At 44.3% G+C, this 144,179-nt stretch overlaps 1 protein-coding gene across 1 annotated transcript; it reads left to right on the top strand.

Moving 5' to 3' along the window:
* Positions 26,544-142,389, top strand: GRK3 (G protein-coupled receptor kinase 3). The gene is made up of 21 exons (XM_018061071.1): positions 26,544-26,730; positions 50,484-50,560; positions 77,551-77,624; positions 88,336-88,437; positions 90,589-90,663; positions 97,168-97,229; positions 99,818-99,869; positions 101,687-101,778; positions 102,444-102,543; positions 108,786-108,864; positions 110,664-110,794; positions 112,986-113,080; positions 117,855-117,962; positions 124,156-124,222; positions 124,664-124,764; positions 125,442-125,508; positions 126,253-126,348; positions 129,788-129,950; positions 132,386-132,522; positions 134,849-134,962; positions 136,111-142,389. The coding sequence occupies exons 1-21, from the start codon at positions 26,618-26,620 to the stop codon at positions 136,270-136,272; spliced, it is 2,067 nt and encodes a 688-aa protein (XP_017916560.1). The 5' UTR covers positions 26,544-26,617; the 3' UTR covers positions 136,273-142,389.

The following is a 144,179-nucleotide window of genomic DNA, read 5'->3' as shown; positions in this document are numbered from 1 at the left end:
TCCTTATACTTGAAAGATGCCTGAGAGTCCAGGTTTCATGTTCTCACCATAACAAAAACAAAATGATAATTATATGAGGTGAAAGGTGCATTAACTAACCATATTGTGGTAAGCATTTCACAGTATCTACGTGTTTCAGATCATTTCATTGTACACCTTAAACATACATAATTGAACATCACTTGTATCTGCATAAACCTGGGGGGAAAATTTTAAATTTTTAAAAAGAAATTCTACTTTTGCACATGTTTGTTTCAGAGATGGTCACACAACCCCAGTCTAAGCATTGAGAACATGGTATTATATTTCTGTTGAGATTGGTCCTGGCTGTTTGTTGGAAGGAATGATGCTAAAGCTGAAACTCCAGTAATTTGGCCACCTCATGCGAAGAGTTGACTCATTGGAAAAGACTCTGATGCTGGGAGGGATTGGGGGCAGGAGGAGAAGGGGACGACAGAGGATGAGATGGCTGGATGGCATCACCGACTCAATGGACGTGAGGTTGAGTGAACTCCAGGAGTTGGTGATGGACAGGGAGGCCTGGCGTGCTGCGATTCATGGGGTTGCAAAGAGTTGGACATAACTGAGTGAATGAACTGAATTGAACTGTGATTGTTCAGAGGTGGGCGTGTGACCCAAGTGGATTCAGTGAGAGTCAATCCCAGAATTTTATTTGGTGGTTGTGAAATAGAAACCCTCTCTTCTTCAGGAAGACATAATGTGTGGAACGTTCTCGTTTTTGTCATTGTAATGAAAGCGAGTCTGAAACTAAGCCATCATGTGAGAGACACAGAATCAAGACAGTTACAGAGAAGTGAAGTCAGCACCCCACTCAAGCTGTTCCTACAACCAGTTGACCGTTTTCATTTGTATGAATCAACAAATTTCTTTCATTTGCCATGTCATTTTAAGCTGAGGTTTTTGTTTCTTACAGCTAAAAGCAATCTAGCTGTTACATCAAGCATCACGCCTGCCGTTTATATATGAGCAGGTCCTAATGGGGAGCCCTGCTTTCTTGGTGAGCCCATCTTTAAGCCAACTCACCACTTAGGTTCAATCTTAAAAAAACCAACCAAGGTCTAACTGTACACTGTGTTAATGAGCGATGAATATTTTACTCAAGTTGTTAGGAGCATATTGGGGAAGCAATTTATGTGGCATGTGAAAACGCAAAACCTTAAGATTCTTCATCATTCATCCCCATAGGACCTCCCTGCCAAAGACACTTGTCTCCTCTTTCCTCTGCCCCCTCTCCCTTCAGCTCCTCTCACCTCTTTAGTAATTCCACTCTCATCCCGCATTGATGTTCTGCACTCTATACGAAACAAATAGCAGTAATAAAAAACAGCCATCATCTGCCCCTCCAACCTGCTCCCAACCCTAGCCCAAGGAACGCATTGAAGTATCTGGCTGACAAAACCAAGACTTCCCGGAGGGGACGTCAGCTGTTGAGAAAAGTGCGCCTCCTCTGTGTTGCTCCCTACTGTGTCTTAGAAACACACAAGAAATGCTCTTTGGCTGCCCTCTCATCTTTATAGCCTTTCTGACAAGAAAGAGGACAAATTATTACCTCCTTAAGAAAAACCTGAACCTTGCCAAGCTCCAGTTCCCGCTCTTGGATAGGGGGGAAGAGGGAGGCTGGGTCCCTGAGACCCTGAACTGCAGAATCAATGAACAGACAGACAGGAAACTCGTGATGAGGGAAGAGAGGGGGGTGCGGTCAGCGTCAGGGATGCGGGCAGGTCTCCTCGCCGCCGGGCTGCCCCAGTCCTACCGGACCGCCAGCGTCACTCCTGGATGCCTGGTACATTCTGTTTGTGTGTCTGTGAAAGGAAGTTAGAGCCACGGCTGGCTTTGTGTTGTCACATTAATTATAAAAGCTTTAAGGGGAAAAAAAAATTCCAAAGGGAATAGAGATTTTCTGAAAAGCATTCTTGTCTAAAGGAAGCTGCATGCAAATGGAAAAACCTTGACATTTAATTGATTTCAGTAATCGTGGTGACATTGTGTTTTCATTCAGGCTGTGCAATGGGGCTTTAAAACTGTGGGGAAATGACAGACAGGCCCTTGTTAGGAGAAACAAAAATGCTTCCAAGTTGCGGGGTTGAATGTTTTTCTTTTCGTAGGAAAAAAAAAATTACAACCCATCATTTCCAACAGTCTGAATGACAGTTAGCATTATTTCTTTCATTTAGTAGATATAATGTAAGATTTTCCAGAAAATAGAAGGCATGAGAGAAGAGTAGCTGACACATTTGAAAAATAGTTACATCTGAAAATACCTTGTTTTGTAGATTTGACTTGGGAACCATGTAAATTTCTTTTATAATTTTACAAAGTTGAAGTGGAAATGAAGAGTAAAATTTCAAAATCAAGAACCTAGTGAAACAAATAAATCTAACTGTGTGTTGGTTTGGTTACTTAACCATACACAAGCAATTTTAGAACTCAGCAGTTTAGAGGGAAATACCCCAAAGGAAAAAAAAATATCTAAAAACAACCAAAAAACTTGAACCATTCTCATTAATCATGCCATTAGTAATACCGTGTTATTTCAAAGCTATTTTAGGTACACTGTTATATGAATACATTCTTACGTTGATGTATAAAGTAAATACATTCTTATATTAATGTTGTTAGGAACCAAGATTTTTGGCTTAACAGAAAAGGTATAAACCTGAAGTCAACCAAATGAATACAGTCTTGTAATCCTAAACTTGAACTGGAAAGAGTATAAACTCACAATACATTTTCTGTCCAAACATTTTTGTACCTCTAAATTTTTGGTCACTGTTAATATCTGGAGTCAATGACCAAGTAGTGACCCAGACTGTGGTCTCTAAGAGCAAATTCTCAGGACCATAAAAGGAGCCAGAGCTCCTTGGAGAAATGGCTGATTCTAGAACCGGTGCAGGAAATGTACAAGATGATGGTGTGACATTGTATTAGGTCAGAAAACAAGGAAGGCATCAAAGATGACTGTGGCTGTCTTTGTGGTTATCTTTGTCTTTGTGGTTGTGTTTGTGGAAATCAAATGGACCCAGGAACCAACCCTGGCTCCCCTGGCAAAAGGGACTCCTTGAGCATCTGAAAGAAGAATACTGCAGTGCGCTGAAATACATCAAATACAGTGAGTTTGTGATGACAGCAAAAGCAATACAAAACAAACCAACAAAACCCCGAAAACTCATTGGATCTTTTTAGAAGACGTTAAAAAACCAAATCATTATTCTTGAAATTGGTAAATAAAAAAAATCAAGCATTTAGCTTACCTTTCCTGTGGAAACCATCTTTGTGTTCAAACGGTTGATGAAGAAAAGCTTTCTCTGTGGAATTAAAATAGCCACATTTTGCCGTGTCCAAAGAAATAATGGATCTAGGCAGTGGTCATCACTGGTTGCTAACATCCCCCGAAAGAGATTGCCAGAGATTAATGTGTCTTCCGATGGAGTAATTCAACTACCTCTAGAATATTCTTGCCCCATGATATTTGGTCGCTGTTGTGTCCAACTCTTTGTACCCCCATGGAGTGCAGCATGCCAGGCTTCCCTGTCCTTCACTGTCTCACAGAGTTTGCTCAAACTCATGTCCACTGAGTTGGTGATGCCATCCAACCGTGTCATCCTCTGTCGTCCCCTTCTCCTCCTGCCCTCAATCTTTCCCAGCATCAGGGAATTCTTTCCCAGCATCTTTTCTGGTGACTCTACTGTTCACATCAGGTGGTCAAAGTATTGGAGCTTCAGTCTGAGCATCAGTCCTTCCGGTGAATATTCAGGGTTGACCTGAATTGACTTTAGCATCGACTGGTTTGATCTCCTTGCTGTCCAAGGGACTGTCAAGAGTCTTCTCTAGCACCACAGTTTGAAAGCATTAGTTCTTTGGCATTCAGCCTTCTTTATGGTCCAACTCTCACATCTCTACATGAGTACTGGAAAAACCATAGTTTTGACTATATGGACCTTTGTCAGTAAAGTGATGTCTCTGCTTTTTAATATGCTGTCTAGGTTTGTCATAGCTTTTCTTCCAAGCAGCAAGCTTCTTTTAATTTTGTGGCTGCAGTCACCATTTGCAGTGATTTGGGAGCCCAAGAAAATAAAGTCTGTCCCTGTTTCCATTGTTTCCCCATCTATTTGCCATGGAGTGATGGGACTGGATGCCATGACCTTCGTTTTTTGTATGTTAAGTTTTAAGTCAGCTTTTTCACTCTCCTCCTCTTGCCCCATACTCAAACCTGATTTAGATCAAAACTCTAAGCCTATAGAAAGCTCTATAGTACAGAGTAGAGCTCTATAGCTCTATATAGAGCTCTCCTTAGAGCTCTATAGCTCTAAAGTACAAAGCTCTAAGCCTCTGTACAGGAAATACAAAGTGTAGAGAAACATATTCAAAGACATCACATAGATGCAAATCAACAAAATCCAGGTTGTGGCAAACTCCACAGAGCAAATGATCCAGTTTTTCCATAACAGTTTTCAAGGAAAATAAAAAAGAAGCTATAGGTAAAGGAAAATAAAGCGCCATATCAGCCAGATGCAATCCTCACTCAATCAAAGCAGGTGGAAAAAAATGGAGGTTGGAGAGAAAGAAGGAAAAGTCAATCTTCTGATTGAGTTAATGAACTGTTAAGTTTTTAGGGGTACGTGAGTCTAAGTGAACTCCAGGAGTTGGTGATGGACAGGGAGGCCTGGTATGCTGCGATTCACGGGGTCGCAAAGAGTCAGACACGACTGAGCGACTGAACTGAACTGAACAATATTGTGGTGATATTTTTGAGAGAGAGAACAAATCCCTGTCTTTTAGAGGTGCCTTCTAATATGTACCCGGATGAAATAATGTAATGTCTGGAATTTCCTGTAAGTAATCTACTCTGGGGGAAAGAAGTGGGTAGTGATAAATGAAATAAGAATGACCATGAATGACAGGTTTTGAATCTCTGCTTTTGCACATGATTGAAATTTTCCATAATAAAACATTTAGAAAAAAAGAAAAACCAACATTCACATTTAGCGGTGTATCCTAGGACAGGTGTCTCAGGATTCATTTTTATACTTCAGACACCAGAGCTTCATGGCTATTTCAGACTCATCTGTGGGGAACTTCCCCTAAGCAGTTTGGACTTGGACCCTTACCTAGTTGGAATGGGATGATCGTATTTGAACAGAGTAGACAGTGACTTGCACTTTAGACGTGTATGTCCAACTGCCTTTAGATATCCCATCTTAAATTTCTGTCTACAGGCATCTACCCATAACTTAACCTACCTAAAACGGAATTCACCCTCTCGCTTTCAAATAAACAGAGATCAGTTCCTGTCTGTGTAAGGAAGTGTCACCACTGGTCATCCAGCTGTCCAAATCAGAAATCTAAGAGTCATCATTTCCTTTTTCTTATCCACCCCCCCATAACCCAACCATGTTAATTTCACCTCCAACATGCCTAAAAGGTCATCATCATATTTTTCTCAGTTTCTTGCAATAGTCTTCCTCCTGGTCTGTCATAGCTTAAAACTTGTCTCTGAATCTGTATTACTTTAGAATGAAACTCAAACTCTTTGCGTCTTTGGCACGCAACACACCTGTAACAGGTGTGCAGCAGTCACTGATAAGTTAGGTGGTGACTTGACCTCTGAGAGGTCTTCTCCTCTGAGAGTATCCACCTCACCAAGCTGCTGATGTCTCTAAATTAGCGATTCATGTCTGACTCCAGCCCTTAATTCCACATTTCCACTTTTAAAAGGCATATCCATAAAAAAAAAAGATAGTTGTAATACTCCCCCACTCCTTCCCGCAAAGACAGTGGAAACCCATGACATATACTTGAATCTGAGGGCTGCTCCTTACAAGCTGTGTGACTCAAGTTCTTTGGACCTTCTTTTCCTCCGCTGTAAGTGGGGGAGAGTGCCTGGAAAATTCCATGGGCAGAGGAATCTGGCGAGCTACAGTCCGTGGGGTCGCAAAGAGTCGAACACAGCTGAGTGACTGGGCACACAGCTCAAAGCTGATTTTACAGGAGTATTGTACGATCTAGGTGTTTCATGAAGTGTCTGCTTTGTTTACCATTTAATAGCTGCTCTGTACATGACTCCACTTTAGATGATCTATAAGTATAAAAAAATAAGTGAAATAGATGAGAAACAGCAGGATTCAAGGGAAAGACTGACAGAAAGTTTTGCAGCCTGAGGTTTTTGTGTAAGAGCAACTCTTCCTCCTCTTTGGTGAGCTGTGCTTTGAGGGGCATTGCCTACTTTTCCTAGAAAGATAATTTCATCTCTACAGAGTCAGCATAAAACCTAGAACCGGACATAATGGAGACTGCCCAAATATTTCTGTCGTAATGCACTCATCGTCAACTACATCTGTGATAATGCTGCATAGCAACCCCAAACCTCCGTGGTTTATAGCAAACAAAACTTATTTCTTTCTGTCCCATGAGTCTAGGTATCAGCCAGTGTTCACTTGGATTCATGGACTCTTGGGCTGGGACCGTGGAAGCAGTGGCTAGTTGGAGCGAGGCTAAGTCACAGCTCACAAGTATACACGAGGTCTCTGTGGTGTCACCATTGAAGGAAACAAATCACAGGATCCTGCCTCAAGACAGTGGGATAGGTATCCACTCGGTCTACACCGAAGCAGGAGACCCGGGATGGAAGAGTCATAAGCAAACAGTGCCGTCTGCTTTTCCACCATATCTCACGTATCCACACGTTGATCGCAACAAGTGTTAAAACTCTTTTGTACATTCAGCATACAGCATACATAACCCTCCTGGGGGCAATTATTGCCTTGCTTATTGTTAATTAACAAAGTAAGATTTTCCTGGACTTCCCTGATGGGCCAGTGGTTAAGACTGTGTACTCCCAGTGTTGGGTGCAGGAGTTCGATTCCTGGTCGGGCAAGTTCCATGTGTCATGCATCCAGATAAATCAATCAATAAATGAAGACTTTATCTTGAAAAAATAGAATTCAAATTTAAAAAGAGAGAGAGAGAGTAGGATTCTCCTGACTTAATTTTCTCACTGAAAAAGAAATAACGCTGACAGCAGTCGTAATGGAACGTTTGCCGCGTCCCCGCAGCTGAAGCATGTGACCGTGACTTCTTTCCCGCTCCGTGAGGAAGAAACCATGGTGGGCACATTCGATGAGGAAGTTGAAGTGCTCGGAAGTTAAATGACTTCCCCGGGGCCACCCAGCAAGTAACTGTGAGGCAGTGAAACTAAAATCTAAGCTTGCACTTCCTCCTCTATCGTCCAGCGAGGCCTGTAGTTTATTGTTTTTTAAATACATTTTTTTGTTCAAATGCTATTGTTATCTTTTAATTTTTTACTTTTTTTTTTAACATACAATGGAATTTTATTCAACCTTAAAAAGGATTTTTTTTAAATTGGAAGATAATTGCTTTTCGTGTTGTGTTGGTGTCTGCTGTCCAGCAACTTAAATCAGACATGGCTGTCTGTTCGAACCCCCTCCCTTGGAGCCTCCCTCCCACCTCCACCCACCTCTCTCCGTCATCGCAGAGCCCAGGCCAGGCTCCCTGTGTTGCGAAGCGGCTTCCCATTAGCCCTCTGTCTCACGCAGGACAGTGTATATACATCAATGCAGCTCCCTCAGTTTGCCCCACCCTCTCCTTCCCCTGCTGTGTCCACAAGCCCCTTCCCTGCTTCTACACCTAAATACATTTTTAAAATTTGAGGATAGAATTAGATTTACAAACTCTGAAGCTAGTACAGAGAGTTCTCGTATACCCCTCGGTCTCCCCCATGATTGTTACTAATCGTATCTTCCATTATTATGGTAAATTTGCCCTAAGTAATGTACCAATACTGGTACGTTATTAACTGAAGTCCACACATTATTCAGAGCCTCTTCATCATTTTTGGACAGCCTTCTTCTGTCCCAGGCTCCCATCCGAGATGAATCCTACATTCTGTTTACTTGTGTCTCTTCAGAGTCTTCTTGGCTGTGCCAACTCTTCAGATTCTCCCTCTTTTTTTTTTTTTTTTTAAGTTATACACAAAACTTTATTCTTTCATTTTTTTTCCTCTTGTGTCCTTCATTGACAGTTTTTTTGTTTGTTTTTTAAATTTACTTTTTTACTGAAGGATCCTTGTTTTACAGAATTTTGTTGTTTTCTGTCAAAACCTCAACATGAATCAGCCATAGGGTACACGTATAACTCCTCCCTCTTGAACCTCCCTCCCATCTCCCTCCCCATCCCACCCCTCTAGGTTGATACAGAGCCCCTGTTTGAGTTTCCTGAGCCATACAGCAGATTCCAGACTTTGTTTTTGATGACCTTAGTTTGAGGAGTCCCGGTCAGACATCTCGTAGCATGCACCTCAGTTGGGATTTGTCTCGTATCTTTCTCGTGATGAGCTTGGGTAATGGTTTCTTAGGAGAGAGACCATGGAGATAAAGTGTCATTCTTGTTACATCCTACCAAGGACGTGTGTGCATGCATGTCTGACTCTGCAGCCCTGTGGATCATAGCCTGCCAGGCTCCTCTGTCCATGGGATTCTTCAAGCATTAATACTGAAGTGGGAAGGATACATACAAACATGCCTTAACTCTGGTCACCTGGCTGACATGGTGTTGGTCAGACCTCACCACAACCAGGTTTTTCTTTCCCCTGCCTTGCCCCTCTCCTTGGAGGGAAGGTGCTGTGCCCAGCCCTCACTGAGGGAGAAGGGGTTGTACCTTCCATCTCTTTGAGGATAGGGTAGCTACCTACATTTTTGGGTGTTCTGTATAGGAGGTTTGTCTGTGTCCCTCCTTAATTAATGTAATCACTTATAATATTTATATCAGTATGGATGTGTGGATATTTATTTTATACTTTGGGGTATAATCCAGTGTTCTTTTATTCATTTTGTAGCTCTGATCACTCCAGCGATAGCTCCTGGGAGCTCTTTCAGTTGGTTCTTGCGATTCCTTTGATACGCCCCCATCATCTTGTGAGTGTTGTTTTTGCTTGAGCACTTTCTTACTTTCTGTGCTTGTCAGATCCTTCAGACTCACCTTTTGTCTCCTAAGCCAGTCCTAGAAAAGCCATTTCTCCAGAGATCCCTGGTTCCTTTTTTTTTTTTTTGAGAATGGCATTAGAAATCAAGAGCTAAAGGGGACTTCCCGTGTGGTCCAGTGGTTGACTCCCTATTTCTAATTCAGGGACCATGGGTTCAACCCTTGGTCAGGGAACCATGCTGCATGGTGCGGCCAAAAATAAAGAAAGGTTTAAAAAAAGGAGCTGAGGGTAGATGCTGGTTCTGGTATTTTGGTGGTGGCTGTCTCCTTTTCACCTAAATGTCAGATCTTTTCTCTAGTGATATTCCAAAGAATATCACTGTTCTTTTGTTCAGAATGGAAGACTTTGCTCTGTACCTCCTCTCAGCCCTTGGTCTGAAGCTCTTCCAGGTCCATGTATACCTTTCTTGGTCCCTCTGTAAGCAGAGAGGCTCGGCGACTTCTAGATGCAAAGGCTTCATGGTGGTGGGTGGTGGGGAGGCTGCTTTCTCTCTCGACGCCTTCTGGCTGATGCCTGGCTCTGGATTCGGGTCACGAGCGACCAGGTTAACCATGGCTCTGTTAATTCCATCCCCCTGTCACGCGTGATCACTCAGAATGTGTTATCTTCAGCAAAAGAGTCTGGAGCGCTTCTCCTAGCACGTGTCTGGCACCTCCATTCCTGCTCACAGCCTCCTGTCTCACAGTGTCTCCAGCAGACCATAACCTGGGGAAATGTGTCCTCTGCAAGCTTGAGGTAGTCCTGCCCTATTGGATTATTGCTGCCTGACAAACAAGCGCAACAGCTCAGTTGCATACGAAAAGAAGCACGACTTTTTATTTACTGAAATATAGTACTATGCTGCTTTCGAGTGTATAGCAAAGGTATATACATACAGTCTTTTTCAGATTCTTTCCCATTATATAAATAGGTGATTATAAGATATTGAATATAGTTCCCCGTGCCATGTAGCAGGTCCTTGTTTATCTATTTCACATATAGTAGTGTGTATCTGTTCCAGGCTTCCCGGGTGGCTCAGCAGTTGAGAATCTGCTTGCCAGTGCAGAAGACTCACGTTTGATCCCCGGGTTGGGAAGATCCCCTGGAGAAGGAAATGGCTACCCGCTCCAGTATGCTTGCCTGGAGAATCCCATGGATAAAGGAGCCTAGTGGGCTGCAATCCACGGGGCCGCCAAAGAGCTGGACACAACTTAGTGACTAAAGAACAATAAAGTGTGTATACGTTAATCCCAAGCTCCTAATTTAACAGGTTCTGTAAAACTCTCTATAACCTGGCCTGCACCGACCTCTCTGATATCAGCTGTCTTCCCTCCCATTCCCCTCAGCTCACTGAACTTTAAATTCTCAGAGCTCATTCCCACCCCAGGACCTTTGCACCTGCTGTTTCCTTTGCGGAGAGTGCTCTTTTGGCTTCTCCTTTTCCTGGCATCTGTGCAAATCTCAGTTCCTCTTCAGAAAGACCTTTCCTGACCACCTAGCTAAATGGAGACCACCCTCCCCGCCCCCATGGCACTCTTTACACACCACTGTTCACAGCACCTTCTGCAGTCTCACAGGATCTGGTTCATCTGTCTACCTGCTGTTTGTGTCTCCTGATAGAATAAGGATCCTCCCTTGCTTGTTCCAGTTCCCTAGCGTCTCCAGCACCTGGCACCATACCCGGCACTGGGGAAAAAGGAGTCAGAACCTTAGGAGCCAAGTGGAGGTGGCAATATCCTTTGGAGCAGGATAGGGAATGGAAGGGAACTGTGATATTGTCATGGCCGGGGGACTGGGGCTTCTCCGGAGAGAGGGCGCGTGTGAAAGGGAGTGGGGGAGGGCTGCTGCTTGGTGACGGTTATTCCAGTTTATTCATAGAGTATTTCTAAAAGCAATGGTGTGTGGGCCTTCCACGGCGGTCCAGGGGCTAAGACTCCATGCTCCCAATGCAGGGGCCTGAGTTCTATCCCTGGTCAGGAGACTAGATCCCACATGCTGCAACTAAAAGATCCCACCTACTGTAATCAAAACTGAAGATCCCTGGTAGCACAGCTGAGACCCACCCAGTGCAGTCAAATATATATATTTTTTTAAGTAAAATGAAGAAAAAGGAACGGGGTGAGTGTGAATGTGTGTGTGAGAGAGAGAAGAGAAGCATCCCTGTCCAGAATATAGTAGAAGTGACATTAGCAGTGTCACAGCGTGCATCACTGGAGAAGGAAATGGCAACCCACTCCCGTATTCTTGCCTGGAGAATCCCAGGGACAGAGGAGCCTGGTAGGAGGCCGTCTATGGGGTCGCACAGAGTCGGACACGGCTGAAGTGACGCAGCAGCAGCAGCAGCATGTATCACTGAATTGTTGGTGTCATTGTGTAGTCACTAAGTTGTGTCCAACTCTTTACGACTCTGTGGATTGTAGCCCACCAGGCTCTTCTGTCCTTGGGATTTCCCAGGCAAGAACACTGGAGTGGGTTTCCATTTCCTCCTCCAGAGGATCTTCCCGACCCAGGGATCGAACCCACATCTCCTATTGGCAGGTGGGTTCTTTACTGCTGAGCAACCAGGAAAGCCCATCATTTAATTTCCGCCTGGTATTTCAGGGTCCATGCTGTCTCCAAGCCTTTATCACCCACAAGAGCCTCTCCTCCAAGCTGCAATCTGAGAGGATCCGCTTGGGGAAACAAAAGGACACCCTGGGCCATTGCAGTTCAGCATTATCATTTCTTTCCACTTCCTTATTATGGGGTGGGAATAAAGATAGTTCCCTTAATTTCAGAAGAAATGAAAATGATTTTTCTCTGGGCTGTGGGGTAACTTCCCCCACCTCCTCTGTCTGCTGCCAGCTCAGATTCACATGTCCTTATAGGTTTTCGGGGGGCCCTTCTCCACCAAATCTTGTTATTGAATGTAAACCTCAAAGCAGGAATTCAAAAGAATGACACTCAAGGCAGCTATATCTTTTTTTAAAAGCTGAGAACTGAATATACAGTCAAAACCTACCTTTCTCTTCTTCATGTTTTTTTTTTTTTTCTTTCTCTTTTCCTAGTGGATAAGGAAAAAATGCAGGTGCTTGTTTTAAGGCTGAATTCTCAGAAAGGTAATGCCATATTGAGTTGTAGCTTCAGAAAACTGCTGGGAAAATTGATGTGCACACAGTCTGTTCTCAGTGAACTGAACAGAAATACGAATGTTGGAACAGAGCTGAAATGGCAGTGGTTGGATGGCAAGGGAGACTGGAATTTTCTTTTTCTTTCATCTCCTCCCAGTGTTCATTTTTGGAGCATGTTCTTTCTGTTGCCAATGAACCAGCCTCTGCAAACATGGTCCCTGGTACTGCCACACGGCTGTTGTTTAAACTGTCCCCTTTCGCCTGTCATCTCAGTGAAACTCATCCATCTTTCCTGGCTCATTTGTTCATCTGATGCATGCTGTTGCTATTTCAGAGAGTTCTTATGTTCTAGACCTTGGATGGAAAAAGAGGTGACCATCCACCTATCACTGAGGAGCTGTAGCCCCCGAATAGTAAATATTTGCTTGACAAGTGATTTATCGCCTTTCAGGCCATGATTAAAGTTTAACTTTCATCGAACAACCACTCCATCTATATTGAGACAAATAGATATTTGCGGACATGTGTGGTGGCCCTTTCACTGTCTCCTGAAAGTCTCTCTGGCTCGCCACTAATCTATTCTCTTCATAGCACTTTGTTTCGAAAACAAAAATATAGTCATGCCACAGCCTGTGTGTCATATTCTAAGGCTCCCTGGTGCCCTCAGGATTCAGTCCACACACCTTATCCACCTTTTTTTTGTTAAGATTTTTTTTTTTTGGATGCAGACCATTTTAAAAGTCTTTGTTGGATGTTTTACACCATTGTTTCTGGTCTGTGTCTTGTTTTTTTTTTGGCCTCGAGGCATGCAAGATCTTAGTTCCCTGGCCAGGGATCAACCCCGCGCCTCCTGCATTGGAAGGTAAGGTGTTAACCATTAGGCCACCACGGAAGTCCCTACCCAGGCCTTAAGATCCGGCAGGGTTTGGCTTTTCATGGAGATTTCCAGCCCCATTTTCTGCTTCCTGTCTGGGAGGCCAGACCCTGGTGTGTCTCGAGGGGCCAGTCAGGAGGCAGAACCATGTGGTGCTGTGAACTAAGGTCGGCGTTACAGGAATCAGAACATACAAGGATGTCACATACAGAATACAAGGAGCTTGGGGAAGAAAACTTCATAAACGGGAGCTGAGGAGGAAGAGAATTCCAGCAGCTTGGTGTGTCCGGCTGACACAGGGACCCCGTGAAAGGGACTGATGTAGAAGTCCACGGAAGTCCATAGAGGTCTGTGGCTGCTCCCTGCGTGACTTTGCAGCTGCGTGTCCAGAGACGGGCTGAACGTCCTTGCTGATCAGCAGAGCCGGGGCGGAGGGCAGGAGAGAGGAAGGACACACTGGACACTGCAGGCACGCTGCCTCTGTCTGCCTCTCACCTCGCCTAACCGAGGACAGCCTGAGAGCACACTGGTGGCCGCGTCACCTGGGTCTCCCTGGTCCTGTACGACGTCACTTTTCAGCACCTCTAACCCAGAAGCGCACACAGAAAGGCAGTCTGGCCATCGCGGTTCCCAGCACAATGAAGCTGCTAATGGAATAGTCCAGAGGAGTGGAACTGGGTGGAAAATAGAGACACAGTCCCTGTGCTCAAGAGCAGATGCATCCCAAGATGGTATCTGGGTGCTTCTGCTGTGTGATGTATGATATAGTTCTTTCCTCTGCATCCCCACCAAGTCTTCAGTAAAATCCGCACTCCACTGACTTTGCTTTCTTTTCCTTTTCCTTCCTCCCTACACTGACCACCCCCGCCTCCGCCCCTCGCTTCTTCCTTGTAGGTGACCTGAGTCTGGCCTGAAATTGACGTGGGAAAGAACAGTCTGCAGAGTTGGCCCAAGCACATACACTTTCTATTTTATTAAAGGGGAATGTGAGTTTCTAGAGTTGAGAAATCACAATCTAGGCCAACTCTCTCCTTCTATGTTAATTTTAAATCTTGTATTTAAATGGTTGCCAGAGGGGGAGGATGGGGAGGAGGGACAGTTAGAGAGTTTGGGATGGACATGTATGCACTGCTGTATTTAAAATGGATAACCAGCAAGGTCCTGCTGTGTAGAACATGGACCTGTGCTCAATGTTATGTGGCAGTCTGAATGGGAGAAGAGTTTGAGGGTGAGTGGATACACGTACATGTGTGGCTGAGTCCCTTCGCTGTCCACCTGAAACTGTCACAACATCTAATCGGCTATACCCAGTACAACATTTGAAAGTTTAATTTTAAAAAAGTCTTCTATTTTAAAGTTACAGAAGTAACACCTTCTTGTAGGAAATACAGCAACATCTAAAGAATATTAAAAAAAGTAAGTTCTGTCTCCGTTATTCCCTTCCAGCCCCACTTACTCCTTGTTTCATCATTGAAAAAGCAGAAGCCCAGGGAGGTTGAGTGCCTTGCTCTAAATCATATAACATGCATTTTGGCCTGTAATGGAGCCTCTCAGGAGCGACCCATCTCTCAAAAGGTCAGACTCTGAAAGCCTGTTCTCTGAAACGCTGGTTGCCCACCCAAGAGGCCTGGGAGTGTCTTCACCTAAAACAATTTGCATTGATCATTGTGGTTACAATTTCCATTTCTCCATTAAAGTGGGCAGAGTGAGGGTCATTATCAGAACCTCATGTGGGGCAGTTGTATCTCGGTGGGGGCAACCATGAATTGTGTCAAGGACGGGTCTCTGGTTCAGAGACTCAATTACAAGTCGAGTGAGGTCAGCTTATTAACTTGTCTTTGCAGTGACCAGGCGGCTTGTGGATACAGTGTCTGGCTCAGGGATTTTTCAAAGGCTTTGATCACGGTTCACAGTATGAAGTACGTTTTATGTAGCAGCCCAGTATGCACCCATCACACATACATACTCGCGTGCACCTCTGAAACAACAAAGTATGAGGTCGCATTGAGGAGGCCTGTGTAGCAAGGATCTGAGTGTGGCTTCTGGGAGCCAAGGGCGGCCTCCAGTCAACAGTCAACAAGAATCCAAGGTCCTAAATCCAGCAGGCTGTTAAGAACTGTTGGAAATCTTCACAGCACGGACGTTCCCCAGTTGAGCCTCAGATGAGCCTGCAGCCCCAGCTGACACTTGACATGTGATAGTGGCCCTGTGAGATCAGGATCAGAGGACCCCGTTAAGCCATAACCAGCGTCCTGACCTGTGGGGTCTTGGAGATGCTAAACAAAAGTGTATTATTGCTGCACAGCAAAAGCTGACACAAAGGCCTTGTCTCTGCGTGGAGATACAAAACGCAATACAGAAATCTAACTTAATCTACCAACAGATCTTTTCCAGTTTAAGTGCTGGTAATAGACAACCCAGATGGGAAAAAAACCTCCCTGTGGAGGTGCTAAAGTCCTGCAACTCATGACCAGCAGATGAAGGCTTTTGGAGTCAAACATCCCATGATGTTTAGTCTGTGATCCCACACAGTTCTGGGAAATCACTTTCTCTATGACACCTTTGTTGGGTTCTGATTGTGATCAGAATAGTCACCAAGACTCCCAAGTGGGCTGTTAGTTGCGGCAACACTTCTTGAGCAAGGGCTCTGCTGGAGAAATGTCTTGATCACAGGCTGGGCGTCCACACAGATGGCAACTGAACTGATGGGGCAATACCAGTGGGCCAGCCTGAGGGAGAGGTCAGACGCTGCCAGGCAGAGCCCTAGCACCCAGATCCGGCAGTGACCCCACAGAACCTTTGTCCCTAGCTGCTCAGCCCCACAAGTTGCCGTTTGCATGTGGCATTGATTTGCGTAGTACGCACTGGTGCACTTTGGAGAAGGAGGCAAAACAGACCTCTTCATGTCCCCAAGCACGGAAACACTGGGGCCTGATGTTGCTTGTCTGTCTTATTTGTTTAGAAACATGAAGGCTTGGATGGATGGAACTGTCATCTGTTTGCTCCCTCTCATTCCCTTTTCATTTTCATAAAATGTGTCTTTATTTCAGTATCTCACATAGTGAGGATGAAGAAATACTCAATAACGAAGGGCATGAGTGTGCGTCCCCAAAAAGGACCATTTTAGAAATGACACAGATGCTGAATATAAGATCATTTTCCTTAATAATCTCGTGATATGTACTTGTTAAATATGTTGATGAATTGCATCGACAGTGCTGTCTTATGACACAAATGCTGACTGTTATGTAAGTAGCAGCAGTGTATCCAGTCGCCCACTGACTCAGTGGTCAGATTGTTGCAGCCCAACCATTTAGTTGACTTAAGTCATCAGTAAGATTTGCAACGATGAAACAAAACACAGGAAAACCCACAAAACAGCCTCTGTGTCTGGATGTTGAATTTTGTGCGTTTAGTCAGTCATGTCGAACTCTTTGGGATCCCATGGACTGCAGCCCGCCAGGCTCCTCTGTCCATGGGATTTCCCAGGCAGGAATACTGGAGTGGGTTGCTATTCATTCCCGCCTTTTTTTAAAAAAAAAAAAAAGATTTTTTAATGTGGACCATTTTAAAAGTCTTTATTGAATTTGTTATAATATTGTCTATGTTTTATGTTTTGTTCTTTTTGCCAAGGGGCATGTGGCATCTCAGCTCCTCTGACCAGGGATTGAACCCAAGTCCGCTGCATTGGAAGCCGAAAGTCCTAACCACTGCACCACCAGGGAAGCTTTCTTCCCATTCTTGTTTAAAGCGGTTTATAAGAAAAGTCCTCCAGAAAAACCCAGTCTCTCCCCTGACGTTCACCCCCACACCTTTCCCGCTACCCCCACCCCACATGCCTTTTTTGGGGGCCATGTTTAAGGAAGGGGAGTGTCATTCTCCAGAGAGCTGCCAGAGCTCTCATTCACATGGTCAGCTGGATGATTTCAGTTCAGTTCAGTCACTCAGTCATGTCCGACTCTTTGCGACCCCATGGACTGCAGCACGCCAGGCCTCCCTGTCCATCACCAACTCCTGGAATTTACTCAAACTCATGTCCAGTGAGTTGGTGATGCCATCCAACCATCTCATTCTCTGCCATCTCCTTCTCTGCCATCCCCTTCTCCTCCTGCCTTCAATCTCTCCCAGCATCAGGGTCATTTCAAATGAGTCAGTTCTGCGCATCAGGTGGCCAAAGTATTGGAGTTTCAGCATCAGTCTTTCCAATGAGTATTCAGGACTGATTTCCTTTAGGGTGTCAGATCCCTATTTGACTGTGCATGACTCCCCATTACTGTCAGGACAGAGTGTGTGCTCCATGGCCCTGGAAGGCCTGACTTCTGCCCTGTCTCAGGCCTCACTTCACTGCCCTTGTTCTCCATCCATGTTCCTTCTGCTCAGGGCCTTTCTCCAGACTGCATCCTCCACCTGGGAAGAGCCATTGCTCTTTCCCTTTCGGCTCATCCTTCGGTTCTCAGCTTAAATGTCACCTCCTTAGAGCAGCCCTCCTGGATCCACACCTGACCGTGAGGTCTCACTCTCAGATACCTATATCCTTCTGGCACATAGCAGGATTTCGGTGAGCTGCGGACAGAGTCCCCATGCGCCAACGTTATTCTGTGAAGGTGGACAGCATTACCTGGCTTCCACTACCATCCAGCTACCCCAGTAAAGATTTGCCACAGAAATGACTGATAAAGAAATCTATGAACAGATGAATGAATGGAGACCGATGCAATGTTTCTAATGTGTTTTTCATTCTGAGGCTACTTCATTTCCCAGAGACTACGAGAAGAACTTTCCTCGTCTTCCGATTATGACCGCTGTAGCTCTGAGGCTTATGGTGGCTGGATCGTGGTTTCCTCTAGGGCAGCGGTCCCCAGCCGCTGGGATCTAATGCCTCATGGTCTGAGGTGGAGCTGATGTAATCATAATAGAAATAAAGTGCACAGTAAATGTAATGCCCTTGGACCATCCTGAAACCAGGTCCCCCACCCCATCCGTGGGAAAACTGACCTCCACCAAACCAGTCTCTGGTGCCAGAAAGGTCAGGGACCGCTGCTCTAGGGGACTAGTGTCTGCTCTCAGAGGGGTCAGCTTTGGTGATGCTGACAACGGGGGTGATAAGACTGTCATGGCGGGGGTGACGATGGCTGGTCACAGTCACAGGAAGGAGAGCTTTGGGTCTGGAGTGGTTCCAATCCTCAGTTAAGTCTTAAATGCTTAAAACTGGCCCTGAGAATGTGATTCTCTGAAGGAGAGTATTCTAGAGCCAAGAGTGGTCAGGATTCCAGGACTTTTTGTGGTCTCCTGCCAAATTCCCTGCTCCGTTCTTTCCGGAAACAGTGTTATGTGGTGGGGGCCCTGGGAGGGCACGTAGGTGTTGGCGCTTCTCGGCACAGGGTCCATCAGACCTGACTACAGGGGAGGGGACGTCATTCATTCAGTCCCATGGAATCCTTACCGTGTGTCTTCTTATCTCGTTTAATCCTCATCTGTGCGATGTCTACGTACTCAGTCTCCTCAGTCGTGTCCAGCTCTTTGCGACCCCGTGGACTTCAGCCCGCCAGGATCCTCTGTCCATGGGATTCCCCAGGTAAGATCACTGGAGTGGGTTGCCACCCCCTCTACCAGGGGGTCTTCCCAACCCAGGGACTGAACCTGTGTCTCCTGCACTGGTAGGCGGATTCTTTACCCACTGAGCCACCGAGTTACCCTCAATTCCAGAGGAGACAGCGGAAATTCAGAGAGGGGAAGTTGCTTGGTCTAAGATCATGCAAGTAATGTTAGAAGTGAGATCACATGGAAAATCCCGTCAGTATCCAGCCTCTTACCTCTCAACTGTACCACCACCCTGAAATCACTCTAGTCCAGTGAGGTCAGCTGAATGATTCCTGGGGTAGAAAACTCTCCTACCCTTGATATATCACATGTGCACCCACAAAACAATCCTGGTAGATAAAAATTTTTTAAGAAGAGCTGCTGCTGCTAAGTCACTTCAGTTGTGTCCGACTCTGTGTGACCCCATAGACGGCAGCCCACCAGGCTCCCCCGTCCCTGGGATTCTCCAGGCAAGAACACTGGAGTGGGTTGCCATTTCCTTCTCCAGTGCATGAAAGTAAAAAGTGAAAGTGAAGTCGCTCAGTATTGTCTGACTCTTCGCAACCCCATGGACTACAGCCTACCAGGCTCCTCCTTCCATGGGATTTTCCAGGCAAGAGTTGTGGAGTGGGTTGCCATTGCCTTCTCCGAAGAAGAGCAGAGCCTGTTATTTTATAATCAGATGGCTTAGAAATGCAGACATTTGGTGGAAAGTTGACTTCCTGACAAATTCATACTAGTGTGTAAATGATTGATAGGAAATCTTTCCCTGAGAGCAGCTTTTGGTAAGGGAGGAGAACGTGGAGAAGTGGAAAGGGGGCATTTGTGCCTGAAGGACTCAAGGGGAAGGGGGAGATGGGAGGAAGGGGAGAGGGAGAGCGAAAAGAGGGGAAGAAAGGAGAAAAGGGCTTGGGAAATGAAAAGAGACCCAGGAAAGACTCCCTGATGGCTTTGCTCACTGCTCCAAGGTGACTAAGTGGAGTCTCTCTCAAAGAGATGCCAGGGGTGGCATTTGAGCATAGAACTGAGTGGTGGGAGACCAGGAAAAGACCTTGAAGGAGAGTGTTCCAGGCAAAGGGACCAGGAGGAAAAACCTTTGAAGCTAGACTTGGTTTGGCCAGAGTGATCTGGGATGAGTAGCAGGAAGTGATTTGGAAAGAGCATTTGAATGGGATTTTTATAGCTTACTACACACTTGAACAGGTGCTATGCTATCTTCTTAAAAACTATTTTTTTAATAGCTGTGCTGGGTCTTCATTGCTGCACGCGGGCTTTCTCTTGCGACAGCCAGCAGGGGCCACTCTTGGTCGTGATGCAGGGGCTTTTTACCGCGAGAGCTTCTGTTATTGCAGAGCACAGGCTGTAGGGGGCAGGCTTCAGTAGCTGTGACGCGCGGGCTTAGCTGCCCCGCAGCGTGTGAAATCTTCCTGGACCAGAGATCGAACCCGTGTTCCCTGCACTGGCAGGCCGACCCCTAACCACTGGACCATCAGGAAAGTTGTGTGTTATGTTACTTTGTTTGACCCAGCAGCCTCATGACTTAGAGTATCAGGACATTTGGAAGAGAGGAATTGGGGGGCCAAACTCTGGGCTCAGACGGCCTGGGTGCAGATCCTATTGATTTAGTTATTGTGTCGATCCTTGTTTTGCAGGTGGCTTGATGGAGACCAGCTATCTCCACCTTGAGCCTTTGGATTTAATGAGATAGTGACGCAACGTGTTCAGTGTGATAATTGGCACACATAAGTGCCTAACAATTGTTACCTATTACAATTCCTATCTTATATAGTGAAAGTGGCTTGTTTGGAAGAGCGTTTCAGCGTGCCTAGAAACCTCCTGGGAGTGATTCCGTGTCTCAGCCTACCGCACTGAAGGTACTCAGTAAGCGTTTGTTGAGTGAGTGAAAGCATGAACCAATGTGGAGAGAACCAGGCAGAAACGGAAAGGAGAGCGTGGAAGTGTCGGTGGAGGGCTCTGAAGATGATTCGGTGGACAGTGGGGAGCTACTGAAGGTTCTTGAGCAGGAGCAGGGAGGCGTCAGACGGGTTGAAGGAGGGAGGGTGTGGAAGCAGGATGAATAGTTGGCAGGCTGTGGGCATCTTCTGGATGAGGAATAAAAGACTTGTCCTGGAGGTTCCAGAAGGAACGGAAGGAGGGCTTTCCTTCCCTTCTTCCTGCTGCAGATCGCCGTGGCTGGCTCCCTTCCGTGTTGTAACACACCCGTGCACCTGTGTGTGTGATGTGCTGGTCTGCCTACTGCAGCCTCCGGCATCCAGACCTCCTGGAGTGCTACCCTCGATGGCTCCAGGGTCCCCTCTCGTTCACCTGTCCTGTATATCCAGCCAGCAGACTCTTATTACAAAGGTGCCTCTGATGTTGTCACTCTTCTCTTTGAAAACTTCTGCTGACTTCCCACTGCCCCTCAGATAGCTTCAGCTCCCCTCTGTGGCTCCCAGGCCACGTCTACTCTTGTCCTGCTGACCCCTCTAGACTGTTTCTCCTGCTTCTCCTCCTTTCTCTCAGGATTTCCCATTCAGGCTCAGCTGATCTGACCCTTCTCGGTCTCGAGTCTTCCTGGGTGACACCTGCTTGAACTGCTTCAGAGCCTCAACTGAAGGTTCCAGGGTGACCGGGAGTGGGGCTTTTCATCCTTCAAGGTGCCCTGGAATTGCTTGGGCAGGGCTTTGTCCTCTACCAGGGAGCTTCCTCTTTAGTAGGCAGTTATGGTTTCCTCCTCCCCCACCTTTAGATTATCTATAATAGAAAGTTCTTGAGGCAAAGAAACTGTAATCTTTTATGCCATCCATCCATCCATCCATCCATCCATCCATCCATCCATCCATCCATCCATCTATCCATCCATCCATCCTTTCATCCAGCCAGCCAGCCATCCGACACATGTTTATTGAGCACGGTCAGTTTGCTGACTGCGAGTGCTAGAGGAAAAGTTTCTATTCTGGAGACCTGCCGATGGATGGATTGCTCACCTCACCTGTACATCATGGCAGCGGTGGTTGCTAACACTCTAGGTATGTCCTGATACAGTAAAACTGAAGCTCACAAGATGGTTTTTGAGAGGTGTAAGTATTCTTCACCATGTAAAGGGTTTCACTGTAGGATTAAGTAAAGCCAGAGAATTTTACAATTTGATGGGGCCTCAGGGAGCAGCTCATTCAGTCCCTTCATTAGGCAGCAGTGGACGGTGAGAGTTAAAAAGCTGAAGAACTCACTTACAGTAAGTCAGCAGTGCTAAAGCTAGAGGGTCATGTCCGACACTGCTTTTCCATTTCTGGGACTGGTCACTTTCCATCATGCTGTGCCGTTGTTCAGATCCTCTGCTGATGATGGGGATAATAAGGATGATAACTTTTTTTTTTGAGCACCAGACACCGTTGTGTTTTTTATGTTACAACATGGTTCTCCCAGCAGTCTCATTAATACCACTGAGAGTGCCAAGGCTCACAGAGGTTAAGCAGTTTTTCTAAGATCACACACCTCAGAAGTACCGGCCCTGGGAGTTCTAATCTGGGCCACCTGGCTCCTGAGCCCAGATTCTGAACCGCATCGCTCCAGAGCTTCTCTACAGAGAGGGATTGACCCACCTCCCCGGCCCTCCACCCCGCCCTGCAGAGAAGTGTGTTTCCACCGATTTATTTAAGGGTCCTTCGGTATTGAATGTAATTTCAGTTTGTGAACCAAATTGTGATTTGGTTTGTGAACCGAAGCTTGGTATTAGACCTTTCTGTAGTTCTCTGAAGGTATGAAGTACTAGGTGTAGAACCTCTGTTAAAAGTTCGTGAAGCTTTGCTGTTAAAACAGCATGAAAAGCAGTTTCTGTGATGCATGTGACAGTGAGCAGAACTGTGATCTAAGTAACAGGTGAATTGGGATCGTGGCCCTGGCATGGCTCCAAACGCCTGCACACTTTACAGAATGAGATGTTCGGAAATAAACCCATCCAAACCCCAGTGGTGTGCACTTTTTATAAGAAGCAACTATATTTAGGGACTGTTGTTATTGTTTAGTTGCTAAGTTGTGTTTGACTCTTTCGTGACCCCATGGATTGTAGCCTGCCAGGCTCCTCTGTCCATGGAATTTCCCAGGCAAGAATTCTGGAGTGGGTCTCCATTTCCTTCTCCAGAGGATCTTCCTGACCCAGGGATTGAACCTACATCTCCTGCATTGCAGGCGGCTTCTTTCCTGCTGAACCACCGGGGAAGCTCATATATAAGGGATCACTTACCAAAAAAACCTCTCTCTCTTAGCAGGGATTGGATGAAGCACTGTGATGTTAATGAATTAAGCACAGGCACATTCTGCCGGTCCCCAAAACGTTTTTTTTAAATTTAATTTTTATTGATTTACAATGGTGTGTTAGTTTCAGGTATACAGGAAAGTGATTCAGTTATACATATACATGTATCCATTCTTTTCCCATACAAGTTTTTACAGATTATTGAGTAGAGTCCCCTCTGCTATTCAGTAGGTCCTTGTTGATTATCTGTTTCATATATAGTACTGAGTCTATGTTAAGCCCAAACTCCTAATTTATCCCTTCCCCCTCAAAAATCTTCTAATTGGAATCTTAAAGTTGACTTTTTTTTCCTGTGTCCATGATTGGTTTCCCAGAACAACCCTCCCTCCTCAGTTTTTATAATCCGGGAATTCTCACTGTGAGTAGGAAGCCCTAGTAAAGCATAGAATCTAAAACAAATACGAGTTAGTTCTTTCGTTAGCTTTCGTCCCTTGAAGCTGTTATCAAAATTAACCCTGGGGAGCATAAATTTAATGAATCCATCTCAGCAATACCTCCCCTGAAGTCATAGAAAAGAGAAAAAGAGAACATTATGAACCTTGCAGCAACTCTGGAGTTTTTATCAATTATCACAAGCAGCATGAACTCCAGTCATTGAAATCATCTCAGGGAGTGGGAGGGCGGGAAGCGTGCTTATTTGCAAGGGAGCCTTATTGGCTGAGAACAAATGGGTTGCTATTTTTTATTTGTTTTCTCTGTTCATCGGTAATGATTACAGGCTGGACTTGGTGTTTAGCGACAGGTTCCAGCAGGTCAGTGATGACAGCTCCATCACTGTCATTAGCGCCTTTTGTTTGCAGTGAACATGAAAAGCTGTTCAGTAATAAGGGAGTCCAGGGAAAGAAGGAAGGGGAGGGGCAAAATGTGGGGACAAAGTGAGACAGTAAAGGAGAGAGCCAGGAATCCCAAATTCACATTAGAAGAAGTGGGTTCTCCGGTCACTAACTTCACTGGGGGAGGGGCCTCAATTTTGACTTGCTGTTCTTTTTATTAGAAGAGTCATTGGTTGTGTCTGTAAAGACTAACTTTTTTTTTTTTTTTTTGGTGCCAATTTGGGTTCCTAGAAATGCACTAAGGAGATACCCTTTTCGAAAAGGGCCTTTCTGCTTCAAGGGTGGTGTCTGGGAATGACTTTCGTTTCAGTATCTTCTTGAGCAGACAAAGGTAAAATGAAGGAAAACAGAGGAAATACAGTGACCTTTGTTGGGGACCTATTGGGTTTCAGGCACAGTGCATTTTTATGAGCATTATCTCCTCCTCTTCTAACAACCCTGGGGTCCGGGCAGTGGTCTTGTTCCCCCTGAACTGATGAGAACAATAAAAATATTAAAGTGTTACCTCGAAGATCACGCCAGCTAGTTAGGGCAGAGCTTGGGTTAGAATTCAGGTGTGTCTCTTGTTCCAGACTTGCTGCTGTATGCTGCAGCCCACCCACTTCCTCCCCAAAGAAAGAAAGAAAGAGAAACCACCCACTACCAAACAAAACACTGAATTCAAAGAGGCAAGGTTAAAAATCGCAGTATTTGGAAGACCGTGAAAATGTAGGCAGAAGTATGTATTTATTTGATGATTGAATCATGTGAAAGCAAGGATGATTTTTTTTAAAAAGACTTATTGAAAGAAATTGTACAAATTATAAAAATGTGGTTTTTTTTGGCAGGGGGGGAACTTACCCTTCCTCCTGGGGTGACCCTTGACAAGGCCTTCTGTGTTCCTTTTTTCTCTCCCCGCAAAAAAAAAGTGGGTGGAAGACGAAAGTTTGATATTTGGCTTATGCAAATCATCAGTGAATTTTGTGCGCCCTTGTCATTTTCGCTTTCTGATGCCTGACCAAGCTCCTTTGAGTTGAGTGCCTACTTCTTACACACCTCTGATCCTTTTCTGGACAAGTTCTCTGAATGTTGTGCCTTCAGTCTTGAGAAAACCAGCCAATTGTGATGACAAGCATACAGGGAAAAAGACGGGGGAGGTGTGACTTGGTGTGAGAGAGAGAGAAAGAGGGCAGGGCTCTTGGGATGACCAAATCAGGCTGTTTCTGCTGTGACATTGCATTTAACGTCCAGAATTTGACCTTAACCATGTCTGGGGCACTCTGTGGACCATATAAGCTATTGACGGAACGTTTACTCAAATATTAGTTAACGTCAAGGCTCCTGGTACAATGTGGGCGATGTGAATGCAGTTAAAAGATTTTTTTTGTTTTTAAATGGAGTCTCACCTCAGGTTTTCTTATGAACTTCTGGGTGTCCTTTAACTTCACTCTGGTCAGAGTGATGGGTTCCGAACATGGACTTGTGTGCGTTGCTGTGAAAAATTAAGAAGTAAATGAAAACCCCAGGCCCATGTGGGGAGAGTTGCCACCAGACACCAAGACTGAGGATCAGAGAGGCTGGAAATCCCTCCTGCCTGGGTACTTGGCCTCCAGCTGTTCCACTTCCCTGTATCATCCTTCTGTTGGGCCTGCGTGCATAGTGTTGCTTAGTTGGTAAGCCGAGTCTGACTCGTTGGGACCCCATGGAATGTAGCCCATCAGGCTCCTCTGTCCATGGGATTTCCCAAGCAAGAATACTGGAGTGGGTTGTGATTTACATCTCCAGGGGATCTTCCCAGCCCAGGGATTGAACCTGCAATTCCTGCATTGGCAGGAGGATTCTTTACCACTGAGCCACCAGGGGAATCAGGGTTCCCCTACTTTGATGGTAAAACCACAAGAGCCTGAATGCCAGTTCTAGTTCTTAGCGACCATTATTAACATCCAAAGGCAAGCCACTGCATGCAGGGGCATGGTGACCACCTTGGACAAACAGCTCCTGTACCAGTGGGCTCCTAAGGCCAGCTCCGCTCCCACTAGGGAGCTCTCAGCCCAATTTGCCCTGCTTACTTAGCTTGAGACAAGTAACCTTCCAGCTGTTCGGTTTCTCTTTGCAGAGTTTATAGGGAGTGTGGTGGGGGGCAGGGGATTGGGGTGCTCAGGGTCAGGACTGAGGCTTTAGGGGCTGGCCCGCCGGGGGCTGTTCAAAGCCGACCTGCACCGAGGCTTCAGCATCACCTGCGTGAGCAGGTGGGGCTCACGCACCTCTGGAGCCACCCCACACCGTCTAGAGGATGCTGATGGGTTCTGTCCAGTTTGAGAACTGCCGTGTCCGGGGAACAGGGACCTTCTTGTTGTCCACTGGGTGCTGGGAATTGGGTCCTGGGCGCCCTCGGCTCGCAGGGGTCCCGGCGGGGGGGCGGGCATGCTGGGCATCGGGTCCTGGGCGCCCTCAGCTCGCAGGGGTCCCCAGGGGGGCTGAGAGGGCGGCGTGAGCGCCTGGAGCTGCGGGCGGGAAGTCGGGAGCAGGAGGAGGAGCAGGAGGAGGAGTAGAGGAAGTCCCCCGTGGCCACCCCGAGGGGAGGGCGGGACGGTGCCCACAGGGAGCGGGTCAGCCGGCGAGAAGCGGGGCCGCTGGGCTCGGGCGCCCGGGGGAACTGGCCGCAGGGCGCGCGCGCTCCCCGCCGACCCCCGCGGAAGGGGCGGGGGCGGGGGCGGCGGCGCGGGCGCGCGCGGGGGGCGGGGCGGGCGCGCGGCGGCGGCGGCGCGCGCGGGGCGCTGGGCGGGGGCGCGCGCGGGGCGGGCCGGGGGGGCTGCCCCGGGGCGGCCCCCCCAACGTCGGGGCGCGGCGGGCGGCGGCGGCGGGAGCGCGTCCCGTCCGGGTCCTGAGGAGCCGCCGCCGCCGCCGCCGCCGCCGCCGCTCGCCAACATGGCGGACCTGGAGGCCGTGCTGGCCGATGTCAGCTACCTGATGGCGATGGAGAAGAGCAAGGCGACCCCGGCCGCCCGCGCCAGCAAGAAGATCGTCCTGCCCGAGCCCAGGTACCGGCTCCCCGCGCCCGGGCGCCGCCGCCGCCCCCCGCGCGGCCGCCAGCGACCTCCTGCGTCCGGGAGGGTCGGGCGCTCAGTCCGCCTCTGACCCCCGGGCCGGCGCTGGGGGGAGCGGGCGCTGAGGGGCCGGCCTCGCCGTGCCCGTCTCTGAAATGGGGCTTCGGAGGGCTGTTGCGGGGGGGACTCCGGGGGAGAGCGCCCCGAAGTGCCCGGCGCGGCGGCCGGCGAGCAGCGAGCGCCCCTGTGAGGGGTTGTGCGGCTGCGGTGTGACTTCGCGGGTCCAAGCCCGTCCCTGCTCCGCTTCCTGCCCCATCCCTTTCTCTCGGGCCAGCCCCGTCCCTGCGGTCCCCCCTGTTTTAATGGCTGTGCTCCCCTCCTGCCCCATCGCTGTCCTTCCAGCCGCATCGGTGTCACCCTCGTCTTCCCCTCCAGCCCGCACATACGGTCCCCCGCCTGCCCCGTCAGTCCTTCTGCCCGGCGGTGCCTGTCTTTCCCTTGCGCTCCATCCCGGCCGTTCCTTACATAGTTCCTGCGGCTGTGCCCCTTTCCAACTCCATCCTCTCCTCAGCTCCCTCTGGGAGTCTTAGTTGGGGAGTGCAGGCGAGTTACCTTTTTTTTTTTTTTGCCCCGGGCACTTAAATTACCGTTTTCCATGCTCGCTCCCCCTTTTAAGGTCCACTAGGCAGCAAGTAGTGAATTCTGACCCACTTGGTTTTCTCTTTGGTACGTGGTGACAGGTCCCACTGGTGGCACTTTACTAAAAGGTTGAAATAGGGATCACTTCAAAACCCATGTTGAATGGGTGATTTCAGGCAGAAATTTTGTTTACATTACCAGCCAAGGACCCGATTGAATTGGCAAGGGTCTTGGTGAGGTCCATACCAAGTTGTAATTTTTTTGCCTCAGAAATGATTTTTTATTGGTGAAGTAATAAAAAACTTGATTAGTTCATATCATTGGCATTACCTATCATTGGCATTACCCAGAAAAGGTCATTTATCAGATTAATAGTGAGTTTCAGATAGTGTATCAGAGGATTGGAGTTGGATTCTTTTTTTTTTTTTCCCCCCTTTAGCTTCCTTCCTAAATAGCACCATCAGGAGTGGTACAGCAAATGTGTCTCCTTGACACTTATAGCTCTTGGTGGAATTGATGATACAATGAGGCATCTTCTTAATGGTGAATTTAAAACTATGTATTTTTGTATATTACTGAAAATTAAAACTAAAAGCCATTCTCCATTTGAAAGCATCAGCCCTTCATGCGTTCTGTGTCTAAGATTGCTTAAATATTACCTTCGCATAAGGGAAAAAAATATCTTTCTTGTAATACTGAGTGATCATCAGATTATTTTTTTTCAAGTCCAGGAGCCTGAGCCCCATGATAGAGAAAATGTCAGTCCCTTTGTGCTGTTTGTTGTGAAAAGTCAAATTGTGTCCATGAAGATGTGCTTCCTGAATGTTTGTGGCTCACTTGTCCTTCTTAGCCCCTGCATCTTGGTTTTGCAGGGGAAAACCTACTTTGATGAGCAGGAACAGGCAGGAAATGTCAGGAAGAGTGGAGCGTCATGAATACAGCACTCCTGTTCCAGACTTTCACATGTCCAGAGCTCACTGACAAGCAGTGCTGTTTAAAATTTCTGGCAAATGGAAAACTAAGTAAAACAGGAGCCCCGAATGAAACCTGAATTTCATTAAAAAAAAACAAACACCCTGCATTTCTATAAATGTCATATATAATGCTTACTTTCTTTTCCTCTCTTTCTTCCTTAAGGACAGGGAATCCTAAGTATATAAGTATCTGTATGTAAAATCAACAAATCTTAACTCATGGACAGTTTTTTTTTGGGGGGGAGGCGATAATAATATATATTATTATTAACATTAGGAACTTCTGTTCATTTTGTTTTTCTTGGTGTTTTGAACTTAATATGACTTCTGCTTTTTTAATGTCCCTCCTAAGAACATCCTTAGTGCTTAGGGTATTCACTTCCTTGTGTGAAGGCCTTTGTTTTCAGTGACATTCTTTGGTAATGCTCTGTTTAAGGCAGAATTAGTGACGGGCCAGCAGATTTCTCATGACATTTTAGAATTGAGACATAGAAACAGGAGAGTAATTTTAGGAAGCAGCTCTTTAGTAATTGTTATTCTGTTGCTGTTTCTCTCTCTCTCTCTTTTTTTTTTTTTTTCCCAAATAGACTTTTGAATTAGGCCTTTGGAGCATTCTCCAGCGATTCTAACTTGTCTTGAATTTATCTCAACTGGCTTTACTTTTCTCCTGCGACCATTCACATAGTCACTGCCACTCCCTGTGCTGAGCTAGGATTCTGTATGTTGAGTCATCAGGTCAAACATCACATCTCTCTCCACCTGGACGGCAGTTGGTGGCTCATCTGCTTGATTTGGGGATGGGGTGGGAGGTTGGGGGATTTCTAGATCTGGTAAGAAAGTAAATTTCACATGAAAATGCCTCAGCATCATGACTCAAAAGACTAGTGTGATTTCACTCTTTGGTGAAGGATGCAGGTCAGATGTTCTCTGATAAGTTTCTGTCTCAGCTTCATTTTGAGGAAAGCTTTGTGGTCACCAGCCTCTGGCATTCCTGAGCGAGAGGTTTAGCTTTATATGTCCAGTTTCTAAACGGGAAGCATAAAACTCGCCATTGGTTTATCCCCAGTGACTCTTTTTTCTAGCTAACTATTTGAAGCCACTGTAACATTTTGGGTGCTTCCTCATTTCATACTTCACTTTTTCCTCCAGTTTTGCACAGAGAGACAACAGAACAAAGCAATATCCAGCTAATTTCAATGAAATGAGGAGTGTGCAGTCCCCTGCCTATTATGGGAGAGTCTCAGAAAATGGAACATTCCGCCCAGGGGAGATTTTGCTTCTCAGAGATGGCAAAGAGGCAACCATTTTGTTAGGCTGACATGTTATTCAGTTAATGAACCAATGAGTGTAAATCCTGTAAAAGCTGCCTATTTGTTCAAATTATACAACTGCTTTAGTTTACTGAAACATTTGTTGTGCTAATGTAGGTGATAATGGGGTCTATTGGTGACAGGCAACCGTGACCCATGGATGCTCTGCACATGCCCATTTGAAAACACGCACCTTCAGATGTGTGTGCCAGTCGTTTTATGCCATGTTAGGGAAGAAACATTTAATAGGGACTAATTCAGAAACCAATACCTGCAAAGGATCAGCACGTTAAGCCCTGTAGAGTCGGGGCAGCTTTTCCTCTGGTCTCATTCCTCTCATAATCTTTTCTGAACAGCAGGATTCAGTTGACTTGAGTTGACACATTCTTGCAAGAGGTTCAGTCACAAAATCGATCTCTCCTCCAGAGTTTTATTTCTGTTCAGTGGACATTGAAAATTCAGGCTCATCCATCACAAAACTTGTCCTTTCCAAGTCACGGGAAAGCCTGAAAGCATTTTAAAGAGCCTTTATAATTTTCTGGAAACATTTTCAACTGTCCTGAAGAAGGTTTGTGGTACTGTTTATTCCATGAATTCAGTGCACAGTTGTAGAGCTGTTTTCCTGAGCCAAGCGAGGCCTGGCCTGACAGCTCTTCCTTCAGGGGCTTACAAGAGCCAACTGACTAGGAAAAGACCCTGATGCTGGGAAAGACTGAGGGCAAGAGGAGAAGGGGGTGACAGAGGATGATTGGGCTGGATGGCATCCCCTACTCAATGGACGTGAGTTTGAGCAAACTCCGGGAGATAGTGAAGGACAGGGAAGCCTGCCGTGCTGCACTTCTTGGGGTCGCAGAGAGACATGACTTAGCGACTGGACAACGAAACAACAACACAGTCTAGTAGGAAATACACAGGGAGTTGAGGAAGGTGTTGACTTTCATGTGCAACTGCCGGAAGATTCTTTTTAGCTGTGGACAGATAGCACAGAGTGGCCTTTACTCTTCTGTTTTCACGGACTACATTATGCCTGCTCAGTGTTTTACAGTAATTTTTTTAACTATCCCCCTTAAAAAGCTGCCTAGCCATAATATACATAGTAATATGGTACTGTGCACCCATCTGCTTTTAAAGTTATTGTAGGTGATTGGTCTTGAAAAATAGCTTCATTTTCTTCTGATGTGGAAATGGGATATATTCTGTAATTTCCCAGTTCCAATCAGCGAGTGACTGGAAGATGATTTGAAAGATTCCTCTCCATTTGAGTTGGAGGGTTTTCTATGCCTGCATGGCCAACTCTGAACTACAGAGTCAGGGTTGAACGAACGAACAGCCTTCAGGAAAAAAAGCACTCTTTATTGTCGATAGGAGCATTTCTATGTATGAAACAGTGTGTGCTTCTTTTTCTCTAAACTACACTTTCCAAATGTAATTTATTCTGACCTTTCAGCTATTACTTCATTCTTGGTCAAAGTTAATTTGCGCCAGTGACTTGAAGAGGTAAGGGCTGCATGCAGTCAGGAGTTCTTAGAAATAGATGTTCCCTTGCATTCAGATTGGGATCCAGAATCTTCCCAAGTCAAGCATTGTAAAAGGCTTGTGTTGAGAGCCCAGTTGATGTCTTTGAGTTCAGGCAGTCCCAGCTCTTAGAGTGATGTGTTTTGAGCTAGCCTCTTAAAAGAACCTCCTCGGTACCCTGAATTGGGCTTCAGCAAACATCTGTTTGGATCCAGTGTCTTCAAGGCTCAAAGAAGGGATGCTTCAGTCTTCAGCAGGTGCATGGCAAGCAGAGTAAGAGATGGGCCAGAGCAGAGAGGACACCCGGGGTCCCTGCAGCCGAGAGGGAAGCTTAAATTCCCCAAGGCAGTGAACGCCCCCTCTGCTGGGCAGTTTGCACCTTGAGGGCATGTGTTCCCCACAAGAGTCCTGTCAGGTATTAGCATAGGCCCCGTTTTCCAAAGAAGCAGGTGCCCAGGGAGGTTGAGGAACCCAACCCAGGTGACCACTCACCGTGGCTGAGGCAGGAGCCAGATTCAAGTCAAGGTTTCCCAGAGCCCGGCTGCTTTCCATCATGCTCTGCCATCTTACACTTCTGGGTGCGGATTCAGCCAGCTGCCAGGGTAGCATTGGGAAGTCAGAACCATCCTCAGAGACTGATCGAGAACAGCTGTTCCTCTGGGACCTGAGAAAACGGTAATTATGACTAAGTGAATAAGCAGTTTCTGCCTTATTTCCCAGGAGGAGCTCGGGGGGTTAAATGCCTGTTCTGTTTAACAGGAGAAGTGCGATCTCACTGCTGTTAATGAGAAATTGTATAATAATAGACCGCCTCACCCTCTGGCCGCCCAACAGGATTTCTGTCTCTGTTATCATTTAGAGAAAAGGGCAGCCCAGGCTGCCCACTCTCCCCCTCCTGCCCCCCCCACCACCAGCCCCCAATTTTTTTCCATTTCCAGGAAAAGGATAAAAGGAACAAAACTGTATTTTTGGCTTTATTTGCAATAAAAATCACTTTCTCATTCAAATAATCTTCCTCTGTTAGAAAACTGTCTTTGAAGACAGCTGTAGGTAAAAAATGCATTTTCTGTGCCTGATGGCCTGTCCTTGTTTTCTGGACATGGGCGGTGGGGAAATGGAGATGATGAATTTGGCAACTCTGGCTTTCTTATTGTCAAATCATTTGCCTGCAAAGTCATTTGCATGCTGATGAGGCTATGTGATCCAGAGCCACCTCTGCCTCTCCTCTTTTTCACTTCTTTATCCTTCTCTGTTTTTATTGAAAGAAAAGAAAGTGAAAGTGCAAGTCACTCAGTCGCATCCAACTCTTTGGGACCCCATAGACTATATATTCCATGGAATTCTCCAGTCCAGAATACTGGAGTGGGTAGCCTTTCCCTTCTCCAGGGGATCTTCCCAACCCAGGGATGGAACCCAGGTTACCCACATTGCAGGTGGATTCTTTACCAGCTGAGCCACCAGGGAAGCCCAAGAATACTGGAGTAGGTAGCCTATCCCTTCTCCAGGGGATCTTCCCGACCCAGGAATCGAACTGGGGTCTCCTGCATCATGGGCAGATTTTTTACCAACTGAGCCACCAGGGAAGCCCCCTGGTTTTATTACCGACTAGAATTTAGGACCCTGGGGCCTTTTTGGATTGCTGTATGTGTCTGAAGGAGAAGAGGGTGTCAGAAGATGAGATGGTTGGATGGCATCACCAGTGCAACAGACATGAACTTGGGCAAACTTTAGGAGATGGTGAGGGGCAGGCCTGGTGTGCTGCAGTTCAGAATGGGGCTGAGAAGAGTCGGACACAACTGGGCGACTGAACAGCAATGGGTCTGAAATGCAGCAAGCTCCTCATCTCCTCTAATTTTGGAAATCTTTTGGGTCACCTGTGCTTTGTCTTCATTGTGAAGCCAAAGCACATTTGTAGTACTTTATAAGATGGTAAAGAAACAGCTCATTAGAGAACACAATGAAGATATTTTTGCAGCTCATCTATTTTGTGACTGATGGTTTGTAAGAGTCAGCCTTGGCCCAGCCTTGGACTTGTACTCTTGTTCGCTCCCATTTCCTTCTTCCAGGGTTTCGAGAGCAGGAAAAACTGATTATGTGAAAGTCGCCTGGCCAGACCTTCGTCCTTAGTGAACTCGAAGGCCAGCTGTCCTTATCGCTGGACCCTCATTTTCCTGTGCCCTCCCTCCTACCTGCCATATTGTCCTAGGAGAGAAAGTTCTAGACTAGGAAGTACAGCCCTGATTCCACTGGCAGTTTGCCACAGGCCCTGGGCACGTCACTTAATTTCAGTGTATGCAGTTTCCCCATCTGTGCAGTATGATATCTGTTCTTTTCTGATCATAAACTTTCCCTCAGATCTCTGTCTTTTTAGAGCATTTTCTATCCATACGTTTGTAAGCAGGAGAGAACATTCATTTCAAACACAGAAAACTCAAGAGAGAGTGGAAGCAATGTGAAAAGATAGTTTTTCTTTATTTACACCCTGTGGTTGTGGTTGGGATTATACACAATACGAGACATAACACCCTTTAAAAAGTACCAAACGGTAGCAGATAAAGGCTGTGTTGCATGGAGACTGTGGACAGCGGGTGGGCTTGGAAGGCAGGACTTCTGAAAAGTTACGTTGTTGACCCCGAGTAGGTGAATTTCTCAGGTTTCTCCTCAGTACTCTTCCTCTAGCTGTTTGTGTCAGTGCTGTTTGTCTAGAACCTTCTGCTCACGGTGCCTCGCTTGGTTCTTTTCCTTTCGTTCCTTCATCTCCCGTTTTTCTTCTCTCCCTCTCTTCCCTCTGTTTTCTTCTATCCATCCATCCATCCAGTAGGCTCTGGGCTATGTTGGCTTCAGTACCTAACAGTTCATAAGCGAGCCACTCTTAAAAATAGATAATTTAGCAATTGAGAGAGTTGACATCCTCAGAAGGTCTTTGTGTCAGTAAAATGAACCAAAAATCATAATCTGAAGGCAGCTGGCTTCAGTGCGTTGAGCATAAGGTGATGCATTCTCGTCTTCCTCAGACAGCCACAGACACATGTTAATAACCTAGCGTTGTCGTGGCTCATGTTTGAAAAGGTCTTGGAGGGCGTCCAGTCTAGTCCTGCGTTGGGCGGGCGACCTCCCTCTCCAGCTTCCAGCCAGGGTCATCTTCTGGGAGCATCTCTGGAAGAGATTGGTGTCAGAAAGCGCTTTCCCTCTTTTTTCGCCCCCACAGGATATACATATTTTAATTGGAGGATTGTTGCTTTACGATGTTGTTTTAGCTTCTGCAACAGTGTGAATCAGCTCTGTGCATACACGCATCCTCTCCCTCTGGGGAACCTCCCTCCCACCACTTCCCCCACCTTTTTATTTTCATAGGATTTTTTTTTTTAATTGAAGTATAATGGAAAGCTCGCTTGTAATTCATCCCGTGCACAGATCGCTCTCGCTCCTTTCGTGATCCTGCAAAACAAGTTTAATTCATCCGCAAAGTAATAGATCTTCAGTCTCTTGAAGGCAGCTGCCTCAGCCTCTGTGGCTGCTGTGGGGAACTGACTTACGTGCCTTCAGTTATTCCTCGCGTCACGCCGAAGCCTGCCCGCTGCTCTGTAATATACACTCATCAGTCTGAATATTACCTACCAGAGTAGAAGTATTAAAATTTATGAAAACGAAAGAGGTATCTGCAAAATTACTGTAATAAATACGGTGATGGCAGAGCTGTTAAATCCAAACTCAAGTGTATGATTGAGTCCCTCTGAAAGTTCCGTTACAAGGAGGACATTTTTGGTCCTGTGAATGATTTTTAAATTTCATTTTACTGGTTTGGTTAGGGGATCTATTGTTTCCATAAACGGTGAGAGTTTGGAAGCTAAGCACTGGCTACCCGAGTATGGTGACAGTGACTGCCTTTGACTAGTGCTAAGTGCCTGGCACTGTCTATTTCTCAGATAATTATGGGCTAAACTATTTCAGGAAGAAAGTGAGCTTCCATTAAGCTGCAAAGATCCATCTCCTGAGGGTTAGAGAATGTTTGTTTCATGTGTTCAAAAATTGACAACTCCGTTAGCTGGGGAAGGCAGCAAGTTTATTTTCAGCCAGAAAACTTTCTTGCATGACATGTTCCTAGTATTTGTATTTTGTGTCATTAAGTCAGTCCATTGCTCTTTCTTTAGAAAGATGACTGGTGATATTTTCCGGTCATTTCTTCTACATCTTCTGTATCTGTATTGCTTTTGATAAAGATTTAAGTTAAAAATGAACTGAGATGCGAAGGCACTTGCACAGCTGTTAAATACTGTAGGCTTTCATTCTGCATCATGAAAATGTCTTAAGGCATCTATGACATTTTCATTGGATCCTCTTTTAAAAATACAGGGCTTTTTTTCTTCTTCTACTTTTTGGCCTCTCCGTGCAGCATGTGGGATCTTAGTTCCCTGACTAAGGGTCGAACCTGTGCCCCCTGCAGTGGAAGCAAGATGTCTTAGCTTCTGGACTGGCAGGAAGGTCTCCCAAATGTGAGGCTTTTGGTGGTGAGGTGGGGGGATCTGTACCACATTTAGAAAGGAACTCATCCTAATAGAAAAGGTCAGGGGACTTTCATCTTTAAAAGGCCCTGGTTTTTTCAGCTACACATACTGATTCTTTCCTCCTATTCTAATGACACCCTAAGTGGGAAAGGGATTACACAGTGGATCTTGTCACTGCAACCCTGAGTGTGGAATAGAATGGAAAGCTTGCCCTGCTTCCTTGCTGTGTTCCATTTTGGAAGCGCTGCCTTCTCTTTTGTTGCCAGTGGTCATGGAGGAAGACTCATTATTTTATCAAAACACCTCTCTAGAATTGAGCTAGAAGAGAAAGGTGTTCTCTGCACAATAGCAGTTTCTAAGCAAAGGGTGAGAGGATGCTTATGCTAATGAAGAAAGTGAAGTGAAAGTGTTAGTAGTAGCTCAGTCATATCTGACTCTTTGTGACCTGATAAACTATAGCCCGCCAGGCTCCTCTGTCCAGGCAAGAATACTGGAGTGGTTGCCATTTCCTTCTTCAGGGGATTGTCCTGACTCAGGGATCAAACCCCAATCTCTTGCATTTCAGGCAGATTCTTGACTATCTGAGTCATCAGAGAGGTGCCCCCTGCCTCAAAAAAACAAAAACAAAACATCAAAACACTGTTGAGACTTTTGTGTTCAGGGATTTCTTAAGGTTTACCCACTTGGTTGGTTGTTTAATTCCATGTGGAAAACTGGTAGCATCTTTATATTTCCGTCCTTTAAATAAAGTGTCTTGCTTGACAAGGGATTGATGTTTCAAATTATTAAAAAAAAAAAAAATCCAAGTTACTCTGTAAGAGAAGCTTATTTTCTCTGGCTGTGTCCTACCAGAAAGACCTGATGAAGTAGCTGGTGCATACTCCTTTGTGTAAGATCAGAGTTTTAAGGTAAACATTCTGGCCCTATGGGTATCTCACAACTCTCTGGCATGGGGTAGGTGGTAAGAGAACAGTAGAAAAAGCCAGACTCTAGTTTTGAGGGGCCTCAGTGGTCCTAACCTGATAAAATTCTTTCTCCACTCTCAAGAGACATTCTCCAAAACTAGGGTGTGAACCAGATCAGAATTAATTACAGTGATCTTATCAGTTAGGTTTGAACATGTTGTCTTATTAAACCCAGTGACATCTGTTGTTCATCTGTTTCACATTTATGCAAGAGATTTGAATTTAGATTTAAAAACCCTGCGTTAATATTTGCTTACAGTGCTTTGCAGTTTTACATGTATTGGGTCTTTCTTGTTAGTTTTTCAAGCTGTCCTCTGTAGTCGGTAGACGATTGAGAAAGGAAGAAGACAACTACTGGAGACGTGTCACGTGGAGACATTGAGGAGGGTACTTTGTCTGTCTGGAAGGACAGCTGGTGCTCTCTTCAGACACCAGGGTCTTTCCTGTGGTCCCAGGGGTGGTCTTCCCCCCGCAGACTCAGAAACTGGATCCTGTCATCACAGAGTCTCTCTCTGCCTCCTGATGTGAAGTTCACATCCATAAGCTGAGTCAGGCCCAACTAACGCCTTCTCTTCTTCAAGGCCGGTGGTTCTTATTTAAAGACCCCTTGGAGAATCCGATGAGCTAGAGGCTCCCCCTCCCCTGCCCCAAAATGCATGAACTCACCTGGTCGATTGATCTCAAAAGCCCAACTGTAGCTGGAGTGTCAGATTGATATTCAGCGCTGGCTCTCAAGGAGCCTGGCTGCCCGAAGGCCCTGTGACCCGAGCTTCCCCCCTGGAAGGCCGCCCCTGTGGATGTGGTGCACACCCAGGTGGCCCAGGCTGGTGGCCGGAGAGCTCAGAAGGTCTGGCCCCTGGCTCGGCAGCCGCAGGAGCCGGGACCAGGTCATTTCTCCAGAGTGGCTTTACCCTGGGTGTGAAATCGTGAGTCCCCTGAGGGTGAGACGCCCCATCCACACTTGCACGTTTCCTGTTCTGACGGTGCCAAGCCTCGACCGGAGTCATAGCACAGTTTCTGAAGCCGCAGCTAAGGCCTGCTAGCCGAGGAGCCTCGGGCATTTCTCTGCGCTTTGTGTTATGCCTTGATTTAAAAGTTCCATTCTCCAAGGGCAAGCTTTTTCCCTTATTTCCACATTCTGGGAACTGGCTCCACGATACTCCGCATCCCCATTTGAGGAGAAAGTCCAGGTTCAGAGTGACGGTAGTGGCTCAAGATCACCTTGGTAGCAAATGGCGCAGTTGAGTCTCAGTTCAAATTCTGTGCATTTTAATGGACACCCACAAACTACCTTCTGCCACATGAATCTTCTAAACAAAGAAGCTTCTCAGGTTTGGGGAGAGGAACATTGTCAATTTCAGACTTCAGTAACACAGTTTGGAAATTCATTGTCTTCATTCAATCTGGAGGTCAACTGCTGGGATCTGATGAGGTGCTGCTCCAGTAGTTACATATCCTTTGACCGGAGATGTTGAGTTAATCATAAGTATATGCATATTTCCTGAAAAAGTGAGATGTCATAAATTTCATGTTAAATAATAGGATACTTATTACTAGTAATGACACTTTTAAATTCAGAATAGCTACATGTCAGGGGTTCATGATACTTTCTTAACCCCAAACACATTTTCTTAATTTCCAATGCACCCTTATTTCAAAAAGCAAAATTAAAATTCACATCTCTGCCTGTCAGTAGGTAAATGGGGATCCTCAGCTTGAAGACACTTGTCGGGTACTTGAGATGCATTAAGGATTTTTTTTATGTTACATTGATTAATCTTGTTAGTGGTAGCTTCTAAATTATGACAGAAAATTAATGGAACAGGTTGCCTATGTGACCTTCCCGGAAAGGTCATTGAACTCCCATGGGGATGGAGCTCTGTTGGTCAGGGACCCTTCAGCGAGTCCATCTCGAGCCTCCTTCTTTGCCTGGTGATGTGAGTTCAGCTCTTCCTTGTCAGTAATGTAGAGATGGGACTTCCCTGGTGGCTCAGTGGTAAAGAACCTGCCTGCCAAAGTAGGAGAAGTGGGTTTGGTCCCTGGGTCGGGAAGATCCCCTGGAGAAGGGAATGGCAACCCACTCCAGTACTCTTGCCTGAGAAATCCCATGGACAGAGGAGTCTGGTGGGCTACAGTCCATGGGGTTGCAAAGAGTCAGACATAACTGAGCCACTAAACAACAACAGAAATTCCTCGTTGATCATGAGAGATTCATCTTCACAGAGCACTTGCAGCAAATCAAGAGGAAATTGCAGAAAATCAGAAGGAATGATAGAATTAAGAAAAAAAAAACCCATCATTTTGCAACTTTTGCTGAAAGTAGATTTAAGTAAAGATCATCAGTGTATGAAACCATTAAATGAAAGGTTGATGGGTGAATTTTAAATGGAGAGATCAGACTTTCAGACTTTCACCAATTGGTGAATTTTCACCTCACTAATGTTGGGGCTCAGAACAGGCCAACCCCCAAATGGGCCAAAATGATACCACGATTATTTTGAATTAAGATTACTTAAGAAACAACCACTGTAAGAAAAACACTCTGACCCTCCTTTGTGCCCCTGAGAGCAGAAAATAAATCTCGCAGGTGAAAGGTACCCTCCCGCCACTGAGAGAGACAGACAGAGAGACAGAGAGCCCAGACCGAGAAGGGTGTGTGAACAAGCCTTGTTTCTTCCTCACTAATTCACTAGCCTAAGCCCAAATCTCTTTCAGGTCTTCACAAATGTGTTGTTTCTTTGTGTCAAAGGTATAAAACCTGACAGCTTTGATCATTTCTTTAGATCCTGTTGCTATGAGACCTCTGTATGTGTGAATTAAATTCGTTTTTTTTTTTTCCTCCTGTTACTCTGTCTTGCATCCATTTAATTATGAGACCAGCCCAAAGAACTCAAGAGAGGAGGGGCGGAAATGTCCTCCTTTCCAGCCCTGTGTCTCCTGATATGAGGCAGCCTGAAGGCGGTGTAGTGAGCAGTCCTTCCCTCAAAGATGGACCTGAATGTATCCAAGTCTTCAGAGCTGACTTGCAGCATACAGGAAATGCGGAGACAGGAGAGCATTGAGTGATCTTATGAGGACGCAGGCAGGCGTGCCCAGGTGGGGGCCATCCTTCAGGACTGCCGTCCTGGGCTCCTCAGGAAGTCACTGGCACGAAGATGAGAAGTGACTGGTGGGGATGGAGGGGTGATCCAGGGCCAAACAGAATTAAGAGATGATAATCAGATGAATGTGAGATGTTGCTCTGATCTTGATTCAAATCCAACTGGGCTTCCCACATGCTGCTGCTAAGTTGCTTCAGTCGTGTCCGACTCTGTGCAGCCCCATAGATGGCAGCCCACCAGGCTCCCCCGTCCCTGGGATTCTCCTGGCAAGAACACATGGTGCAGTGCTAAAGAGTCTCCCTGCCAATCCAGGAGACACAAGCGATGTGGGTTTGATCCTTGGGTTAGGAAGATCCCCTGGAGTAGGGAGTGGCAACCCACTCCAGTATTCTTGCCTGGAAAGTTCCATGGACAGAGGAGCCAGGTGGGCGGCAGTCCATGCGGTCAGACACGACTGAGCACTGCACTGCGCTTCAGACCCGGCTCCACAGAAGACACCTCTGAGAGAGTCCTGGAAATTTGATTATTAGATCTTTAGGAATTACTGTGATTTCCAGGATGGGGTTGAGAAGAGACAATGGACCATGTTTATGGAAGGAAAGTTTCTGTAATTTTCAGAAATGCAGGCGGAAGTAGTGAAGGTAAAAGGATATGCAGTCTGAGATTTGCTTTAAAATCCTTAAAAAAAACCATGAAAAGTGAGGGTGCGAATGGAAGCCAGCTAAAATCTTAACTGCTCTCCACAAGGTGTTGATTGATGGATCATGGGCGTTCACACTACCAGTCTGTACTTCTGCATGTTTGAAAAATTTTACAAAAGTTTTTAGAAACAAGGGTAGATGACCCCGTGTGAGGATCATGACTGTCTTCGGATTGGGCTGGTAATAGCCTCGTGATGTCCCAGTGTCACGTGTAACCAGCGCTGGTGACTTAGGATATCACTTCCTACGACGCACCCTATGGAGATTCTAAACGTCCTGCATCTCAAAGAACAGCCTGATGAGCTCTTTGAAAACTGCATTAGAGGACTCAAGAAGAGGCTCCGTGGCACTGATTTCAAAGATACGGGTAGAGTTGTAGTCAATTCATTTGCAACCAGAGTTCTGACTAATCCAAGTCCTTGTGGATGAATTTACAATCTTTGGATCAGAAGACTTCTCACTGGAGGATGAGGGGGAAGAAAAAAAAGATGCAAAAATATCCAAGAGAGAAAGCATGTTAAGACATGAAACTTCAGAAAATGATTTACCCATTTACTCACTGAAGACAAGGTGATTTCACCGAACCTCATTCAGTCATGAATATCTATTAAATCATAGTTCTGATGTTTACATTTAGCAGGAAAAAAATGACAGCCTGTGCTGTTTAAGATGGTCTACCCTTGAAGCATACGCTCCATGCCTAATGAGACTCTGTAATGTAATTCTCTCTCACTGAGATTACTTGAACAAATTTCTATATTTAAATTACATGAATATTTATCAAAATAATTTCTTTAAAGTAAATGTTTTGTAATGCGTTGCTCTAAACCAGACCTCACCAACTAATTACCAGTAAGACTAGTATGAAAAAAAATAAAACTTAAGTCAGAGCAAATCTGGACAAATGGTGTGGCGGGGGGTGGGGGTTACAAGGTATTTCTAGATTGGAAGACTCAGTATTGAAAAGATGTCAGTTCTCTTCAAATTAACCTTATCACAATCCAGATCCGAATGACAATTTTAAAGAAAGTGATAAGCTTATCTTCATACATCTAGAAGAGATAAGTGGGAAAAAATGACCAATAGAATAGTGGGGATCTGCTTTAGCAATCATGAGACATTGCTGTAGGAATTAAAACCGTGTGGTCTTGTTTCAGGCACAGACTCATACATGGCGGAGCAGGCAGAATTGTGTATATGCGTGTTTATATTCATCTCTGTAGCAGAACTTGAATTTGGCTTATGGGCAAAGGTGGCATTTTGAGTCTGTTGGGGAAAGGATTGTGTGTGATAGCTGATCATCGGATCAAGTCCACATTGTACACACACACAAGAGTTCCCCAGTGTTTAATGAGATAATCATAAAAATTACTAAAAATGGAAAAATGTGAGAGAAGACATTTTTATTATTCTGGAGTGTAAAGGGCTGTCCAAGGCAAACCCCCAAACCTGGAAACCATCAAGGAGAAAATGAGTACAAGACTCAGATGAAGTTCTCATGTGACGAGTGGCGTCATGTGCCAAATTAGAAGACGAGGAGTCGATGAATTCCCTTCGTTGGTCTTGTACGGAGAATATTTTAGTTTGTAGATCTGTTTGCCTGGAGGGTGCTTGGTCACTGATGTTCTTGCCTGGTTCACATTCTCTTAGGGAAGTGGGGGCAGGGAGGCACAGCAATTCGTGTCCAAGTCAGCATTTTTGCCAGTTATAGAAACAGCATGTCATCTGTCAGTCCTTAGAAGGGAAGTGTTTGCTTTAAAAAAAAAAAAAAGAAAAGAAACTTTGAAGAGCTAGACATTAATCTCAAGGGTGGTAAATTAGGTATTCTTGCTAAGTTAGAGAAATAAGTGAACCCAAAAGTGGGGGCTCTATGCTGTCTGGCATTTTTCTCTCCGTGTGTGTTTCTTACCCACCGCTGTCCTTTGTCCGTTTCCTTCGGTTATTCGGTGCAGGCAGGCATGGTTTATCAGCTGCTGCACAGGTAGCCTCTGTCACCTCATCTTGGCCAGGGGCCCCCCAGGGTCTGGAGTCTAGCCGTGCTGCCCTGGACTCTGTAGCCCCCTGTGACTGTCCCTGTTGATGCCACAGGGACCCTGCATTGTCACACTGCATCGGGGCTCCCTGCTCACCCCGCTGTCACCCTTCTAGACATGGCCCCCTTCAGGGCAGAGACCGGGTGGGACTCACTGTGCGTTCTGAGTGTCATGGTGCTTGACTCCTGGAAAGGACGCACTGCCTGTTTTGAATGAATGAGCGATTAAATGAGCAGGGGATGGATATGGAGGTGTGTATATTTCCAAGCACGTTGTGGGGAATGAAACAGCCTTGCCGCCCAACACACAGTGGAGACTGGAGTTGAGAGGGCGTGCCTCTGCAGGGCTTGGGGAAGGCCAGTGACCCCGATCTGAGTCCTGGAGGATGAGCAGAAGGCTTTCATGCGAGGAGAGTGGGAATGGCATTTACAGAATTGCTCAGCAGTGAAGAAATCCTGCGTGGCTGCTGTGTGAGGTCAGAGGGAAGGTGTGGTTGGTGAGGTCACCTGGGCCTCTTTGGATATGCCTCCCGTGAGCTGCTGAGGAGTATGGACCCTGGGCAGGATGTGAGGCCCTCAGGGTCTTTTCATTTATTTATTTTATTGAAATGTAGTTGATTTACAATGTTGCGTTAATTTTTGCTGTATGGCGATGTGAATCAGTTATACATACATATATACACACATTCTTTTTGATATGCTTTTCCATTATGGTTTATCACAGGATATTGGATATAGTTCCCTGTGCTATACAGTAGGACCTTGTTTATCCATCCTATATATAGTAGTTGGCATCTGCTAATCCCAAGCTCCAATTCTTCCCACCCCCAACACCCTGCCCCTTGGCAACCGTAAGTCAGCTCTCTTGTGTCTGTGAGTCTGTCTCTGTTTGGTAGGTAAGTTCCTTTGTGGCATATTTTAAGTTCCACGTGTAAGTGCTGCCATGTGGTATTTGTCTTTGTCTGACTTACCTCGCTTAGTATGATAGTCTCTAGGTCCATCCATGTCTCTGCAAATGGCATTGCTTCCTTTTCTATGGCTGAGTAGTATTCCCTCATGTGGGTGCACCACGTCGTCTTCATCCGTTCATCTGTGGATGGACGTTTAGGTTGTTTCCATGTCTTGGTTGTGAGTAGTGCTGCTGTGCATTGGGATCTTTTAAATGAGATAATTCCATAAAAAATTAATCTTGGAAACGAGGAGGAAGCTCTGGACCCTCCTACAGACTCTGCTTGGCTCCTGTCTTCCTGTTCTCTGATGCTTGTTTCACGGAGATTACAACATAGCCATTAGGATGAAGCTGCTGATGCAAACGTTTTTTGAGAAACAGATACATGGATTCTAAAATGATTATTGTAACTAATTTGAAGCAACAGTTTAGATCACAAAATTTTGGTAGCTTTAATTAGGTAAACTTGATTGATCCCGTAAATTTGTCCATCCTTCAGATTGTATCTGTTCAGGTATGACTTTTGTATATGATTTTTTTTCTTTTTGGTCAGTGAAATTCAGTTATGTTTAGTGTCACTTAACATCAGGTAATATATTGCAGAAGAAAGGCATCTAAAAACAGGATGTGGACTGTCAAAATATGGGAGGAGAAAACACAAAGGAATTCACATTTAGCTTAATCGGCTTGTGACCTCCTGGATATAGATCATCTCGTGTGCATTAGTGCTGTGCAGGTTATATGCAAGACTTTTTGCCCAAGATCGGGTGAACTGAGGAATCTTGGGAAGAGCTGACAGTCAGCTATACCAGGTACTTTTAAAGACCTCTTCAGAGTTTATGGGGCTTCCCCAGTCTCAGTGGTGAAGACACCACCTGCAGTGCAGGAGACCCGGGTTTGATCCCTGGGAGGGGAAGATCCCCTGGAGAAGGAAATGGCAACCCACTCCAGTATTCTTGCCTGGAGAATCCCATGGACAGAGAAGTCTGGTGGGCTGTAGTCCATGGGGTCTCAAAGAGTTGGACTGTAGCAACTGAGCACACACATCAGAGCCTGTATCTGGCAGAGTTTGGTGGTTTTAAATCTAGTGGTAAAGTCGTCCTTGTGTTTTGGATAATGTTGCTCCATTTCCGGTATTTAATGAACAGTTAGTGGAAAATGTTTAGTAACTACATGTGAAAGAAAGCAATTTTCTTTCAGGGGAATTGAATCTTAGTGTAACTGCTTAGTCATCCTATCTTTAAAAAAAATCTGCCTTTTAGGTTTCTTGATGGTCATAGTTTTAACAACTCTTATTTGGGTGTTGCTTCTAACAAAGCCAGTTCACTTGATCTTCACAACTGCCTTATGTGTAAACACTTTTTTTAGGTGATGTGTTACCTAGTATTTGAAATACTTGTTTAGATGCATTTTGCTTTGAACATCAGAATAGAACAGAAGTAAGCTTCACATAGAATATAGAGATTTTTAATAATGAGAGATATCTATAGCTGTCCTTTGGCCAGGAGAGAGCAGATATCTGTTCCTTAAACTACATTAAGGAATTTACATAGTAGTAAAAAAATTCTTTAAAATATGGTATAATATGTATTGCTGGAGTGGGTTGCCATTTCCTTCTCCAGGGGATCTTCCTGACCCAGGGATTGAACCCACGTCTCCCGCACTGCAGGCAGATTCTTTACCATCTGGGCCACTAGGGAAGCCTTTGTATTTCTATAGCAGGACCCCAATAGGTTATGATAGGTAAGGCTGGTATATTACCAACAAATTGATATTAAAATTAAAAAAAAATTATGCCTCCAGTTGGGATAGTATTATACATAGTAAATATGTTTTATTTTGATGAGGAGGTATTTGAAGGCCATATTTTGATATTTTTAAACTATCTTGGAACTTCCATGGGGTCTAGTGATTAAGACTCCATGCTTCCCCTGCAGGGACGTGGGTTCAACCCCTGGTCCAGGGAGCTCAGTTCCCATGTGCTGTGCAGGGTGAAGCAAAAATAAGTAGTAAACTTTCTGTAATGAAAATTTCAAACATGCGCAAGAAAGAATCATACCAGAGAGTCCTCTTAGTCACCTCATCAGCATATACTCAAATATGGATGAAAAGGACTTCTAATGAATAAGACATTTCTACCACTCGGGGAATTCCGCAGGCTTTAGGAGCTCTGTGCCAAGAACCAGGGGAGAGACCAGCTCTGTGTGTGTGTGTGTGTGTGTGTCTGTGTGTGTGTGTGTGTGTCTGTGTGTGTGTGTGTGTCTGTGTGTGTGTGTGTGTCTGTGTGTGTGTGTGTGTGTGTGTGTGTGTGTCTGTGTGTGTGTGTGTCTGTGTGTGTGTGTGTGTCTGTGTGTGTCTGTGTGTGTGTGATTTTATTTATTTTTGGCCTCTCTCTAGCTGTAGAGCGGAGGCTGCTCTCTAGCTGCAGTGCGTGGGTTGCTCACTGTGGTGGCTTCTCCCGCTGCAGGGCACAGGCTCTGGGGCGCGTGGTTCAGTAGCCGCGGCCCCTCCCCGCCCCGTCCCCGGAGCGCAGGGTCAGTGGCCGCGGCCCCCCGGCCCCGGAGCGCAGGCTCAGTAGTCGTGGCGCACGGGCTTTTGCTCAGCAGCATGTGGATCTTCCTGGATCAGGGATCAAACCCGTATCTCCTGCATTGGCCGGTGGATTCTTGACCACCGAGCCACCAGGGAAGCCGCAGATAACATTTTTCTGGGGGGTGGGGGGCTATGTATATCATCTCTAGAAGTTTGCTCTTGCCTCTTTGTGATAAAACAATATGTACTCTTTTTACTCTTTTCGGCTGTGGCTCCTGGCTCCTTATACTCAGAATAATTATTTTGAGATCCATGTATGTTATATCAATAATTTATTCCTTTCTATTTATTCCTTTCTATGAATATTCTTTCATAATATGGATATCCACTCATACTTATTCATCTGTTGGTGGCATTTGGGTTTCCAGCATCTGATCATCACAAGTAACACTGCTAAGAACGCTCATGTGCAAGTCTGTTTATGGATGTATGCTTTCATTTCTCTGGGATAGATACCTAGGAGTGAAATTGATGGGTTGGTTATATAGTGGTTTGTGTTTTAACTTCTGAAGAAATTGCCCAGTTATTTTCTTTTTACCTTCCCACTAGTTGTGTATGAGAATTGTAGTTGTTCCACATCTTTGCCAACACACAGTATGGTCAGTCTTTTCTAATTCTAGCTGGTCTAATAGGCGTGTAGTGACATCTCTGATTTTAGTTTGCCTTTTCCTAATGACTAACACTGTTGAGAATCTCTTCATATGCTTACTTGCCATCCACTTATCTTCTTTGGTGAAGTGTCTGTATACATCATTTACCCATTTTTTAAAATTAGGTTGTTTGTTTTGTTATTCTTGAGCTTTGAAAAGCCTTTATATATGCTGAATACAATTCCTCAATCAGAATATGATTTGCCAGCATTTTCTCTGTCTATGCTTTGTCTTTTAATTTTCTCCAGTGTCTTTTGAAGAGCAGAATTAAAATTTCTGTTTTTGAAGCAAAATTCAGTAACAGAAAGATATCCGGAAATCTCCCAAGTATCTGGAAATGAGTCAACTCAGTTATAAATAACTCATAGTTCAAGGAAGAAATACCAAGAGAAATTAGACAATAATTTGTATTGAATGAAAATGAAAACAGACTATATTAGTATCTGTGAGATACAGTTAAGTCAGTGCATAGAGAAAATTTTATAATTTAAATGGTTATATTAGAAATGTTTAAATTCAGTGATCTGACTTTTTAAGAAATTGGAAAGATATCAATTTAATCCCATAGTAAATTATAAGCATTTAAACAACAGTAGAAATCAATAAATATAAAAAGTGTAAATAACAGAAGAAAATGAAGGAAACAAAAACTGAAGATCAGTATGAATGATATACATCTAGTTAGCATGATCAAAGGAAAACAAAAAGAACATACAGTTTAACAGTATAAAGAATGACTGAAGAGCTTCTACAGACATTAAAAGGACAATTAGAAAAAAAAAAAAAGGGGCTTTCCTGGTGGTTCAGCAGCTAAGACTCTGAGCTGCAGGTGCAGGGGCCCAGGTTCAGTCCCTGGTCGGAGAACTGGATCCCATGTGCTGCAGCTGGGAGTTCACACACCTCGTCTGAAGATCCTGCCTGCAGCAGCTGAAACAAACCAGAGAAGGAGCAACAGAGAAATAAGGTCACATCCTAGTGATCTGACACTTTGGGTGAATGGGACAAGTTCTTTAAAAGATAAAAGTTACCAACACAAGAATAAATAGAAAATATGTATGGCCCTATATCTGTGAAAGAAATGAAATTTGTAATTTAAAACCTTTCGAAAAGAAAATTCCAAGCTCAGATGGCTTCACTGATGAGTTCTGTCAAACATTTGAAGAATTAATACTGTCTTATGCCAGCTTTTTCAGAACAATTAAATAAAAAGGAATAATTCCCATCTCATTTTATGAATCATACTATCTTGATACCAAAACCAAAGAAAGTATTGTAAGAAAAAGAGTAAGACTTCTACACTGAAAGGTATGAAGTAGTGCTAAGTAAGAGAAATTAAAGATGCTTACATAAATGGAAAAATATATTTATGTATAGTACACTTAATGTTCTTGAGATTAATTTCTCTAACATTGATCTATAAATTCAACAAAAATCCCCATCAGAGTCTCAGTAGGCTTTTTCTGGGAAGAAATTTCCATGTTGACTTATAAAACTTAATGCAGTGAACCCAGGATAGCCAAAAAACAAACAAAAATAAAACCAAAGGCAGCAACACAAAGTCAGAATACTTAGATAACTAAACCTCCTGATATTGACTGATGTTTTAAACCTAAAGCAATCAAGATAAGGCGGCATTTTTGTGAAGAATAGGTATATAGATCAATGTAACACAATAATCCAAAGATAGACCAACACATAGTTAGTGTTGAATCAACAGAGATGCCAAGAAAACCCAGTAGAGAAAGGATAGGTTTTTCAATAAATGATATCAGAACAATTACATATTAGAAGGAGAAGAAGAACCTTGGTTCTTACCTTGCATTGTACACAGAAATAACATGAAATGGATATCACACCTAAACATAAAATCTAAACTTTAAAATTTCTAAGAGAGAATAGATTAAATGCATCCTGACCTTGGGATGTGAGAGATTTCTTAGCACAGACCACCTACCGAAGGATTAATCCTACACCTAGCTTGGAATATGGTTCCATAATGTCTCTCATAATGTTCACTATAATTCACCATATGACCAACAGTTTCACTTCTAGATATTTACCCATGAAAACTGAAAACACATGCCCATGAGACAACTTGGACACACATGTTTAAAACAGTTTTATTTATCATAGCCCCAAACTGGAAGCAGCCCAAACGTCTATCAACAGATGGACAGATAAACAAATGGTAGCACATTCATCCAATAACATGCTTCTTGGAAACAAGAAGGAACTAAAAGCTTGTGCACATGGCAATACCGATGAAGCTTGTTTATGCTGAGGGAAAGAAACCAAAAACAAAAGACAACAGAGTGCATTATTTTATCTATATAGAATTCTAGAACTGTAGCAAATTGTCTTTATTAAACAGGAAGGAGGAGATAAATAGGTGCTCAGATCTTAGAATTTGGGGAGGTAGATTGCAAAAGAGCACTTTTTGGAAAATATAAATATTTGATGTCTTGATTAGGACAGTATTATATGTGAAAAACTCATTTAACGGTACACTTAAACATGCATTTAATTACCTCAGTTTGTTTCAAAAAGCAAAAGAAAAGGTGGCGGGGGGCAATGATGCCAAACTATTGCCCATCAGTAGATGATAGAGATTTAATTTCTGCTTTTTCTATTTGGAAAATAGCTTTGGAGGTTCGCTTATTGAATAATTGGTCCTTTCTCCATTTTTCTGCCTTGCCACTTTAGTTGCATATCAAAGTTCCATGCATCTGCGGGTCAGTTTGTGTGGTTTCTGTTCCATTTCGTTGGTCAGTTTGTTTATCCTGTCTTGACGATTTTGGCTTCATAATGGGCCTTTTTTATCATCCTTCTCTTTCTTCAGAAATGTCCTGGCTATTTTTGCATGCATTTTATAAAAAGCTTATCTGTTTCCGTGTTCTATGGAAAATCCTGTTGCAATATTGACGGGAGTAATACTGATTTTGTAGATGAATCTGATTAGAGTTTTTGCAATATTAAATCTTTCTGTTCCTTACCATGCTGTATCTTTCTGCTTATTAAAAACTTCTTTATTGTCTCTCAATACAATTTTGTAATTTTGCCTGTAACATTCCTGCACACATTTTGAAAGATTTATTTCAAGACATTCGATGTTTCCTACCCTGGTGTAAGTGAAATCTTGTTTCTAATTTTATTTTCTTGTGGTTTATACTTGCTGTATAGTAGTGTGATTTTCTTAATATCAATATATCCAGGGAACACTGGCTTTTCTTTAGAAAGAATCTCATCGACAGGTTGGCAGAATTTATGGTGTGTGTGCCTGCGCATCTTTATTATTTTTGGAAAGTGGTGGTGTTGAGGGAGAACTTCCCCAAATTCCTTATTTTTTTTAACTAAGTAGGGAAGATCTCCTGGAGAAAGAAATGGCAACCTGCTCCAGTAGCCTTGCCTGGGAAATCCCATGGACAGAGGAGCCTGGTGGGCTATATAGTCCATGCAGTGACAAAGCTGTCGGACACGATTTAATGACTAGACAACAACAAAGTTTACATGTAAGGTTGGCCCTGGGCTGCAGGAGAGGGTACTAGCCAGAGGTGTGAGCTTTAAGTTTAGTCAGCTGTTCATGCAGCTGTGGGTGTCAGTAACGGGTGTCTTTTGTCAAGACAATATCCTTTTGAGGGGAGCATATTTTTTTTTTATTGAGCTATAACTGACAAAATTGTATATGTTTAAAGTGTACAATGAATACCAGAATAGAGTTAATCAAGCCAGTACCCTCGCATGAAGACATCCGTATATTTTCCATTCTAGGGATGGAGGCTGGCATTGTTAAAAACCTGTCACTCTTCTCTTCTAGTATCCGGAGCGTGATGCAGAAGTATCTTGAGGAGAGACACGAAATCACCTTTGACAAGATTTTTAATCAGAGAATTGGTAAGTCTGACTGTTCACATGGCAGACAGTTAATTCTAGTCGTAGTACTAAAGTGTAAATGCAGCCCTTGATGCTGTCGTATGTGTTATAGCTCAAGCTGGGGATGAAGGAAATGGCATGTAATTAATAAGATCCTCAGTGATTACTTATGTCCCTAGCAATGTCTCCTGTAAATAAGCTACTGGGAAACAGATGAGTTTGGGTGGAGGTTTTAAGGCAGGGTGGAAGATACCCCTGGTCCAAGGATTGGGTTCTTGATACCCAGAGAGAAATCTTCTGTTCAGATCTGTGCCTGAGGTCCTCATCTTCCCTCACTGACCTTGTACTTTCCATGATCACAGGTGTTGGCATGTGTCTTCATCACCCTCACCCCGCTGTGTGGTTGGCCCTCTGCTTCCCAAGTGTGGGGTCGGCTTACTGGATCAGTTCTCAGGGGTTCGTGGGTTTTGTTTGCCGCTCACTCTTGTCAGTTGCGCCTCAGTCTCCCTTATTTCTGTGGCTCTACTTGGAACCTCTGCTTAGCAGGTCACCAGGACTGCTCCTGTTGTGCACGCAGAGTTCACGGACGCAGTGCCCACTGGCTGATGCCCTCGGCCCGTGCAGACGTGTGGTTCTGTCGGGCTGCTCTGTGGCCCCCAGCAGTTAGCGCCCTGGAGAAGTTGGGACCAGACAGGAATTGGTTTAGTGGGAATTTCAAGGCCCATGAAGAAATGAGACCCTTTATTCCACCTGCCTTCTGAAAGACTGGCAGCTCGTTTAAAGGTGCCTGTCGGCTGGGTTAGAGGAGTGCTATCAGCTATGTAGTTTTGTTTTACATTCCCCCAAATCAGTTCCACCCCCCATCCAGAAATATCCTGAACAATCTTTTGTTCCCAATGATAGAATTCATCTTTGGCCTGTCAGCTGGCTCTGTTGTTAACTTACAGTGATGTGATAAACAGATTATGCTCGAGTTTTTACAAAAAAATCAGTGTGGCTGAATGTAAGAGACCAGGAACCCGTCTTCCTCTTTTTGCATCTTGTTTGCCTCCCACAGCTGTTCAGAGGAGCTTTGCAGGGAAACTGTGTCTTAGTTTTTAAATTAACGTAGTACTAGAGGAAATTATTAAAATTCCAAGAAATTATAGTCTTTCTGAACTCTGCTTCTTCAAGTGTTTCTGCTCCCATGATGTGCAGATACAGGCTGACTGGTCCCTTTGAGACTGAATATTCTGATAGTCCTGGGTCATCCTTCTGTGTACAGGTCAAGAGGCGAGACTCAGGTTGATGAAGTGACTTGTTCTGATCTTACATTCTGATAATTCTCTGAAGGTTCCATTACTGTAACATGTACTGTAGAAGGTTACCCGGTAAGAATTGGATAGATTTGTTTTTTTTTTTGTTTTTTTTTTTAAGAAAGAGTTACAGTGATCTCTTTTATTCAAGCAAAGCAGAAACTGGTATGGAAAGTCTGGATTTTTCTGAACCACTGTCTGTCACAAAGTGACCACCTATGAAGAGGAACTGAAAAGCCTCTTGATGAGGGTGAAAGAGGAGAGTGAAAAAGCTGGCTTAAAACTCAACATTCATAAAACTAAAATTATGGCATCCTATCCCTTCATGGCAGATAGATGGGGAAAATGTGGAAAGTGTCAGATTTCTTTTTCTTGGGCTCCAGAATCACTGCAGACAGTGACTGCAGCCACAAAGTTAAAACACTTGCTCCTTGGAAGAATAGCTATGACAAACCTAGACAGTGTATTAAAAAGCGGAGACATCACTTTGCCATCAAAAGTCTGTAGAGTCAAAGCTATGGTTTTTCCAGTAGTCATGTGTGGATGTGAGAGTTGGACTTAAAGAAGGCTGAGCACCGAAGAATTGATGCTTTCGAACTGTGGTGCTGGAGAAGGCTCTTGAGAGTTCTTTAGGCTGCAAGGAGATCCAACCAGTCAGTCCTAAAGGAAATCAACCCTGAATATTCACTGGAAGGACTGATGCTGAAGCTGAAACTCCAAAACTTTGGCCACCTGATGTGAAGAGCCAGCTCATTGGAAAAGCCCCTGATGCTGGGAAAGATTGAGGGCAGGAGGAGAAGGGGACGACAGAGGATGAGATGGTTAGATGGCATCACTGACTGAGTGTGCATGGGTTTGAGCAAACTCTGGGAGATGATGAAGGACAGGGAAGCCTGGCGTGCTGCAGTCCATATGGGGTCACAAAGAGTTGGACACGACTTAGCGACTGAACAACATGAAGGCTGTGGATTTGCCTTCTGTAATGACCCACTAAGTACAGTGCTCAAAAGGCAGGTGGCGTGCTCTGGGGGAGCCGATCAGGAGTGGCCCGTCTGCTCTGAGGGCAACTTAGGGGAGCCCTTAGTCACACGGAAGGCTTCACCCTGAGCGTAGGGGTTTGGTGGGGGACAGATTCAACTTTCATCTCATCCTCCACTGCCTCTTCTTGTTGCTTTCATGGTGTTTGGTTAACTGCCATCTGTACAGATCCTCCCCTTTGCTTCTGATTTTGTACCAAAAAGCAGAAAATTAGATTGTCCTGGTGACCAGAGAAAGAAACTCCATATCTTTGGGAGGAAAGGGAAAAAAAGAATTTCTTTAATGGTGACTTAAAAATTTTCAAATGTTTTACAGCTCTGTTGAGGTACATTTGATACAGTATATTCCCCCTGTCCAGTTCAGTGGGTTTTGGTGTATTCATAGAATTGTGTGACCATCAGCACAGCCTCATCGGGGAACATTTTCAGTACCCCAAAAAGAAACTCCCCTGGTGGTCCAGGGGTTAAGAGTCTGTGCTTCCAGTGCCTCTGCAGGGTGCAAGGGTTTGATCCCTGGTTGGGGGACCAAGGTCCCACATGCTATGAGGCGTGGCCAAAAGATCAATAAATAAATAAAATAAAACACCTCCCTTCCCCCCCACCCCCCAGCCAAAGGCGGAGGGGGAAGAAGCTGCACCCAGGAGCAGTCCCTCCCTCTCCACTCTCAGCGTGCCCCTAACCCCTAAGTGCCATTCGTCTGATTTCTGCCTCTGTGGATTTGGCTGTGTTGTGCTCGCCACATAGACAGCATCATGTAGCGTGGCCTTTTGCGTCTGGTGTCTCTCAGCGTGGTGTTTCCAGGGTTCATCCATGTTGCCGCGTGTGTATCGACACTGCCTTCCTTTCTTCTTCCCCATAATATGCCCCTGCTCCACCGAGCCACGTTTCCTTCACCCGCTCATCTGCCAGTTGCTTCTAGTTTTGGCTTGTAGGAATAACACCGCTCGGAGAGGAAGCTTTTTTTTTTTTCAATTTTTGTCTTCAGCTAAGACAGCAAATTAGAAGAGTAGAAGTGAAGTCACTCAGTCGTGTCTGACTCTTTGGAACCTCATGGACTATAGCCTACAAGGCTCTCTGTCCATGGAATTTTCCAGGCAAGAGTACTGGAGTGGGTTGCCATTTCCTTCTCCATGGGATCTTCCCGACCCAGGATGGAACCTGGGTCTCCCTCATTGCAGGCAGACGCTTTACCATCTGAGCCCCCAGGGAAGCCCCTAAGACAGCAAAAGAGATGACTTATTGTACACATGTTACATTCAGCCACAGCTGAGAAGAGAACTAGGCTAGAGAATCATGTGGGTTCAGGGCAAAGGACCAAAAGAGGGACCGCCTTGATAACGAGCAAGATGGGTCTCTCAGAGCTGGTGGAGGTGATCCGAATGGCCGTAGACCCTCGGAGACAAGTTTGAGACGGCAGGCATGCAGCTCAGCAGTTTGTACCAGCGTCCCTGGCCTCCGGCCTCGCTTGTTTCTCCTTCTGTGGCCTGTGTGGTGGACCAGTTTCCTTGGACCTCTGCCTCGTCTTTCTTCTGCTCTTCAGTCTGCGCATTCTCTTCTTCCTCCACTTCACCCTCCTGGCGCGGAGATTTCCCAAAAGATGGCCCTGAGGCCAAGAGAAGAGGGTGTTTTTCTACGTGTGATTTGAGCAAGTGGTTTCGGGTTCCTAAGATGCCCTGGGGATTGTGACAGGCTTGCCCTCCCGTGCAGCGCCAGTTTCCAGTCTCTGAAACGCGTCAGGATCTCTTTCTTCCTTAGTCGTTTCTGCCCCTCTCTCTCCCTCCTGTAACTGCTTTTGCGTCTCTCACCCACCAGCCCGCTCATCAAATGTGCGAGGCCCAGAGCTGTCTTTTCCGTGGTTGTGGTTAAACCCTCACCTGCAGCTGGCTCCAGGAGCCTTTGATCTGAGCCCCTAATGGCATTAACTCCAGCCTCACAGATCCTCCTCCCGAGTAGCTTCGCCAGGCGCTGGTGGTCTGTGGCTTTTATCTCAATTAAGTTATTAAAAAAACGAAACATGGTTCAGATAAAGAACTCCTCCTTCCCTTCCTCCCGACTCTTGAGCCTGGAGCTGATGAGCCAGTCGGGGAGAAGCCAGGCTTAAGCTCGGTGGGGGTGGGGATGGGGAAAGAGGACAAGTAAATGTGCAGACACAGATCTGTAATCACGAGTGGACAGAGCTCTGTATTTAACGTGTCTGGTTCTTCCCGTCTCCATGGCGCTCTCGTTTTCTGGCTGGTGTGAGGGACGGGGTGAGGGGAAGGGGGACCGAGGCTGCAGTCACCTTGAGTCTCCTGGTCTCTGACTTCCTCTTCTGCTTTCCCGTCTCTTCCCTCTGCCCCTCTCCATGACTCTCTCCGTGTGTTTCCGCCTTGCTTTTCTGTGCTCCCCTTGTTTCCCTTTCACCCACGATCCCCCTCTACTCTCCTCCTCATCTCTCTTTCCAAGCCTGCCAGCATCCCCCATGTTGGCTGGCAGTTGACACCCGGTTTGGGGGACCAACCTCCAAAGTGGGCTGTAGCCGACATGTCAAAATGCTTTGTGAAACAAAAAAAATACGTAGAAATCTTCCATTTAGTTGGCTTCTGAGGCTTTGCTGGGTGGCAAGTGATTGGCAGGCCTGTTGGCTATACCCAGACTAGTTGTCATTTCAGCCATTTCCCTAGCTATAAAAGTGGGCATACGGATGGCACCCACTTCATTGGCCCTTGTGAAGATCCAGCAGAAAATGGATGCAAAGCCCTGAACATGGTGATTGTTCTTTACAGGTGCTCAGTGAATGAAATCTCTTATTATGAAAAGTTTTAGTCTTGGGTAAACTGGACCAGAATAACGATCCCCCATGCTTATATACTGGGCTTCCCTGGTGGCTCAGATGGTAAAGAATCCGCCTGCAATGTGGGAGACCTGGGTTTGGTCCCTGGGTTGGGAAGATTCCCTGGAGGAGGGTATGGCAACCCACTCTAGCATCCGGCCTGGAAAATCCCTATGGACAGAGGAGCCTGGCAGGCTGCAGTTCATGGGGCCACAAAGAGTCGGACTCGACTGAGCGACTAAGCACAGCGCATTCTTACACACCACTGAAACTCCATATGTTTTCAACATTTTGTGTACCTGCTTTGTCCATCTCTTCTGTTTTTGGTTGCCGGAATATTTTAAGGCATTTAGCAAACCCCTTACAGCATTTCAGCTCTGTGTGCATCTCTGGAATATCTGAATATTTTCTTATACAACTTTAATACCTTTATTCCAACCAATGAAAATGATTCTTACTATAATACTGAGTCTATATTCCGGTTTTTCTGATTAACTGTAAAATGTCCTTTTACTCTTGGTTTTTTTGAATCAGGATCCATATATTATTCTTGTAATGTAATTGGTAATAACATCCTGCTGATCTAGAATGGTCCCCCACCCACAGGTAATTGACATTTTAAAGAAACCAGGCCGGTTGTACTGTAGAGTGTTCCACATTCTGGATTTTTCTGCTTACTTTTTTCATGGTGTCATTTCAACGAATTGCACTTCTGCTTCCTAAATTTCCTGTGAACTGAAAGCCAGCTCCAGCAGCTGCGTGAGTGTGTCAGGTTCAGACTTTGTAGCGGGAGGCGTGTGATACGTGGGTGCTGCTCGCCGTCACTTCTGCAAAGCGGCTGAGGTGCGGTCAGCTCTCGGGCTCCTCGTTCAGCTGTCATCCACCATCCGTTTTGTTTTCACTGATGATCTCTGCCTGCATCGATTACTATATTAGGAAGTAACGAAGTGGTGAGCTTGCTAATCGTGCCATTCCTTCCGTGTTTACTGCTTGTATTCATCAGCTCAAGCTGTTTATTTGCCTGTAGAGATAGTCGGGTATGGTTGGCAGATTTCTAAGATGTCTCCCATGACTTTCGCCTCCAGGTGTTACTCCCAAGGGTAACCTGCTGAAAGAGGTTTTGCAAATACAGTTAAGGCTATGTTCTAGGTGGGCTGAATCCACTCACACCAGCCTTTGAAAAGCAGAGAATGTCCTCAGGCTGGCAGCAGAAGAGGAAGCCAGAGAGACTGACATGAGAAAGACTGGACACTCCCTTGCCGACTTTGCAGGTTGAGGGACCCCATGAAAAGGGTTGTAAGTGTTGTCTGTGGCAGACAGCAGGGAAACAGTCCTACAGCCGTCGGAACTGCGTTCTGCCAACAACCTGAATGAGTTTGGAAGCAAATTCCTCCCCAGAGCCTCTAGATGAGAACCCAGGTTGTCAGCACCCTGATTCTGGGTCTTATGAGCCCCTAAGCAGAAAGGCGGAGCTAGCGGTGAGGAACCTGCCTGCCAGTGCAGGGGATGTAAAAGACACGTGTTTGGTCCCCGGGCTCGGAAGATCCCCTGAAGGAGGGCAGGGCAGACCCACTCCAGTATTGCTGCCTGGCGAATCCCATCGACACAGGAGTCTGGTGGGCTGCAGTCCATTGGGTCACAATGAGTTGGGCACGACTGAAGTGACTTAGCGCTTACGTATGCAGAAAAGCCAGAGGAGCCAGCCAGGACTTCTCATCTCCAGAACCCGGAGCTGTTTATTAGTGGCATTTTTAAGCCACTGAGTTTGTGAATGTTTGATACACAGCAGTAGAAAGTAATAGAGCAGGGGGACTTCTCTGATGGTCCAGTTTTAGACTCCATGCTTCCACCCCAGGGGGTGCAGCTTTGATTCCTGGTCAGGGAACTAAGATTCCACATGCTGCTTGGCCAAAATTAAAAAAAATAATAAAGCAGTAACCTTAAAAAAAACTAATAGAGCAGGATAAACGCTGAGTTCTGTTTTTAATTGCCAGTTTCCCAAATAAAAACAATTAAGTGACAGTTGTCTTTATTTTTCTAATGGTTACAGAGCAATCAACCATCTTAATGGACATCAATTAAATTGATTCCTAATTTGCTGTCAGTAAAACTTAAACATTGACAAATGTCCTTGGTTTGGCTTATTAAAAGAATGATTTTAAAGGGATACTGGTTATCCAGTAGATATGGTTAAGATGATTTTGCTATCGTTTTCTTCTGTGATCAGCTGGAATAATAATTTCATCATATGCAAGTGCAACACATTCAGTTCAGTTCAGTTCAGTTGCTCAGTCGTGTCCTGTTCTTTGCGACCCCATGGACTGCAGCACACCAGGCCTTTCTGTCCATCACCAACTCCCGGAGTTTATTCAAACTCAGGTCCATTGAGTCAGTGATGCCATCCAACCATCTCATCCTCTGTCATTACCTTCTCCTCCTGCCTTCAGTCTTTCCCAGCATCAGGGTCTTTTCAAAAGAGTCATTTCTTCTTATCAGGTGGCCAAAGTATTGGAGTTTCAGCTTCAGCATCAGTCCTTCCAGTGAATCTTCAGGATTGATTTCCTTTAGGATGAACTGCTTGCATCCCCTTGCAGTCCAAGAGACTCTCAAGAGTCTTCTCCAACACCACAGTTCAAAAGCATCAATTGTTTGGCACTCAGCTTTCTTTATAGTCCAACTCTCACATCCATACATGACTACTTGAAAAACCATAGCTTTGACTAGATGGACCTTTGTTGGCAAAGTAATGTCTCTGCTTTTTAATATGCTGTCTAGGTTGGTCATAACTTTCCTTCCAAGGAGTAAGCATCTCCTAATTTCATGGCTACAGTTACCATCTGCAGTGATTTTGGAGCCCAAAAAAGTAAAGTCTGCCACTGTTTCCACTGTTTCTCCATCTATTTCCCATGAAGTGATGGGACCAGATGCCATGATCTTTGTTTTCAAAATGTTGAGTTTAAGCCAACTTTTTCACTCTCCTCTTTCACTTTCATCAAGAGGCTCTTTAGTTCTTCACTTTCTGCCATAAGGGTGGTGTCATCCGCATATCGAGGTTTATTGATATTTCTCCCGGCAATCTTGATTTCAGCTTGTGCTTCCTTCAGCCCAGCGTTTCTCATGATGTACTCTGCATATAAGTTAAATAAGCAGGGTGACAATATACAGCCTTGACGTACTCCTTTTCCTATTTGGAACCAGTCTGTTGTTCGATGTCCAGTTCTAATTGTTGCTTACAGACCTGCATACAGATTTCTCAGGAGGCAGGTCAGGTGGTCTGGTATTCCCATCTCTTTAAGAATTTTCCACAGTTTTGATGAATTCCATCTGTCTACCGACAGACTGCTCAGCTCCTCTGACTGCATCCCTTCTCCTGTTAGAGAAGGATGTTTCTCATCATAAGGAGACTCCAGAATAGATGGTTAATTCATAAAGTATGCAAATATTGCTCTCATGTGTAAAGAGCATCATGGTTAATGTAATATGACATCATATCTTTATTGCCATGGAAGACATTTTCTTTTTTCACGCTGACTTGAGAACCTAATCCCAAGTTTGCATATTAATCTTTCAGAGTTTGTGTGAGATAATGTTGGTGTCTGAAGCATGGTTTTGGTCAAGAATAAAATTCTGCAACTTTTACTCTTTTAAAAAGCTTTATTGAGGCATGATATTACATGTCCTATCATTCACTCGTTATGAGTCAGTATAATTTGATGAGTTTTAGTAAACCATGTCTCAGAGACCCCCTGTACCCACTTGTAGTCACTTCCTGCTCCCAGCCACAGCCCCAGGCAACCACTAATCTCTCTGTCTCAATAGCAGTTTGCCTTTTCGGAACATTTCATGCGAGTGGAATCCTGCAGGCTCTAGACTGTTAGTCTCTTGCATCTGGTTTCTTTCATTTCACATCAGGTTTTGGAGGTTCATCCACACTGTGTGGATCAATCCTTCTTTCCCTTCTGTTGCTGAGTGATTCCTCATTATATGGATAGACCACATTTTGCATATCCCTTCACCAGTTGATAGACATTTGAATTATTCCCACTTTTGGACTGTTACAAACGCCGTTGCTGTGAATATTCACGTAAAAGTGTGGATGTATGTTTTCATTTCTCCTGGGCACGTTACTAGGAGTGGAATTGCTGGGCTGTATGCGATTCATGGGGTCGCAAAGAGTCGGACACGATGGAGCGACTGAACTGAGCTGAACTGAATGGTATATTCGAGTTTAACTTATGAAGGTATCACTAGTTGTTTCCTGAATTGTGTCATTTTTACATTCTCACCATCATTTTATGAAAGTTCCAGGTTTGCCATAGCTTCATCAACATGCTATGATCTTTTTGATTCTGACCATCCTAGTGGGTATGAAGTGGAGCTCCATTGGGGTCTTGATTTGCATTTCCCTGACAGCGATATTGTACATGTTTGTGGTGATTAGCCATTCTTTTAAATCTTCTTGGTGAAATGTCTATTTAAAGCTTTTTCCCTTAAAAAAAAATTATCGTCTTCATTTGTTATTTATAGTGTGTCTAATTTACAAATACTTCCTCACCATCAGTGGCTTCTTTTTCATTTTCTTCATGGTGAGTTTTGAAGTACAGAAGGATTTAATTTTAAAGTCCAGTTTACAAATTTTTAAAGTGAATTTTGGTGTAGTATCTCAGAATTTCTTGCCTAACTGAATTCCCCAAAGCTTTTTTTCTCCTCTAGAAGTTTCATCATTTTAGATCTTAGCTCTTTGGTTGATTTTTTAGTTAATTATCATGTGTAATATGAGGTAAGGGTCTAAATTCATCTTTTTTTTTTTTTTTGGCGTCTGAATATCTAGTTATTTTATTCTTATTTGAAGAAGACAGCTTTTCCCCTCCTCCCCATTGGATTGTCTTGGCACCTTTGTTGAAAATTTCAAAGAACATTTGTGTGAAAGAATGCATAAATTATATTTGGCATTTGGGGTTAAGGCATAAGAAATATACTTGTCATGGACTTTGAAAAATTATGTTTTGTTATAAAAGAATATTTTGGAAAGACAGAAATTTTTTTAAAAGGATTTTCTGAGCAGGGCTATGGAAAGAAAACTGGACACACATGTCACGGAGACCTATTTTTTTAATTTAGCAATTATACAAAACCACAGAAATACTGAAAAAAAATATATGCGACAAAAGAAAACATTTTAGGGTTACTTTTTTGTCAGTTTCAGAAAACAAAGTTACCAATCTATTTTATAACTATAGAATCATTTCTTGGTGCTTTGTGCTTCAAAACATGTTAGGTGGCTAAGATCTGCAAGTACTTAACACCATGCGACTTCTGACCAGAGTTAAATGATAGCAGGTCGAGGCCTTTTTTTTTTTTTAATTTTTATTTTTACTTTATTTTACTTTACACTACTGTATTGGTTTTGCCATACATTGACATGAATCCACCACGGGTGTACTTGCATTCCCAAACATAAACCCCCCTCCCACATTTGTAGAGCGGGAAGTCTTAACCCGGGAACCTGCTTCAGGCTTTGTTTTCTCTTTTGTTTCCACCCTTCTTTGGAACGATTTGTTTATGTCCCAGTGCAGGGCCTTCCCCAGACAAATATTTTCCCTGACTGACAGTCACAGACGGCCACAGTCCCCCCAGCTCATCTGTAAAGCTTCCTCTGGCTGACAGCCGCCTGCTCTGACAGAGAAGAAAAACCTGGGACCCTGTTCAATTCCGCTTCAATTACCCGTGCCTTTGTGGAGACTTTGAGTGAGGGAAAGAGTTAAACGTCTATTTAAACTTTCCAGTAGCGGAGGTAGACACTTGGCTGAGCACAGCTGATTGGATTTGCAGTTGAAGAGGCCAGGCAGGCACAGGCCACCAGCGGTGACGGAACCCACAGGAACAGGGGCAGGGCCTCTGCACCCTTTCAGCCTGCGTCTCTTAACAGAAACGCCGCCTAGAGGGGAGAGATGCTGCAGAAGAGGGAAAGGCCACTACTGAAAGCCCCACTGGCAGGCCGTCCTGTAGGCGGACTCCTTACCTCTTTTGGCTCCAACAAGCCTGGGGGTTGGCGTCTTGTGTTGGAGTCAGTCTGAACGGCTCTGAAAACTGGGGACCTGAGAGATTTGCGGCAGCTTTCAAAGAGGGTAAAAAGGCTTAAAATTAACCCAGTCCTATGAGAAATTAAGTTGTCTTTTTCTCTCTTCTTCATCTTAAACTAGTTTACTTGGGCTGGTTTTCCTTTTGAAAGCCATCGTTCAGGTTCTGAGATCAGCCATGATTATCTATTCGCAGAAAAACTCGAAGAGCTACAGTGTTTACTAGAAAGATGCAATCCTGTAACATCTCGTCACTAAAACTATAGGAACGCTGGTATGTGACCAGACCCCTGATCTGCAGGCTGGCAACTCTGTCTACATTTGTGCTGGGTGTGTACTCAAGTCAGTCAGTTGTGTGCGACTCTTTGGACCCCGTAGACTATAGCCCACCAGGCTCCTCTGTCCATGGAATTTTCCAGGCAAGAATACTGGAATGGGTTGCCATTTCCTACTCCAGGGGATCTTCCCGACCCTGGGATCAAACTTGTGTCTGTTGAGTCTCCTTCATTGGCAGGCAGGTTCTTTACCACTGTGCCACCTGGGAAACCTATGTACCTTTTAGATGGTTGCTGTTTAATTTTTCTTGAGCTCTTCTGAGCCCATGGTTGATTGGAATGAACTACTCAGTAATGGCTACCTGCTTACTGTTAATTAACACGGCATGAGTGTTTTCTATGCTAGGTAAAATAATGTGACCAAGCTCACCTAAGCCCCAAAAAGCAGAGCCTGAGCTGAACTTGGGTTCTTCAACAGCTGCTATTTTCTACCCATTACCAGGAAACGTTAGTTTAGAAATTAGTATGCATATGGGGTTTTTTCCTTAATTGAAGTATAGTTGATGTACGATGTTATGTTAGTTTCAGGTGTATAGCAAAGTGATTGTCACACACACACATATATATACTTTTCAGATTCTTTTCCATTATAGATTATTACAAGATATTGAATATGGTTTCCTGTCCCATACAGTAGGCCCTTGTTGTCTGTCTGATTTACGCATAGTATCTGGAGAAGGCAATGGCACCCCACTCCAGTACTCTTGCCTGGAAAATCCCATGGACGGAGGAGCCTGATAGGCTGCAGTCCATGGGGTCGCTAAGAGTCAGACGTGACTGAGCGACTTCACTTTCCCTTTCATGCATTGGAGAAGGAAATGGCAACCCACTCTAGTGTTCTTGCCTGGAAAATCCCAGGGACGGGGGAGCCTGGTGGGAGGCCATCTATGGGGTCGCACAGAGTCGGACATGACTGAAGCGACTTAGCAGCAGCAGCAGCAGTGTGTATCTGTCAAGCTCAAACTCCTAATTTATCCCACCTCCTACTTTCCCCTTTGGTAGCCATAGATTTGTTTCTGTTTTGGAAATAAGTTCGTTTGCATCTCTTTTCTTAGATTCCACATGTAAGTGATATCCTATGATGTTTGTCTTTCTCTGTCTGATCTACTTTATTAAGTATAATCATCTCTGGGTTCACCCATGTTGCTACATATGGCATTATTTCATTCTATTTTATGACTAATATTCTGTTATATATTTGTACCACATCTTCTTTGACCATTCATCCATTGATGGGCATTTAGGTTGCTTGGCTTGGCTCTTGGAAATAGTAGTGGAGTTTTAAACTATCAGCTGTACAGTTCTTATTTAATGTCTCATGATTCTGACATCTAGAATTTGGGGATAATGCACAAAGATCTTTCTGTGGCAGCTCTGCTTTATGTGCTTTTGCCAAATGAGACATGGAGAATCAAGTGTGTTTTCAGTGCTTCGTTGGGAACGTCTCATTAAACAAAAAGGCAGATGGAGAAGGCTAAGACCACAGGCCTCAGGGGACTTTCCATCTGCCACTAGCTCACCCTATGAAAGGATGGATGTGAAACCCACGGACCTCTAGCATGTCGGTATCAGGCAGCTGTAAGGAGTGCTGATTACTGCCCAGGAGTTCTGAACTTCTTGGAATGGGCTCCTGGTGACGTTTCTGAGCCATGAGTTTAGAGCCCAAGGCAGGTATGGGGAAACCACTCTTAGCCAAAAAGCAAGTCTAGCCAATCAACCAACATCTGCAGCTGACTCAGCTTTGTAGCTCTCTCGCTGCCAGGGTCCACATAATTCAGGGAAAATACTACATGCTCTAGCAATGTTAGTGAAGCTGACTTCTTAGTATATACTCCCAGATGGTTCCAGGGGCCTAGGAAAATCACCTCTACTGGAACAGTTGTCAATCGGCTCTTTGAACTGGCGGTGGAGAGGTGGTTGGGCAGTGTTTGGACTTTAGGAGGCCCCACTGCCTGTAGAATCCCAGGTGGCAGTACACTGTCGTAACGTCCCCTTGCATTAGCTCTTTTGGAAATACCTTTTCTGAGGGTTTTATACCTTATCTTTAATCTTTTCTTAGGAACCCTACTTCTAATCCAAGTCAGGACTAGGAAATGATTATGTGCATGCATCTTGGAATTCACCTGCTTGCTTTGTGGGCCATCTGCTGAAGAGTATTGTCACATCATGGGATTCTACCTGATGCTTTTAGGTCAGCCTTAAAGCCCAGAGCTTTGTCCTGATTCTGCTCCCTCTCTGCTAGCAGTGGGCCATAGACCCTGGCTCCTGTGGTAGCCAACAAGCTGGGTGTTTTCATCAACCCTTTTAATACTCCTTAGTTTCCTGATCAGCAAAACAAAGGGATTGGAATAGATAAAATCTAATGTTTCATTTAAGCCTAACACTCCATGGTTTCACAAATTAAATTTGAGTTGATTTTCTTTCATTCTTTTTTGCTGTTGCCCTTCCTGCTGTCTTGACAGATGGAGACAGAGGAAAAAGAGATAAAAGAAAAAAAGAAAGGTAGAGGAAGAAAGGGCTTTCCCAGGTGGCTCAGTGGTGAAGAATGCACCTGCCAATGCAGGAGACTCGGGTTTGATCCTGGGTCAGGAAGATCCCCTGGAGAAGGAAATGGCAACCCACTCCAGTATTCTTGCCTGGAAAATCCCATGGACGGGGAGCCTGGCGGACTACAATCCATGGGGTCGCAAAGAGTTGGGCGTGACTGAGTACATACGCACAGAGGAAGAAAGATGGGAGGCACTGAAGGAGGAAGAAGAGGTGAAGAGAGAGTGAGGGTTTTTACGGAACCGCTTCTTATGGGAAATTACTCGTACTGCTCTGTCCCAGCAGCATATAGTTATTTCAGGAAGAAACTAACCACGCGTGGAAGCTCCAGCACTAGTCAAGCTGAGTTCTGCTGCCATCTCCTAAGACAGTTCGTGTACGTCGTTAGCTCAGGACAGTGACAGAGAGCCTGCACTCTGGAGAGCGGCAGATCCCAACTCTGTAAAGCCAATTCCAGCTCAGCCATCACTGTTTACTAGGTGCTGGGCAGGTGGGGCTTCACCTCTGAGTGCTGGTCCTCTCACCCGGGAGTGAGACTAGGTCTGTCTTGGTGTGGGGTTATTCTGAGGATTAAGTGAGATCTATGTATAGGACAGCCTGATTATGGGCTTTATCATTCAGACGTTATTGATACGGGCCTTTTCAAAGCTTCTGCTTCTGAGGTTTACTTGGGCTGCTATGCTAAGCCGGAGATTGGTCATCACCATCTTTGTATCATTGTGTGACGTTTCACGGATGGTGTTATGTGTCTAGGGTTTTACAGGTAGTCCCAGTTTCATGCATTTAACCCATTCTCCTGCAAAGAGCCAAATGCTCTATTTCAAAAATAAAGTTGCACTTCAGGACATAATACAGTGTCCAGAGCCAGACTTGGCCTTCTACCATAACAGCTAGAAAACTGGACAAAATATAAAAAGTAACTGCTTTCAGACACAGAAAGAGGGTCTTTGAAAGAAGGGAAATAAACCGGGCTGGGTCCGCTTTTGGCCTGGAGTTACAGTGTAAAATGTGCCCACATGGTGGTCCTGCCGAGGCAAGGGCTCCGGGACCCCAGGGAAGGCAGGAGCCGGGAAACTCCAGCAAACACGCGAGATGAAGAGCCGTGGAGCTAATAAGCCAGTGATGATGACAGCCCACTCAGTGTGTTTGGAATGTGCTGAATCCAAAAGAGGATGAGAAAAGAAAAAAGCCACAAGGAAGCAAATGATGGGATGTGAGATTTAAATCCAGCTAGATCCGTGTAAATGGTCTAGTCTAACCCTAACCCTTCCACACTGTTTCCCTGACTGGAGTCCAAATTGGAGAACAAAGATAATCTCTGATGTTGTTTCCTCTTGGTGTCTCAAAAGCAGCTAGTTCAGTATTTTATACATCAGGGCAATGGACCCTTTTTGAGGGAAGGGGATTGTCTTTTTTGTTTTGGCATGAAATCCTTTCAGCTGCCATTACTGTAAAACTCTCACTGGTAGCATTTTGTGTAAAGAGTCGGAGTATGTCTGTACACTGTGATTGTTTTCTCAGCATGATGACAGCATTCCAGGGGTGAATGGCCCAGCAGCGATACCCCCAGTGTCCTGTCCATCACCTCTGCGTGACCCTCGTGGGCGCCTGGGCCCTGCTGGGACCAGCATTAGGATGAGTGTCCACAGACATTGAGGCCCCGGTGGGGCTGCTGTGTTGAGTAGACGGTCCTGGGAGAGCATCAGGGTGATTGTCCCTGCCGTGCAGAGAGGGGAGGAGGGAGCTTCTCACAGCTGCATCCCCAGTCCCAGGAGAAGGTATAAGGCCCCAAGAGAACAAAAATCACAACAATTAAAGGTACTGTCTAACTTTTAAAATTAAATACCTTGGTCATTTAATTAAGAAATTACTAGAGTCAGCTGGCTATAAGTTAAAGTGAATTTGGATTGAAAATCATAGAAACCGTCTCATTGCCCTAGTAAGAAATCATTTCATGTTCATTAAATTTCGCACCCAGATCTGAGAAGCAGCTCCAGCCATGCACGTGTCCCTGGAGGGGCCACAGCAGCAGGCTGTGGGCCTCCGTGCCACAGAGGGTTGGCAGCAGCAGCCTCACCACCTGGCGTCTGCTATCAAGGTTCTACTTTTTTGAGCCTCGAAGGCTTTTGCTAACATCTTTGAATTCTAGTGACAATATTCAGGGAAGGCGGGAGGCAGGCACTGTTACAGTACATAGAGGTCAGTACTTGTTAGCGGTTACAGGTCAGCTTAGGGGATGGGATGTGGATAAAAGGGTCACCTGGGGACAGACACGGTGGTGGATGAGTGTCCTGAGGAACAGGAGGGAAGAAGGATCCAACTTTGCCGTGTTAAGAAAGAGGCCGGCTTTAAAATCCTCCGCTCCCAGTTTGAGAGCCGAGTTTAATTTTTTCTGAAACAACTGCCCACTTACAGTAAAAACTCTTCCCCAGCAGGCTTGTTGGCATTCAGAGCTCTCAGCACTCGTGGAGCATGTGTAAGGGAGATGTGCCTAACACTGAGGTTCTTCTAGAAGGATCCCCCAGTCTCCCAGCCCTCCCTGCCTGTTCAGACTTCAGCACTGGGGTAGACCGTCCCCCCACCTCTTCCTCGTGGGAACATGCTGCATCCAGATTTTAAGTCCCCCTCCTTCCTTATCCCATGGAAATCTCCTGCCTCCGACCGCTTGAACTCCGTCACCCATTAATCTCTCCCTGCTCAGCCTGTACTTCACTTCTTCCTGAAACCATGTGTGACTGTAGCACGAGCCATATTGATCTGCCCTTAGTACATCAGATGTTTATTGAGCAGATGAAGTCCTATCCATTGTGCTGAAGATAAAGAGAAAGCTACACAAGAGCAGGCCACTTCCTTCCCAGAGGCCACGAGCAAACAGCTCCTCAGTGATGTCAGAAGAGCATCCTTTCTTAACACGATGCTGCTGTATGTTCCTAAGGCCGGTGTCAGGTCTAAGGAGATGCTAGAAGGGCTGCCATTGAACGCCAGAACAAACGAGGAACCAGACAGGGCCAGTACCCGAGAGGTGGAGGGCCCAAAGGATTCCTTGTTTTTTTCTTATTTCTGTTTTATGGCTGCACCACATAGCATGCAGAATTTTAGTTCCCCAACCAGGGATTGAAACCCACAACCCCTATGGCTGTGGGTCTCAGAACAGGAGTTGATCCATTGCTAGTAGGTGTACAAACAGGTGCTGATCCGATGGGGCTTATTTGGCCAAGTCTATTATTGATAAAATAATAAAGCATCTATATAATCTTTAGCTCAGGAATTTCACTCTGAGGAATGTATCCTACAGATAGGCTTGAATACATGAGATGTGATGTGCGGAGAAGGTTATTTATTTCTGCAGTTTTGTAAAAGCAAACTCTTTGCTACAGCCCAAATGTTCACCATTAGGAAACAAGTTACGTGACTTCCCTCATTCCATCCGACGGAATGATGCAACTGGAGGGAGTGGCCGAGTGGCTCTTTGTGACTTGTCTAGAAAGATCCACAGGGTCTTGGGTTATGGGAAAAAGGTCTGATGGAGGCAGTATGGAGGGAAGTCAGAGTTTGTCTTTGCATCTACCTTTGTGGCGTGTTAGGTGACACGGCGTCTGCGACAGAGACCCACCTGTGGGCGTCTCTCATCTATAACAGTGCAGGGTGAGCAAGAGGCCACCCTACCCCCTCTCTGTATGCCAAGCTCTTGCCACGCTGTGACACTGGTGTCCCTTAGAACTCAGAGTCCCCTGCATCGAGCTGGGTGAAGCAGCCACGTGGATTTCCTAGCACCTGGCCAAGAAGTGACACCCACCCCTTCCCCGAAAAGACATAGTAACCAGTAATATAGGTTACATTGAGGGTGATGGTGGTGGGCGTGCTACTGGGAAGATGAGGGGCATGAACTAGAAGGCAGCTTTTCACTTTGTACCTTCTTAATACAGTTTTACAATTTCATGCCATTTCGTCCATTCCTAAAATAAAAAGAGAGAGTTGTAATTTAGTGGCCTTGAAAGCGCTAAGGACCCAGGGCTGTGGGAGCAGAAAAGAGGGGCAGCTTCTCGACCTCACTGGGATGGGGAGGAGGGCTGGTCCCTGGAAGTTTACAGTGATGCGTGATGCTCCGTTGAAGTCCTGAAGGTTAAGTGGTTGTTAACCAGGTCAAGTCTGCAGGGGGTGGGTGGCTGTGAGAAAGAGGGGCCGGGGGAGTGGGGCCGGAGAGAGGTGGATGGCAAGAAGGGAGCAGGTGCTGAGAAGTCAGCCTGTGTGAAGGGACTAAGGGCCCGTGGCGTGTTGAGTGGCCTGCGCTTGTGTCCGGCTTTGCTGGGCAGGTGGGCGCTGTAGCTCGGTGAGGTGCTGGGGCAGGGCGCAGTGTGAGCCGCGCTGCAGATGATGGAGGCTGGTTCTTATCTGGCATCTCTGCAGGGATTACACGGGAGCAGCATGGCCAGGTCTGGGGCAGCAGCTCACGGGACAGGTTAGAAGGGACACTGGACGGATGACGGGAGCTGGCTGAGTGGCCGGGTGGTGACATCTCTCTCCTGCAAAGCGAGCGTGGCTTGTAACTGAGGCGGTGCAGTTAGGGATTGTCTTTACGTACGTTGGTCAGTTCCTCCAGTCAGACTACAGTTGCTCTGAGAGCTCCTTCATTTTACACTTATGCTGACAGTATCCAGACCTAAAAACTTAGTGGTTGATCCTCTTTGTTTTAAATAAATCTTTATTGGGATATGCATGTAAGAAAGTGCTCAAGTCCAAGCTTGAATTAGCACAGAGTGAGCACTCACGCGTTAACTGGTGGACTCCTATTCTGCTTCTTCCTTGTGGTGAAATTACGGTTGGACCCGGCCTGTCCGCCACACCCTCCCCACTTTGTCCCTGTTATGTTTACTCTGTGATGTACACACATACTCTGATTCCCATACGGCCAGCTTTAATCATTGTTCTTTAAGATGTCTTTGGGAAACATAAACCAGGTGGATTGTTGCGATAATTTGTTTTAAGTTGCTTTTAATCTCACTTTATTTTAATTGTCAGTTTGCTTGTTTGCTATTAGATGCGCATTAAACTGTGATAGATGAAAAAAACTGACCCCAGTCTGGAAGGAGTGTTGGCATGGTGTACATAGCCAGAAATATGTTTTCTCTTCAATAATTTTCGTGTTTGTAAAGGCTTAAAGTAGTCCCACTATTGCAAGGATTTAGATACTTTTCTTGACTCTGTAATTTCACATGGTCCCCCCAGTCCCAGTTTCCTTTCTTCCCTTTTGAATCGAGAGCTGATTGCTCAGAACCTTCTATGAATTTTCCTTTGGCCAGATTCATTACCATTTGAGCTTTTGTCTACTAGACTGTTACTCTTCATGGTCCCACATCTCTCCATTATCTAAACGAGTGATCCCTTTAATTAATCTAAGAATATTTTATTGAACATGAATGTGCCAAATTTAAATTGGAGGTGGAATGGTAACTTGGATTTTTAGAAGACCTAACTATTTATAATATTCCTCAACTACATTTTGTTTCTAATTTTATCCTGTAAGTTGTAAGCCAGGAAGGTGAAAGGTCTAGTTTGACAAGGAGATTGAAATTAAAAAAAAATATGTTTTAAGATTTTCATGATGTAGATAAATATAATTAACTAAATATTCTTTTTTAATATATTTATTTATTGGGACTTGGAAGAAATGAAAAGGAGAATTATTCATTCGGAAGTTAGCTTAGTCATATTCATCTAGAAGGGGCATGGTACCCTTTGGGAGTTTATTCATGAGTTATCATTTACAGCTTCCTTTATTTTCACCTGTAAACAAATGTTGTGTATCCTGAATGTGTCAGAGTCATTTCTGACCTCTGCATTACCCAGAACCTTTGTAATTACTTACTTTAGTCCCATGGCTCTGTGTTTGAATGATTTTTACCTTCCATAGAAGCTTGTGCTTTATGAAAAGCATCTTGTAGACATTGACAACCATGTAAGTGATCCGGTATTGACTTCTAGAAATTCTAGATCCCAGTTTGTGACCATCTTAAAGCCACTGTTCAGGAACACCTTTTGAGCCTTGTCCCTGACTCAACTATATGCACCCAATCTTATGTTTCTTTCTTTTTTTAGCATCAGCTTTTTATTTTTTGGGAGGGGCAGGCAGACTCAGGTTTAATTGAGGTATAATTTAAGTAAAACTCACCATCTGCAATGGACAGTTCTATCAGTTTTGACAAATGCTTTAAGTTGTATCAATATAGCAACTACAAAAGTCAATGTGTAGAGTAATTCATCGCCTCCCCAGATTTTCTAGGGTCATTTATAAGTCAGCTCCCACTCCCCACCCTAACCCCTGACAACCACTGATCTGTCTGTTCCTATGGTTTGTCCTTCTCCAGAATGACCCAGAAGAGGACTCATTCAGCATGTAGCCTTTGAACCTGGCTTCTTTCCCTTAGCACAGTGCGTTAGAGACTCACTTGTGGTGGATGCGTCAGTAGTTCATCCCTGTCTTGTTGAGTGGGGTTCCATTGTATCAATATATCACACTTTATTCAGTCAGGAGCTGAAGAACATTTGGATTATACCCAATTTTTTGATATTATATATGCAGCTACTATAAATATCTGTGTTCAGATTTTTGTGTGAACATAAATTTTCATTTCTCTTGGATAAATACCTAGGAGTGGGATTGTTGGGCTGAATGGCAAATGGATCTTTAACTTTAAAGAAATGTTTCCCAGTGGAGAGTCCTAGTTTCTCCACATTCTCTCCTAATCAGCAGTGGTGTTGTTTCTCTCTCTCTCTCTTTTTTTTTTTTGGCTATTCTAAGAAGGATATAGTGATACCTTATTGTGATGTTAATTTGCATTTTTCTAATGACTAATAATGTTGGGCATCTTCTCATGCACTTATTTTACATTTATATATCATCTTTGGTGCAAGTATTCAAATCTTCTCATTTTTAAAAAGTAGTGAATTATTTATGTTCTCATTATTGAATTTGAGACTTCATTGTATGCTTTGAATACAAGTTCTCTGTCAGATACTTAATTTACAATTACTTTTCTCCAAATGTGTGGTCTGTCTTTGCTTTCCCTTTGTAAGTAATAATGTTGGGAAATTACTTTTGAGACTTGTGAATATTCTATTCCTTGTTAAAGGTATACCCACTGATTTTGGCACCTGTTGATTTTCTAACTCCATCAGTCCTTCTACGGTTTTTGTGCTAAGGAAGAGCTTCCCCCTTCCCTTCTCCCGCTTCCCTCCATTGTGGAGTCACAGCCCAGGTTCCCCTTGGTATCAGGATCAGTCTTCCCAGCCAACACAGTCATTCTTTCTCTTGACTGTGGATTCAGTGGCATAAGGAGTCCAAAACATTGTGTATTCTTCAAAGCGAATAAAGCTTCTGATTGCCAAAATCTGACATTATCAATCCGCTTAACTCTGCCCTTCTAGTAGTTGTGAAGTGGTATCTCAAAGAGATTTAATTTATATTTGCATGATAACCAGCAGTCATGGGCTTCTCAGGGGGTGCCAGTGGTAAATGGTGCCACGTAAATGGTAAATTACGCCTGCCAATACAGGAGCTGTAAGAGATGCAGGTTTGATCACTGATTTGGGAAGATCCCCTGGAGGAGGACACGGCAGCCCGCTCCAGGATTCTTTCCTGCAGAATCTCATGGACAGAGGAGCCTGGTGGGCTGCAGTCCACAGTTCAGACGCCACTGAAACCCCTTAGGATGCACACACAACAGCATTGAACCCTTTTCATGCTCTTTTTGTCTATTCATATTTTTTCCTTTGTGAAGTGTTCAAATTTCTTTGCCCATTCTTTTATTGGGTTGTTTCCTTTTAAAAATTAATTTGTAAGAGGTTTTTGTTTTATGTATGTGTAAACTGAATATAGGCGTTTTTCAGATTTAAGTTTCTTTCTTCTCCCATTTTGATATGTTTTAAGTTTTTTCTTAGCACCTTTTTTTTTTTTTAAAGACTTCCTTTTTCCCATAAATTGCTTTGCTGTCTTTGTTGAAAATAAGTTGACCACGTATGAGTTGAGTGTGTTTCTGGATCCTCTGTTGTGTTTCATTGATTTAGTCTTATGCCAGTACCACACTGTTAATTACCTTGGCTGTATAGTGAATGAGTCTTGAAATTAGGCCGTGTATGTCCTTGAACTGTTTTCTTCTTTCTCAAGATGCTTTGAGTATTCTAGGTTTTTTGCATTTCCATATTCATTTCAGAATCAGCTTGTCAGTTTCATTTAAAAGCCTGTGATTGGGAATTATGATTGGGATTGCATTGACCCCATAGATCAATCAGTTTGGGGAGAATTAATATCTGAGCAATACTGAGTCTTCCAATCCATATATCTTTCCATTTATTTAGATCTTCTTTAATATCTTTCAGTGATATTTTGCAGTTTTCCACATAGTGGCCTTGAATAGCTCTTATTTATTTATTCCTAAATATTGATTAGTTTTTGATGTTAGCGCAAATGGACTTGTTTCAAAGTTCCATTTTAAAACTGTGTTATGTGAGTATATTTAATGTCATTGATTCTTAGCTAATAACCTTGTATTTTATGAGCTTCCTAAATTCACTTACATATTCTAGTAGCTATTTTGTCGGAGAAGGCAATGGCACCCTACTCCAGTACTCTTGTCTGGAAAATCCCATGGACGGAGGAGCCTGGTGGGCTGCAGTCCGTGGGGTCGCGAAGAGTCGGACACGACTGAGTGACTTCACTTTCCTTTTCCCTTTCATGCATTGGAGAAGGAAATGGTAACCCACTCCAGTGTTCTTGCCTGGAGAATCCCAGGCATGGGGGAGCCTGGTGGGCTGCCGTCTATGGGGTCGCACAGAGTCGGACACGACTGAAGTGACTCAGCAGCAGCAGCAGCTATTTTGTAGCTAGGATTTGTTACATAGTTAGCTAGGTTGTCTAGGAATAAAAGTAGTTTTAACTTTTCAATTTGGATAACTTTTATTTCATTCTCTTGCTGCACTGGCAAAGACCTCTGATACAGTATTGAATAGAAGGTGTGAGCTTAGGCCTTCTGGCCTTTTCTAATTTGAAATGCTTTGTGCTCTATTCATCCTACAGCTCAGAGAGGTCTTGACATTTTGTTCTATCTTTGGTCTCAGCACCACATTTAATTCCTTTATATCATTTACTATACATTAAAATTATTTTATTTGTTTACTACTTTGCTGTCTGCCCCTTACATCAACCAGTAAGTCTCTTACGAGAGGAACTCTGCCTTCACCAACGTATAGCACAGTGACCCTTAGTAGACACAGGAAGTGCTTGTCAAATCAGTACACTTTGGTGGAAACTTGGAGCAGTTATGCAGTCTCTCCTCCTTCCCAGTGTTTGAACTCCCTTGATAAAGCCCGAGACAAGTATCATTTCTTTTGTTGTGGGGGGAGGGGGGTGCTGGGTCTTTGTTGCGGCGCGGGCTTTTCTCTAGTTGTGGCAAGCGGGGTCTGCTCTCTAGCTGCAGTGCACGGCCTTCTCGTTGCACTGGCTCTTCCTTGCTGCGAAGCATGGGTTCAAGGGCGCATGGGCTTCATAGTTGCAGCCCCTAGGCTCCGGAGCACAGGTTCAGTAGTTGCGGCACATGAGCTTAGTTGTTCCGTGGCACGTGGAGTCTTCCCAGACCAGGGATGGAAGCCATGTATCCTGCACTGGCGGGAGGATTCATTACCACTGAGCCGCCAGGGAAGCCCCAAGCATTATTTTTTAGAAAACTCTTCCATGTTTTTCTTTCCTTTTAAAAAAATTTTTTAGGAGGCTAAATTTTAATTTCCTATATAACCACTTATATTTAATATTTCAAGTTTTTAATTGATGTTTTATAAAAGATAATACAATTCTTTCTCCTGATTTTTGCAAAATATTTTGGTGGGACATGGGGATAGTTTGCCTTTCTTGGATGTCACATACACTCGGAAGTTAATCAGTATCCAGACAGTTTGCAGTGGTTCAAATATAGAAACAAGGGTAAACACATTCCACAGTTATCTAGTAAGCAGGTGTTGGGCCACAGTTTTTTATTCTTTGAAATCTGGAGAAATCACACTGATGAAGCAAACCAGCTAGGCAAATTATTTTCTTAATTTTTCCTTTTAGCTTTTGTTCTAATCAGTAGCGTTTCTCTTTTTAAAAAATGTAATTTAAGTCTAATGAAAGTAAATTGCTTTTAGCCTGGAACACAGTGATCTAGGATTTATCCTAAAGGCAAAATATCAAAATATCTTCTGGCTGCTCCATTTTAGCAGCTGCTATGATAGAAAGTAGCACTTAAGTTTACATACAGACAGGAGGGAAATACGTCCCCCACATACAATATTAAAATAATTCTTTGCAGCTTCCCTGGTGTCTCAGTGGTAAAGAATCTGCCAGCCACTGCAGAAGACAAGGTTCGATCCCTAGTCCAGGAAGATCCCACGTGCCATGGAGCAACTAAGCCCGTGTGCCACAGTACTGAGCCCTTGTGCCCCAGAGTCTGTGCCCTGCAACAGAAGAAACCACGGCAACGAGAAGCCCTCGCACCACAGCTAGAGAGTAGCCCCTGCTCGCCACAACTAGAGAAATGTCTGTGCAGCAGCAAAGACCCAGTGCAGCCAAAAATAAATGAATAAATAAATAAATCAAAAAAGCTTCTTTGGCTTACGGTACACACTGACGATGGAAGTTGCCTTAAAGTAGGTGACAGCATATTAAATTGGTTGTTTATTCATTCAGCTCCTCTCTCCGTCCCCTGCCTCCTTTCTTTCCTCTCCTCTCCAATTTACGAATGGGCGTTTCAGCAGTCCTCTGGGGATGATGAAGAGAGTAAGCAGACCAACATTCAGTAAGAGTTTAGAGGACCCAGACAACCCTGTCAGCCAACTTAACTGCCTTTTTACTCTGTGTAATGAAACACTTCACCTTATATACTATTTTTTTTTTTCCAAGTACCCTTGAAACATTCACCTAGAAGGACCAAATTTGGTCCAACTTTGGTCCAAAACCAAATTTCAATAAACTTTACAGTGTTGAAATCCTATCGAATGTGTTCTCTGACCACAACAGAATTAAACAGAAACCGATATCCCCCAAGATACCTTAAAAAATCCAAATATCCGAAAATTGCACGTTTCTGAAGGTGCAGTCATTCTGAATGACTCAGGAGTCAAAGGTGACATGACGAGGGAAATGTAAAGTTACTTTGAGAGGAATGAGAACAGAAAGACGACCTTACTCTTATTTTACCTTACTCTAAACTAATATGTTTAAAATAAACATATTAACATGAGAATCAGTGGAGAACGGCATCTTCAACTCTTCCTATTTGGCTGCTTCTTGAACTCCCCGCTTCCTTCATGCGTTAGCCCCGCCAGCCCCGCTGCAGTTGACAAGGTGGCCAAGGAGGGCGGCCGTGCTCCTGCTTGCGGTCTGCACTCAGCCGTCATTACTCTGGCCTTGCCTATGTAACCAAGTAGTTCAGATACTTTTCTTCTAGTTCCAGTGGACAAACATTTACCATTTTCAAAGGTCATGTTCCTGGAACCATGGAGGGGAATCTACGGGGCAGTAACAGACACGCTCAAGTCATATTACTCTTACATTAACTTGAATGAAAATCATGTCAAAGCTGCTTCCTTCCAGCTCTCTCCTGCCTGGGGAGTTCTGGTCTAACCCTCACCCAACATTTTAACTTTTTGTGAATGTTTCTTCATTTCCCACTCCCCCCCCCCCCCCCCAACCCGTGACTTCTGTTTCTCCTAGCGATCCTTTAATTTTTTGGACCTTCTCATTGTTTTTGATTTTTTGTAAACTTCCGGAGAAGGCAACGGCAACCCACTCCAGTACTCTTGCCTGGAAAATCCCATGGACGGAGGAGCCTGGTGGGCTGCAGTCCATGGGGTCGCAAAGAGTCAGACACGACTGAGTGACTTCACCTTCACTTTTCACTTTCATACATTGGAGAAGGAAATGGCAACCCACTCCAGTGTTCTTGCCTGGAGAATCCCAGGCACGAGGGAGCCTGATGGGCTGCTGTCTGTGGGGTCGCACAGAGTCAGACACAACCGAAGTGACTTAGCAGCAGCAGCATCAGCCTTCCCATATCTCTACCCTTGGTCAGCCTGTCCTGTCCAGCCTCTATCATTCGCTGAGACTTGATTAGGCGTGAGGCACAGACTGGGTTTGGTACAGGATGGGAGCTTGTAAGTCAGATAATTAACCGGAGTGTGCTAAGTGCTTTGACTTGTTGGAAGGGCTGTGCAAACAAACATTCATTCAACAAATATTTATTTGCCTTCCACTGTATAGTGGGCTGTGCAATGGGGGTGGATCCTGGGCAGCAGGTCGTGATGGCTTGAAGATGAGGCATGGGGGTATGAAGGGGAAAAGCATGATCTGGAGATGGACGATCCACTCAGGCTGAAGGTGTTTGGTGGGGACCTGGCGGGACTTGAACTAACATGCGGTGGAAGATCAGGGAGGTCCTTTGGTTTTGCTTTCTTTTGAAGGGCGTTTAGTTCTGCTTCAGTGAGCATGTGATCTATTAGATTCCTGGTGACTCTTACCAACACCTCTGTACTACCCTTATCTCTGATTTCTTTGATTTATCTTACGTTCTCGGTAGTGACCAGTGGCACTGAGTGGTGGTGACCACTTGCACTGTTAATTGTGCATTTTTTAAAAGTGGGAGGGGGGTTGCCAAGAGAGAATGAACCCCAATGCAAGAGCCAGATGTATGATACTCTTATCTAACCCGGATTATTTTCTCGTAGGCATTAGGCATTAAGTAGCCTCTTAAAACCTTTTAAAATTTCTTTTTTAATGTAGGAGAGCAAGAGGTTGAAACAAATGAATTTGAAAACACCCTGTGGGATCAGGTTTCCATCCATTGCCCACCCTGAAATTTTTTATTCTCTTTCTCTAGGTTTCTTGCTATTTAAAGATTTTTGTTTGAATGAAATTAATGAAGCTGTACCTCAGGTGAAGTTTTATGAAGAGGTAAGAAGTTGACTGTTTTATCAATGCTTTTATTTTAAAAGCATATTTAAACTGTTCTTTGGAAAATATTAAGACTTCTAGATAGTACAAATATTTAGAAATATTTAGAAATTCATTGAAAGTAATTAGTAGTACAAGATATAATATATAGTTTATTAGAGATGCAGGCACCAACTATAAAAAACATATCTTTAAAACTCTATAGTGTTCTAGAGTCAGTGAGGAATAGTTGGACTAAAATTCCAGAGGAAGACAATGGAGCATTCTCACCCATTTTACTTTCTGCAGAAGCTTGCAGATTCTGGAGACAGAAGCTGAGGTAGAGGGCTGCTATTGGGTAAAAGAACAGCTAGCAGAGTTTTATGGTCACACATTACTGTAGTGACAAATCAGAGACTTGTGGGAGAGGGAGGCCTCAAGCCCACAGCCCGTTTTCCCAGCAGAACACTGGGAGGGGCTGAAGAGATGGGCCAGGAACTTCTGAAAGACACATTGAAACCTCTCACAGCCTTGCAGGATTACATGATATTTAAATATGCACCTGCTGTGGCATGAATCTAAAAACAGAACAGGCAGGAGATGAAAACCCCACTGAAGATCTAGCACCACTTATCACCTGGGACGTTGGTTGGTCATAGGTGTGGTGAGCAGATGAGAATCCAAGTTTGGCCCCTGGCAGGAGGCTGTTTCTAGGAGACAGAAAAACCAGAAGAGGTTTCTGGGTCTGGAGTAAAGAACAGATGAGACTGGAGGGCCCCCAAAACATGATGAGTCCCTTTCTCAAGATGTATGCCAAGTTTTGAAGCTTGAATGGGACAGGGGCTGAAGAGCCATCCTGAAGACTTCTTAAGGGCAGAACCAAGTTCAGTGTGGAGGAGACAGAGATCTCACTGAACTCCAGGGACAGCCAGGCCTTAGGAATGGGGGTGAACCAGAGGCAGACTGATAGCTTAAGGTGAACGTGTTGGATTCATGATCTCCAAAGAAGATTTAGCTTTGGGACCAGGGACCAGGCTTGATCACTCGAGCTTTTGTGTAGCAGAGTTTTATTAAAGTAAGAAAAGGAACGGAGAAAGCTTCTGACACAGACATCAGAAGGGGGATGGAGAGTGCCCCCCTCGCTGTTCTAAGCAAGGGAGTTATATACTGTTTAATTGGTTGTTCAGTTCAGTTCAGTCACTCAGTCCTGTCCGACTCTTTGTGACCCCATGAACTGCAGCACGCCAGGCCTCCCTGTCCATCACCAACTCCAGGAGTTTACCCAAACTCATGTCCACTGAGTCGGTGATGTCATCCAACCATCTCATCCTCTGTTATTATAATAAATCAAAAGAATGTCTCAAGGTTGTAAAGATCTTACTAGACCTACTTCCACAATTTACATTTTAAGATGACAGGATTAGAACTAACAATAGAAAGATCTTACCAGACCCACTCCCATAATATACATTTTAAGATAACAGGGTTTAGTCAAAAGGTTTTCAAGAAGGAGAAACTGTCCTCAAGCAGGACACATTATTGTTCTATGGAGTTTAAACTGAGTTGTTCCTTGTGTAGTCATCAGCTTAGGGCTTAAAGGAGAAAACATTTTCTATGGCTAAGACTAAGGAACATAGAGAAAGAGAAGGGATGGTAGTCCTTTCCTCCTCCGGGAGAACCCCGGACCCCTTTCTCCTCCTTGGGGACCCCGGGCGTCTTATCAGCCTGCCTAGGAACTGACTGACTCTCACAAGACTGAGTCCTACACAAATGGCAGCCCAGACCAGCTCAGCTCAGCTCCTTGTTGAGCAGTGAACTCCCTCCCTGCCTGCGCAGCAGAGAGCAAGGGGAGCCCTCTGTCTCTTTTCTAGGTGGAAAAGAGCAATACTTAGAGCCTCTCCAGCGTTCACCATACAGTAAAAACGGTATGACACAACAGAAGCAAGGTCACATGACTTATAAACACGGCAATAGAATCAGGCCCACAGATGAGTCAGATACTGCAGTTAGCTGCCAAGTACCTAAAATAACCGTAAATAATATGTTTAAGACAACAGAGGAAAAGTTGGACAAAATAATTAGATGGAGGGATAGAGAGTTTTGGCATAATTTGAATTTATTGTGGAAAAACCAAGCATATATTCCAGAAAATAAAGTACAGTATTTAAATTAGAACCCAGTGGCCAGAACCAGTAGCAGATTGTCACAGTGAAGGACAGGATTAGTGGGTGGGAGGCAGTTCAGTAGATCATCTCAAACTGAAACAGGGGAAAAAAAAAACTATAAGAAAGAAGGGCATTAAAGACAAGTGAGATGTACTTAAAAAGGTCTTTATAGAGGTGGAGTCCCAGGAAGGGAGGAGGGAGAATGGGGCAGAAGCAATACTTGAGGATATAATACTGTTACAAAATGATGAAAGACAGCAGCTTAAACACACAGAAAACCCCAAGCAGGATGACTACAAAGGAAACATATCTTTGCTCATCAATATAAGACTCTGAAATCCCATGACAGAAAATTTTAAAAGCAGCCAGAGGTTAGAAAAAGACACCTCGTTGTTAAAGGGGCAGTAATATGGGCTTCCCTGGTGGCTCAGAGGTTAAAGCATCTGCCTGCAATGCGGGAGACCCGGGATCCATCTCTGGATTGGGAAGATCCCCTGGAGAAGGAAATGGCAACCCACTCCCATATTCTTGCCTGGGAAATCCCATGGATGGAAGAGCCTGCTGGATTACAGTCCACGGGGTCGCAAAGAGTCAGACACAACTGAGCGGCTTTGCTCAATGTAACCAACACAGCTATGACATCTTAAACGATTAAGAAAAAAGAAAGACAATAAAATGGCAATCTTTAATGAAAGAGAAAAGCTACCAACCTAAAATTATTTTCCCAGCCATAACTTCCTAAAAAAATGAAGATGAAATAGAGATGGTTTTGGACAGAAACCAAGAGACGTTGTCAGTAGTGGAACTGCATTACCATCAGTATTAAAGGGCGCTACTTCAAGCAGAAGGGAAATTACCCTAGATGGAAGTGCAGGAAGGAATGAAAGACATCATAAAGGGTAAATGTGCCTGTGAAATATACACGTTGACCATATAAAACTACTATATGTTCTTAGGGTTTAAAGTGTGTGTAAAACTAAAATGTATGAGAGTATCACAAAAGGCAGGAGAAGGGTTAATAAAGTGTTTTAAGATTCTAGGATTATTGGGGACAGTAAAAGTAATAATTTGCATTGACTTGTAAAGAATGCCTATTGTAACCTCTCAAGGTAACATTGAAGAGAATAAAATATGTGTATCTAGGAGGTTGAAATAGAGGGAATATGAAATAAAACAACATTGTATTAATCCAAAAAAAGAAAAAGAATAGAAGGTCGACATAAAGTAGGAGGTCAAATTGAAATCAAAGAGGAAGTGTGGTAGCTAAAAACCCGTTTATATAAATGATTATATTTAATATAAATGGACTAAATACTCCCAGTAAAAGACAGTTTGTCAGACTGGATATATAACCAAAACCATGTTATGTACTGTTGGTAAGTGGCATGCTTTATTTAAAGTATTTTACTTTACTTTTAAATTAAAATACAATTGCTATACAATATTATGTAGGTTATAGGTGTACATTATAGCGATTCAGTGTTTAAGGAAGTAACATAGTTTAAACAGAAGGATGAAAGAGGCTTTGTAATATATATACTCACTGAAGCAAAGCTGGCATATTATGAGACAAAATACACAGCAATGCTACTTTGAGATAGAGATGATTTCATCATGTTAGAGGAGGCAGTATCTTTGTCTTAAATCTGTATCTTACAAATAGCATAACTTTAAAATACATCAAGTAAAAATTGGCAGGGAGGTCAAAACAAAATAATTCTACAATCTTCCTGGGACACACAGATACTTCAAGAGCTTGTAGAAACAAAAAGGCAAAAATTAGTAAGGATATAGACAATCTTAATACAGTTGACGTAACTGACATCCAGAATGCTGCTTTCAGCAAAAACAGTTTGTGTTCTTAAAAGTATGGAACATTTACTAAAATAGAACATATATGCTGGACCCTAAAGCAAGTTTCTGCAGATTTCAAGCTTGAAATTGTTCAGAGTATGTTTTCTGATCACAGTGGACTTAAGTGCAAATTTCACAACAGTGTTAAGAAATCCTTAGCTGTCTGGAAACAGATAGCTTCTAATAATTTATGAGTCACAGAGGAAATTAAAATTGAAGTTAGGAAATATATTCATTAAAATACATTTTAGAGATGACATACGCTACTATTATTAGCATGGTGTATCTTTACCCTAAAGCACTTGAAATGGTCCAGAGAAAGCATGGCATAATTAGGGGTGATGTTAGTAATCTTTGTACATTTGAAAATTGGAAGGATGTTCCTTTTTCCCCTGGTTTATTGATATACATTAAAACGTGATATTTTTCTACATTTTTTTATTGTATTAATGTATTTCCAGGAAGGATGATGAAATGGTGATGTACATTTGGCATCACGTGAAAAAAAAAAGTAAGCTAAATCTGAAAGGGTTTCCACTCAGTACAAAATAACTTTTTTATTTCAATCTGAATCAGGCATTTTATCTGTATGAGAATCACAGCTTGATCTGTCAAAAATTTTTTTCTTTCCTGTGTTCTTAAAAGCTTCACCTCTTCAGTTTCAGCATGTACTCAGCTGCTCTGTTAATACAAAGCTGTGTCCTTCAGCAGATGAAACAGATGGCAGTCAATTGGGTTATTTCTTAAGCACTTCTCAGCAATGTGGCGGTGACTCCTGCTGATACGTCTCCACCTGAACACTAAACACTGGGCCTTCTCTTCCTTGGCTTGCTCCCCAGCGCCTCTATCCCAGGCTGTGTGATGGATCTGGCCTGTCAGATCATCTCCTCGGAGGAAAATGGTTCAGGGCTCCTGACCAACTTGCTCTGTGTTCTTCACAGCGTCATCCACCTTGGGGCTTCAAATACAGTTTTCTTAAGTCAGTACAGCCTCTTAAGACTGAGGTTATCAGAAAGTCTGCCTCCTTGCTCTCATCAGCCCAGTGGATTCTCTGAGTTCTAGTTCATGGTCCTGGTCCCTGCTTGAAGCCGGGCAGTCGGTCTTGCTTTGCCCTCCCTGGGCTTCCTCAGCGAAAAATCAGGGTGATAGTAGTGTCTGTACTCAGGGTTGTCCCGTGTGTGTGCGGCACAAGAGCAGCACCTGGCATTTAGTTGACCTTGTTCCAGTTAGACTAGAGGAAGCTTATAACAATATTTATATTACCCCTAGATTTAATCATAAATCATGGAAAATAGGAAGTATAACATCAGAGGTAAAGTTAGAAGGTTTTCGTTACTCATTCAGCCACTCATTCAGTCAGTATTTGTCAGACACTGATGCTCAGAAGTATTGTTTGGATGAGCGAGACAGACAAAGTGTGTGCTCTCTGTGAGCTCCTATTTTTATTGAAACAGACAGTAAACAAGTGATAAATAAATAGGAAAGATATTAGGAAATAATGACTCGAAACAGACTCAAAGCTTACTGTGATATATTGTGATTTGGTGACTGCCTTAAATTGCTGGGTCGAAGCCTGAGGAAGTGCATTTTAGTGGAGTAATTTCAGATGTTGTGTTTATCCTTAGGGCATTCACTTAGTTTTTTGAATCTGTCAATTTATGTTTTTCACCATGTCGGGTAAAATTTGGGCCATTATAAAATGTTGTTTCTACCTTAATCTCTTCTTGTCCTCTCCAGTCATATGTAAGCTTGATCTTTGGACATTGTCCTAGATATCACTGATACCTGATTCAATTTTTCCCTAAATATTTTTTTTTTCCTTTCTATTCTTCAGATTAGATAATTTCTACGGAGCTGTCTTCAAACTCACTGACTCTTTCGGTATCTCTCGTCTGTTGTTATGTCCACCCATTGAATTTTTTTTCAGATAGGATTTCCAACATGGCTTATTTCGTAGTTATCATCTGTCTGCTGCTATTTCCTAATTTGTTGTTCATTATATGCATATTTTATGTGCCTCTTTTAGTATAGTTATAATGGCTGTTTTAAAATCCTTTTCTGGTAATTCCAATCTCTGAATTACCTTGGATAGGTCCTCACTGATGGTCTGTTCTCTTGCGTATGACCCACATTTCTCTGTTTCTTCAAACATAGAATAGTTTTCGATTGTTCTTGTACATTGGTATTGTAGGTACTCAAAACTGCTTTTCTGTAGGGTATTGAGAGAGATATATATAGTCTCAGGAGTTAATTTGGCTTACTCAGACGTGATGCTCTGTCTTCTCACGCAGTGGGTAGCAATTTAACCTTGTTCAGTTATTTTAACCTGTGCTGGACTAATTTGGGTCTGTCGTGCTCACACATCATTGTGGGGTCCAGCAGAGATTTGGAGATTTTATGTGCAGAATTTTCGAGCTCTCCTCTGGCCCTTCATTTTTGGGAGTAGCCTCTCTACCTTTCTGGCTTCTGTTTGGTGCCCTTTCCCCGTAATCTGTGTGCTCTTGGTCAGTCTCCAGTGGCCCAGGGTAGCTGGGTTTTATAGATGCCCAGAATTGTTCTGTTAAGATTAGTTGTCTATTACCTGAATCAGGGCCTGGCTTGTGATACATTTTGAATATCAGACCAACGGGTTTGGCTAACGAATTGAATGTAGGGGATGATGGGGACAGAGTGAGCAAAAGAGCAAAATCGATGATGATGACTGCTATTGTGGCTTAGGCAGCTGGGTGGTGGTGGTGGTGGTGGTTTAGTCACTAAGTCGTGTCCGACTCTTGCAACACCATGGACTGTAGCCTGCCAGGCTCCTCTGTCCATGGGATTCTCCAGGCAAGAATACTGGAGTGGGTTGCCATTTCCTTCTCTAGAAGCAGCTGGGAGGATGGTTTTTCTCATTTTTGTGATTAAGAAGACTAGGGGAAGGGCATGATTGGCTGGAGTAGAGAGGATGTGGAGATATCCAATAGGTGGCTCAGTATCCAGACTCTGGAGCTCTGAGAGAGAAGTGAGTCCTGAAAACCCAGACTTAGTCATTGGAATAGAACTGGTGTTTGAAACTATGCAACTGAATAGCTTTATCCAAGGAGAATATAGTAGATGAAAAAGGGGTGTCTTAGCACCGTGCTCTGAGATGCTGCAGTGTTTAGAAGCCTGACAGCAGAGGAAGAGTCACCAAGGGAGACTGGAGAGGAGGAGGCAGGGTGGCAAGCTCCCGGGGAGTGCAGACCCCAGAGGTCAGAGGAGGTCCCAGAGGTCAGAGGAGATTCCAGAGCTCAGAGTGGCAAGCTCCCGGGGAGTACAGATCCCGGAGGTCAGAGGAGATCCCAGAACTCAGACGAGCCAGGAGCGCACCACTGAGCCGAACGCTACTGGGGTGTTAGGAGCTGAGGACAGAAAGAGAGGCCGTTGACTGGGCAAGGCAGAGGCGGCTGTGACTTTGCTAGGCTGGAATGGCAGTGGGGCAGATGGGAGACAAAGAGAGGGGGCCCGTGACAGCTGTGGGCCAAAGGGTCTTGCTCTTAGGGTTCTACGTGTTTAGGCTACGTGCTGAGCTGTGAGCTTTGTAAGCACCAAAGCAGAAAGGGGGGACCACACGGTCAGTGAACGTTCATCACTGGTGGTGATGCTTCTGTTCTGCTCTAAGGGCGACTTTCATCTTGAACCTGGGCCTCTGCCTACTCCATTCCCTGGACAACCTGCCTGCCAGAATTAGGGGTGACGTTTTCTCTGTGTATGTTACGGTCAGAACATCCTGTCTAGAGCTAATTGACGGTTGACGGCATGTTCTTTAATTAGTGGTCTGACTGATAATAGAAAGTGAATTTTGAATTACAGCCCCAGACGCTTTAAGCTCTTGCTTTGCCTACTAAGAATTAACCTTTGCTGCTGTTCAAGTCAGAGTTTCTGAGGCACAAGGCACCCACTAGAGCCCGCACTGTGGCGGGCATGGTTTGTACAAGAAACCAGGATTTCCTGTATATCACAGTTCATAGGAAACTCCCGTTGAATCAGGTGTCAGCTTGCTTTACAGGCCCCAGAACATAGACTTAGGTTTCCTTACCCTTGTGTTTGAGGGTAATAATTCCATGCAGACTTAGTCTTCCTAGAGCTTATTTGTATGTTTAGGCAGAAACATTTGCCTTTGGTTCACTGAGAGTCCGCCTCTTTTATCCTAGCATTCTGACATTAATTTTTGGACCTTACTAAAACCAAACAACACAACAAAAGAAATCAGCCAAGCTAGAGTCCTTTGTTTATTTTCTGGCTCTCCTTCAGATTTCAGCGTCTAGCTTCTGTTTCCTTGCAGCTGCCGTATTTGCGTCTGGGATGGTGTTTGAACCTTGTAGACATGTTCTCCTGAATTAACTTAGGCTGGTTAAGCCCAGGTCCTTTGGTTATGCCAACATTGCTGGATTGCTTCTTCATTAAAAAAGTGTTTTCCTTCTGGAGAAAAACATAATATGAAAAGATCCATATACCCCTATGTTCACAGCAGCACTGTTTATAATAGCTAAGACATGGAAGCAACCTAGATGTCTATCGACAGATGAATGGATAAAGATGTGGTCTGTATATACAATGAAATATTACTCAGTCATAAGAAGGAAATAATGCCACTTACAGCAACATGGATGCACCTAGGAGATGGTCACACTAAAGGGAAGCAAGCCAGGCCGAGAAAGACAAATACATGACGTCACTTATATGTGGAGTCTAAAAGCAAATGATTCAAATGAACTTATTTTCAAAGCAGAAATAGGCTCACAGACGTAACAAACAAACTGTGGCTACCAAAGGGGAAGGGAGAGGGATCAGTTAGGAGTTTGGGATTAAAGTATACACATTACTGCATATAAAATAGGTAACCAACAAGGACCTGCTGTAGGGCACAGGCAACTCCACTCAATATGTTATAATAATTTATTATGGAAGAGAATATACAAGAATGCATATGTGTTTGTGTGTGTGTATATGTATATACACACATATATAAACTGAGTCACTGTTGTATATCTGAAACTAACAGGACATTGTAAATCAACTATATTTCAATACATTTTTAAAATAATTAAAAAAAAATTTTTTTAAGTGTTTTCCTGTTGGATGGAGTATCAGCCTCTCCTAGGCCTCCTTCCTTTATGTTTGATTTCAGTGTCTGCCCCAAGAAGACTGAATTCTAAGCCCAGGCAGTTATAGACTTGTGAATCTCAGCCGTCTCATTGATATTTAAGGACAATTAAGATGATCCCAGTAATTTCTCAGTGTACGAAGCAGTTAGCCTGCATACACATACTATATATGCTTCATCTCTGTACATGCTCTTCTCCCTGCCGACTATGCCCTTTCATTATCAGAAATTCTCACAGGATTGACTGGTTTTGATTTCAAAACTTGTCAAAGTGAATGAAAGTCATTCAGTCATGTCCGACTCTTTGCGACCCAATGGACTATATAGTCCTTGGAATTCTCCAGGCCAGAATACTGGAGTGGGTAACCTTTCCCTTCTCCAGGGGATCTTCCCAACCCAGAGATTGAACCCAGGTGTCCGGCATTGCAGGCAGATTCTTTACCAGCTGAGCTACAAGGGAGGCCCAAGAATACTGGAGTGGGTAGCCTATCCCTTCTCCAGAGGATCTTCCCAACCCAGGAATCGAACAGGGGTCTCCTGCATTGCAGGTGGATTCTTTACCAACTGAACTATCAGGGAAGCCCTGTCAAGCTGAGACTATACAGTAAAAAGGTAGCTTTTATTTCTATTCAGTTTATATTCTCACCTCTAGGAGTGGTCAGCCCTACTCTGTAATCATAGCAGGATAAGAAGCACTCAGATATTATGAAAGTATAACAACTGGCTACTTGGTAGGAAAATTTTCTGTTTTTTCAGAAATGAGTCCTATGTACTTATTAGTCATTATATTGAAAATCTTCACTGCAGTCTTTGTACCAACTGCATATTTCATTTGTTTTCATTCTCTTCTTGTCTTGTAGATTTAACATATTTCTGTAAAGGAGTAAAAACACTTTTCTGGTCTGAGAACTTTTGAGGTTAAAGTAATAGAGACCATGTCCTCACAAAGCGTATTTGCTAAGCCCATTTTATTATTTAGTCTATCTTAACACCTGTCAGGTTACTGTTTGAAGGAACCTTTCTGTTAATACTTTTAGAGTGCAGAGACAGTTCCAGTGTGAAAAACCAGTGCTTGTATCTATGATGAATGTCTTTCCAAAAGATTTAGTTGACTTTCAAAAATCTCTGCAATAATCCTGACAGTTCATTATTATTTTTTCCTCCTGAGTTTTTTAACACTGTAGTCAAGTGAAAATGATCCCCATCATAACTCATAGAAATGGATTACTGCCAAGTTCAAATTATTTGTGCTTTGGAAAGGAGAATTGGCAAGAATGAATGGTCCATCGCTGCTATATCATAAGATAATTGTAACCATGGCAGTGTTTGTTTCCTAATATTGTGTTTCTAAATTTAAGCAACGAGGTTCATCATAGGAAAAAATCCATTCCTATGTCCCAAGTTGAATTTAAATTATTCCAGCGTCATTATTTCAACATTAGAAGTAGTTGTTTCCTGTGCACTGGCCAATTCAAGTAATTTGCTTGATCTCATGTGGAAGTGGTTTCTGCCAAGACGAGTAATATCTTTTAATAAAGTAAGTTTCTAGGAAGACAGCACCTAACAATCATAATTTATAACTGTCTAGATAAAAGAATATGAGAAGCTTGAGAATGAGGAGGATCGCCTTTGCAGAAGTCGACAAATCTATGACACTTACATCATGAAGGAGCTGCTGTCCTGTTCGCATGTGAGTGCTCTCCTTATTTCATTGACTCAGTGTGAGTGAATGAGACAGGCTCCGCATGCTTTTAGAGTAAAAGTTAAAATAGGAGGAGAGATTTAAAGGTGTTCATCCAGCATGGAACCTGTGTTTCTCGAGTTTTGTCATTTGTTTCCTGGTGATACTGATCCAAAATCTGCGCTCCATATACTTTTAATAAGGTTCCCAGAGTGGATGCTTTCAGTACAGATGTTGATAAAATGGCTAATGCAGATCCATGCAAGAAAAGGCCAAGCTCAATTCGCAACTCTCTAAGGAAATTAAGCTTTATTGGTTTTCATTTATCTCCCCTTTAACAGTTAGGCTAATCAAATATTTATCGATAAATATCTTAAATGCTTTCTTTGAATTAATAAGGTTGATTGTAATTATTATGTTAGTATAGTTCACTAATAGTTGAATGATGGTTGAAACCTTTTTTTTTTTTTTTTGCTTGTAAATCAGAGAAACAATCTCATTCAGTCATTAGGATAAACGAGGTTCCTAGGAAATTCTTCCGCCAGGAGTGAGTGGAATAATTAGTAATGAAAATGTGCACTGTAATCTCTCTGCATGAACACTGTTTTCCAGAGAAGCACCCTGAGAGCCCTGGACTGCTGTGTCCAGTGCAGAGCCGCTAGCCACGAGCGAGTATTTAATTGTGTTTACATTGGTTGTTGCTTAGTCTCTTAAGTCACATCCAACTCTTTGCGACCCCTGGACTGTGATCCACCAGGCTCCTCTGTCTATGGATTTCCCAGGCGAGAATACTGGAGTGGGTTGCCATCCCCTTCTCCAAGGGATCTTCCCAACCCAGCGATCAAACCCGCATCTCCTGGCATTGGCAGGCGGGTTCTTTACCACTGAGCCACCACGGAAGTATGTTTATATTAATTGCAATCAAATGGAAGTAACATTTTAACTCCTGACGTCCTCCTGAGCCATATTTGAAATGTGCAGTACCCACATGTGGCTGGTGGCTCCTGCATCAGCCCAGATTCACAGCATTTCCATCGTCGCAGCGAGTCTGACTGAACAGCGCTGGTCACGACAATGATACACTTTCGTGCTTCTGTGATTATTGTGTTGTCCACAGTGCTTACTGAACTTCTGAGCTAGAGCTTACCGTAAGGCTCTGTGCCTCGCTGCCTTGCTGGGGATGATTGGACCTTGGAAAATACCACGTGTTCACTGAGAAAGCCTCTGTAGACGTAGCTTTCCTGTACGGCAACAGTTTAGAGGGTTTCTTGCCTGGAAAATCCCGTGGGCAGAGGAGCCTTGTAGGCTTTAGTCTGTTGGGTCACTAAGAGTCGGACACGACTGAGCAGCTTCACTTTCGCTTTTTGCTTTTCACTTTCATGCATTGGAGAAGGACGTGGCAATCCACTCCAGTGTTCTTGCCTGGAGAATCCCAGGGACCGGGGAGCCTGGTGGGCTGCCGTCTATGGGGTCGCACAGAGTCAGACACGACTGAAGCGACTTAGCAGCAGCAGCAGCATGCTTTTTTAAGCTCTTCTTGTGCATTACTTCAGACATAATTTGAAGTTTATGGGGAGGACAGGGTTTCTAATATTTGTCAGTGTGAGTTTCATTCTTTTAGAACAAATTCCTTTTTGCAGTGGTTACAGCAAGCCTTTCCTTAACCTAGAGTCTTTTCAACACTGTGGTTTAGCTTTGTGATCCTGGCATTTAATTCTTAGGTATATCTTTGTGCATTCGTGTTCTCTCATGAAATAGAAATTTTACATTTTTAGGACCCCAGTATCAGCCAACTGAGAGATGATGCATTTAATATTAATACGGTGATAATACGATTCCTTACACCCTTTTTAAGTCAAAGGAGCCTTGATCTCTTGTGGGCATAGATATTTCAGTTAGATGCCCCCACGTGTATCACCCTTCTTGACATAGTTTCTAAGAACTCTGGAAGCTCTGAGGAACAATTATCTGTTGGGTTGCCCACAAACATACAACAGATTTTTTTTAAGAATGCATGTTGATGTGATCACCATAGGTTACTGCTTAGTAACTGTTGTGTTAAATTATATGTTGTGATACTGTAAAATACACAGAGGTTTGCTCTGTTTTATATTTGTGGGGGAAAAAGAAAAAGAAAACGTTGTATGTGTTTTTTTTAAGCCATTCTCAAAGCAAGCCGTAGAACACGTACAAAGTCATCTATCAAAGAAACAAGTGACATCAACTCTTTTTCAGGTAAGGTAAAATGCTCTCCAAATAAATGTTTCTCATTCACTTAATGGTTGTCTTTGGGGGCATTCTTTGCTTGGGTGAAAGTGCTGGCAGAATTTCGAGACTGTTTCTTACCTAGAGGTTTATCTGGAAAAAGCAAAGTTTAATATCACCTGTCTTTTCACTGAAACGTGCTCTTATGCCAGCATCATAAAGGCTGTCCTGAGAAAGGCTGCTAGAGCATTCGTTTAGTGTTTTTTTTCCTATAAATCAATCAAGACAAGACGTTGGCAGGAAAACCTTTTCCTGTTGGACATCCCAGACACCTGTGATGAGCAGGGACTGGGCAAGATTTACTTTCTAGTGGTACAGGTGTTGGTCCCCATGGCGATCCTTCCCCAGATGAAGCAGATTCATTTTCAGCAATCAAGAAGGAATGAATGGCCTTGGAGTCGTGACTGAGAAATTGGATTTCGCCTCAGCTCCTCTTATCTTGAACACGACACAATCATAGATTTAAATTATAAGGCTCAGAAAACTCAGTCCACAACTGATGGGCACATGTCTTGGCTGCTCTTTGGATGCAGTGGTTTTCTTCCTGAAAGCCTTTTCCATTATCCCGTGGGATTTCCATAGAGATGGCAGCTTTCAAGGGTATGGTCAGATTTCCAAGCGGGTCATGTACTTTTTGTTTCTGTGAGTTACAAGAAATAGGAAAGAATGCCATTTATTAACATAATGGTTTTCATAAATGAAAATAACTAGTTTATCCTTTTCTTGGATTATTCAGTTATTTGAAGAGAATTAAGTTGATTTTTGCCTTAGTGCCTTATGGTTGGGCTTATTTATACAGATTCATACAAAATGAATCTGATTATTCTATAGAAAGGATACTGGTTTGACTCTGAGAACATTTGGGCATGGTAACCAAACCAGCTGCTCCCTTTCTGCCAAAATGATTAGATGGACATCTCTTAAAATGTCAGACCTTTTAGTATAGTCTAGTTGGTTATAAGCTTGGGCTCTGAAATTCAGTGACCTGAGTTTCAAGGCCCTGGGCAAGGTAGTACCATAGCTCTCCGCACTTCTGTTTTTCCCTCTGTGGAGTAGAAATGCCAGCAGACTGTCCCGTAAATGGGGTTTTGAGGACCCCGTGCATATGAGCTACTTTGTACCAGGCCTGTCTATCACAGCACTCCATAACTGTCAACCTTCTCAAACACCTCAGTCAGAAAGTGCAATTTGAGTATCTGCTTTTTGTTGCCTCTGTGACATTTTCATGTCAGAATTTCAGTTTTCTGACTTTGACATGGTTCAGAGATAGTTGTGTAGTCAGTTACATTTAATATTGCTAAATTACATACATAGATTTTACAACTCTGATGTTAACTTTACCTGTAGCATAAATAACATTTAAAAAGATAGTTCCAGATGAGAGATACAAAGACCAACAAAATTATCTTTATGGCTTCAAGAAACGTTGATTTAGAAGCCATGTCTCCAATATATCTTTTAAAAGCACTTTACTGATTTGTTCATAAGAAAATAATTGAGTAATGTTCTAATAAAACAGATATAGAATAGCTGGTATTTTTATTTCAGTGGTGAAGGAAATAGTCATTATGTCAATTTAAATAAGAAAGCATTTTAGTGCAATTCTGTAATAAGTACCATTAGAACATGGTGGTCAAAGTATAAAATAGAAGTTATATGTTTGGATACCCTGTTTATAGAGGGACATTGATCTCTATAACATTTAACTAACATTAAAGTTACTTGATATTCTTTGAGTTGGAATCTTCCCTCCTGGCTTTCAATGAGTTATAATTGACAACTAAAAATTGTGTGTAGTTGAAAGTGTACAGTGTGATGTTTTGATATGTGTATTCATTGTGAAATGATTGTTGTAATCTAACTAAGCAGCATACTCATCACCTCATGTAGTTATATTTGTATGCATGGGTGGTGAGAACACTTAAGATCAACTTTCTTAGCAAATTTCAAGCGTACAATACAGTACTATTAACTATAGTCCCCATACTGGACATTAGCTGGCCAAGACTTATTTATCCTGCAGAACTGAAACTTTGTACCCTTTAAGCAACATCTCCCCCATTTTCCCTACTTCCTAACCCTTGGCAACCAACTTTCTACTGTGCTTTTATAAGTTAGACTTTTTTAGATTCCACATACAGGAGAGATCAGCTTGTAATTGTCTTTCTGTGTCTGGCTTGTCTCACTTGGCATAATGTTCTCCAGATTCACCTGTGGTATCATAAATGTCAGGGTTTCCTCTTTTTAAAGAACAGAACAGTGTATACCATTTGTGTGTGTGTGTGTGTGTGTGTACACATATATATGTATATATACATGTATATCTCCATCCCCCATTTTCTTTATCCATTCATCCATTGATGGACCCTTGGGTTATCTCCATATCTTTACCATTGTGAAGTAATGGCACAGTGAACATGGGTATGTGGGTATGTCTTCAAGATGCTGATTTAATTTCCTTTGGATATATACCGGAAGGAATCTTCATACCGTTTTCGGTAATGGCTGTCCCAGTTTGCATTCCCACCAACAGTGCACAAGGATTCCCATTTCTCTGCATCCTCACCAACACGTACCTCTTGGCTTTCTGATAACAGTCATCCTGACAGGTGTGAGATGATATCTCTCTGTGGTTTTGAGTTGCGTTTCCTTGATAATTAGTGATGCCGAGCACCTTTTCATATGCCTGTTGGCCATTTATTATCTCTTTTGAAAAACGTCTATTCAGGTCTTCAGCCCACTTTTGAATTGGGTTATTTGGGCTTTTCCTGTCGAGGTGAGTTCCTCATATGTTTTGAGTATTAACCTCATATCATATGGTTTACAAATAACTTCTTTCATTCTACAGGTTGCCTATTCACTCTGTTAATTGTTTCCTTTGCTCTGCAGAAGCTTTTTCGTCTGATGCAATCCCACTTGTCTGTTTTTGCTTTTGTTGCCAGAGCTTTTGATGTCATATCCAAAAAATCATCACCTGAACCACTGTCAAGAAGCTTTTTCCCGTGTTTTCTTCTAGTTGTATGGTTTCAGGTCTTATATTGAAGTCTTTAATTCATCTTGAGTTGGTTTTTATATATGGTGTAAGGTAAGGGTCCAATCTCATCCTCCATTTATTGAAGTGACTGTCCTTTCCCCATTGAATGCTTGATGCCCTTGTCAAAGATCAGGTGACCGTAGGTGTGTGGATTTATTTCTGAACTCTGTTCTGTCCCATTGATCGATAAGGTCTGTTTTTATGTCAGTACCATACTATTTTGATTGCTGTAGGTTTATCATATATTTAAACATTGGGAAGTGTGATGCCTGAGGTGAAATTTCTTGTCAAGGAGAACAAGGTAGTTAAAAAAATGCTCTGAAAATAAATACCAAATGCTTTTTTTGTTTGTTTGTTTGCAAAGTTGACTTTAGAAATAATTAATTGCACAGGTTCATTTGGTGGCGAGAGTTGGAAGGACTCCTGGCTTACATTTAGGTTCCTGGAATGTGCCAAGTCCGACTCTTTTCGAACCCCATGGACTATAGACCGTCAGGTTCCTCTGTCCATAGCATTCTCCAGGCGAGAATACTGGAGTGGATTGCCATGCCCTCCTCCAGGGGATCTTCCCAACCCAGGGATTGAACCCAGGTCTCCCACATTGCAAGCGGATTCTTGGCTGTCTGAGCCACCAGGGAAGTCTCAGTGTTCTGAATCTTATTAAATCCTCACAACAGCCTTGCAGATTAGACGTAACTCTCCCATCTTACAGATTGAGGAAACCAAGAATCAGAGCAGTGAGGTCGTTTGCTCATGACCCCACTCTTGAACTTTGGCTTTTGCATTGCTCACCTGACACATTTTGTGGTCCTTCATGTTGAAAGTGGCAATGTGGTATATCATATCTGGTCTTAAGAATTTCTGGTACAGGATGTTTTATAAAATATGAAAAACATATTAATATAAGAGTTTCTGTAAATAGAAAATCTGTTACATACAAACTTAGTCTTTCATACGTCTTTCCACACTTGATGTCTTTTGAACCTCTTGAGACTTGTGGCGTTGGTGTTTAGCATCGAGGAGACTTGGCAAAGATGACTATTATCTTTGATTATAGACATATAGGATTTCAGAGTTGCAAAAAGCTCCAGAGAGAGAGAGGGCAGCTTCCCCTGTTACTAAGGAGGGAACAAGTTCATTTGGTTTTAGTGACTGTGCCCAGTGCCCTGCCCAGGACCCTGATAGCCCTGCCAAGTGGCAGAGGCTAGCTTAGCCCCGTGGTAGGAAGTACAGCTCCCAGGCGAGCTGCAGGGGCCTCACTGCCCACGTTAGTGACTGTGGCTTCTGTACGTTTCCTCGTTTGATCACTTGCCTTGGACATCTCCTGACGTCTGGTCCTTCTTTTTTGCACATTTTTAGGATGATCTACAAGACACAGAAAACATTAAATTTCTATCATTCAAGGAGAGAGTAGGGTATCACGATATTTTCCAGAACTAGCTAATTGCCCCTAGGCTGAGTTGTGAAGTGTTGGCATTTGATATTTTTATCACTCTTAATTTGAAGACTACCCCATGGGAAATAAACTTATGCAGTTTATTTGGTAATGTGTAAAGTGGCATGAAATTGAAGCAGATTGTTCTCCATAGGGAAAGAGCCCCATGCATGTGAGCCAGGAGCCCTTGCCTTAATCTTGGCTTAGCCATGAACTTGCTCAAAAACCTTGCAAATAACTAATTAAAAAAAAGCTTTACTCCATGGGTTCTTTCACTTATAGTCTTTGAAACTCAATATTAATGCTGATCATTTATGATAATTGTAATTAATGGCAATTATATAATTAATTGTAATTTACAGGCTGCCACTACATAATCTACAAGGCTCAGTACACAATGTAAACGTGGAGGTCCTTGTTCAGAAATGTCAAGATGGCAACAGTAGGGCACCATACCAAGGACTGGGCTCTTCTGTGGGACTGCATGGGTCACATGCCCATGAAGCTAATTCCAGGCATTTAAGGCGTGTCTGTGACTTGCCATGAGCTGTGCCAGACAGTAGAGACACAGTGGCACACAGGACAGAACTGCCCTTGCCTTCAGGGAACATGCCATTGAGTGGTATAGATAACTACTAAGCAAGTAGTCATGCCCATGAATCTACTGGTGCAAACTGGACAGGCGCTGAGGAGGGTGAGTACAAGGTGCTATCAGTTCAGTTCAGTTCACTCACTCAGTTGTGTCTGACTCTTTGGGACCCCATGGACTGTTGCACGCCAGGCCTCCCTGTCCATCACCAACTTCCGGAGTTTACTCAAACTCCTGTCCATTGAATTGGTGATGCACTCCAACCATCTCATCCTCTATCGTCTCCTTCTCCTCCTGCCTTCAATCTTTCCCAGCATCAGAGTCTTTGCAGATGAGTCAGTTCTTGGCATCAGGTGTTCAAAGTATTGGAGTTTCAGCTTCAGTATCAGTCCTTCCAATGAATATTCAGAACTCATTTTCTTTAGGATGGACTGGTTGGATCTCCTAGCTGTCCAAGGGACTCTCAAGAGTCTTCTCCAACACCACAGTTCAAAAGCATTAATTCTTCGGCACTCATCTTTCTTTATAGTCCAGCTCTCATATCCATACATGACTACTGGAAAAACCACAGCTTTGACTAGATGGACCTTTGTTGGCAAAGTAATGTCTCTGCCTTTTAATATGCTGTCTAGGTTGGTCATAACTTTTCTTCCAAGGAGCAAGAGTCTCCTAATTTCATGGCTACAATCACCATCTGCAGTGATTTTGGAGCCCCTCCCCCCCAAAAAAAGTCTGTCAGTGTTTCCATTGTTTCCCCATCTATTTGCCATGAAGTGATGGGACTGGATGCCATGATCTTAGTTTTCTGAATGCTGAGTTTTAAGCCAACTTTTTCACTCTCCTCTTTCACTTTCATCGAGAGGCTCTTTGGTTCTTCACTTTCTGCCATAAATGTGGTATTATCTGCATATCTGAGGTTATTGATGATTATGGGAGCACATAGTTGGGAACCTCACCACATCTGTGGAGAAGGCAGTGGGACCCCACTCCAGTACTCTTGCCTGGAAAATCCCATAGATGGAGGAGTGGAGGCGCCATGGGGTGAGGCGATACGACTGAGTGACTTCACTTTCCTTTCATGCATTGGAGAAGAAATGAACTCCAGTGCTGGAGATCCAGGATGGGGCTGGTGGCTGCGTCTATGGGGTTGTGAAGAGTCGGATACGACTGAGTGACTTCACTTTCACTTTTCCCTTTCATGCATTGGAGAAGGAAATGGCAACCCACTCCAGTGTTCTTGCCTGGAGAATCCCAGGGATGGGGGAGCCTGGTGGGCTGCCGTCTATGGGGTTGCACAGTCGGACACAACTGAAGCAGATTAGCAGCAGCACCACATCTGAGTCTCATCCACTTGTGTTTTTCACTTTACTGTGTTCTTACTGATGCAGTGTGGAATTTCTTTTCCATCCTTTCCAGCCATACATAGAAGAAATTTGTGAAAGTCTTCGAGGCAGCATTTTTCAAAAATTCATGGAAAGGTATGAAACTTTGTGTACAAAGTCTTTTTTTGTTGAGGTATGTTTGTCATGTAACATTATGTTAGTATGGTGGTTTATTTGCTAAGTCGTGTCCGACTCTTACGACCCCGTGGACTGTAGCCCGCCAGGCTCCTCTGTCCATGGGATTCTCTAGGTGAGAATACTGGAGTGGGTTGCCATTTCCTTTTCCAGAGGATCTTCCCAACCCAGGAATCAAACCCAGGTCTCCTGCACTGCAGACAGATTCTTTACCAACTGGGCTATGATATTTAAATCTTGTACTGTGTAGGTATACCTCATTTCACCTCATAAATGCTATCCTTAAAATGTGTTAATTTATTCATTCAACAAACATTTATTATCCATGTGCTCTGTACCAGGCTAGCTTATACCCTCTATACTTTGTAGTTTAGGATTTGTATATATTAACATCCCTTTGACTTTATTTTTTTAGTTTCCAAATGATCCAAAATGTAAATAGACGAGGGAACCTCAATATTGAAGTTATCTTACTGGGACACGTTTGCTAATGCCAGCATGAGTCTTATGTTCAGTTCATTTGTTTATATGTTAAAGTCATATCCTTAAAAATGAGACAGCCCTTTTCTTGATTCTTTACACAGTAGAATTTAGGTATACTGGCAGATGTCTTTTGTCACGTCTGTCTTAACGTACCCACTAAATGTGGCCCTTTGGGTTACTCAAACTACAGAGTATGTTTGTCATATAAAATCCTGAAAACTTTCTAGATAATTAATGAGGACCTACTGTGTAGTGCAGGGAATTCTACTTGATATTTATAGTAACCTAAAGGGGAAAAGAATCTGAAAAAGAATAGATATGTGTATATGTGTAACCGAATCACTTTACCGTACACCTGAACTAGCACTGCATTGTGAATCAACTGTACTCCAGTGTAAAATAGCATTTTTTAAAAATGTAAATTTAAAAAATTTCAGGGATGCCTATGAAAGTGTTCACATGCTTCCCAGGCACGTGAGAGTCAGCCGTTTGGTGTTTTGAGTGTTCCTCTGTGATGATACACCTTAGGGATCAGACTTTCTGACTCTGAATCTGCATTCGCATGGACTCTGCTCGTCTCTGTAAACTTGGCTAATTTCTAGACAGTTGTCATGATGATTGAGCCTCAGGGTGGGAGCAGCCCACAGCTGTTCAGTAATTGCCCTTTTAAGAACAAATGCCTCAGTGTTTTTTTTTTTTTTTTCCTTCTTCTCCACATGTTCACAGAACTAAAGTAATTTTTTTAAAAAGTTGTATCAAGATTCTGCCAGAGTTCAAGAGATAATTTTGTCTTGGAGTAGAGTCACTACTATGGGAAACGAATCTGCATACAAATGATTACATTTTCTGAGCAGGACCAGAGGGACTTTGCCAAAAAGCAGTGGCATGGAACTGAGGGGCCAGGGCACCAGTTCAGCACTGAGATTCAGCTGAGTCTTGGGCCGTCTCCATGGCTGCTGATCATAAAGACCTGACTTTTCCCAAACTCTTGGGTCAACTCATTGTTCTGTGACCCTTGGGGGAGAGGGGAGAGATGGAGATGGTAATTGAAATTGGGGAAGAGGTCTTATAACTTCACTGTGTATCCAGGTAAACCTGCACAGTCATTGTCTCCCACTGAATTGACCATTCACTTTTTTTTTTTTTTAATTTTGTTGAAGGGTAGTTGATTTGCAGTGTTAATTTCCGCTGTACAGCAAAGCGACTCAGCTATACATATACGTATATATTCTTTTTCATGTTCTTTTCCATTATGGATCATCACAAGATGTTGACTCTAGCTCCCTGTGCTATACAGTAGGACTCTGTTGTTTATCCATCCCATATATAGTAGTTTACATCTGCTTATTGCAAACTCCCAGTCGAGCCCTCTCTCACCCCTCTCATCCTCTCTCACACAGAGAACCATAAGTCTGTTCTCTATATGAAGATTTACATAAAAATGGGCTATAAATGCAAAATACACGCCAGGTTTCAAAGCAATGAATTCAAACTGCTTTCAGGGGCTTCTCTGATAGCTCGGTTGGTAAAGAATCCACCTGCAATGCAGGCGACCCCGGTTTGATTCCTGGGTTGGGAAGCTCCCTGGAGAAGGGAAAGGCTACCCACTCCAATATTCTGGCCTGGAGAATTCCATGGACTGTGTCCATAGGGTCACAAAGCATTGGACACGACTGAGTGATTTTCACTTTCAAAGCAATACAAAAATAAGAATGTAGACTATCTCATTAAAATTTTATGTTGATTACATGTGGAAATGAAAATTTTTGATATATTGGTTCAAGTAGCATACATTATTAAAATTAAATTACTTATGTGTCATCTGTTACCCGTCTGTTGGACAGTACTGACTCAGATAAAGCTTGTTACCATAACATAATGACAATTAAAGCAGAAACACGAAGTCTTCAACTTGAATCGTTAAATAAAGCCTTGAGTGCTAGGCAAATGCTTTGTGAAAAAAATATTTACGAAAGCTCACTCTGAGAAGTCACACAAGTATACAATGCTAGTTCTCAGTTAACGTGATATTTAACTTTTCAGTAATTCCTCACATTCTTTTTCAGTGACAAGTTCACTAGATTTTGTCAGTGGAAAAACGTGGAATTAAATATCCATGTGAGTATCATCTTGGCCTTTATTTTTTTTTTAATAAAAACTTCCTTTGGCTCAGTTTCGTGAGAAAATATTTTATTCGGCAGCATACTCCCAAGGGTAACATGCTGCCCAGACAGATGTCCTGCTTACAGCTTTACGCATGAAAAATCCATCCTCCCATATCCAGTTGTAAACACTTTGAGTTTTCGTCCTCTTTTTTCATATTCATATCAGAATGCATTTATTTATTTAAGAAAGGATATTTTAAGCCATAATTAAGCTTTTAATAGAAACAGTAGCAAAGATACAAGTCTTCTACATCATGTAATTCTTGTGCCCATGTCATTTGCATCCTGGTAAATTTCCTTGTTTTTTTTCTCTTATTAGGTGCAGTCATGTAATAAACATGACGATATCTCTTACTAGACCACAGTTGCTTCTTTTTTATTGTTTTGAGAATGATGAAAGCAGTCCTCAAAGGCGGGATACTTCCTAGCTTGTATCCCCTAATACTACGTCTTCTCTTAGCTTTTCCATGTCAGGAATTCTGGGGCACATTCTTTACTTCACTTTTAGAGTGTTCGTTTCTCTTCCCCTTTCCCTTGTGCTCTCCCTCCACAAAGGTTTGCAATTGAGAAAAAGAAATAACTGGATTCTGTTTTTGATTTTAAAAAAAAGTTTTTTTCAGTTGAACAGTACCATTCACAGAAGTGGGTTTGTTTGTTTGCTTTTTTTTTTTTTTTTCATTTTAATTTCCCCTCTCTGCCCCATTTCTGGCAGGATTGAGAAGCAAGAGGCAGTGACACATTTTAAAAAATAATGGGACTTCCTGGGCAGTCCAGTGATTAAGATCCTGTGCTTCTACCTCAGGGAACGAGGGTTCGATGCTGCATGCATCCGCATGGCCAAAAAACGAACAAACAAAACCAAAAAACCCTTATCTCTGCTGTGGATCCTCCTGGGCCTGTGCTCCTTTAGCAGACGTGATGTCCTCACGTCTTCACATCCTTCTGTCCTCTGAGCAGCAAACGTGAAGCTCGAGGGCTGGGTGCCCCTGCCTGGCTGCAGACATGGTGTCTGAAGCATCTGACCCTTCTTTTGCCAGGATACGTAACAAAAAGCATTTGCCATTGTCTGATGGCCTCTTACCATGAACATAGGACTATCTCTCTGCCTTTGTACCATCTGATGCTATGAAAACTTCTTGGGAAGCAAGGCATTGCTGAGATGATATTGATGAAAGCCTAGTGCTTATGAATGGAAGCATCTTCATCGAGTTACTCACACTCGGTCTGTTTTCACACTCACGTGCCCACCATGAGTCCTCTCTACTCACTGATGCCTTTGATGAAAAATTCACATGGCCAGCATTCACTAGGCTTTCTGATCATATGGCCCGCCTGTTAGGAGAGCATAGATGCCCTTGATGTAGACCTGTTTTCCTGCCACAGAAGTTCCTGGAATGGCTGAACTATTGCCAAACTTTCAGCTTCAGAGTAGTCGAGGTCACTTTGTAGTTTGCCTGGAAATTTCATATTCACTTGTCTTGAAAGTATACACCTTATAATCTAAGATTCGTGGGACTGGATAAAACAGTGGGCTCCCGCCGGGTCATCTTCCCAGTTGCCTCCACGGTTTGCATCCTGTGCAGTTTACATCGAAGGCGGTTCTAGAATGTCCTGCCACCTGTGCTGCTTATCTCTCCGCTTGCGGGGCCAGTCGCCGAAAGGGCAGCAGTGTCAGAATCGCTGTTTCAGTAACTGTGTATGTTTTGCATGACAACAGTGGGATAGCTTTTACGCAGTTTTACGTCTCTGTGTCGCGTTTTAAATTCACAGTTGACCATGAATGATTTCAGCGTGCATCGGATCATTGGACGAGGAGGATTTGGTGAAGTATACGGTTGCAGGAAAGCAGACACTGGAAAGATGTAAGCCTTCTACACTTGTATATTTTGCTGGGAATATTAAGAGGGTTTTATACTCACATTCCAAGAAAATCCCATTTAGTTGGTGATCAGTGTTTTAGAATCTTATCCTCTACACGCTTATAAAATCTTGACCAGTGCTTAATTCACAATTCCTACACACTAAATATTATAGTACAGGCCCCACCCCTACAAAACACAAACACACACACACACAAGTACTAGACAGTAAGGATACATACAAAATTTATTTCCCTGAATTTTTTGTGTATCTGCTTTATTGCTTTTATTTAACTGACATGTCAATGCATATAATAATAGAAATATCTTAATTATTGCTTGATTTTTTAAAAATAGCCTTTTCACTTCAGAATAATTTTAGGTTTGGAGAAAAGGAGCAAAAAGATAGTACAGGGATTTTCTGTGTACTCCACGTCCCTCTTACCGTGGTACAGGACGTGTGTCACAATGAATGAACAGATGTTGATGGGCTGTTACTGACTGAAGTCTCCACTTTATTCAGATTCCCTTAGTCTCTTAGAAGCATTTTGCTTCTTTAAAAGACTTCCCAAACTTTTAGAAGCTTCCCCCAATATGATGTGTATCATTTAAATCCACTTAGATATATTTTCTGTATAGATTTCCTTCAGTAACATTTATGGTTCTAGGTATGCAATGAAATGCTTGGACAAGAAGAGAATCAAGATGAAACAGGGAGAAACCTTAGCCTTAAATGAAAGGATCATGTTGTCCCTGGTGAGCACAGGAGTGAGTATTCAGTTTTGAACATTGCATTCATGTGTGTGTGTGTGTGTGTGTGTATGTGTGTGTGTTTTTCTAGTTATTTGGTGGGTTTTTTTTTTTTTGGTATCAAGACAATTTATTTAAAATACAGCTTTTTTTTCTCCCCCCCCACCCCCAGTGAATTATGCAGCTAGCCAGTTCTTGAGAGGATTAGAATTTATAGCAGGGAGCAGCACCACTAAGTTAATATAAATAATAATTCAAAGATGACCTCTGTCTGAGTTGGGAATTAGGAACATACTACCGGCCATTGCCACACACAATGATCACTTGTCCCTTCACTGCCCATTTATGACTTCCTTCTTTGTGGAATATGACAGAGATGGCAGAATATAATCGTATCAGTGACCAAAAAAATCACCTGAATATAGTTAAGATTTGGCTGCATGACAGCGAAGGATGAACCCAGAGGAGAAAAAATAAGAGGAATGTCGCTTCCCTCCTTCACAAACAGAGAGGAAGTGATGTGGCTTCGTCAACCCCCAACTATCCCTGTGGAGTGCTCCGCAGAATCCCAGGGACAGAGGAGCCTGGTGGGCTGCCTTCTGTGGGGTTGCACAGAGTCGGACACGACTGAAGCGACTTAGCAGCAGCAGCAGCAGCCAGTGCACGTTTCATGTGGAGGGGACCTTGTCTTCTCGGCACTTGCCCCTTTCCCTACTGTGGACGCTGATCTTTTCCATCCCCAGCGCTGCGTTTCTGCGCTTAATGTCTGCACTAAGCAGACTGGACCGTTTTTTCACACATTCCAGCTGTCATTTTGAGCTCATCACCTGTCAAAGCCAGCTTCACCCTGTGTCATCTTGACTTGTAAAGCAACATCCCGGTCTGATTTCTTTTCCTATTAATGGCATTACCCGGGACCAAAATCTCAGCTTTTATTTACTCTGGCAGATATATGTAAAGACACCCAGAAAAACCCATGGTCCCAGAAACCTGGGCATTGCCCATGTACCCTGGCAAGTGAGGCACAGAGCCTAGGGGTACCTCCAGCTGTCACAGCTGGGTTCTAAATAAGGTCGCCTTCACCTAGAGGTTTTCAAAGACTCAGATCTTCATGATCACTCAAGGCATTCCTTTTAGCTGGTAAGCAAGGAACCTGAGATCCCGGGACATCATTTCTTTGCCCAGAGTCGCTGCACTTCCTAAACAACCCCAGTGTTCCCCAGTGTTCTTTTCTCATCCCTCTGTTGGCTCCATGTTTTCTTGTCACCAGATATATTTATTGTGTTATGGTTTATGTTATTCTAGTGTTAGTTTTAAGTGCTTCTAGAAAGGCTATTTACTGTGGAAGTCGATGAATATCATAATTCAGTTTAACTGTAACAGATGAAAATGCCATCGCTATGAACAGTAATGTCTAATTATGCACCTCTGCGTGCCAACATGTAGGCATTAAACATTTCAAGTAAGAGTGACTCTGTGTGTGTGACCAAGATTTTAACTGATTGGAATGGAATCTGAGTGGCCTGCACACTGTATGGGAATCAGCGTGAATGCCGTTGGTTTCTAGTATCTGTCAGAAATGTCTCTGTCTTCATTTCAGATGTGAATGTGTGCTTATTGCTGACTTTAAGTGCTTTATTAAAATATTAATTTTTAATGTCTTATCTCAAAGCCTTGGATGTTTATTCCCAGGAGAGCCTATGGAAAAAAATTGAGGGTGTTGGAAAAATATAGGAATCATTTTAATTTTCATGTAGCATTTTTGTTGTATTTAGGTAAACAGAATGTGATTAAGTAGTTGTAGAATTCCTCACTGGTCTGTCCATAAGGGAGTAAATAAAAAATTGCAGTTACGTTGGGCTACTGCTTTGAACTAATTTAAGACTTGTTTCTGCTTTTTATTCAAATATCAAGACAGTTTAGCATTTTTAAAAACATTGTAAGTGCATAATTTAACCAAAAGAATTGTAGTAAAGTTATTTAGAGTCATTTTTGTTGATCAAAGGCCACAGTTTGTAGGATCTAAGTAACCCTTAGTTTAAAATTGCCTCCTTAGGTGACGTGTTGATCAGCCTGTGTCAATATGATTACCTAAGGTGTTGGCATGGAAATAAGCTAGAGTCACCATCAGAGTTTTCTTTCTGCTTGGAGGTTGTTTTACTGTTTCAACCTCAAATTGAGAATTCCTACTTCTCACCCCCAAAAGAGACAGTAAGAAGTACTGTTCCCAGTTTTATTCTGTAACTTTTGGGTCATGAAAAGGGAATCAGGGCAAGTATGTCCATTACTGGGAGGAGCCATCAGCACCTTCGTTAAGTCAGTCAGTTATTCATGAGGAGTGTTGCTCATTCATTCCCTGATCATCCTTGAGTCTTAGATTGTGCCAGGTACTCCGCTACGAGACAGGGGTCCCGAAACGCAAATTTGGTCTTTGCTCTTATCGGGCTGCATAAAATGAGAGACAGCAGTGTTTACTCAGAGAATCTCAGACACGTGTCGATTGTCAGAACACGTGACAAGAGCTGTGAGAGAGAGGTCCGTGCTGCTCAGAAGGCATTTAACAGGGCGGTCCTCTGGGGTCGGAGGGGACGCTAGGGTGTGCGTGAGTCCTGAGCACGGATGCTCTGGGGACTCACAGGTCAGCACTGCTGGGCTCTGAAGTGATGCGGTGAGGACCACATGGGGAAGCTGGGGAGAGAGGGAAGCAGACAGAGGCCAGACCAGCAGAAAGCTTTCTGGGCCAGTACTGAGGACTTTAAAAAATCTTCACAGCCATTTAATAAGCCTTGCAACTCTGAAAGGGTTCCTCTGACTGCAGGGTGGAGAACTTTTCTAGAGGACTGCTTTGTGGTCTGTTGTATCACAGTTCAAGTTCCTACAAAATGCAGACTGTTTCGCTCACTAGGAAATCAAGGAAGACAGTTCCAGGGACTTCCCTGGCAGTCCAGTGGTCAAGACGTCATGCTTCCAATGCAGGAGGCACAGACTCAATCCCTGGTTGGGGAACTAAGATCCTGCATGCCCCCCGCCCCCCCAAAAAAAAAAACTTAAAAAAAGGAGATAATTCCTTGCTTAAGAGCTTTTATTTAAGGATCCACCTGTGAGAACCCCCTAGTTCTTATTCACCTTGAATTTGTAATCAAGACAGAACATCTTACTATAATTATCTTAGAAACTGTGCTAATACCATGATTAAACTGCTGTCTGTTTGTCTATGTGGGTCAGCATTCAGTTCTTTGTGTCTCAGACCCTACCTGAGACTCAAGATGGCATCTGCTCAGGGCCTAAGAGATGAGAGATCCTGGTCAGTGAACTCCTTAGAGATACCAAATTACATCCCTTTAACTGAGCTTTGATTTTACATTGCTATAGAAATGTTACCTTTGTAAGTGGAGTGACATAGGACAGGGTCTTGCGAGGGTCCAGAGTGGGAGACTTGAGGTTTGAATCTTGGCTGGCTACCAGATTTCTTTGTGGCCTCAGACAAATCATTTCCCTTTTAGGAGGTGGGGTGGGGGCAGTGTTTAGTTTGCTCATCTTTAAAATAAAGAATTTGGACCAGGTGATTTTTTTTTTTTTTTAAGAAGAGCACTTCCTATTGCAGTAGCCTATGACTGTAAATCGCCAATTCAAGTCCCATCTTAATAACATAGTATCTTAACTCCACTTTGACCTTTTGCCGTTTTCTCAGGGCTGTCGTTAGAAGGATTGGACTCTGTCTGTTCAGAAATACCCCTTTCCAGCCTCTGTTGGTCCCCTGGGTGAAGTGAGTGGAGTTGCTGTCTCAAGCGGGAAAAGACCCAGGCTTTACTAAGTTCCTGGTCCACCCTCTTGTCTGCTCTAGGGATGAATTGCTCATTTGATCAGGAACCAGAGTACGTGGGGAACCCCATTAAGGAAGGAGCATGATATTTAGAGCAGAATGAGTCGTCACCAGCAGACTATGGAAAGGTCTGGTGGAACACTGGTGGGGCTCCAATCAGGATGGTGCCACCCGGCCCCCAAGAACCGATAGCTTTTAACAGATAAAGGACAGCACCTGTATTTTACGACTATGTAAAGTAAAATAAATCTCAAAATTCATGAACACCAAGACCATCTCAACTGAACTCTTAAGGAAAACAAAGTAACCGCAAAATGAATTTCCTCCAGAAGACTTGTGGAAATTGAGTTCAAGTTCTCGAATCCTGAGCACACAGGCACGAGTCCACACAAATTCATCTGTATGCCCTTCATCGATAGGTGTGAGCGAAGTGAATTCCATTCACAGTGCACTCTATTGAGCATGTTCCGTAGAATTCAACAATTCTTTGCTTCTGTTAAGAAAGTGGATGTAGATATTTTATGCCGTTTGTTATTGGAGTCAGTTGAGTGGCAAGTGCTCACTGTGCACGTATCTCAGTGGGACCTGGTGCTAGATGTGGTGGGTTTTCACCAGGGAGCACACGCATGTATCCAGAACCTAGGTCAAGAGACGGAGGGTCACTATGTCCCGGACGTCTCCGTTTGCCCTCTTCAGCTGCTCACCCCATGCCCAAGCTCGCTACTACCCACATGTCTGACACTGTAATTTAGCTGTGCCCCTGTTGGAACTTTATATAAATGTATTCTTTTTGTGTCTGGCTTCTCAGTATTGCTTGCGAGATTTAGCTAAGTCGTCACTCATAGCAACAGCACCTTCTGTAGCTAAATAGTAAGGGTCACCAGGCTATGTGTGTGGCCTGGGGACCAAATCTGGCTTGTGTTCACAGTCTATGAACTAAGAACTTTTTTTTTTTTTTAAAGCAAAAGAAGAGAAGAAATTGTCAAGAGAAAAGAAGCAGAAAAAACTATGTGACGGGGACTGGATGGGGCCCGAAAAGCTTAAAAATATTTACTGTCTAGCCCATTTGTAGAAGTTTGGCAGCCGCCGCTGTATAGTATTCCGTCAAATAAATGTGCCAGAGTTCATGTGTCCATCCTCCTGTCGGTAGACATTGGATCATTTCCTGGTTTGGGCTGTTTTGAATAGTGCTGTGAGGACCATTCTCATGCAGGTCCCTTGGGGCACATGAGTACAGATTACTGTTAGGTAAATACCCTGGGCTGGAATTTCTGGCTCATAGGCTTTGCAGGTAGTGATCAGCTTTGGCAGATGCCATCAAACGCCTTGTGAAAGTGGTTGTACAATTGTGTCCTCCCGGCTACCATATTGGAAGTCCCATTAGCTCTGTATCTTTGCAACACTTGGTATCATCAGTCTTTGTGATGTTAGTCATTCTCCTTTGTTTTAGTGATGAAATGTTGTGATTTGCAGTTTGCCTTTCCTTGGGGGACAGCCGAGGTCTAGCGTCTGTTTAAAGACTTACAGACTATTCGGTGCTCAGCAACGATGTACAGTATTGCTGTTGTTGTCATGCCGTTTTCCTGTTGGGTTGTTCGCTTTTCTCTTTATTGATTGATGAGCGTTCTTTATATATATGGATATATGTGGATTTCAAATACCTCCTCCCATTCTGTCATTTGCCTTTCTTACTCTCTTAAGGGTGTCTTCTGAAGAACAGAAGTTTCAGCTTTATTTTTCCTCAAGAGTTATCTGAAATTTTCGTGGCTGTTTATATTTCTATATAAATATGGGGATGAGTTTGTCAGTTTCCATTTTAATTGTTTACATTATTTAATATATAGATTAATGTATAGATTAATTTGGGAGAAAATTGACATCTTTACCTCATCTTTAATTGAGTTATTCTATCCTCCACCCTGGTATATTTTCCACTTTCGAAAGCTGATTTAATTCCATTTTTATTGTTAGTGTTTCACGACAGTAATATCAGTAACATTTCTCCCCATGATAAAGGTTCTTCCAGCTTAGAATCAGACATTGAAGTGGATATGTGGCTATAACCAGAACCGAAGTGTAGACCAGTAGGAGCACTAGCAAGACAGTGATATTTTTCCGTAGAATCTGAGTCTTTTGAAGGTGTAGTTAGAAGAGTCATGATTTAATCAGAGTGACAGAGCATCTCTGAGTTCATCTCCGATGAGCAGTGTTTGTGTCTCTGTGCACTTTTTTGTTTTTCCATGGAGTCAGGCTCGCTTTCCTGGGTCTGTTAAAGTTACCGCATAGGTGTCTGTGCTTCATATACAGGGCAGTGTCATGGCTTTAAAAAAAAATGTATAGGTGGCACTTGGTAGTAGATATACTTTCCAGGACAGCTTTTGCTTTTCTTATATGTGTGTGTGTCTGTGTGTATATATATATATTTTTTCCACTATAGGATTGTCCTTTCATCGTCTGTATGACCTATGCCTTCCACACTCCAGATAAACTGTGCTTCATCTTGGATCTGATGAACGGTAAGCAAGATGTGGGGAGTCTGAATACACTGAATGACTCTGCCATGATGTTGTTTGTTTCAGGATGTTTGATCTTGGCTTGCATTGCTCCAAACAGTCTGGCCATTTGGGTCTTTCAGATAATTAGATTCCCCCTCAAGTTTAAGGAAACCTTTCACTCTTTGAATTTCCAATTCAACTTCATTTTAAAAAAGTTGACTGCGATCAACTGGCCCTCAACTTTAGGAATGAAATGTCTCCTAAAGATTCATAGGCCAAAGACAGGAATGTATTTAAAAACAAACTGTGAAGGACTGACTCTGGGCCAGCTCAGATTTTAGCTCAGTAGTCTGTACCTTTAGTCCAGACCCACCATATATCAGTCTTTAAACCGTCAATGATGAACTGGAGAAAACAGGAAGAACTTCAGCCAGAAAGTAGTTTCCTGTCTTTCCTGGTGGCTCAGATGGTACAGCGTCCACCTGCAGTGCGGGAGCCCTGGTTCAATCCCTGGGTTGGGAAGATCCCCTGGAGGAAGGCATGGCAACCCATCCAGTATTCTTGCCTGGAGAACCCCCATGGACAGAGGAGTTTGGCGGGCTGCAGTCCATGGGTTCGCAGTCAGACACAACTGAGCAGCTTTGACTCACTCACTCACTCAGGTTTCTAATACTAGAAAGTGACGTGATGTAATTAATTCAAAGCGTTTTTAGTAACAGGGGCTGAAATGGAAAAGCATTTATTTCCATAAATGAATACCTGTTTTGAAGTTCAGTTGAAGTTTTAATTACGTTTTGAGTTTTTGATTTAGAACCAGACCCATCCAACAGCATGAAGGAATCTCAGAGACGTAATAATGAGCAGGCCAGCCAGCCAGAGCAGCATATTTCCTGCATGACTCGGTTCGTGTCACTGTCAGAGCTAGCAAAGCTGACCGATGAGGGGAGAGGTCAGAGTAGAGTCCAGTTGGCTGTAACGAGGGGCTGTGAGCTGATAATGCTGCCTGGGCTGGGCACAGGGAGCCTTCAGCGATGCTGGAAATCTACATGCTGGTAGAAAATAGTTATACAAAGAATATGCGTGTGTGAACAGGAAGATGCTTAGGGAATCAAAGGTGATAGGAGTGGACACACGCGAACCTCTGTAAATCAGCTGTGGCTCCGCCTGTATCATTTATGAGAACATTCCCTTACCCTGTTGGTGGCATTCTCTGTCTCTCTAACTGGAGGCCATATGATCATTGACGTTTTCTAACCCTTTTTTATGAAAAATTCAAACATATCACAACATTGAAGGATTTTACTGGGGACACCCAAACACCCAACCACCTGGGTTTTTTACCAGTTAAAATTTTACTGTATTTGCTCTCTCAAATATCTATCAATATGAGCAGTGTATTCATTTTGTCTCCATATTTACTATCCACAGAGCCAGTTGCCAAGCCACCTACTGCCTCACTACATGGGTTGATTCAGTTGGGAGACAGGACTGTAGTAATCAAAGGATCAGGTCGGCCCCCGTCCCACTTCCCCCAGCGGGACACATGGGAGCTGTGATGTCCATCCGAGAGCGGAGGCTGGGTTCATGTGGTCCCAGCCACTGTCGCATCTAAGTCTTCTCAGTGGTTTGGTTTTGTCTGGGATTTTTTTTAAAGTGTTTCATCAGATTACAGAAGTCAGTGATACACCTATATCATACATGTAGACAAAGCATAAAGTTAGTTAACCGTTGTCAACCATGTCATGACTCTGCACGATGACCGTGACTTCTGTTTCCCTGGCATTCACGCACCGAGTTACACTCTGCGTCTCTGATTCCAGGGGGTGACCTGCACTATCACCTTTCGCAGCACGGGGTGTTTTCCGAGAAGGAGATGCGGTTTTACGCCACAGAAATCATCCTGGGGCTGGAACACATGCACAATCGGTTTGTCGTTTACAGAGACTTGAAGGTAAGGTGGTCTGACGGACTCCCCACCGTCTGTCCGACATGTGCAGCAGGTGTCGTGCGGTAGTCGTGGTCCCTGCCCTGTCTCCCCCTCTTTCATGGCATCCCGTCATTTTCCTCCTCTCAGCCCTGGGCAAAACATCACCTTCATGATTTTGGTCTCCTCCAGACACTGAACTCTTTTCTGAGGACTCCAGTCTTTCCCGGTTGTCCCTGGCACCTCCCTGCCTGGTGCAGCACATAACGCCAGCTCAGATATTTTAATTAGTTAATTATGAAAAGCAGGGTGTTTTTGTTGTTGTTGTTGTCACCCATTTTACAGTTGATCATAACTCTGTTAATGTTCACCAAGCAACTGATTTGGCCCTGGCTCAGTGTGAGGGCAGAAGGCGTACAGAGATAAAGAAGCAGAGCACCACTGTTGTACGGGACATTATCTACTGGTGAACCCGCACGTAGAAAGACTGAGTGCTAACTCGCAGGGCTGATTGGGTAGGGAAGGGGTGTCTGACAGCTGGCAGAATTTCCCCCACCCTCTGAACATCAGGCGATTTTGAGATTGCCTTAAAAAAGTCACTAGCAGGTTTCCAGGTTCCAGAACTCCATAGCCCCAGTCTGCCACACTGCTTCCCTTTAAAAAGTCTTACTGGACTTGAACAGAATGAAGCAGGTGCTTTCTCAGTTTTTCCATTCCAGAGCACAATGCTTGCTTGGTTGAGGATCCTGCATGAGACAGGGAGTTGGTGGTTTGCTTGGTACTTCCGAGGTGATATTCATGTGGCCAGCAGCATGAAGGTGGGGGAGCAGATGAAAGGGACCGTGACAAATTATAGAGATGATCGTGCAGGCACATAAAGGTATAAATAATGGTGAGAAGAAATGTGATAGGCGTGGCAGCTTCCGGAGGATGCAAAACCCGCGGGAAGCCTGTTTGCCTCCTCTCTCTGATTCCTTCTGAAACTGAAAGCAGGTTAACCAGATCAAGTGTACCGATAATGCCCCCTTCTCTAAGGAGCTCATGTGTTTTGATTGGCTTCTAAAAGAGGTTACCTCCTAAGAATCTGAACTGGTGTATTTCGCAGTTGAGCATTTTTTTTTTCCATGAAGTACTTTGTAACTTTCAAAGCCTCCTGCAAAGCTAAAGAATTACTCCCATAGCCTTCATAGGAGCATAAAGAAGAGGAAAAAAAATGTATTTTCATCAAATTAGAAATAATTAGACCCTGGTTGGCACATGACATTTTGTTTCCTCATGGTGAGTTTTGCAGAATAAAATACATGCTGAAAGCCCATGAAATGCCATTGTAATACATTTTAATTCAAATCTGTAACCGGCCTGGAATCATCTTGATGTGGTATTTCTGTTTTCTAAACTATTTAGTAGGCAGTGGTATTATCTAATTTCTATTCAAACTTAATTCTAGTCACTCATGATTATTCATGCTTCAGTTTTATAATGGCATGCCATTATTTTTATTTCGAGCAAAACAATAGTTGATCTCCAGCAGAAAAATACCAAGATGACTGTAATTCACTGTATATTAGGGAGGGGGAGTTTCATTTTCCATGATCACTCAGACTAAATCTAATCTTAATGGCTATATTTCAGCAGAGTTGTGGTCAAAATCATATCTGGTCATTTGGTAAGGCCCTCCAAAGATTCTCTCCTAATAACTCGAAATGGCGTTCATCAGGATTAGTGCGGCACCGTGGAATGTTTTGATTGCCTAGGTCATCACGTGCACATTGCTACAAGATTGCTTTCTGTGCTGTGTTCCACAGTTCCAAGTCCTAGTGGTTCACAGAGGCTGAGGAGCCAGTGAACTCACTCCCTTTGTGGAGAGACACCCCATTCCGGCTGGATTGCGGTTCTTGCTGTGGAAAGGAAATACTGTAACAGCGATGAACTGTGGTGGTAACCCTCCTGGGTTACCTGCCCTGTGTTCCATTGCCCAATGAGTAGACTCTTCTCCATCCCTCCTTGCCACTCTCCTGCTACAGTTACTGATAACATGAAAGGTATCATTGTCGGTCTCACGCCCCACTTGGAGGTGATGATGTAATTAATACTAGAATTCATGTGTAGGAATGAAATGTGACAAAAATAATGATAGCAAGTGCCTGTGATTGTGGAAGTTCTCCCAGCCTCAGGACGCCTTGGGGGCTCTCAGAAATCACCTTCTCTTTCATTTTAGCCCGCCAATATCCTCCTGGACGAGCACGGACACGTGAGGATATCAGACCTCGGTCTTGCCTGCGATTTTTCCAAAAAGAAGCCGCACGCGAGCGTGTGAGTAGTCACACTGGCTGCTCCCTGCCGCTCCTAGTTCTACTCCCTTTTTCCCTCAGACCCCCAACATGGCCGTTTGTCCTCCCAGCTTTCTCTTGTCAGCAGTAGTTTCCAACATGTGATGATGCTGGGTCAGAGGGAGAGGAAGGCAGTGGGGCGGCGTGCTTGCTTTCACCTTCTGGGGGCACGCAGGGGATCCACAGGTTAGCTGCCCAGGGGCAGGGAGCCTGAGGGCAGGATGCGGCCCTTTGCAGCAGAGCCGAGCCTGTGCTGGCTCTGTGACCCTCACTCTTCATCTACCGGGCAGCGGTCGCAGTAGACCGTGACAGCTTACGTGCCGAAGAAGGGGCACAGGCCACCACGTAGAACTTTCCAGGGAAGGCCCAGAAGTCAAGCTGCTCCCTGCATCCACTCTCCTTTTTCAAAACATTCGGTTTTTTTACCCTAAAAAAAAAAAAAAAAAAAAAGGATTCTTTTTTTAATTAAAAGAATCATCTACTTGCAGTTCAAACTTTTCACACAGATCCTGTTGTTAGATTTCAGTGTTACATCCGTCCTCCATGCAGGGGAAGCTGCTGGAAGCCCCTGCCCTTGGCCATCCCTGCCCCCCGCCTCAGTGGACCGAACTGCTTCTAGTGGTGGCTGTGCTTTCTCCACATGTGCTGACACTGTCCTGAGGACTTGCCTGAACCTGAGATCGTTGCAGTGACAGCAGGCGTGTAGTGGCTGCCCCAGGGCTCAACAGAGGCAGAACAGAATATGTCCTGGTTTTCATTCCTGTTTCTTTGGTGTCCGCTTACCTGTGTAGAAAGTACGGACAGGTGTGCAGGTTGTGGAAAAATTCCCTCAATTATTTTCTTCTCCAGTATGTCAGTCTTAGCAGTGATTCTGTCTTACATTGCTGTGTTGAATGGTCTTGAAATAACTCCCAGGGGTCTTGTTTCATGCATCCGTGCAGAAAATAAACTATAAATCCTTTTTTGTGTGTGTGAGACTAGAAGCAAAATAGTTCTAAAACTGCACTACTTTATGAGGGGCTGCATTAAATCAGAATTGCCGTTTAAAGCTCTGGTCAGATATGAATGGCAATTGGTGCCGTTTCTGTAAAGATGTCTCTCCCTTCCTGCAGAATGTGGGACAGGGTGATAAAAGCCTTAGCATTTTGCTAGCACTTGACAATTATGAGGCCAGAACCTGGGGTTGGATATATCAGCCTCTCCCAGGGAGTTCATCAGACATTTTTAAGAGAGTCATTTGAATTTTTAATGCCACAGCTATTTGATATGCTAATTTCTTCAATTTAGGGTAGTCACAACTGAATATGAACCAAGAGCTCATAAGAGTTAATCTCCCAAAGGAATTAACTTTCAGAAGCAGGGTTACTCATTCCCTCAAAAGGCCTCACTCACGTCTTACTGTAATTCACACGCCAAGTCTGAAAGTTGGTCTGTTGTCCATTATCTGAACCACATCCATTAAAGGGTTCAACCTTCCAACCCTGTCGGGAAGCTTGGTTTCCATGTTTAAGTGACGATACTGAGGTCGCTACTTAAAAAGGATAAACGCTCAATGAAGAAGTATGTTTTTAGGTGGAGGAGGCGGAGAACAGAGGCTTTGGAGACAGATGTGGGTTTGAATCCTTCCACGTGGCACCAGCCTCATTTTTCTCTTCTGCAAAGATGCCATCACAGTGCTGCTCACTGCATGCGACAGCTGTGGGGTGTAGTCACCTCCTTCACGCAGGGAGGGTCTAGTTGATGCTGGCTGTGTGCCAGGTGCTAGCGCTGCTGCGGGGCTGAGGCAGACAGGCTCCTTGACCTCTCAGAATAGCCGCCTAGGGGACTGTCCAGGAAGTGACTGGTGTGGGGACAGCACTCATGCTGTGAGTGGAACACTGGCTGTCCCAGGAACACGTGGCTGGTGGCCTGAATGTGTTGTTATTAGTGTCTTCATTCAGTTCTGTTCAGTTCAGTCGCTCAGTCGTGTCCAACTCTGCAACCCCACGGACTGCAGCACGCCAGGCTTCCCTGTCCATCCCCAACTTCCAGAGCTTGCTCAAACTCATGTCAGTCAAATCAGTGATGCCATCCAACCATCTCATCCTCTGCCACCCTCTTCTCCTCCTGCCTGCAATCTTTCCCAGCATCAGGATCTTTTCCAATGAGTAAGTTCTTCACATCAGGTGGCCAAAATATTGGAGCCTCGGCTTCAGCATCAGTCCTTCCAATGAATATTCAGGATTTCCTTTAGTATGAACTGGTTGGATCTCCTTGGAGTCCAAGAGACTCCCAAGAGTCTTCTCCAACACCACAGTTCAAAAGCATCAATTCTTTGGCGCTCAGCTTTCTTTGTGGTCCAGCTCTCACATACATATGTGACTATTGAAAAAACCATAGCTTTGACTATACAGATCTTAGTTGGCAAAGTCATGTCTCTGCTTTTTATATGCTGTCTAGGTTTGTCATAGCTTTTCTTCCAAGGAGCAAGCGTCTTTTAATTTTGTAGCTGCAGTCACCATCTGCAGTGATTTTGGAGCCCAAGAAAACAAAGTCTCTCACTGTTTCCATTGTTTCCCTACCTATTTGCCATAAAGTAATGGGACCAGATGCTATGATCTTTGTTTTTTGAGTGTTGAGTTTTAAGCCAACTTTTTCACTCTCCTCTTTCAAGACTTCCATCAAGAGGCTCTTTAGAAGCCTGCATAGGGCATGGATATAATCATCGACTTTTTATGGGGTAGAATCTGAGGTTCCAAGAAACTAAGGAACTTGAGCAAAGTCACAGGCCTGGCAGATCGTGGGGCTTGAATTAAAATCCAGTTCTGTCCAGCTCTAAGGCTCGAGCTCCCCACACTCATTTGAACTCCATGAGGCTTTGAGAGGATGGACCTGGTACTAGATTAAAGACTTGTGGCCAGACTCTCACCCTCGACTGGGCTTCTCTGGTCTTTTCAAAGCGGTAGGTGTGATCCCAGGACTCCATCTGATGCTGGCAGAGCAGCGTCGTGGTCGGTTCCCCATCTTGACCCCGACTCCGTCCTTTTAATGATGGAATTGGGTTCTCAGAAACTAAAAGTGAACCGTGGAGCAGCCACCAGACCACACAGGGAAGCTTGTTTGTGGAATCTAGCGGATCGTCCTGACTCCCTGAGTCCCAGCTGAGTTTCTTCAAGAGCACAGCTCTCGGCCTCTAGTCACCGTGCCTTCAAACGCTCGGGTGTTCCTTCAGCGTGGACAGCACAGAGCGGCCGTGGGAAGCGCAGCAGCCTCGGGTGCTGCCGAGTGGCAGGGCTGGAAACCATGCGGCAGGCGGCCCAGTGCTCGGCGTTGTGTGCCGTGTCCACCCGGAGGCGTGATGTGCACTAACCCCGCGTATGTCTCCTTGTCGGAGTCTTCCCATCCCAGGACTGGGTTTTGATCCCAAGAATCACAGGTTATAAAGCCACCAAGGTTTTCCTGGCCACACTGAAATTAAGCTTGCCAGAAAATGGCTTGGATGCCCCTTACAGAAATCTCTGACGTCCTCATAGTGTGACTCACTGACCTCATGCCAGCAGACTTTGGATTGCAGGGGGCAGAGCTTTTCTGGTGGATGGACCAGTGCCCATTTCCACTGTTTGGAAAAGTCTTTCAAGATGGAACTATGAGGCTGAGGGGACACCAGTCCCAGTGTTGAGCCCGTGTCATCAACAATCCAGGGTTACTTGTCTGAGCAGATTCTCACCGAAACTGAGCATAAGCAAGTTAGAAATGCTTATAAGAACGCAAGGGGTTCTTTTCTAGTGCCGGTGCTGCCCTGAGCCCATCCCACTTGTGTTCTGTGGGGGTGAAGGTATCACATCATCATCCGTTCTATCTGAAGAAAATCGATGAAGGACGGGAATGCAGCTGCAGATAACGGCTTTTGGGGAGTGCTTTTGAGCCAACGCCTCTGAAAGTTTCCCATGAGCCTTCTCTCACTCTTGGAATGGTGTGTGCTCACATTGTAGGACAGGAGAGGATTTTGAGTTGCAGATAGAACATATTATATGTAAACAGCTATCCTCCCAGGTGGTTTTCCTCAGCTTCCCGCAAGCCATCTGCACGTTTGCTGAGCTGGGTCCTTTGACCTGTCGGCAGCTCTTCAGACCTGGGACTTCTCTGTCTCCATACCTGTCAGCTTCCCCACCACCACTTGGGGACCACCGTGACTGTGGAGGGTGGGGGCCGCCATGGACACCTGTGCAAACCCCAGTCCTCAGCATGGGGGGTGGCGCCTCACAGGAGTGCCCGATACCATCACTTCCAGGTCCAGAGTGTTGCAGTTTGGTCACCTGTCCTCGCAGATGGGGACGGGCACTAACCTGTCCCCATCGCTTCCAGGTCCGGAACACTGCGGTGTGGTCACCCGTTCATAACCACCTCCCCAGCCCCACACATCTCCACACAAAAGCTCTCCAGTGGGCAAGAGACCCTTGGCTCCCCCTTGCTGTAGTGGGGAAGGCTCACAAGATTCAGATCTCACCTCCCAGACCATAGAGCATGCCCAGAGCATGCACATGGCTCACGGTTATCTCATATGGTAATTTATTAATATTCATTCCTATTTTAATGAAGGAAAGATCGTTTTCCTAATGAGTGTTCACCAAGCCATACTTAATGGAAGTGCTGGTGTCCCCTCCTCCTTGTTTGGCCTTGCTTCTATTTGATGAATGGCGCCCTGGCCTCTGGGCGAGCTGGGGATAGTCTGTGAGCGGGAACATGCTGTTGACTGCACGCGCCCTTCTTCTCCCCAGTGGCACCCACGGGTACATGGCGCCCGAAGTTCTGCAGAAGGGGACCGCCTACGACAGCAGTGCCGACTGGTTCTCCCTGGGCTGCATGCTTTTCAAGCTTCTGAGAGGGTGAGTGACATGTGTCCCTTCAGTCCATCACCATGGATAAGAAATGTTTACACATCATTAGGTGCTAGTATCTGTATAGATCAGATAGTGATCTTTAAGCCACACAGTGATCCAGGCAGTGCTCACAGCTCTTTCTGCCCGTAAAAATGTGTTTCCTTCCCGTAAGCTTTGGGTATTTTTGTCCCACTCCAGGAAGAAATTCCAGCACGTTTAAATGTAACATAAGACCGTGTTGGACTATTTCCATTGTTAAGCCTTATTTGGGGAATGAGTGCTATTTTTAAATATAGATAATTGAAGAGGGTAGTAGAATTCCTTTTCCCTAGAAATGAATTACTCATGATTGTCTTGTGAGCTCAAAGCATTTCTTACACAAGAGGGTGAAGACCCAAAGTGAACCTGTGTTAAAAGTGCACATTTGTTTGTGAATATGCTGAAATTTGCAGTTTTTAAAAACATAAAGATAAAATTGTGCAGTTCTGTGTTCACTTGTGTTATACTTGTCCCTTTGGTGTAAACTGCCAGAGATGAAATACAGTGGAAAGAGGATGGAATGAAAGCACTCTCGAGATATGTTCTCACATTGAACATTTACAAATTATGTTAATATTCCATTAGTTTTAAGAGTCTTGAGTCAATTTTAACAGAAAGTGTAAGTGTTTAGATGTGTTTTTGATTATTCTCCATTCATAGAGGTACCACAAAAAAGCAATTTATACTAAAAGTTCCTGGTCAGGATTCTCCCTGTTACATTTCCCCTATGAACACACAGGCCTGGTAGTTTGTTTAACTGGCCACGATTTTTCCGGAAAGCCTTACTGAGCATCACAGCATGTTCTTCTTATATCGGGCTGGCCAAAAAGTTTGTTCATGTTTTTCCATAAGATGTTTTTAACACAATCTGGAAAGAGGCTGAGTTCCCTGTCTTCCCCCTAGACTAGGTTCCAGGCACCCTGGCTGCTTCCCCAGGACTCGGGTAATCTAGTTGTTCTCTGCTCTCTGCCTCACTTGGGAACTGAAATTGTATTACTGCTCAGAGACTCAGGTCCTGTTGGTCCTTAATTGAATTATTGTGTTTGTGGAGCCTGGAGGGCCTTAATTCCTGTAATCAGACTAGCTGACCTAATTAGAGAGTTTCTGCAAAGCAGACCAGAGAAAACTGCTTTCCACCCAAGACGTTTCCCCGGCCGGCGGGGGTCCCTGCGTGTGCGGTGAGTGCATCCAAACACGCTCTCTTCACTCAGGTCTCCTCTGGTTGTGGGGGGAACAGTCAGAGGTCAGAAGCCACAGTTACAGAATCATGAGGTAATTTAAAAAAAACTGCACAACAGCAAACCCATTGCGCATGAACTCAAGATATGAAAGTCGGTTGTGAAATATGGCAGAGCCTTGGTTCAGGGCTTTCTTTGTTTATTGATTTCTGTCTAATGTTGTTATTCTGTCTATAATAATGTCCACACATATAGACTAGGAACAGTCTGGCATATATTCCTGTTTTTATAAGATCCAAGGATGGGTCCAGTCGTTAATTCTAGGCCAACAATGTATTTGTGGCTGAAAAAGTGAATTCCATCTCCTTGGTCACGGTTCAGGTCTGCAGGACTGAGTTGGAAGGTGCTCCTTCCTCTGTGACGTCCTTGATCAGGCTTGGTTAAAGCATCACAGTTGATGTGACCCCTGTGGAGGGGAGTCTAGGCCAACAGGAAGACATCCAGAGGATGGTAGTGGGGATGGGATGGATGGATAACAAGAGATGAGAATGGTGGCGGCTAGACATGGCGTCTCACATGGACAGGTTCAGAGAGCTGGGCACACTGCTTCCGGCAGCCACACCATAAGCTGCAGCAGTGTCAATCCTCATGGAATAAACCAGACTCCATGCCAGACCCTCCCCAGCACTCGTCCTCAACCTCAGGAGCTCCTGGCAACACTTGGGGACATTTTTGGTGGTGCCAACTAGGGGAGGGGCTCCTTCTGGTATCTGGCAGGTCGAGGCCAGGGGTGCTGCAGAGGATACCCCCACTGCCCCAACGAAAGGTCACCCAGCTGAGGAGGAGGAACTCCGCTGCAGACGAGTCTCTTCCCGTCCCTCCTGTGTCTGTGCAGTGATGGTGACCAGGGGTCACCAAGGGTCTTTTTGCTTCTGTTTTCTGTGATCAGATAATTCCCACACTGACCAGTGTGCCCCATCACCTTGGCTGAAACATTTCTCTGCACCTCTCATTCTGTCGTGACCCCCTCGAAGGATTCCTCAGGGTGCAAGAGACAGGAACCTGGATGTGAGGATGCTGTCAAGGCTGGAGGATGTGTTTGCGTCCCTGGACCATCTGTTGGGTGGGGTTACTGCTTCCACTTCAGCTGACTGTCAGATATGAGAGAGCATCTGTGTACAAAGATGTTGCAAATGTGCAGAAATGTGGTCACGACCCTCGAGCTAGAGTCACATATCTGTTAAGAGAAAGAATTGGTGTGACCGTAGCCTTGATCTTAAACTTGTCCCCATTGATTGTCAGACATGAGGAGAGAGCCCTGGGGGTGGTCTGGGGAAAGCAGAGCTCTGTCTGAGGTTACTGAGTTTGTTCCTCTTGGGAAAAAAGGAATGTTTATAAATATTTTGGCAGCTGTTGGCTTAGGTTCAAAACTCACATTTGATGTTGCATGCTGTCTTTTTGGTATTCTAGAATTAATTTTTGATGTAAGACTTCTTAATCACTTGTGTTTATAAACGGATTGTCTCTGAGCTCTGGTTTCACTGTGAATATGATATGTGTGTGTGTCTCTGTATGTTTCCCCATCGTTTGTCATGCCTTGAACGATTTCCCAACTCACCTGGGGGCAATTCGCAGTTCTCACACTCTCTCTTGTAATTCCAAAGCCACATCCGACCACTGCACATGTGAGTCCTGTTTCCACAATGTCCTTCCATGCAGCCTGAATGTTGCATGAGGGCTTGGCTGGTGTCGCAAACTGTTGACAGACCCGTTACCGTCTCCTATTTAAAGCGGCTGCGTCCGGGAGCAGCTGTGATCACACAGGATCTGTGGGCCCCACGTGCCTCCTTCAGAATGGAGATCATTACTATCGGAGGTTCTTTAACATTTTCCAAAATAGAAATGGAATCTTGGGTTTTGTTCACAAAGAATAATCAAGAAGCCATTGGAAACAGATGCGCATCAGGACTTGAAAGACCAAGCTCTCTCCACACGACACCCCAGAGCCCGAGAGCCGACAAGCATTTCCGATCGTCTCTTATTGAGTCAGACGCAGAGAGCTATATTTATCAAACAGGGTTTGTAGCGACTGTGCGCATGTGCTGGGAATGTCTTTGGCACCACTAACTTTAACTCCAGTCCCCTCGCAAAGCCCTCCCTCGGGTCTCATGAAAGAGTTTTTAAATTTAGCACAGAGCATCCCTGTCAGAACATAGCCGTCCTTCTCTGCAAGTGTGGGGCACAGCCCTCTGCTTCCTGCATCGCACAAAGGTCAAGAGCAGGAGGGGGTCCCCCTGCTTTTCACACAGGAGCCAGAGCAGGAGGATTTGCCAAAACGGGGGAAACTTTCCCACATCCTCTTTTACATGTGAAGGAACTCCCCGGGGAGTGGCAACAGTCGTGTCATGCAGACGACTGAGGTCTTAGTAAGCGCTGCTAAGCCTATATTCCTTTTCTCTTGAACCATGAGCATGTTCATATCTCTGTGTGTTTTGCATACAAGAGTGATACAAGCCAGAGCTTACCTGATGGTCCAGGGGTTAAGAATTTGCCTGCAAGGGACACACATTCATCCCTGGTCAAGGAACTAAGATCCCACAAGCACCGCAGCAACTAAGCCCACGCATCTAGAACCCGTGCTCCGCAACAAGAGAAGCCACTGCAACGAGAAGCCCACGCACCACAGTGAAGAGAGCGGCCCCCGCTCATCACAACTGGAGAGTGGCCCCTGCTCACCGCAGCTGGAGAAAGTCCACCCAGCAGCAGAGACCCAGCACTGCCAGAAATAACCCTGAAAAAGAAGGTGATACCAGCCAAGTTTCAAAACTTACAGTGTCTCATAAATAGCATATTATTTGTTACTCTATCCCATTTGCTTTTTAACTGCAGTAATTTTACATTTTTTTCTCCTTGGAAACATTTAGGGTGCAAAGAATATTTCCAATCAAAATCTGTTTGAAAGATTAGTGTATGTTTGCTTGGTACTGATTCACCTTGTTTAGATTTTTTGTTTTTCCCCAAATGAAAGCTTTCAAGAGATGGAAATTAATGTGTTTTTCATTGCATAAGAAAGAAAATAAGCGTTGGAGTGCCCCCTCTCGTGCAAAGTGAGAATTGAAATATTTAAATAATAAATACCCTAAAGTGGAATCATCTCTGCAGCAGATGCTACGGTGCATAGTTTACCTAATTCAGTAAGCAATAAGTAGATTGCAAGGGTGGGCACAGTTTTAATTAGTTTTTTTTTCTGAATCACATTGAGTTATATATTCAACATCCTACTCTGTTTTATAGAACTATTTTGTATAATACCTTGCCTCAGCTTATGTTTTATATGCCTTATAAATAAACCTATGAAAGTGAAAAGTCAAAGTGTTAGTCGCCCAGATGTATCTGATTCTTCACAACCCTGTGGACTGTAGCCCAGCAGACTCCTCTGTCCATGGAATTCTCCAGGCAAGAATGCTGCCATTCTCTTCCTCAGGAGATCTTCCCAGCCCAGGGACAGAACCAGGGTCTCCTGCATTGCAGGCAGATTCTTTACTGTCTGAGCCTCCAGGGAAGGCCCAAATAAATCTGTAGGACTGGTCGTTTAACAGGCATGTCTTTACTACCAGAAAATCCTATCATGTATGTCCCTTTTTTAATTTTCAAGTAAGTAAATAAGGCCAGGGTTTTCTAGTTTGTATGTTTACTAGTCTCTTTTAATGCTAGGAGCATCTTTATTTTAAAAAATATTCTGTTGAAGCATAGTTGATTTATAGTGTTGTGCTCATTTCTACTGTACAGCAAAGTGGTTCAGTTATACGTGTATTTTTTTTTCCTGTTCTTTCCCATTATGGTTTGTCATGGGATATTGATTATGGTTCCCTGTGCCGTGCAGTAGGACCTTGTTGTTCACCCTTTCTGTATATAAGAGTTTACAGCTGTTAATGCCAAGCTCCCAGTCCACCCCTCTCCCCAGCCCTCTCCGCCTTGGCAACAGCTGGTCTGTTCTCTAGGCCTGCGAGCCGGTGTCTGTGTCGTAGATAAGTTCATTTGGGTCGTATTTCAGAGTCCGTGTATAAGTGATATCTAAGATTAACTTTAGCTTCAGCATTTTAAAAACCTAGTCAAGAGTAGAAATAATGTCTTTACGAGGAGACATTTATTTTGTAAAGTTAGGTTCATCTGTCGCACGCGCCTGTCAGTCACCCACCGCACCCTCCCATTGTCTCAGCTGCCCGCACGTGCATCGTTTCAGTCGTTCCTCTTACTGTTTCGGTGGCGTTTGTGGCGTTCTGCCATGCACAGGGAAAGAGACCGAGACGAGGTCTCCACGAATGACTTGCAGCCAGTAGCCAGGTCACAGTGTGAGCCCAGGGTTTCTGACTCAGATCTGGAGCCATTTGTAAGTTAGAACACGAGTGAGCAGTTCTCAGAACGCTGGAGGATCTGGGAGCACAGGGTTGGTTTGTATCTCTTATCACCAAAGGAATGTATTTCTTAAAATTACTGGGTTCTGGGGCAGGGGAGTGTGTTCATTTTGTATTTTGGTTCAACAGCAGCTTTTTGCGTTGTTTGAGGGACTCATCCATTTTTTCTACAAAAAAAACTGTATGAACATTACTATTATCTCAAACACTAATGTGACCGATGTCGTGTGTATGACTTTCATTTTCATAAAAACCTGCTGGCTGTTTTTTTTTCCAAGTGATATTTTAAATTGTCATTTGGAATATATTTGCTAAAGTTTATTCTGGTAGCATGACTTCATTGATGTGAGTATCAAGAGTTCAAGTAAACATCAGCCTTGCTCATTCAGGACCTAAATGTCTGATTGGCAACCTGATCGGCAGGTTTCCCCTGGAAATGGTGTAGGTTAATGGCTTTTGTCTTCCTGCAGTTTTGAATGAGCAGTGACAGAACTGCTCAAATATTAGTCAGCGGTATTTGCTGTTACCCCAAACCATCTAGTAATAGAATTTTCTTTGTTTCTCCAGTCACAGCCCTTTCAGACAACATAAAACCAAAGATAAGCATGAGATAGACCGAATGACTCTCACCATGGTAAGAAAGTAAAAAACCGTTGTTATTCTCATGATAATTTTCCTATCTCATTCTATTACAACTAGTATTAAAAAATGCTTTCTTAAAATAATGGAGATAGATGCCAAGGCAGATAACAAGATTTGCTAACAGACAGTAAGAGAAAGATACAGAAAAATCAAGACCAAAACTAAAGAGAAAAGAAAAAAAAAAGGCAAAATGAATGGGACACAGAAGAGCGAGGAGACCCAATTCTTCTGGCTCCAGCCTGCCAATTGACTCTGGAAGTGATGAGTAGCTGCACTGGGTTTCTTTATAGAGTCAATGTTAGCTTGTGAGGTATCTGCAGTTTTCTTTAACACTATCCTTATGTAAGAAATCGCCTTCAAATCTGGTCGAGGGGGAGGGCACTGTTTCCACAGATGCGTTTTTGAAGGCGTGTCCCCCTCCTCCCACCCCCAGAACGTGGAACTTCCAGACGTCTTCTCCCCTGAGCTCAAGTCCCTTCTGGAAGGTCTGCTTCAGCGAGATGTCAGTAAGCGCCTCGGCTGCCATGGAGGCAGGTAGGCCGTCGCTTCTGCGTTTCGGCATCTCCCCCCAGAAAGCAGTACGGTTCCTCTCGATGTATCAAGAATCTACCGTTTCAGTTCGGGGTGGGTAGGGGAGGATCACGTCAGAGCCGTGTGTCTTCACGGGTCTGTGTTCCTCAGAGTCTGCAGCTCCTGCTGTTCCTTGTGAACTGAGCTTCAGCAGCAGTGCTCTTTGGAAAAGGTTGTTTTCTCCAGTTTATGAAGGGGTTTAGCATGCACCATTCTATTAAATGTCTAGTTTGCTTCGAAATTAGTACTTGTTGCTTTGATCTCTGTTATCTGATCTGTCAGGACTTGTAGACCTTTGCTGTAAATCTCTTTAATGTGTAGATCGCTCTAACTCAATTCTTAGTTAAATTTGTTCTCACGATTGCAGATACACAGAGATAGTCTGCAAAAACCATAGGTTATCTTAGGCCGGGGTGAGCATCCCTTGTAAACGATCATATGGGATCATGTCCCTAGGCTCAGCGTGCAGTGTTTCCAAGCATCGCAGTGTTTCCTGGGAAAGGAAGCATATTTTACCTACTGTCTTAAAGAACTGGAAACAGTTGTTGCTGCGTGTCCTTAACAGGAGATGCCGTTTGCAAACCATTTCTTAGTTTTCCGAACGCAGACTTACTGCCACTGTGACTCTGTCTCTCCTGCAGCGCACAGGAGCTAAAAGCGCACGACTTCTTCAGAGGCATCGACTGGCAGCACGTCTACCTGCAGAAGGTACCCCTGCTGGGCCCCCGCCCCGGTGCCAGCCCCGACGCTCCCTCCCGCTGCACCTTTGTCTGCAGCTCTGCGTCCTGGCCCTGTCCCCAGAGTTCGCCCCCAGCTCTCCCATCCACAGCCCAGCTTCGTGCTCCTCTATCCAAGCACTGCCTCCTAGCTCATTCCCTTTGGGACCGCTTCTTCCTCTTTGTTTATATGTAAAAAATATGCAGGAAACGTCATACGCTTACAGATACCTTCAAGCCCAGCCCCACGTCATTTAAGAGTTAGCATGACTGGGTAGCAGCATGAACCCCTTGGCTTATTGTAAGATATTCTTTAATGTTCTCTCTGATACAGGAAAACACCCCAAATTAAAGCTGTTGTTTTTCTCAGCATTGATGATCAGCTTTGGACTCATCTGTGTACAGACTCACTTGAGGACTGATGCTCTGTTAGTCCCGCCTGTTTAGACGTAGAGTCAGGGCTCTGGTTCGGCCAGATCAGCCTCAGGGTGTTTGTGGGTGGGGATACCCTCTCCTGCCCTGCCACAGGCGTTCAGCCTCTAGCAACTGGGTCGTGGAGGGTGCCTCTCCTTTGGGGGCCATTGCGGACCATGTACTGTGATTGTGAGAGCTTGAATGAGTGCTACACAGACTGTGGCACCTTGATGTCTTTCGCAGCAAACTCTTTATAGGACAGCAGGCTGGGCCCAGGGCCCGGTCCCCTGGTAACCGAACCCTTCTTCTCTGGCTCTTCCAGTACCCTCCACCCTTGATCCCTCCCCGAGGGGAAGTCAATGCAGCCGACGCCTTTGACATCGGCTCATTTGATGAAGAGGATACCAAAGGCATCAAGGTATACTTGTGAGGCTTGCTCTGGGGAGGGGGATTTTTTTTTTTCTTTCTTTCTTTTGGAAATCAGACTTCATAACTGTCTTAGTACTGGCCTGTTTGTGTTGGACTGTAACTTACAAATGAATATCCACATTTGATGAATGTAGAAGAGATTAAGACCTGAATTAGAGACTACAAAAGTTGTTTGTTTTTTTTTTAAATTTGTTTATTTAGTCAGGTCTTAGTTGCAGCATACAGGCTTCTCTCTAGTTAGCAGTATGCGGGCTCAGTAGCACCATGGCGTGTGGGATTTCAGTTCCCAGACTGGGGATGGAACCTGCATCGTCTGCACTGGAAGGTGAATTTTTCACCACTGGACCGTCATGGGCGTCCCGTAGGAGAGCTTTCTTTGACCACCCATTTCATGTTTGATAAACTGAAAAATAGTCACATTGTTATTGATTTGGATAGATTGGTGGTTAACAGAAAACTGAGATGTATTATGAAGCAGGAAAAACAACCATGTGATGGCAAACGTTACCTGGCTTCAAGCCAGAGAGCCAGCCGTCTTAATTCTCCCAAATTTCCCAGTCTCTCTGTGTTAGGATGAAAAGGGCAAACAGCGTGAATCATCTCACACTTGTCAATCAAAAGTGAAATAATCACTGTTTTTTGTACATATAACACCCTCTGCATTTTTCAAACTCTGGTTCCTATCATTGTTTTCCAAGTAGACGAGGGCATATTTAGAGATGATGAGTCACGAGACAAAGTCGCCCTCTTTCGGCTGCTGAGTCAAAGCATGTCACTGCATGTCAAGTTCTCACTGCTCCCACCTTCTCAGCTTCCCCCAGAGTCTCCCCCTCCCAAACAGCACAACCCTCTGAGAGCCGCCCCCCCGCCCCACCACCGTGTCCTTAGCGGCCTGCGTCCCTGGCCTTGTGTCAGCTCCCTGGTCTTTCTGACCAGGCAGCCAGCTGTAAATGTGATTGGTGTGCTCGTGGGTTCAGTTTCTCAGGATGGAGGGTGGCGGAGGAGCTCAGGAGCAGCACAGCGGAGAGGGCCGCGGCCGCTTCCCTGGTCGGAGCCGGCTCCCCTGGGGGTGACAGCCGACTACTGCCCAGAGGCCTGGCATCTCCCGTGGCCTGTACAGCAGGACTTGTTGGGGTGTAACTAGCACCCTGCAGCTTCGGGAGCAGCCCCTTTACAGGGTTATCTCAAAGGATCACTGCTGTCACAGAAGAGTTTTGTCATCAGACATGCTGCTCTCCAGCAAAGGACACTAAAAAGAAAGTGAATATCCCATGGGAGCCCATGAAATTTTTAATATTCAAAGGGTATTCTCATGCTTTTGGTTTTGTCAGCTGTAGTCTGGCCTTTGGAGTCAGACACCCTGGGCCCAGATGCACACTTAGTACCAGAGTGAGCCGGGGCTGCTTCGGGAACCTCTGGAGCACTTCACCCCCCATGGAGTGAGCGATTTCATTGCCAGGCCTCCTCTGGGCTTGGGTCACCTGTGTCTGCCTCCCGGCAGTTGCGCTAACGCCTCCTGTTGTGCCGGTTTTGCTTCTTCCTGAGCCAGGCTGAGAAGGCTGTGTCTCTTAAAAGCAGCCAAAATAGCACATCGTCTTTAAGGAAAAACAGCTCGCTTCTGGTAGGGCTTTGTTTCATGCATTTTTCACATAGGCTGAGTCATAAAGACCAAGCCTCTCTGGCCTTACAGGAGCTGGAACCCTTTATACATAAAGCAGAAAACGTCCATTTCGGAGCAACTGCTTGGGAAAGGAGGGTATTTTCACTTCCGCCAGACTCCAGAATCTGTCCCAGTGTTATCACAGGGTGCTCACCTAGCCTTGATGCTCTGACACTCCACTGCATGCACACACACACACACACACACACACACACACACACACGTACACACGTGTTCACACTCAGGACATCCAAAAGGTCAGCACCTGGCTTGGTTTGGGCACCTGGAGAAAGCAGAAAGGGGAAAAACAGTACACATTTTGACCTCAGAATCTTCACTTCAGGCTAACAGGTCAAAGGGCAGGTGGAGAACATCCCCGTTGGGACCTGGATGCAGGTTTGTCCAGTGGTCAGGTGGTTCAGGGATGTGCCAAAGGCCTGTGGGCCAGAGCCTCACCCTCAGTCTTTCTCCATTTTCCTTCCAAGTGACTTGCCTATAGTAAAATCTCTCCTGTACTCACCTCTCAGGCAAGGGAGTGAGTGAGTCAAGCTTCTAGAAAGAGCTGTGCTTTTGAGAAACAGGCCTGTTATTTTCTATCAGTAGGATCGCTTGTCTTTCTGCCACAAAACTGTAACTCAGATCTGAAAAAGTATTTTCTCAGCTCGCTTTCAGAGCACAGCCTCATTTATGAGGAAGAATGAAGAATTCTGAGTAATAGTTTGGCAGAGAGATGCTGTCATTAAGTATAATTTTTATTATAGTGCCTCTGAAAGGCCAAGTTGCCTAAACTCTCCACGTGTCTTGAGATTAATCCTGCTGTTCAACTTGGATTCGTTGGAAGGTTTGTGGGTTGAACAGTAAATTCAGCCTGGTTGACCTTTTTGTATTTCTCACTTTCCAGATTAATGGAGGGTGGGCACAGAGCAGAGAGCCCTCCTGGGTTCTCCCTTGTTGATGTCTCTAAACCCATACAGCTCTGGTTTCCTGTCTTTACAAATAAAAAGTGTGTACGTGCTCAGTCCCTTAGTCGTGTCCAACTCTTTGTGACCCCATGGACTGCAGCCCACCAGGCTCCTCTGTCCGTGGGATTCTCCAGGCAAGAATGCTGGAGTGGCTGCCATTTCCTTCTCCAGGGGAGCTTCCCGACCCCGGGATCAGACTCGTGTCCCCTGCATCCCCTGCACTGGCAGATGGATTCTTTAGCTTTATCACCACCCGGGAAATCCCACGAATAGAGTAGCCTCACTATAACTGAAATTTTCTTGTAGTACTTAATAGAAAACCCCGTATATGTTAATTTTTAATTGGCAAAAACGAACTAAGGATGCTGTAGAAGATTGGCCTGAATCTGACTGACACAGGGTTGGAAGTGAAGTGTCCTTATCTTGTATCAGCCTGTGGTGGACCCCAGTTGTTGGGTTGTCCTTTGTTTTGTTTTCCTTTTTTTTCCTAGAAAAACTTTATGGAAGTATAGTTGATGTACAGTATTATATAGCTTACAGTTGTACACTGTAGTGATTCCCAGTTTTGAAAGGTTCTGCTCCATTTGCGGTCCTTATGAAACACTGGCCGTGTTCTCCGTGTTGTATAGTATATGCCTGACTGCTCGACGGTTGTCAGCAGAGGTTTATGACCGCTGAGAAGTCGGCTCCTGGTGGTTCTAGCCTGTCGCCTCATCATCTTCTCACACACAGCTACGGTGCTTTGGGATCTGTTGCCTTTGTGAGCATGTCAAATCATACATGTCTTGATTTCTTAAAATAACAAGCTTCTTGATTGCGACCAAGAACTCTACAAGAACTTCCCTCTGGTGATCTCTGAGCGCTGGCAGCAGGAAGTGGCGGAAACGGTTTATGAAGCAGTAAATGCAGACACGGATAAAATCGAGGCCAGGAAGAGAGCTAAAAATAAGCAGCTTGGCCACGAAGAAGGTAAAATAGCCGGTGTGTCTCAAGATGTTTCTAACGCGATGAATTTTCAATATCTCTCGTAAAGCAGAAAACAGTATCTGGGTCATGAAGTCCTTCCAGCGGTGGGAGGGGGAGGGGATGCCATCAGTTGTTTGAATTTTACCTGGCCGGGGAGGGTTCAGCGTGCAATGATATTGCAGAGTCGTTCGTCTTTATCTATTTTATTTATTTTTTAATTTTTATTGAAATATAGTTGATTTGCAACATTGTGTTAGCTTCAGGTACACAGCAAAGTGATTCAGCTATGCATGCATATGTAAATATATGTATTCTTGATATTTCAAAGTCTTTAGTCCACGCACATGTAATATGTAGAGAGGTTGTCAGCAGTATTTTGTCAATACTCTTGCCTTCTTATCTTGGAGTGTTTTAAGGCCAATTTGGAACCTTTTTTCCTTTAAAGAGTAAGTATGATGGTGTCAGGAACAGGGCCAGCTTCATGGGCGTCTGGCCTGCCTGTGTGGTATCATTAGGACCCCCCCCCCCGCCCGCCCCCAGGTTAATGCTCTGCTGGCACCATCTTGAGGTTCTTAATAATTTTTTAACAAGGAACCTGCATTTTCGTTTTCTATTGGGCCCCAAAAAGGGTGGTGTGGAACTTAGTATTACGTGTTTATTGTCAAGAGACACGAGTACGTACATATGACAAACAGCATTAAAGAGTCACCAAACCATAGTTTTATTGGCCATATTTGAGTGACCTACTAGGATTTCCAAAGGACAATACATCACATCCAGCATTAAAAAAATTGGTCATTTTTGATTGACCAAATATTGCCTGTCTTGATTTTTCTAAGACTTTATGGATTTTGGATTTAAACTTGTTGTGGTTAGTGACTCAGATATCTTTGGTTTTACTTCTAAGCAAAGACCTTCCTGAGGTTAACATATAGTAAGAATGATCAAAAACCATTTCAGTCTATGAACAGCTTGCTTTGGTTGGGGCATCTTGATGCAGGGTTCCTGGGTCTTGTCAGTTCCTAGAAGGATTTATCACCTACTTAGAAAAGCGTCCTCCATCCCAGGATGAATGACTCCTTAGCTGAAAGTCACCTGAGTTGCACCAAGGGAGTGTGACAGCCCCTTTAACCTTGCTCCACTCTGCAGGGAAAGGGGCTTTATTTCTAAGCTATTCTGTAGAGAAGTGGGTCCATTGAAATCACTCTAGACCACGTTTTCCAGAATGGATTTTACGCAGGAAATTACAGCCTCAGTAGTTTCCTCAAGGGAGACCCATGATGTCACTAGAATCTCGACAGATTGGACCCAGAAAACAAAAATATGTATCTTAATGACATTGTTGAAGTGTAGCCTTTTAACTAGAACTGCAATTAGAACATCTAACAGAACAGTGAATTTATCTTCAAATATATGTAAGTAATTTTGATATAACTGGGTCTTGGTTGAGTATCTCAGAGGTCACCCTTACACAAAAATATAGTCTAGGCTTAGATCTCTGAAGTAAAAATAGAAGACTTGCACTTTAAGTATACTTGAGAAGTTCAGAGACCTTTTCCATTAAACTGGCAACTCCGTGAACCATACCTCGTCACCACGAACCGTCCTCTGGCCATGCCCTCTTTCATTCATCCCCTTCCTGCTTTTGTCCATGTGATACAACATGAGTTTTGCTTATTTATCACATGGATCTCCAACTAAGAGTGTAAGCTCCCTGAAGGCGAGGACTTCTGTCTTTATTCACTGCTGTGCCTAGCACCTGTGCATCCATTCCCTTCATAGCTGAATGACGGGGTGAGTGATGAATGAATGAATAAATGATTTTAGCATGATCACCAAAGCCTCTAAGGAAGGCAGAGTAAGCTACTTAAAATTGACCTTTTTTTCGAGACAGTACTTTGCTGTATAAATGTAATCAGAACTTGGGATGAGAGCGAATTCGCTTGGTCTCTCTACATAACCATATATTCGAAGGGTGATTATAACCTTAAGTGGAAGAAAGAATAGTTTTGATCCTTGTGTTACTTTGATTTCTTTGGACAAAGAAGCCTCTAAAAAATAGACCGTTAAAGGGAGACCCCCAATGTCATGTAAACGCACAGGTGCTTTAGGCGCGGTGTAATCACCCTCTGTTCCCCAACTGTCACCCTGCATAATGGAAACACTAGTTAGCAGACAAGCTTTTTCCCTCTCAGAGTGATGGAGGAGCATCTTGAATTTATCAGAATATGGAGAAACGGCCATCTAATATGTGAGCAGAGAGCTGAAGAAGCTTGTTCTTTCATGTGCTTAAAAGCGAAAGTAATGATTTCTATAGAGTGTTCTCTTTATAGCAGCTTGTTCTTTTTCCAGAAAGCGTGTCATTCTTTTTTTCTGAGAAGCCTCCGGGCACGCTGTTTCCGACCCCGCTGAACGCTCCGCTGTGTTCTGTGCCTCAGATTACGCCCTGGGGAGAGACTGCATCGTGCATGGGTGCATGCTGAAGCTGGGGAACCCTTTCCTGACCCAGTGGCAGCGCCGCTACTTTTACCTCTTTCCGAACAGACTTGAATGGAGAGGAGAGGGCGAGTCGCGAGTAAGTCTGCAGCTTCGGCCCGCGCTGGTTTCCATGGTGATTTTGTATCACTGGCCTGTTCTGTAAAACCTCCCCCTGTGCTCTGCGTGTCTCTTCTAAGCTGTGTATGTGAGATTTCTCATGTTCAGACTCTCAGACTCCTCCGAATCAAGGAAGGATTTGGTACCCCTTGAAAATAGAATGTGCCATCCAGGGAAATCAGAGCAGGCAGGTTTGCGGAAGGCTGGAGAGCAATTGGGTGGATCCCAAAAGGGGACAAAAACTGGGACTTTGGAGTCAGAGGTGTTCAGACACACTGCTCGTGTCTCTGGGACTCAGAAGCACATTATGTTGACTGAGCCTCAGTTTCCTCATCTGTAAAAGGGGAGACGTGGAAATGGTAACAATATAAAGCAAATTATACTCCAATAAAAATTAATATTAAAAAAAGAGAACAGGAATAGTAACAACTACTACAGTGTTTACATATTTATCTTGGGCCAGATGCTGTCCACACACACACACACACACACACATTTAATTTGCTTAGCACCCTTAGAAGTCCAACCTTATAAAGAGAGAACCAGGGCTTAGAGAGGGAAGGTCTGGTCCCAGGGACAGGTTTGGGTGAGGAGTGATTCTGACCAAGGTCTGCCTGTGTCCATGATGAGGCCTTCCCGAGTTGGGGTCAGGTGAAACAAGGTCATTGCTGTAGCCCAAGAAGCTTGGCACCGAGGTCATAGTACCTGACCCTCCTGCTTTGCCGCACCTGTCTGGAAGACTAGAAGTGGGCTTCATCCAATTAGACAGGAAGACAGATACGGCAGCCTTTTAAGGTCCTTTCAAGGGCTAATGTTTATGCACGAGAAGAAAGAAATTTCTGATCCCCGCCATCACTGGTAGGAGGTTGGGCAGCATTTATTAAATGCCTTCTGTGTGAAGAGCCATGGGCTCATGTCCATGGAAGGGAGTGACCCAGGTGGAAGGGTTTCTGCTCTTGGAGAGGGAAGGTTGGTCATCATAAGCAGGACAGCGGTCCCAACTGTGAAAAATGTAGTGGGTGTATCAGAGTACGGCTTCCCCTTGCCTGGAGCATGGAGCCCACCAGTGGTGAGCCCACACCTGGGGTATTCGGCTTTGGAATGAGTTTTGCAAACCCTAGTTGGTGAAGATGCCATTTAATTGTGAGTGACTGCTGCCTGAGCATGACCGCATTCTCCACAAACGAGCAGAATCTTCTCACTACTACTAGTGCCGTAGAAGTCATCTTCTAAAAATTAGTGCAGCCAGGATCGGAGTTGAGATTGAGAAAACTCTATGGGAGGATCCTCAGTTATAACTCAGGTACTAGTAAATATTGTGTAATATAAAATACACTTATAAAATATGTGTATATAATTATATTTTATATAATATTACATGTGTATTTTTTACATTGCAGAATATAATTCTATAATGTACTTTAGTATTAATCCATACATATATCATTATATATAATGTTTATTTGCAGTTAGTGAGTGGCCTTAGTAAGTCACTGTTGTACACATTGAAAGGAGATTATCTCACTTTTCAGAATAATCAAAAACTAAAAAAAGATAATCTTATTTTGTTTACCATTGGCTGTGACAAATTACCTTGGTTTTAAAGGAATATTTAGTGTCTATTCATGAAGCTATGTCATGTGCTTGGGTAGATTCGTAAGTTTAAGTCAGGAGAAAAGAAATGTGAGCTTATGATGGTGTTGTTTTTCATTTAGGATTCCTGGAGTATTTACCCCAAAAAACATAAAATGGTAAGGTGCTCAGAGTCACTGATGCAATGATGCCATGGACCCAGAGGGACCATCCTTTCTGCACATCACCTGTGTTTATAGCATCATTTCGATATGATCAGAACCGCAGTTGCATACAAGCTAACATGCCCAAATGTTTCCTGAGCTGCGGGTTCAAAGCCAGTGCCACCCCTGTGGCTCCTGCATATCATGTGTATCGCCTCATTGTTCCCTCACAGCAGGGTTGATTGCGTCCAGGGGAGTGTGTGATACCGGAGAGGTGCGTGCAATCCACACTCGTCCCCACGTCAGTACTGTGCTGAGGGAACAGCTTTGCTTTCTGCCTCGTAGAGATATTTCTCTCTTTGCAGCTTTCTTTGAGATATTTTGAATTTTTGTACGTTTCCCTTGTAGTTGTTTCTCCCCCACTTCTAGAATATCATCAAAGAAAGAAAAATGGCTGGTTTTTTTTTCCTTTACTTTATCTGAGCTGGTAGTTTTCAGTATGATTTATTTACTTAAAAATTCACACAATAATGAGTGAAGTAATTCATCATCTCTTATTTTTACCAACAGCAAAATTTACTGACAATGGAACAGATTGTGTCCGTGGAAGAAACTCAGATTAAAGACAAAAAGTGCATTTTGTTGAGAATAAAAGGAGGGAAGCAGTTTGTTTTGCAGTGTGAGGTGAGTCTTCATTGGTATTTTCCACAGGGGTGAAAGTTCCAACAATTATGTAAACGTTCAGCAAAGATGCCTGCCTGCCTATCTAACATTTTCTCAGTCCATGCTTTATCACTCACAAACTTAGCAAGAAAGTCAGAAGATATAAGTTTTTGGCAAATTAACAATTATTTTAAAAGAAATGTTCTTAGAAGATGACAACAGGAAGGACAGGAAATAATGTGGTTCCCCCCTCTCTGGAAACCATCCAGTAATTAATAGGGGCCTCAAATTACATTTGTCCCACAGTTTCCCAGATCTGCTCTGCTCTTTCAGAATGTTTAAATTGAGGTTTCTGTTTAAGTAAACATAAGATCCCCAAATAACTGTGAACAGGGAAATGCCATTTTTCTTTCCTTGAGGTTCTATCATAGCCCAGACTTAATTCCTGAACACTTACCTACTGAGGTATTGAGGGAGGGTGTGGAGGTGTGAAAAAAGAGCGTATTTGGAGAAAGAGCAGTAGCAGATACAAAGATGTGTTTATTTCGTGACTTCAACACTTTTCTGCTGGGGCAGGGGGTGGGGTGTGTGTGTGTGTGTGTGTGTGTAAAGATAGAGAGCATGTTTAAAGAGATAAACCAACAGCTGATCGAAAACCATATGCTTAATTACTTCATGGCACCATTACACATGTGAAGGTGCTTCTTAAGTTTGTGAACATTCCTCCCTGGGGACTTCCCTGATGGTCCAGTAGTTAAGACTCCACGCTGCCACTGCAGGGACATGGGTTCAGTCCCTCGTTGGGGAACTAAGATCCCATGTGCTGTGCAGCTCAGCCAAAAAAAGCCAACTCCTCATTTTATCTTTTAGACTTAAGTTGTGGTAAGACATCAGATATCGCAGGGGATTGCTCTACAAAGTCAAGGCAGCAAGTCTTCTAGTGGGGCTGTATGAGGCTCCTCTGAAGGGCGTCGTCCCTCCTCTGAGCAAGGGGCCCGTGGGGAAAGCCTCTGTGCGACTCCCTCCTTCCTCACTGGCCTTGGGGAGGGACATGGGGTGTGCTTTCCCTAGGGGGTTCCGAGGCCATCTGGACTTGCCAGAGGCTTCCACGTGTGTCAGCAGAGCTGTGACACTGTCCCAACTCCTCCCCTCCATGTGTTTGCCCTCAGAGTGACCCGGAGTTTGTGCAGTGGAAGAAAGAGCTGACAGAGACATTCATGGAGGCCCAGCGGCTGCTACGGCGAGCCCCCAAGTTCCTCAACAAATCCCGCTCGGCCATCGTGGAACTCTCAAAGCCACCCCTCTGCCACAGGAACAGCAACGGCCTCTGAACCCCTGACCAATGGGGAGGGTCCCGGGAGAAAGCACCTCCTCCGGGCAGTCCACGTGGGCTGCTCAGTCCTCAGAGTGCAGCCTTGGGGAAAAGTGTGAGAATGAGAGACGGAGTCGCTCCCCTCTAGGGTGCTCTGTGGCTGGGGTGGGGCCAGGACCCCGAGATGCTTCTACTAGGAGTGGTGACCACCGTCAGGCTCAGGGGCACTTCCTCCCTCCTAAGGGCCTCCTGCCACCATCGCATCTCTCTGTCCTCAAAACTACTGAAGAAATGCAAATCTCCTTTTTTGCCATACGTTTCTTTTGGTTATGGGTGAACCTAGAACTTGAAATGCTTCCTGCTGATCACGGCACTTTTTACATCCGCTGTCAAGCATATCTCAGACTTGCTAAGATGGGATTGAGCAGTCTGCTGTTCAGATCACCCTGTACTGCCACGTTCTGTCCGTCAATAGCCACTCCTGGGTTTGACTGTCTTTGTTCCATGCTACTAGGGGGATGGCAGACCACCCCGGGGGTGTCTCTCATTCTCCTGGGCTTGAAAGCTGCAGAGGTTTTCTTAGAGGGTTGCACCTGGGCCCTCCCCATGGGTGCTGCACCCACGGGTACCACCCTGCCTGTGACAGGGAGCTTAGGCAGCTGGGGATCGAGGACCCTGCCCCTGACCCCACCCCTGCCCCCCGAGGGTGTGGAAGCACTCAACTCTGGAGGCATCAGATCACAGATCTTCAGAAGGTTCGCAGTGGCTCTACCCAGAGGCAGTGGTGGTTTACATCTCAAGGCAATAGCTATTTTCAAAACCCTCCAAGTCCACAGCACTTTCCTGTGTCTGGGTGCCGGGGACCGCCTAGGGGCGGGGGGCGCCTGTCTTGGGTTTGGACAGAAGTGGTCATGTGACCCAGCACCTCTGGTTCCCTCTGCCTGACCTCAGGAAGCATCGCGGTAATGAATGGGTCAAGGAAAGAAACTAGGTTTGAGATTTTAGTATAATTTAAAATGAATATTCTTGAAAAAGGAATGCCGAAGATGAATGTGCCAGTGGGGTAGCTGTGGGTGTTGAACCCGCGCTGCCGTTCAGCTGTCATCAGTGACCCCGGGCCCGGACGGGCCGTCCTGTGACAGCAGTGCCTGGGTCCCGGTGGCCGTCCTCTCCCCGGGCTTGGAGTCAGGCCCTGAATAAGTGCTGGCCTCTGAAACCCAGCGTGTTTCCCAGTGATGTCCTCCGTGTCGTCAGACTAAAAATAATGACAGTAATTCTCAAAGTCAACGTTTTTGTCCCATTCTTAGTGCACTTCTATTGTCTGTTTCCAAGTCGACTGCTCACAATATAAATAACTTGACATCGTAATTATCTGTATCCTGTCCTTGATATTTTTAGTGGTTCCAAATCTCTGTGTTTACATTCATGTGCCGTGCTCACCGGGAAAGTCAGTCCTTCTTAACGAAATGACGTCCTGAGAGTTTGGGAAGATAGTTACTGAAAGAGCCTTTTGTTTCATAGGAATTACCTTGGAAAAGAATCTGCGAGGCTTACTGTTTGTCTCACTGGCTAGTTGGAGTGTAATACACATGTTCTGCTCTCTGCTGTTTGCAATGTAGAAGTCGGGGCCTACTATTTACATGGATTCTCCTGATTTAAAAGGGAAGAAGAGTGTTCAGATTCTATTTTTTTTTTTAAGTTGAAATAACAAAAAGACGGAGAAGGGAAAGCACTTCATGACGAGTGAACATCTTCCCATAGCGACTGTCACCGCCAGCGCTGCTGTAGCAGCTCTGTTGCAAGCGCACGTGTGCTCAGCGCTTACAGTTCAGAGATGAGTAAATGGCAGTTTAGAAATTGCCGAGCCTCGCGCTTCTGCCAGAGTAGAGATGCAACCTCTCGTGGAGAAGGTACACGAATTCCTCAGGGGTCTGGGCTTAGCATCCCAACATTGCGTACCCAGGGCACCAGCTATGCCAGTTTGCATCTCTGAAAAACATCATTTAAGCTCTGGACCAGAACATAAGGTCATCTTCCCTTTGGAAAAGAAAAATGAATTGGAAACACCCTGAAAGCCCTGTTGCCTCGGATTTATTCCAAGTAAACTTTCACACTTCCTCAACTCGAGATAAGGACAGGGCTGAGAAGTGTCACGTGGGCGTCATCTATTAAAAGTACTCTGTGAGGTTAGGATGAGTGGCTTTTTTAGGGCGGGTCCTGGGTTGTGTTGGGGTCTAGTTTGACAGCCCCGGAGAGGCCAGTCTTCCTCCTGAACTCATTTGTGCAGCCATTCTGATGGGGTACGTGTCTCTGCTGCCAGATGGAAGACTTTTTGGGAACCCTTCTGTGCCACCGTGGTACCCACACGGCCAAAGAAGTCAGTTGTTTTCAGAAGGCTTGGTATACGTGGCTGTTTTAGGTCTTCATGTTTGGCTGTAACTACGTTTGGACCGTTCAAAAGGATAGAATTGAGCACAAGTATTATCATTATTTTAGATTTATATGGTTGGGATGTTTTAACGTTGTCGGAGAAAATCGTCAAAGCTGATATTTTTATAAAATTATGTTAACAATGTCTCGATTTCATAAATCAAAGGGATCATTAAAGCAAAGCCTAAAAATTGATTACGCTGCTATGCGACATCTATGAAATGAATTAAAAGCTTTGGAGAATCCGAGGTTATTTATTTCTCTTTTTCAGCCTGTTAACATTCTCCTTGGTGCATTTATCCCCTTATGTCATTGGGGCTCATGGTTTTTTCCTTCTCTGTCATGTTTAAGTATGATTTTTCAGCAAAACTGCTAGAAACCAGCTGTTGTTTCACTGCTAAGAAGAACGTTTCACTACTTGTGCCGCTAACTGGTCAATTCACAGACACGACAACTTCAAGTTCTGTATGTAAAGAGAAGAAAGACAGCATTCTGCTCAAGAAAGACAGCAACAAAGCTGGAGAAGTAGATGGGGCAACAGCCATAAACAGCGACCTTCTTAATGCAGTGTTTCGCCTTTATTTGCAGTTTGAAATGCTCCGTACAGACAGTGGCAACAATTGTTTGAAGACCCTCACTGGTCATTTTTTTAAAATGTCATTGACCAATTGACAATGTGGTTTAACTCTGAAGATCAAAATGTGTTCCCCAGCCCCACCTGAGGATTTTTTTTTTTTTTAATTTCATTTGGAATTTGTAGTTTAGTCAATCCAATACAACGTTTGACTTTTTCTGTGGAATTGACTTTCCTAACGTTTCAAAATTTTAACCCAACGAGAAGAAAAGAAAATTCTCAAAGCTGGACTTCTTTTTGCTCAATGTAAATGTGTTAAAAAATTTGCAGTGTGCTGGTGTAAGATAAAACTTTTCTTGCGTGATTTAATTAGTTGTGATTTTTCTCACTTACATTCAGGGAAGTGTATGTGTGTTATTCAGAGATACTTGAGGAGTGAATGCCTTGCCTGCCAGGGGATGGGTGTGTTCTTTGTACCCAGAGAGGAGTCAGCTTTCATTCAGATCTGTGACAGATGCTGAGAAATCCTGGTAGAAGTGGGGCAAAGAGAAAAAGGAGTGTATTTGCTGGTAAAAACCCATCTCTTTACACCATCAAGGACCAGGGAAGTTACAGTTAAACTTGGGGCTTCAGGGTTGACCTCCTCTTAGAAGAAGAGGAGTTGAAAGTAACTCTTGTAAGATTTGGTCTCTCTGACTGTGGAGCTGCTGGACTTATAAGATGCTGTTTACTTTCCACCGGGACTTTACGTTGCCCCTGTTTGTCATCCAGCACCCCGGGGAAGGCACGTGGAGCCCAGAGCTTGCTGCCTGTCTGGCTGTGTGTGCCTGGCAGCCAAGCAGGGGCCAGAGTGGAGGTGTGGGTGTCTGTCAGTGCCCTGCCCTGCAGGTCAGATGGGGATGTGGCCGCCCAGGCCCTGAAGTTACTGTAATTCCCTGCCAATAACAAGATGAGGCTTGCCGCTTGAGCCAGGCGGAGTGAGCTCTCACAGTTTTTAACTTTTCAAAACATTTTTTTCCCCCTAAAGTTCTAACATGATTTTTCCTCCTGCATTGGGTTGATTTGAGAAGCTTTAAACAATTAATCATTTAAATTCATGTTAATAAGAATTTTTGTATCCAGGCCACATTTTTAAAAATTTACTGTAGAATGAATGAAAGTTGAACTCGAAAATGAGACTTCTTGGTTTCCTCGAATCATAATAGCCTTTAGATTTCCTTCATCCTCAAAGACTTAAGAGAGCCATTCTCTGACAAGAGGGTGACAGAGATGCCCAGCTCTGGCAATGGGGACACGAGTGACCGGCCACTTCACTGGCATGGCTGGGTTAGCACTTACTGATAAATGTAGCACCCCAAATTTTAAATTGCCTTTATTAAAAACACACACGTTACAGAAAATGGATTAACAGTATATGCATTCATCCAAACCATATATAGGAAAAATTTAATTCTTCATTTCAGACTTATACAACTCATGTTCTTACAGTAAACTCTCTTATACCTAAAAAATCTAGAAGTCATCTCTGAAAAACTGATAACTATGCTTCCATTTTAGTTTTTTTCCTAACATAAAATGTGTCTCATGTGAGGGTACAGAAGGGAGAAATATTTCTAATCATGTATTCATATTTCAAAGGACTTGAAATTCAACTTCTTATTTCTTAGTTGATATATTCCATGATGTACACTTTATATATGGTTTATAAGCTAAGCACTGGCCATTTTTTTTAAGTTTTATTGTTTGTATTTTTCTATGTTTTAACTAATAGATGTGGCTTTTTTCTGGGTAACATTAAGATGCCAAACTACATATATATATATATATATAAACAAGAGTTCTATTTTAGCACAAAAGCGTTTTATATTATTTATTGAACCCTCTCTTTGTTCTCATCAAAAACATTCCTTACTGCTTCTGCTCCTTTTTATTTGTATAGTTTGTTATTTAAGAAAACACACTCCTTTCTGTTTCATTTTGTTTTGTTTTGTTCACAAAATAAAAGCCTATAGTAGTGTGGGGGCGTGCAGACATCCCTTCTCACGGCCGCAGACTTTTTTCAACAACAGCTAACCCTCAGACCTGTGCCGAGAGGCACGTGCACTTCTTGGGTAACATCTGACCGTGAACTTGCCATGAAGTACTGCTTTCATCTACCTCTTCTGAAGGCCCTGTGCTTGTGGACAGGTTCCCTGAACGCGTCACTCTAGACCAGCTCCATCATAGAAGAACTTCAGGAAAGCATCTCGGAGTCCTCTCCTCATGATGTCGATTCCACAGCAGCACATAGGGGCCCCAGCAAGCAGGGCAGGTAGGTACTCGTATGGCCAGCCTTCGGGAGCTGAAGTCCACCTGTAGAACATCACTTCTGACTCTTCCTTGTGCCGAATCCCTCAATCAATCTTGCCATCGCCTCAAGATTTGACCATAGCACCTGATTCGTCAGCTACCTAAATGGAAGCCTCTTCTCCACGATCTTTAGAAAACGGCCGACTGGGTTTAAAAGCAGCACTTCTGGGAGCAGCTCCTTCGAACGTGACTCTTCCCACCTCGCTGATTCAAAATGATTTGGGAAATGGGCTTGTCCACCGTTAAAACTTTGCAAAAGGTCTTATTTTCGAGCAGACCTTTGAGGGGTCCACTGGAAATAGAGTGAAGATGGGTCCCTGTGAGGGGTGAGCAGGTCTGTCCTCACACGCTGACATTTTTCTCTCCTTGTGTCCCCTGCTGCATAACCATCCACGTGGTCACATATTTGTTCTGTTTGTGGCCAAAGGGTAACACCTTTGAAGAAATAAATCCGTTTTTGCTCGTGCATTGCTATACCAAAATAGGTCAGTGAATTCAATTTTATAAATCTAAAGATTGTACCTGTTTTCTGGTTTTCTCTCTCTTCCCATCAATTGTGCCAGCGGAGGTCACAGCCTCCTCTTAGTGTGTGGTTACCGGCCTGAAATCGTTTCCCGTGTGAGATGCTGGGCCAGGTTTGAGGTCACCTGCCCCGTGCATGGCATGTCACTGTTGGTTAGCATCGCCATTTTTCATGGTTATTTGGGGGGCAGGCAGGCTGGTTTTTTTTGTTGATAAATTACTTATATAAACCTCAATAAAAAGGATCTGTATACAAAGAGACTTAACTTTGGTGTGCTGTTTTTCCACCCAGCTAAAACCTCCATTTCTTCATCAAGCTGTTCGGTTATCAGGAGGTGACTTTGTAAGAAATCCTGATTTGGGGGAAATTCACACAGAGGCAGATTTTATTGTAGGAAGGGAACTGCCAACAAGCTTTTTCTGCCAATTTCAAGGATTGTTGGAGCACAGCCAAGTTCAGTGTCAGGGTTTGGGAGACTAACCTGCTTGTGGAAGGCATGGAAAGGCGCCAGGAAAGTCTGGGAGAGCCGGGAGGTCTGTCTCGTCTCCAGTTTTTTTAGGAGATCAGCCAGGCCGCCCGCGTGTACTCTCAGGGTGACCCTGGCGTCCCTCCCAGACATTAAGGCCTCTCCTCCATCCCTGCTCCCACAAAGACCTGAGGAGAGACCCCCGTGGCGTGTGTCAGTTTAAGCCAGAAATTTAAGGAGGTGGTGGCCCCAGAGCCACAGGCATGCCTGGGCATGACTGCTGGCTTGTTGGTCCACAGGTTGAGGGTAGGGTAGGAACCTCTCTCCTTGAGCTGGAGATACCTGCCCCTGACTGGCTCAGGAAAGATGGCCATCACGGTTGGCCCATGGAGTGTATCTGTATTTGCCAACTTGAAAACCTCTCCCAAAACAGTCGACAGGACCCCCAGCTGTGGAGCACATGGTCATTATCACAGGCAAAGGGCACCCTGGTGGCAGAGTCCTTGGTCTGACGCAGTAGGTAACCAAGGCCCACTCCTGAGAGCTGCAGAGATCTGGTCACCCCTTGGCACCCAGGAGCAGAGGGAGCGGCCTGGGGACCCTACTCCCAGCAAGGTCACTGGGTAGCCTCTTTGGTCCTCTGTTCTCTCATCCCTAAATTAAGAGAGTTGAATTAGATGACTTTGAAGGGCCATTCTAGCCAAAAACATCCTCCCAAGTTTCCATTCAAGGGTAAATGTGAGGGACTTCGGCTATACCTGGAGAGCGAAAAGGAAATCTCTTCTCCGCAAGTCCCAGGGCGGCTCCCACATAGCCTGAGTATCTCCTCTATGTCATAAGTAAGTAAGTAAGTGAAGTCGCTCAGTCGTGTCCGACTCTTTGCGACTCTGTGGACTGTAGCCTACCAGGCATCTCCGTCCATGGGATTCTCCAGGCAAGAGTACTGGAGTGGGTTACCATTTCCTCCAGGGGATCTTCCCAACCCAGGGATCCAACCCAGGTCTCCTGCATTGGAGGCAGACACTTTAACTTCCGAGCCACCAGGGAAGATAGGAATGGATCCTCTATGGATCCTCTATGTCATCTTCCCCCTCAAACCATGCCTTCCCAACCCAGAGCTCCTGATGGTTTACCTGGGCAGGAACCAGGTGTGGAACTAAAGGAGAGGCTTTCTTTTCCTGGCTGCTTTCTAACCATCCAGGTACCAGAGGTTGAAAAAAGGTTTTCAGCCTGAGTTGTTAAGGCTGGTTATCTCTAAGGATGTGACCAACAAGGCAACCCCTGAGGCTGCACTCTGTTCTCATGTACGCAGCTTTGGACATGCACGTAACAAAGCCCCTGAGGGGAAGTTTACTTGGAGGCCCACATCAGCTTGTCCCTAACAGGTGAAATGGGAGACAGAGGCAGATGGCCACAGCAGGGAGACATTTTGCCTGATTTTCAGATACCCCAAATGACTGGACTCTACAGTTCTCTTCTTAAAGGATAACATTGGAAAGTGGATAAAATGCCCAGTTCATAGAGTTGATTTGATAGCTGGTAAAGGGCTTCCTGGAGAAGGGGATGGCAACCCACTCCAGTATT

The sequence above is a fragment of the Capra hircus genome, chromosome 17, assembly GCF_001704415.2.
Source record: "Capra hircus breed San Clemente chromosome 17, ASM170441v1, whole genome shotgun sequence".
In the NCBI taxonomy this organism is placed as follows: Eukaryota; Metazoa; Chordata; class Mammalia; order Artiodactyla; family Bovidae; genus Capra; species Capra hircus.
This window is presented reverse-complemented; position numbering and strand designations above follow the sequence as displayed.

What these genes read in the sequence shown, in the direction of transcription:
- GRK3 (XM_018061071.1), top strand. Translation starts at nt 26,618, where the DNA reads ATGGCGGACCTGGAGGCCGTGCTGGCCGATGTCAGCTACCTGATGGCG. An exon ending in TGTCCCTGGTGAGCACAGGA is followed by an intron (nt 102,544 to 108,785) that starts GTGAGTATTCAG and finishes TTTCCACTATAG; the next exon opens with GATTGTCCTTTCATCGTCTG. An exon ending in CATCTTGGATCTGATGAACG is followed by an intron (nt 108,865 to 110,663) that starts GTAAGCAAGATG and finishes CTCTGATTCCAG; the next exon opens with GGGGTGACCTGCACTATCAC.